We start from the raw sequence: 127,652 nt of genomic DNA on the forward strand, positions 1-127,652 counted from the left end.
TGTGTCTTCGGCGTGTTCTATGAACATTGTCAATGTGTGTTTTTGAATGAAAGAATGAAAATTGGTTTATTATTCAATATTCCAACATCGTTGGACGTATCCGGCTAAAAACTCGGAGGGTAAAAAACCTAATAAATTAAAAAAAACAAAAAAAAACATTCAATTATGTCACTACTACAAACAAACATATGCTAGAGAGAAGCGGGAAGTACAAATATCGCTGGCGTGAAGTGTTTCCGTTTGCACGCCAGCCACACGTCTAAACCTCGCTCACGACACGTGAGCTTGGTGTGTACACATCGGTAAGAACACACACGATTAATCGTAAGCGTCACACGCCCCGCCCAAGCCACGCTGACGTCCCGCTGCAGTGAGAACAAGACCTAAAGGACAATGAGGGACATTATAAGAACAGAACAAATTGTTGAAATTATAATTAGAAATCATTATTAGGAACAAGTTTCATTCAAGATTTTTCCATTGTTTGCAGAAAACCTTTCAAATTATTGATGGGGATATTTAGTTCATACAATATAATAAACTTTCATTGATAATTCTCGTTTCAAAAGTGCGTTTCTTTCTCTTACGGCCATGAAGATAGGAGTTGCTGCATTACTCCAAGGAATGACAATGATCGTGTAGGGTTAAGGCAAAGTCATAATACGGGATAGAGTGATTCTTGCTAGTGTTGTCATTACTGATAATGGAAATGCTTCTGATCGTGTGAAGCGGTCCTAACAATCCCCTAAATTTTCCCATAGCATTTTTCCTCTCGATTGGAAACACAATCTAATCCAAGTAGATTGTGCTCATAGAACAAAGCAATATCCTATTTGAATTGCGTCGTGAATATTTTCATAACCCTGGGATGAATGGGATTGGAATTCGCGTTGACAGCGGAATGGTGTCGACATCTGGATACGACATTAGTTTGTATGAGGCCAACTATTCTCTATCAGATTAGTCGGCCCTAAGGCAGTTTTAAATTGCTAAAATTTGTATGAAATTTTTTTCTTGGCGTTATTTACCTATTAGTAGTACGTTGTTCTGACCCTAATTTAAACTTTTTTGTATGAATTTTCAGATATTCTCATCAAAACTTACCATTATAATATAAAGTTATGTATCTTTAGACACAATTTTTGTAAAATATTCTTTCGCTACTTGCAATCAAAAGTGATTTTCATTTTCATAGAGTAATAATTTGGGAAAAATAATTTTCATTCATAATTTTTATTTCAAAAGTGTGTTCATTTCTTCTGCAAACCCATATTGTCATGTCTACTCCCCCATTTCGTAATACGAAGCCAGTCTTCCGAAAAACACTTACACATGTCCACGCGATGTGAAAATTCCATGGTTTTGTTTGAATTCGAACATGATTCTAGCTAGTGTTGAGTGTCTATCCCCAACACGAACAATGATACACAAATATAGACATGTGAAAACAAACACGATGTTTATAATTCAAGAACATCATGTACAAACATATCACCCGATGTCGCAGTATTCATTGCTTTCGTTTCGTTTCTTTTCATACACGGAAAGAAATTATTCATCCCAAAACATTTCTTCGTAGAATACTTTTTCACAGAAACGAACTTGAAATTTAGTTCGCATTTCAAAAATTGCACGAACTAAGAGGCTATAAGTTCATGCACCAAAATATATATTTTTATTAAGGCTCATATGGCGTCAGCCTAACGGGGCAGGGAGTTCAATATTTTGACAATGTTTGCTTACAACTATGTTGGTAATATGTAACCGATTACTCGCGGTTGGCTCGAGGTTAGTATTACAAGTGTTCTCATAATTGGGATGTTGCAGTCTTCAGTGCTCTGTACGTGTGCCCGACATGGGATACTTCCTATTGGGATGCAGCTGACCGTTAATCAGCAACGACCCCCTAGTCTGCACCCCATATCTAGTGTGGTGCGTCTTTTTCGACTCGAGGAATCCAGGATAGAATGATCACTAGCCGGCGCAATCATCAGCTCGTGTAGAGTTGTCATGAGTTGTACAACCTTTGGCTCTTGTTGAATCATCAACATTCTCTGAATAGAAAGAAGCTTTTTATTTTTTTTTGCGTGCATGTTGGCAATTAAAGTCTGGGGAGCCGGCTGCACAGCGAGCGACGTCGTACAAATGCTGACCAAAAAAAAATAAATACCCAAAAATTAGTTTTAGATGCAACCTTCAGCGGCACACAGCAGAACCAGCAGAGGAATTTCAGCGGCTAAAACACACCATTAATTTCTCGATGTTATCACAAACTGAATGAAGGAAAAAACTAAAAGCTACACTTACACTGCACTACATATGCTATGTGTGCATGCGATTGTATCATCCTTTCTTCTCCTCTTCTCCGCTCGTTTTATAGCTCGGGTCGCGATCGTCGCGAACAAGCAGTATTGGCCATTTGTATTTAAAGATCCAGCCAAAATTGTTGCTCCCGTGGTCGAGTGGTTAGCGTCACGCCTAACATGTCACTGCTGAATAATTCAATTTTATTTTTTTTTATTAATTCGTTTATTTTTACAGGCTCAGTTATTTAAGTTTAAAGGAGCCGAATTCTTAAATATATTTTTAAAACTATATATATATAAACAATTTTCTTACATCTATGGTTAGTAAGGTGGAAAACCGATTACTCGCGGTGTACTCGAGTTTAGAAGGGTGACATATTTTTAGGAGAAGGATGGGATATAAGGAAATTGTAACAATGTTGATGAGCACTCAATTCTTAAATCTATTCGTATATCTATAGTTTATTTACATTTCAACTTATTCTACTATTTATAGCAAGGGGACGAATTACCCGCAAATTACCCGCAAAGGAAGGAAAGGAGGGTATAAGGATGTAGGGACAATCACACACGAAGATCTATAGCTTTAAGGAAAACATATATATGGGACATGTAATCAAGGTCTAACCGAGCCAACACATCTCTCACCGGCACATTGGGCTGTCTTCCTCGGGCCCGAAGGGAGTTTTCTAAATTCGATCTGGCGACCAGATACACCTCGCACGACCAAACAACGTGCTCAATGTCGTGATAACCTTGGCCACAAACGCAGAGATTGCTGCTGGCAAGATTGAAACGGAAGAGTAGTGCATCTAACGAACAGTGATTGGACATGAGTCGGGAGAAGGTGCGAATAAAGTCCCGACTCAAATCCAGACTTTTGAACCACGGTTTGAAGCTTACCTTTGGGATAATCGAGTGAAACCACCGGCCCAATTCATCTTCATTCCACTTGAGTTGCCAGTTAGCGATGGTATTTTTGCGAACTAAAGAATAAAATTCATTGAAGGCGATTTGACGCTGATATATATCGCCTTCAATTGCACCTACCTTTGCCAATGAGTCAGCCCTCTCATTACCCGGAATTGAGCAATGTGAAGGGACCCAGACAAAGGTAATGACATAACAGCGTCTGGATAAAGCACTCAAAATTTCTCGTATTCTCTCAAGGAAGTACGGCGAGTGCTTTTCCGGCCTCACTGAACGGATAGCTTCGACAGAGCTAAGACTATCCGTTACAATGTAATAGTGTTCAACAGGTCGTGAGGCGACGCTGTCCAGCGCCCAGTATATCGCTGCCAATTCAGCAATATATACCGAGCAAGGATTCTGAAGACTGTGTGAGGTGCTAAAAAATACGTTGAACACTCCAAATCCTGTGGACTCATTCATAGAGGACCCATCAGTAAAGTACATATTATCACAATTGACACGCCCATACTTTGCATTGAAGATTGTAGGAACGAACCCCAATCTAAGATAATCTGGATTTTCATGGATTTTCTCCTTCATGAACAGATCGAAATGTACAGAGGAATTGATGTAGTCAGGAAAACAAACACGGTTGGGAATATACGAAGAAGGAACAACCTGCATAGAGGTGAATTCATGATATGAACTCATGAATCTAGAATGAAAATTTAGCTCGATCAATTGCTCAAAATTTCCGATCATCAATGGATTCATAACCTTACACCGGATGAGGAACCGAAGAGATAATAAATTGAAGCGGGAGTACGCCTGCCAAAACCTCGAGACTCATGGTATGCGTTGAGGGCATACATCCCAACGCAATACGGAGACAAAGATACTGAATTCGCTCGAGTTTAATGAGGTGTGTTTTGGCAGCTGATTGAAAACAGAAACTGCCATACTCCATCACTGAGAGAATAGTTGTTCGATACAACATAATAAGATCTTCGGGATGGGCTCCCCACCAGGTGCCGGTAATTGTACGGAGAAAGTTTATTCTTTGTTGACATTTTTTACTCAGATACCTAATATGGGCCCCCCAAGTACATTTGGAGTCGAACCAGACCCCAAGATACTTGAATGACATAGCATGAGTGATCGGTTCACCCAAAAGTTGAAGCTTTGGTTTTGCTGGTCTATGCTTCCTAGAAAAAACCACCATCTCTGTTTTCTCCGTGGAGAATTCGATCCCTAGCCCAATGGCCCAGGTTGAAAAATTGTTCAAAGTATCTTGTAAGGGTCCTTGCAGGTCGGATTCGTTTGATCCTACGACAGACACCACTCCATCATCTGCAAGTTGTCTTAGGCTGCAATTTTGTGTAAGGCAATTGTCGATGTCGCTTACATAGAAGTTGTACAAAAGGGGGCTTAAACATGAGCCCTGGGGGAGGCCCATGTAAGAGACCCGACTTACTGCCGAATCTCCGTGAGAAAAGTTCAAATGTTTCTCACAAAGCAAGTTATATAACATATTATTCAATAGAGGCGGCAGACCCCGAGAGTGTAATTTGTCTGACAAAACCTCTATTGAAACAGAATCAAAGGCCCCCTTTATGTCCAAGAATACTGAAGCCATTTGTTTTTTTTCGGCGTAAGCCATTTGAATTTCTGAAGAAAGCAACGCAAGACAATCATTCGTCCCCTTGCCCCTGCGGAACCCATATTGTGTATCTGAGAGTAGGCCATTCGTTTCAACCCATCGATCAAGGCGAAACAAGATCATTTTCTCCAACAATTTCCGTATACAAGACAGCATTGCTATTGGGCGGTACGAATTGAAGTCGGACGCGGGTTTTCCGGGTTTTTGAATAGCTATAACTCGTACTTGTCTCCAATCATCTGGAACAATATTATGCTCCAGAAACCGATTGAATAAGTTCAACAAACGATGTTTCGCCACATCAGGGAGATTTTTCAGCAAGTTGAACTTAATTCTATCCGATCCCGGAGCAGAATTGTTACATGAAAGGAGAGCAAGAGAGAATTCTACCATCGAAAACTCGGAATCAAGATCGCACCTATCTTGTGGTATATCTCGAACAATTTTTTGAACAGGAGCGGAATCAGGACAAACCTTCCGTGCAAAATTAAAAATCCATCGATGTGAATATTCTTCGCTTTCATTCGTTGAAGAGCGATTTCTCATGTTTCGAGCCACTTTCCATAATTTTTTCATTGACGTTTCTCGTGACAAACCTCCCACGAAATTTCGCCAATAAGCACGTTTTTTCCCTTTGATCAAGTTTTTAAATTGATTTTCAAGGTCCAAATACGTCTGAAAATTTTCAGGGGTTCCACGTTTCCGAAAAGCTTTAAATGCATTCGATTTTTCTACATAAAGCTTGGAACATATGCTATCCCACCATGGATTGGGAGGCCTTCGACGAATAGTGGAACCTGGGATGGGTTTCGTTTGAGCGCGAACCGCGCTGTCATAGATCAAACGAGAAAGGAAGTTATACTCCTCCAATGGAGGTAAACCATCTCTGGAATTGATGGCTAGAGCAATCGCGTCCGAATATTTTTTCCAGTCAATGTGTCTTGTGAGGTCATATGCCATGTTTATAGATTCTGAAGAATTCGACCCAATGGTGATGGAAATTTTGATTGGCAAGTGATCACTACCGTTGGGGTCCTGGATTACATTCCACTTGCAATCTAACGATAGTGAATTCGAGCAAAGCGAGAGGTCAAGAGCACTTGGGTTAGCAGGAGGTTTAGGCACACGTGTTGTTTCCCCAGTGTTCAAAACGGTCATATTGAAGTTGTTACAAAGGTCATATATCAACAATGAACGATTGTCGTCGTACTGTTCCCACCTATTCAATTTTAGTACTTGTTCAAATAGCTAATAATAGCGAATGTTACATGAATTCAATATATAAATTGATGCGTGCACTAAATAATGATATCAAATGTGAAAAACTCTCATATCAATCGATGTTTATTTTGTTCAGAACAGAAAAAGAGGTTTATTTTATTTGCCCAATATTTTTGATGAAGCACCCATTGTCATGAAAGGAAAGCATTTTTTCCATGTCAACATACCAACACACCACGCGTTGAGTGGTGGTGGTGTGGTGTCCGATTCGCTTCTTCTACTCTACGCACTGCCGGTGCTTGGGGTGAAAATGCAAGAGAAACTGTACACCATGTTCGAACATCATGTGAAACATTGGGATTAAACATCGTATGTCCAAACATACCACGAATACAAACATGTCACATTTTCTAACATAGGTACGAAAAAATCATGTTTGTACTCAAACACAAAACTGTGAACAGCAGCGTGGACATGTTTATTCTGGACGCAGTGTTTTTTGTGAAACATGGAAGACTGTACGAAGCTCAATGTCGTCAACGCGGATAGGAATATGGCTAGCTTCCACTTACCGGTTTTCACATCGAATGCTATAGGATTGTTACTAAATGTTCATCCAATTCAAACTAGAACTTCGTGAAAAATAAATGATTATTTAGTAACATTATTAGATGTTGATATTGATCTCTACGTAATTTAGATTGCATTTTTTCCACAGCAAACAAGTCATGTTAGGAAGTGGTGCCCATTTCCAAAGAACAAACCCAAGTACAAAAGGTCCTCACAGCCACAAAAGCGATCGCGTTCTCACCAATTTACACACATCATACACAATCCACAGGCGCTTCTTTGGCTCTCTCTCGCTTTGGTTGATAAACGCTCACTGATTGACTCGTTTTGTCCACTCCGGGAGGAAACCCATACGCGCACGAGTTTCTTATAAAATGCAGAGCGAGAATTAGGCTTCATTCCATAAGTTGTTGTTACACGGTACCTACCTACTCGCTGGGTAAAGTGTTGTGCAAGTCTGTTGTGATTAGCGGCCGGTCAAAAACACGTTTTAAATTGATATATTTTCACTTTCTCCTGTGTTTGTCAATCAGATCTCGTTAACATCGAGTTAACTAAAATGGCTGAAATAACCGAAGGTAAGCTGTGCTACTGGAGAATTTCGTACCATAGTTTAGTGTTTCCTTCTTATCGTGTTTATTTTAGTCGGTGGAATCAAGCTGGGCAAACTGCTGGCCGAAGGCAAGACAAAACAGGTTTACGATGTCCCCTCGCAGCCGGGCTACTCGATTCTGCTGAACAAGGATCGCATTACGGCGCACAATGGTGTCCGATCGCATGACCTTGAGGGAAAGGCTACGATTTCCAACCAAACGAACGCCAAGGTCTTCACACTGCTCAACCAGGCCGGTCTGAAGACGGCCTTCGTCCGGACGGTTTCGGATGATGCGTTTCTGGCGCGCAAATGCGAAATGATCCCGATCGAGTGGGTCACCCGGCGACTGGCAACTGGATCGTTCCTGAAGCGTAACCCGGGCGTGAAGGAGGGCTACCGGTTCTCCCCACCGAAGCAGGAGACCTTCTACAAGGACGATGCCAACGATGATCCCCAGTGGAGCGAGGAGGAGATCGTTTCGGCCGAGTTTAAGGTCAATGGGTTGACGATTGGTGAGTAAATTGAAATGTTTTATTCGGAGAAGTTTCTCTTATCACCACGCGCCTATCTGTTATTTCATATGAGATAATCATTTCGTTTTTTTTTTCGAAATCGGGTTGACACGAAGAAAAGCTACCGTGAACGAATGCTTAGTGCCCTTTTAATGACACATTGTGTGGCTTTAAATAATCTACAGAAAATCGACAGTCTTTCAAAAAAAATAGTTAGAAATTACTAGATATGTCCCGAGAGGTTTAAATTTTACAGTTTTGATTTATATGCATAGTTTTTGTTCAATCTATGTTCACTTTGATGATATTCGAGAAGCATAGAAGTTAACTTTATCGTCTGTCCCGAGGATGCTGTTAGTTTTGTCCGCCTCCATTAAGTTCTTGTAAACTTAAAAGGGTATAGACAATTACACGAATACACCCGAAGTCCTATATGCGATACATTCACATGGTACGGCGATTATTATTTTGATATGACTTAGAGGCGTTGTTTTGTTGTTTTCATGCAGCAACAGTTTGTCCTTGATAACACTATTGATAGGAAATATTTTCCACAAAAATGCAGAATAAACAACCGCAACATAAACAACGCGCTTGTAATCTCGGGGAGGGGTTTATGACGACAATCGACCACGGAACATACGTCAGTATTGGCACATTGACACAGCTTGCTTATGTTTTTATCAGTTTTGTTTTTTCAGGTTAGTGGGTAATATTTATTTACGGAATTCCGTCATCATTTTCCATACGTATTCAAATATTTTTCTGAGTCTTTCAGATTAAACACAATACTTGTAAATTGTACATTTACTTAAAACATTAAAAACAATCCGATCAGAATCAACGAGTAGCCGAATAATAGTGTCTTGAAGTGGAGAATGCAGTGTTACCATCGACGGAGCGAAAAAAAAATTATAAGGAGCTATTTGATTTTTTTTTGCGTGAGCGTTTGGTCTGAAAGACCCTTCTTCTTTTTCTTAAATGGCACTAACGTTCCTAGAGGACGGTGTCACAGACTGCGCGCTAGGATGCCAATGAATATGGTTATCTCGAATTTCAAAAAGTTACCCCATACAAAATGTTCACCACCTCGAAGAAACATCCTATGAAAAATATCAGCTCAGTCGTACTTAAGGGAGAGTGGCGCAAAACGGTCAAAGTTTGAGTTTTTTGAAAATCGAAAAATCACCCAAGGGGGGAGTGAAGGAAATCGGGGTTTTTATTGATCAAACCTGCACTTTTGAAAGGGAATCGGAAGTTCCTCATAAATGTCGATCTTTCAGATGATTCGTTTCTGACAGCTGCTAAAATTGAATTGAAATTCGCTGTGAAAGCTGCAATCAAAAGTGTTCTGGAGAAAAATCAAGTCTCTGTGAAACATATCTTGATTATTTGAAAGAACTGTTAAGAGTACTACATAGCATATCATCGAAAAATGAAGGAACGATCACCTTTGTCGTATCCCGTTACACGATATATTTCTTGTATCGATCCAGCAGTTATTGCAAACTATCCTGATGTTGCAAGAAAGCGCATGAATTTCGCTTTTGAACATTTCGTGGAGAAAGATTCTGGGTTCGTGCGATTAGCTAAAAAACTATCGTCGAAAAGAAGAAAGTTTGGACATTTTGTGGGTGAAACTCATAGACGCGGCGGAAAAAGAATATACAAACTTGTTAGACTCTGTCAAACGGATCCTCATTCAGTCGCATGGCAATGGCACATTGGAGCGAGATTTCTCCGTGAACAAAAAATGTTTCGTTGAAAACTAAAATGACCAAATGGTAGATCAACGTATTGTTCACAATGCCATCTTGGATTCTGGTGGAGTTTTAAATGTTGAAATAACAAAAAGTCTCGTGCAATACGCAAAAAAGCCCTCACGAGCGTTACGTTGAAGTTCTCAAGAAGTCCAATCAGGAAGATGCAAATAAGAAAATCGTAGCGGAACGGAAGCGCCAAGTGGCGCAGGAAGCCAATGAGTTAGAGGCCAGGAAGGTACTTGTGGAACTTGCTCGGAAAGAGTTATCATTAATTGACGAGCAGATGAAGTTGATAAAGCAGGAATCAATGAACCAACAAATGAACGTGAAGATAATCTTTGTATGTCAAGTTCTACGATTAACAATAAATGTTAACATTCTCTCTACACATGCGAATTTTAATTCATTTAACTTTCTTTTTTAGTAATTCTGTCCCGTTTTTACATTTCTTTTGTTTCTTAAACAGAGAAAGAAAATAACTCATCTTGTTTTGCAAAATTATTAACCCATTTTGCACCTAGCGTTCGAAAAATCGAACAATAACTTTGATATTTTTTCATGTCTTTGGAAAGCAACCAAATCATAATGTTTTTGCACCAAAAGATGGTTGAATTTATTAGCCACCACTTACCATCAATTTCATTCAATTATGTATAGTTTTATTCGGGCAGTAAAACCAGCAAGTATGTCTGGAAGGTGCTTTCAATTTCAATAAAAAACCAATAAAATACTAAAATATGTGTACTATTCTACAGTATTACTTTGATAATAGAAAATACATTGTGATGTAGGGTAAAAATTATTTGATTGAGTCCCCTACAGGAAAATAACAGCCGGGGAAATTGAGTGTTCGAAAAATCCTTGGCCATAACGAACTTTTTTTTCTGTTGAATCAATGCCAACACATCTGATCTCCGCAACGCATTCTTGTTTGTTTACTTGGGAAGGCGGAAGGTGTTTTCATTTTTTTCAGCATTTCCAATTGTGAACGTTTGTTAGTATCAATAAATTTAGCAAATATTATCGAAAAGTTACAATTCTATACGCGATAACCTAAAGTGATGGCGGTCCGTAGAATTTAGTGGAGAGGAGTTGGAGGAAATCATCAGTACGTGGAACGATGATTCTAATGAGATTGCTGGTGTGAATATTATTCCGCTGGATCAGGTGGGCGATCTCATCGATGAAGAAAACCTAAATGATGAATCTACTCAACTGGATAATAACCTCTCGACCCTAAATGCCATAGTTTTTTCACAGCGGTACATTGCAGATTTTGGAAAATATTCGATTTTTCGGGAAATGGATACAGATCGGACTCGATTATATGTGATTCGATTATATACAATTTTGGACTCCATTATATACAGTTTGGAAAAAAATATATTTTTTATATTTTCAAATATGGCTTATTTCAAGAATAAATGTAACCTTTTAACGTTAAGGTGAAGTTTAAGTGGCTATTATATGTACAGTGGGGTAAAAATCGTGATTTTTGAAGATTTTGCTTGAATTTTCACCAGGAATTGTTCATATCGATATTGCAGCCAAATTAAGAAAGAAAGAAGCTGGGCGTCAAAGAACAAATTGTAGAGCAGTTAAAGAGCTTCAATTGATAGAAACAATTTAGTAATAATAACACAATAAAAATCATGAACTTTTAAGTTTTCTACTTCCAAAATGTTATTAAAATCCACTAATTTAGTTGTTCCATTACTATATTCTGTACTAAATTTTCTTATCTTTCAAATGAAAGCATCAGAATCGTCTTCCATAGCGTACTTTTTGATGTAGAGCCAGTTTGAGGCAACAGAATCCGAAACAAAGAAAAAAGTTCTATAACTCTGTCATTGTTGAAATTCGAACATATACGTAGGAGGATTTTTTTTCATCAAATATGATCATCTATCACCTCCTGAGAGAATCTGGATAAATTTATTTTTTTCATGTGAGAAAAATGTTTTCTGACTTTAAGGGGATGAATCAAAAATCAAATTCCTCTTTTATTTTCAAAAAACGAAAAAAACATTAAAAAAAATTTTTTTTTTGACTCGATTATATACAGGATTCGATTATATACAGTGAAAAGAAACCAAAACTGTATATAATCGAGTCCGCGCTGTAATCGGAAAGAAATAATTGTTAAGCATTGACATTTCTCGACGGCCAACAATAAAAACAACAGCAATAGCTTTCGTTTGAAAGAAAAGGTCTGCCGGTGATAAGCTAAAACTACATGGAATAAGATAGGACACACCTCACCACGGGTTATGTGCACCCGTGGCCGAGTGGTTAGCGTCTCACATTATCATGCCGGGTGTTCGGGTTCGATTCCCGTTCTGGTCGGAGGGATTTTTCGTCAAAGAAATTTCCTTCGACTTGCACTGTGGTCACGCGTATTCTAGAGCTTGCCCCTCGGAATACATTCAAGGCGTGTTATTTGGCTGAAGAAATCTCAACTTAGTATTACTCAATGACGCTAGTTAATGCATACGTTGAGACGGCAAAAGTTCCACAGGGAACGAGAACGCCGTTCAAGAAGAAGAACACCTCACCATAGGTGGATTAATTCAGGTTCATACTTTGAGACTTTCATTGCTCTGTACTTGTTCGTCCCGGAATGTAAAATTTATGCATTTATGAATGCCGCAAATTAGCTAATCAAGTGTCTTATAGTTCGCAGCAGTCTTCCGACAAACACTTACACATGTCCACCCGATGTGAAAATTACATGTCTTTGTTTGAATTCAAACATGATTTTCGCTAGTGTTGAATGTCTATCCCAAACGCGAACAATGATACACAAACATAAACATTGTAAACAAACACGATGTTCATAATTCACGAACATCATGTACAAACATATCACCCGATGTCGCAGTATTCATTGCTTTCGTTTCGTTTCTTTTCACGCACGGAAAGAAATTATTCATCCTAAAATATTTCTTCGTAGAATACTTTTTCACAGAAACGAACTTGAAATTTAGTTCGCATTACAAAAATTACATGAACTAAGAGGCTATGAGTTCATGCACATTTTGCAAGTCTGATTATATAATCCTTGGTTTCGTGCAAAGAAAACATTCTCTGAATAGAAAGAAGTTTCTATGAGATTTTTTTGCGTGCATGTTGCCAATTGAAGTCTGGGGAAGCGACTGCACCATTGTCATGATAAATGCTTCCCTTCCCTTTTCATATCAACGCACCAACACACCGTGTGTTGAGTGGTGGTGGTGTGCTGTCTAATTCGCTTCTTTTACTCTACACACTGCTGTTGCTTGGGATGAAAATGCGAGAGAAACTGAACATCATGTTTGAACATCATGGGAAACAAACATGACACATTCTTAAACAACGGGTACAAAAAATAATGTTTGTCTGCAAACATAAAACTGCGTGAGTAGGGAGAACACTGTTCGTCTCGTACCCAGTGTTCAATGTGAAACACGGAAGACTGGTTCGCAGTATGTTTGTACTTGCAGAAAAAAAGTTCCAATGTTACGAACAGTTATTTCCTGTAAAATGAAAGATGTTTTTTCCATCTTCTTTCTAGTTCTAGAAACATTTTTTGTTTCTTTAGCGTCAATTATCGAAGTGGTTTTAGTCCAAAAAATTTTTTTTTACGGCTTGGTTCACCATGTTAATCATTGCGTGTTAAGACTTATTCTCCATTTGCCGATAATAGGCATTTGACAGTTGTTGCATTGTATGTTGTCCAATACATTCATGCTCAATTCACGTTTTTATCGTGTAGGTCTAACAATTTATCCACAATCTATCCCTTTGACCTTTAGGGACATCCTTAGTCTCTAATACAAGGCAAGAGAGATGTTATCTGATATTGAAGAACTGAATCAAATTTCTCAAGAGAGAAAACCAAAGCTGAAGCACATCCTTGAAATCGTAATGTTTGGAAATTGCCAGAATTGTTCCTGGTGGTTTCTCAAACAATCGGTTCATTTGTAACGTAGAATTTTTAAACGAGATTTTTCCGCTACTTAGGTCACAACAACAATCTGATCCAGGAAATTTGTGCAAATCTCAAACTACGCAATTTTGTTGGAATTCATACTGACCGCAAACCGCACGTCTAGGATAGTGGAGTAAACAACAAGGAAGAATAAATCGTCAATCGTCAAGTTAATCTCTTCTTCGACGCAGAAGGGCTCGACCTGTTATCAACGCGACGATTGACACTGACTACCGGCCTCCGCAGAGTCTCGTCGGTTGGCAACCAGTAGTTAAGTAATTGATTTGAATCGCTTGCCCCGCCAGACGTAATCGAGCGTCGAAGTGGTTGTTGCTATGGAATTTACACTTACTCGCATGTTTAAATAATAGTTTGAAAAATAAAACTTGGAAAAACATCGTGACCGTGAGAATGGCGGGGTACCGATTGCGTTCAATAGGGATTCGTAATACTTGTGCGATCCAGTTTGATCCGCAAATCACCTCACAAATTCACCGACTCCGGTAATCGATGCGTGATCGCTAAAAGTTATGTTTAGGTGAACTGCTGTGACCCATGAGAAGATTGTTGGTAATGGGTTGCGTGATAACAATGAACAGATAGTGAAACATAAGCCTTCAGCTGATGCTCGTTCAACATTAGACCACTTAACGTATCCACAAGGAAAAAAAATCACTGAAGTCGTTTTCACAAATTCTAACAAAAACCCTAACACAAAATAACCTAACAAATAAACTATATTTCGTAATTTAACGTGTTTAAAAAAAATAATATGCGTTCAACACTATTTATTATACTGAGGTATCATAAGTAGTAAATTATTAGACAACTGAATTGTAAATTTACTATATCCCAGACACAAACCTATATTGAATCACTTGCATTATTTTATTTTTTCCGTTTAATTCACCTCAAACAGCTTATTTAGAAACGAGCTTTAAAAATTTGAATCATGGAACCAAAGTTAAAGTTAATTTTTTTTATCTTTTAAAGAAAAATAATTCAATGAACTGCTGTTTAATAAAACATGTTCACATATGTATTGTTTTCTAATGGATCCCCATGCTTTCGTTTTCGTTCCCATGATGATAACGATAAGGACAAATATTGTTGACAATCTCGTCTCAACGCACAACAATAACATGTTGCTCACTGGAAATATGAACCAAAGGATCAAACAACAACTGGTTATAGATTTTCTACCTCTGCAATAAATAACCATCCAGACTGAATTCAATAAACTCGACTCGTTTCCCCTTCTCTCCCACAGGCCTAAACGAGACGGACATCATGCAACGCACATCCATCCTGGTGTTCGAGATCCTCGAGCGTGTCTGGGGCAGCCTGAACTGCGCTCTGGTCGACATGAAGATCGAATTCGGAGTGGACAGCGAGGGTAAAATTTTGGTGGCCGATGTGATTGATTCGGACTCGTGGCGGCTGTGGCCCTCGGGCGACAAGCGGCTGATGGTGGACAAGCAGGTGTACCGCAATTTGGCTACCGTCAGCGCAGACGATCTGGACACCGTCAAGCGCAACTTCCTCTGGGTGAGCGAGCAGTTGGACAAACTTCGCCTCAAAAATGAGCATCTGGTCGTCGTGATGATGGGTAGCGCCGCCGATATGGACCACTGCGAAACCATCTGCAAGTACTGCGAGGATTTTGGGCTGAATGTGGAGATGCGAGTCACATCGGCGCACAAGAGCACATCAACTACGCTGCAAATCTTGAAGGAGTACGAAAGTGCCTGGAGCAATTTGGTGTTCATTACCGTGGCCGGACGCTCCAACGGACTCGGACCGGTGCTGTCCGGAAACACCAACTATCCGGTGATCAACTGCCCACCGATGAAGCCGCACACCATGAGTTTGGACGTGTGGTCAAGTTTGAATCTGCCATCCGGGCTGGGATGTGCCACGGTGCTCTACCCGGAGGCGGCTGCGTTGAATGCGGCTCAGATTCTGGGCTTGGATAATATTCTGGTTTGGGCCAGGTTGCGTGTGAAGCAGCTGGACAACTTCGTAGTTTTGATGCTTGCAGATAAACGCCTCCGTAGAATTCGTCATTGGGAATAGGGTGGAGGAAGACCTTGTTTTTTAATAGTTCCTTAAATGGAGAATTCACACTTAGGAAACTAAATACTATCGACAAGAAATATGATATGATGTAGAATTTAGTTACCTGAGGTTTTTTTTTATTGGAACTTTATTTTTGTAGATCACACATGGCTATAGAACAGCTACTATTCCTGATTTAAGTTTAGCAATCATTTTAGAGAGAAGACAAATATGTGCCGTAATAAAGTTTTTGATTCATACTAGAAATTATGTTCGTACATCACCTTTTCACCCATCACCTTTGTTCTGATGACTGTTGTGTAGAGCTGTTGCTCTAAAGACAGCAGAACCGTGTTGTAATATTCAGGAGTCCCCCGTTGTACGAGAAAGAAGAGTGGTATTTATGTGAACAAAGTGCCATGTAGAACACATACATAGGCTAGTTAATATAGTCGATCTTCTCTAACGGAAACCGTACGAATTGTCTTATTCCGAATCGTTTGCATGATTGTTAGCAGGGCCCGAGATCTTCGAAGGTGAAAAATGAGGACCGACTACTCTCAGTAGCTTCGCTTCGACTAGAACTGCTTCGGCAGTCGCCGCCAACAAAAAGTGACTTGACTAGCGTTGGTTAGCGAGGATGCCTGGTGAACTAGTCCAGTCAGTGGTTACTTTAACTGACTCGACTAATGAATACAAATTTGCCTCTCCATCCAACTGACTTCAATCCACACTTCCATTTCCCCCTGACACTAATTCATACCCGCGTACGCAATATTATTTTTACGTACATATAAAGAGGAACGAAAACATGATTTCTGATGCAAAAAAAGAAGTTACCCCATCAATGGACGGTTTATTGTCTAACCATCGTAAACTCAAACCAACGAACTTAGACATTTATCAAGTACGCTATAAATGTCCTCGCGTTAGTATTAGTTAGTGTTAGGCGTGCAAAATAGCGCACACACACAGCACGTAATTTTATACGTGTAAGTAATTTTCGTGTACGATACAATAGAGATGAGCGAGCGCTTACGAGCCGCTCATTTGAGCCGGTACGTCAGAAAGAGCGTACGATCCACGGTTCTTTAAAAATGAGCCGCGGCTCTCAAATGAACGGCTCTTATATGTACGGCTCTTGAATGAACCACGGTTCAAAAAAGACCCACGGTTCTTTTATGAGCCGTGGCTCTTTTTGAACCGCGGTTCATTTAAGAGCCGTTCATTTGAGAACCACGGTTCAAAAAAGAACTGCGGTTCATTAAAGAACCGTGTTTCTTTTGAAAGCTGGCTTATTGATAAAAACCCGTGAATCGTACGCTTGTTCTGTCGAACCGTGGCTTGCGGCAGTGCGGAAGAAATATATGTTTCCCACGCTGCTTTTCAAGCGGTTTCATTTATCTGTTTGTATGTTTGTAAATTTTGGCGGAATACATATTTTCTCGAAGCCCTATCAATATGAGTATCTAATGAAAGGACTAGACTAGTAGGACTCAGTTATTTATGTAAAATGGAGATCCAAGATGGCGAACGTTACAAAATGGCAGACAGTTAGGTTCGCCAAAATCCTATCAATATGGGTATCAAATAAAAGGGTTTGAAAATGTAAATTCAAAATGGCCGCCATCCCAAAATGGCGAAATATGTATTTTTTTTCAAAACCCCCTCAATATGGATATCTAATGAAAGGACTTGACTAGTAAGACACAGATATTTATGTAAAATAGAAATACAAGATGGCGGCCGTTATAAAATGACAGACTACTAATTTCGTCAAAACCCCATCAATATGGGTATCAAATGAAAGGGTTTGCCTAGTAGATCACAGTTATTTATGAAAAATGTAAATCCAAAATGGCCGCCACCCCAAAATGGCGAAATATTTTTTTTTTTCAAAACCCCCTCAATATGGGTATCTAATGAAAGGACTTGACTAGTAAGACACAGATATTTATGTAAAATAGAAATCCAAGATGGCGGCCGTTATAAAATGACAGACTACTAATTTCGTCAAAACCCCATCAATATGGGTATCAAATGAAAGGGTTTGCCTAGTAGATCACAGTTATTTATGAAAAATGTAAATCCAAAATGGCCGCCACCCCAAAATGGCGAAATATGATTTTTTTTCCAAAACCCCCTCAATATGGGTATCTAATGAAAGGACTTGACTAGTAGAACACAGTAATTCATGAAAAATGGAAATCTAAAATGGCGACCGTTACGAAATGCCAGACTACATTTCTTCTGAAAACCCCATCATATGGGCTCAGATGAACGGTGTTGACTAGTAATTCACAGTTATTTATGATAAATCCAACCCGCATATGGGTATCGAATGAAATGATTCGACTAATATAATACAGTTAATTATGAAAATATTCCATTCGAAATAATTTAAAAACGTTTGGGATATAAAACGGGGAGAAAACTGTGTCGTTATTCAATGTCCTGGAAAAAAGGTAATGAAGATGGTCGAGTTTCGAGCGACATAGCATGCGCTGCCATAACTATTTCGCAAATAGTGACGTCAGTCGTTGTGTTTATATTTGATTGCCCACCGCATCCATGTAAAAATGCTATTTTCAGGAAGTAAATTATCAATTAAAGACGTACATTTTTGTAGAGCTCCCGCTGAATATGAGGCTAATGTGATAGCGTGGAGTGAATATTTGTGAAATCACGTCGAAAAAGACAGATAAAGGTGATCTTTCCAAGTGCAATTTTCACTCCCCCACGTTCATAGAAACAAACGAAGTTTCATTATATTACCGTTATGAAATTGATGTTTCGAAGGCTCTCAGTGTCGGTGTGTATGTTGTGAGATAATAATCGCCAATTAATGAAAAGTTCAGTGAAAATTTTACTGCTTTCGAGAACTAAGCATACGACTGCTCTCTAGACCTTTTTACCACATGAATAATCCAAATAAGCCACGATATAAATGTATTCTGTTGAAAAACAACCAGTTTAATAATTCATGAGAATTTTGGCTCAAATGATCATGCAACCGTGAGTACTTTCAACATTGTTTTGTTTCTTTCATATACATTCCATATTGAATGCAAATAATTACGACACGATATTTTGCTTGCTAATACAGATACACTTCGCCTACTGCTCCACCTCTATATGTACCTCATTGGTCGTTATTGAAAACTGCTTTATTCTCCCGACTGATAATTCGACATGATCAACATTATATGGATCAAGTGAAATCAGTTCTAGTGATTATAAAAAAGCTCTGTATAAATTGATTCCGGAGCTGGTAAAGCGATCTACAAATCTTGAGTCAGACGAATTAGTAGCCTAACAAATACTGCTAGATCCTCGCTTCAAGGAGCAAGGTTTTGGGGATAACAGAAAGTACAACTATGCACACCAGTCGTTGATAAGGATGCTAAAAATGACATTCATAGAACACACCTACGAAACTACCACAAATCGCTGGTGATGAAGCGCTGTCATCTGTATGGGAGGAGTTTAATGCATTGGTTGGCAATCTTCGATCCTCACATGATCCAAAAGCTGTTGCAATATCTATTGTAGATAAACATTTAGCGGAACCACATTTGCTGAGACTAAGCGACCCTTCGTTTTGGTGGAATGAAAGGAAATTTATCTCTCCGCGGCTCTGTTTTTTTTGAAAATATTATGTATTCCGGCGACTTCAGTACCATATGAGCGAGTTTTTCCGAAAGCAAGACAAGTTTGCAGTGAAAGATGTAGTAGACTTCCATCATATGACATTGGAAAGATAATGTTTATAAATAAAAAAAAAAGAATATCATTGTGATGGAAATATTTCAGAGAAAACCTTTAGTAAAGTAATATTTTTACTTTTCTCTGCACTGATTATTGTTTTAAACCTCATTTTTTACGTCTTCCATTCTTTACATATCCGAATAAACCAGTTCTTGAAAAGAGCCGTCGAGCCGCTCAAATGATCCGGCTCTTTTCATTGAGCGCACGGCTCTGAGCCGCTCACTGAAATGAACCGTTTTGCCCATCTCTACGATACAAAAGAATCTAGCTCACCTGTAGCGTATGTCAAACCACGTTGAACTCAAACATCGATGCATGCACATGTACATGGGAGAGAGAGAAAGAGAGGAACGAATTCTTTTTGGGGGAAGTCACTCTAAAATACAACGAGGACAATTTGACTGGGAATAATGAAATGATATAGTCGAGTCGGTAGAGGGCGACTAAACGCCCGACTCACTGTTCAATCGTTTTGGCGTGAGGAAGCTGTGTAAAGTCAGTCTGATAGTCAGTTGACTATCCTCAGTTGATTATGACTATGCAGAGCCCTGATTGTTAGTATTGTCGATTTGACATTTCTCCACTTCTTCTCTTTCTTGGCTTTAAGAGGGTTTAACTTTTTCAGTTCATTCGCCTTTAGCATTTTTCCACTCCTCCAGTGTAATATTCATATGATGGCCATGGAGTAAGATGAAATATGAACATTAGAGTGCCAATAGATGTATGGGGAAAAAGTGACCTTCGAATTTTCAAAGCGAACTTGATTAAAAATGTAGATTCTCACGAAAAGCTACCCTATGCAAAATATCCGTTGAATCGGACTTCATTTACCAGTGTCGCACAGCCGTCAAAATTGTGTTTTTTGAAAACCGAAAAATCACCCATGGGGGGAGATAAAGGAAATCGGGTCCCAGAGTGTCGAAAAAATTGTTTCGAGATGACACTAGAACACGTTTCATGAAATTCGAAGAACTTTTGGCATCAAAATTTTTTTTCGAAAACCCGGATGTACATACAGTGATGCTTTTGAATCCGGACGCCTTAATCCGGACACTTTTTCATGACGTTCAATATCATACCAAAACCATTTTTTGCATGTTGAATTAATGTGACTGATAGTTACTATTTTATCAATTTAGTGTAGTGTCAAGCATTGTACCTAGCTGTTGGCAAAAATTGGCAAAAAATCAAATCAAATATTTCTGTTTCACAAACCCTTGTCCAAAATAAAAAAAAGCACACTCAGAAGATGATTCTAAATCCGAACAGTGAATCAAAGTAAACGATGAAATTTCTTATTGAATGAAATGCGTTCGGAATTGCAAGCAAAGTGTCCGGAATTCAAATCATGAATAAAAAAGTGTTCTTACAAGGAAGCCTTCTTATTCTATAGGAACGGTCATTTTTCATGCTATGTGTCGATATTTTTAGTAGTTATCATCGTAAGCGCTTAAGTGTAAGATTTTGATGCATTACGATATCCCATTTTCCTTACTAGGCACTAGGTTTCCTGAAAAAATCAACTTGAGCACTACTGACATGTTCATTCTACTTGGGTTACTCACAATTGGAAAAAATACACAATGGGCCCTATAATGTAAATCGAATCAAGCGGTCGATACGATCCCTATCACTATTTTTTTCTAATTCGATCTTAGCTTCTCAAAGCGACGAAAATTGAAGCATCGTAGTAAAAACATCGTAGGGATGTCTGTATGTTGCTGCTGGATTGAGAATTACATTAGTGTTATTCTAGCATAATATTTTTCGGATAAATAGTTATTTACTTCAATGTGCTTGATTCGCCTTGGTTTCTCTCGTTCAGCCGTTGCAATCGCTCCTTGTTGGTCTTCATAAATTGGCACCGAAAACAGGTAGAAGATGTATCTCTATATCACAAGTTATCGGGCTCTATTGTACGAATCGAGTCGATAAGAATTTTGCTTGTTAGTTCTATCATACTATTTTAGATACCGAGCAAAATGTATAGCATCGATCGAGTGAAAGCTATCAGCAGGGTCCAATATTTAAAAGGCAAAATATGAAAATTGACTCTCCTCTCAGTCGCTTTTCTTCGACTAGGGATACTCCGGCATTCGCCATCAACTTGAATTGACTAGAAATGAATTGATGAGCGTTAAAAGCGAGGATTACTGATGAACTATTCTAGCAAATGGTTATCCTAATTGACGTGACGAATGAATACAAATCTGCCTCTTCATTCAACCTGGCTTCAATTTACCACTACTACTCCACTCTGACATGTACCTCGTTGCCAGAATACACAATCTTATTTTACCGTCCATATAAAGTAACACGAAAACTTGATTTCTGATGCAAAAAGTAGTTGCACTAATAATGAACGGCTCTATTGTTTATGCATCGCGAACTCAAACATCGATACATGCACAACGAAAATAGAATACCAGGTGTATTACTCCCCGATTTTATCATGTAGTGATAGACAAAGAAAAAAGCCAAAAGATAATTTCAACATGACAGTTGATTGATTGCGCGTTCGCTCACTAAGCGATCGATCGTGAGTTCAAAACTCAGGGCCCTTGATTGACCATCTTTGTCTTATTATAAAATAACGTCCACGCAACAATCATGCTGTTGTGCTTTTAATAACACAACGATAATCATAACAACTGTCTCGGCTGTCCGGTCTGCTGAACAATGGAAGAAAAGAAGGAATACTCTTACGCTTGAATGGCTACTACTGTATAATTTACCAAAAGAAATACTCTTACGCCTAAAAACGACTACTGTGTAATTTACAATTTATAGGAACCATAAACATGTAACATGTACACGATTAAAACCCGACTCTGTAACAGCTAAAATGCTAATGAGCCTAAATCAATAAACGAATAGCATAAAAAATGACAGCCGTACAGTGTTTCTAAAACTAACATTGATTCATAATGACAGAGAAGAGAGAGAGAGAGAAAGAGACCCTGGCTCAAAACGGAGTGTGGTCCACCTTTGTATTCAGGGCTAGTTATCTAGAAATATATGTGACGGAATATAGAAAAGTGACGGTTGCTAAAGCTCGGTCGAACTTTGCTAAAGAATCGTTTCCTATGTTTCAAACTAACCGGGCAATCAGTGGAACGTGGGTTTGCGTGCGAGACACCGCCACTTCCGACGACGGGTCCGCGGTGGACTCGGATTGCGCCATCTTGGCGGTTTGGGCCGCCTCAATTCCTTATCCTCGTTAAATTGGGACTTCGTCCCCCTTACATTGATCTCACAATAAATTTCAAAAATGAAAACGAGAAAATGAATTTATAATAGAAATGTGAGGCATTCATACACATGATGTTAATCCCGCGCCACAATTTTTCTAGCCTGCTACACTTTTCTAAGCGGTAGTTTCTGGTGCAGTTGTTTACTGCGTCGATTTATTTCGGTCACGCCTTTGTACAATCCTCATTTTATGTACGCTGTAACTACCATATTTCCTCGCCACCCTTTTCACCCGATTCTACACACCGCTCCTTTGCACAGGGGAACAAAAGCCACGCACTTGCCAACTAAAGTTTTTGCTCTCCGAGCTTTATGTAAATAGTAGTTAATACATTAAAAACATCTTCTTGTTGATAGGATCTATCGTTCCCAAAACATCTTTCGTGGGTATTATTTTCGCCTTTTTATCAATACTTGGTTGAGATTCTTATGTCAAATTACACGTATGTATTCTAAGTGGCAAGCTCTAGAATACGTGTGGACCACAATGCAAGTCGGAAGAAATTTGTTTGACGAAAAATCTCCGGTCAGAACGGGAAACGAACTCGAACTACCGGCAGAATTATGTGTAAGACATCGACCACGGGAGCACAGTAGTTGTATCTATATAAGGCTCCATATAGCAAATTTGTGATCGCCGTTGAAAGATACCTCAGAAAAATTATTTAACAGCTCTTTCAAACTAGGTATCACTGGATGAAAAAAATAATCTTTTTTTATTTTGTATTCTTTCCTATTTAGGTTATGTAGCCCTAAAAGGAAAGACAAGATAAAAAAATAACACTCACGATCTGCAAAATACGCCCTACCATCCTAAGAAAAAAATACAACTCAAATATTAATTGATAGATCATGTGAATGGGAATACCCCTTCCACTTAGCATAATCAAAATACGCGGATCATGCCATATTCCGCTTCAGTGGTATACAGAAACAAAAACAGAGCACTAATTTCTGTAACAATTGATATGCGTGATAACAAACACCCTCACGAGGACCACTTGCGCCCGTGAGCTCAAATCGAGAAGGTGTGTAGGTTAATGATGGAGCGCATCGTCGACGCAAATTCCCACAGCAGTGGTTAAATTGAACGTACGCCCATTAAACAGAAAACCAGTACGAAAACGCTTGGCTCGTAGTATGAGCAAAATGAGGATATCACTCGCCGGTATCAACAGTCTCGTGCGGTGACTGGAACGCGAATGTTGCTTCGCAATTGTACTCTTGTTCTCCAAACAGCAGTAGCTTGCAGTCGTGCAATCACAGGTAAGCGAAAGTATTTATAGCCGAGTCACTATTACGCAAGCAACCAGTCTGTTGTTTGTTGTAGCGTACCGAAAGGTGGAGGTTTAATGCTTTCGGAGCAATAAACAGGAAGTTTGATACTGTTCCTTTAACTCTGGATCTGCAACGATGTTTGTGTTGAGAAACATATTGAGTTTTAGGAGAAATCTTCCTTGTGGAGGTATTCAAATTATTTCTGTTCATATTATTTTCGTGGATATTTAAATATCAAAAACAATCCTAATCGGTGTCTTTTAAAGGTGTAGGGGAGGTGGGGATAAAACGGACATGTTAGGAAGAACTTCAATTATATCTTTGGAAACTCATGTTTCTCAAAACTTTCATGCAGTTTCTTGCAATTCAATATACTGTTTTTCTACCTAATTGGTCAAATATTTAACAAAAAAGTGTTTTTCAATGTTTTTTACTGAAATTTAACCGAATAGTACAACATTTTTTTCGATGCGGGTAATATGGACATATAGTGGGGGTAATATGGACAGGTTTGTAATATATGAAGCGTAGAGGTTTATCGATCGCAAGAGGAATCATTTTATTCAACCAAGGTCTGAACTCATCACGAATGTCCGTTAAATAATAAAAAAAACGAATTAATCTACCTAGAAGTGATATCGTGTTTATCATCAGTATAAACGGACAGGTCCTCAACTATTTTGCTTTTGGTTCCAGTCAGCTTCTAAACAGTACATATTTGGCGATTTAATTTCCATTTATAGACGCAGAGCATTCCTTAGGAATAGATTAAACAGACTTTTCACAGTCCATCTCACTCCCACTGGAAACTGACCATTTTACCCCACCAGTACATTTATTTCAATAATTTCAATTTTCCACTCAAAAATGAATTTACTTTTCCGTGCATACCTAATATCGCTTCTCTGTTAACTCACAAACCGAAATATAACCATTAGGGAATTGAATTTTGATACTCAACCACTCAAAATGCTTAATATCGAAGCAGCTAAAATCACATCCACACGCGGAATCATGTATGATTTTCGGTTTTTGTTTCCCTTTTCCACTTTTGATCAATGTTCATTGCCTTTGGGAGGCTTAAATATTATAGAATAACATGTAGAAGGTGTTCACAGAAATCTGAAATTCAAAATGTAACTATACAAATCAAACAACTGTCCATTTTACCCCCACTGTCCGTATTACCCGCGGTTTCCCTACATGTATTCGTAAGACTGATTTCGTTACCCGACTTGTATTCTTCTCATTCTCGAATTTCTTTAAAATAAATTGAATTATTTATTCGCTATTTGAAGGAATTTTGCAAGTTAAGAAGATACGCCTTTTTTGTTCCATACAGTCTTATCGCGGGAAAGTGTTAAATGTACAAATATGTGCACACAAGATTTATATAGAATTGTTTGGAACGCAGAGCATAATGTGTTATTATGAACGTGAAGCTTCAATAGGTTGTTTGAATATGACTCCATCCATCTCCGCGAAAACAGCAAATTTGCCTTTTTAGAAATATTTACTCAAAGTATACTCTATATGCAGCTAAAACCTTCGCCTATCTTTTAGTCAACTCATTAGTTTCTTGGCTGAAGAAGTATTGGTCATTTGTAATTCAAACTAATTATCAAGCCACAGCAAATTAGGATCCTGAGAGATCTGACTGTATGGTTGTGATGAGTGGGGCACTGTGCACAACATCTTTTATTTTTCCTTGAATGTACAGTACTAGCTGACCCGGCAAACTTCGTCCCGCTCAGAATGGATTGAAATTTTTGTTATGAATACTTTCAAACATTCACGATTTTTCAATAAGCAAACGCTCAACGTTCTAATTGACTCTTTATAATTTCTTTTTACTATAAATTTCCTAGTACACTCTGTTCAAATTCTATAAGACCAGTTGAGAATCCTGCAGATTGGTGTCATTGTAAACAAACAATGCTTCAATTTATATTCTAGTGTAGGTATGACTACCATACACTGCATGATTTTCATAAGTGTGTGTGTAAGCGCTGAGCGTAAACGAATGTTTTTGTATTTTTCGAGTGTCAAGTTTCTATAAGACCAGTTACATTTTCCATTGTTTTAGTTGTTTCGATTAATAAATCTGGAAAATTCCGAAGTAAAAAGTGCTCACGGAGAGAAAAGAAAGATAAATCGGTACATTTTACCAAGAAAATGTTGGTATCAGAGAAATTGTTCGTCGGATTGGACAACCCATCAAGTAGAGCTCAATTATTTGGCGAATCCTCAAGAATATGGTAAGAAGAGAGCTCCACGTAAATCGAAGCTCTCTGACCGGGATAAGCGGGAAATAGTTAGAACAGCGTACGCAAATAAAGCAATATTTCAATTTAAATGTTACTCGGGTGACAATTCGTCAAGTTTTGGTAAAAAATCCTCACGTAAAGGTTCAAGCTTGTCATCTTACACCATCTCACATTGGAAGACGTCTGAGTTATACCAAAGCTCGCATGAACCGACAGTGGGACATGGTATGTTGAGACAAGGAATGTTTCCAAAAAAATTCATTACCTACATACCTATATTAGGGTGGCAATGAATGTTTGGGAAAATTTCATCATCGAATTTCAAAAACCGACCATGTACATTTTGTTAATGACCCAAAAAAATGATCTGTGCAAAGTTTCAGCTCAATCGGACATGATTTAGGGGTGCCCGGGGGGATGAGGCGTGCAAATCGACTCTTCCGCCCCGGGTGCGAAAGCTTCACTCGACGCCACTGACTTGGTTGCCAATTTTTCCAATAGTTATAGTTTTGCGTGTATACACAAAAATAATTTATCAGAAGAAATATGATAGCTAGTGAGGTAAACAGTATTTTATGTCAAGTGAGCGGAATTATGCACTGGCTGGCATAAGCGAGCTTCAAGGTACTTCATTTTTTTATATTTCGTTAAAAAAGGAGTGTGCAGTTGAAATTTTCTCCAAAAGTGATAGAAGAAATCATTGTTGAATTAATTGGGCGCAAAACGTAAAAGCGCAAAAGCTTCAAAATATTTACATCCCACTCTACTTGTTCAAGTTAACAGCTTTCCGAACCACATACCATCTAGCTGCGGTTCCCTGAGCGATGTGAAAAGGTTAATTCTCCCAAAACACCCCATGCTTCATTGAACCGGCATGCCATACCACTTGCACCATTACCGGTGGCGCGTTCGATTAGCAGCGCATAACAACACATGCACTGACTGATAATATGTGGGCACACGGAACAAAAATATGCTTTCGCCGTATGCATACGTATTTGTGCATAAAACGATTGTGGTTTTTCAGGTTTCCAAATGCAAATATTTTGCGGACAGAAAGTCACTCAGTCAGGTTTCGCACTCCACCGCGACGAGAACTTACTGCCTAAGCCGGTGAGTTGTTTATAATTGTAGTCGAAAGTTTGTTGTTCAAATTTTTTTAAAAGAGATAAGATAAGATTTTCAATCCAATCGCTGGTTATACATTAACCAAAACATCATTTGTTTTTTTTTGCAGCTACATCGTTTTTCTCCTCTTTTTCAAAGGGCCCAAACACAATGAACAGTGTCCATTCGGCCGGTTTAGCTGAAGTGCACGAGATGCCGATGTCGGTCATCAATCGTCCCATACCATCGGTGCTCGATAATAACAAGGTCCAGTCCCTCATGGATACCATCCAGAATCCCGACCTGGCAGAAAGTGTTCCACCGATCGATGTGCTGTGGATCAAAGGCAGCGAAGGGGGCGACTACTACTACAGCTTTGGGGGATGTCATCGTTTCGAGGCGCACAAACAGCTCGGAAAGCGAACCATCACAGCAAAGCTGGTGAAATCCTCACTATCCGATTTGCAGCACTATCTTGGGGCAAGCTGCCCCAAGCAGTTGAAGTGAATGATTGTGCATTCCGCTGTTTCATTGAATACTTAAACTAAGTCACTATCTTGTAAGGAAACCGTTAAACTGCTTCATATTTTATAAGTATCTACAAAAAATATATTTCAATGTTCATACTTCTTTCGTGTAACACAGATCGAATTTTGAAGCACATAAGATTTGGAAGAAAGCATGGCTTACCTGTTTTGATATTTTGGTTTAAAGTATTTAGTCTTTCCTAACAACACATAATAATCTCAACTGGTGTCGGAACCTACAAGGGCTTCGATTTCTCGCAGATCTTTCACACATCCCTCGGTCAGCACCTCTACCTTTTTATTTGGTTTGATAAGAACATCATCCTCGATGCGTAGACCAAGCCCTCGGAACTCTGGTGGGACATCCCTGCGCTGGGCGCTTATGTAAATCCCTACAAATAAATAAAAGTCAGTCGCCCAATTTTCAGTACATACACGCTGTCCAACTTCTATAAGACCACCCTGATACTATTTCGTTGTAATACAAACAGTTAGAATTTCAACAAGATACATTCATACATTGTTGAATGCTTAGAATAAAGTATATTTAACGTCAGTTTCGTTCATAAGAGTTTGCTTGCTGATTTATTATGCTTAAATATGATAATTCGGGCTGTCCAGTTGCAATAAGACCATTTCAAAATTCATAAGTATTATTAATGAAAATTTCAAAACGATCGGCTGATTTACGTATCAATAATTGGCAACCTTGCCATTTTGGGCTAATAACCTGGAAAATTCGTGTTGGAATAGTATTTACCAAATCCTGCTGAACGGATTTCTCGACATTTTTCCATGTTTCCGTAATTGTGACCTTGAGCTCTTCAATCGTTGTGTACGGTTTTCCCTCAGTGTAGGTTCTGCGTACAAGGATCCCCCTAAGATTTTCAACAGGGTTCAAGTCTGGAGAGCGAGCCGGCCAGTTCAAAAAGTTAAGTTTTCGGTCCTTAATCCATTGCTTAGTTTCCTTTCTGGTATGAATAGTAGCATTGGTTTGGTGGAATGTGAATTTTCTGTTACGATATCCACGCAAAAAAGGTAGGAGAGAGGATTCCAGAACATGTTCTTCTTCTTCTTCAATGGCACTAACGTTCCTAGAGGAACTTCGCCGTCTCAGCGTAGTATTACTTGCGTCATTTTTTATTAGTACTTAGTTGAGATTTCTATGCCAAATAACACGCCTTGAATGCATTCTGAATGGCAAGCTCTAGAATACGCGTGATCACAGTGCAAGTCGGAGGAAATTTTTTTGACGAAAAATTCCCCCGACCAGAACGGGAATCGAACCCGAACACCCGGCATGTTAGTTATGACGCTAACCACTCGGCCACAGGAGCACATAACATGTATGTAATCCTTGAATGATGAGAAAGCTATCTTGAGCTTTCCGGTTGCACAGAATCCCGCCCAAATCATGCACGAGCCTTCACCAAAATTCCTGGTTGAAAAATACTGTTCCTTCTTCCGTAAATCACGCCAGTACCCGTTGAAACCATCAGGACCATTCAAATTCAACTTTTTTTCGTCATTGAAGATAACCTATACATTGAAGAACTCTTCGTTATGGTATACAGTAAAATGTATTCTTTTGGAAACATTTTTTGTCACAACATACCATGTCCCACTGTCGGTACGTGTGAGCTTTGGCAAAACTCAGACATCTTCCGATGTGAGATGGTGTAGGATGAGGAGTTTTAACCTTTAAGCCCTCTTTATGTGAGGATTTTTCACCAAAACTTAACGAACTTTCGCCCGAGTAACTATTAAATTGAAATATTGCAGAAGGTAGATTTTGAGATATTCGAAGCTGTTCTAGCTATTTCTCGCTTATCCCAGTCAGAGAGCTTTGATTTACGTGGAGCTCTCTCCTTCTTACCGTATCCTTAAGGATTCGTCAAATAATTGAGCACTACTTGACGGGATCGTCCAATCCGATGAACAATTTCTCTGATACCAACATTTTCTTGGTGAAATGCATCGATTTGTCTATTCGTGAGCACTTTTCCCTACGGAATTTTCCAGATTTATTGATCAAAACAACAAATACAACGGAAAATGTAACTGGTCTTATAGAAACTTTACACTTGACAAATACAAAAACATTTGTTTACGCCCAGCGCTTGCACTCACACAAATGAAAATCATGCAGTGTATAGGGCGCTTGCAGCGTACATATGTATTAGTGATCTGTTGGGCAGGCAAAAGAGATCGCTGCATAGGATTTGTATGGATTGACAAGATTGAGCTTTGTTTAAATAATTATTTTAGCGAAATAGTTATAGAAATTACGCGCTGCACTATATTAATAACATGCGAATATATGTCTCTTTTCATACAAATATTTTTCTGTTATGGCTTTGATCAATATCAATGGAAGAAGCAGATTGATTATTCAAAAAGTTTTACAGAAACAATGCAAATTGCACATTGTGATTATATAGCCGGATTGTGTGAAGTGCGCTCCCATTTAGGCTTCGTGCCTTTTGCTCTAAAATGCTGATCTCTTGAAGAAGTAAACTATAATGAAGATTCGTGTGAAGATATCCTTAGTCGGTGGTTAGTTTAGCCAAAAAAGCAGATGATTATGTTGAAATTAAGAACATATTCAGCCAGAAACATCAACCAACCCTCAGATATGATATCCGGGTACCTGAATGCTCTGCGGAGAAGATAAGTATGGTTATAAGAAAATTGATCGGAAACGAGGAAAATCCATCAATTGGATAATTCATAGAAAATACAAGGAAGCATTCGAACGTGAGCTCGAGCCTCCTTGTCTTGAATCTAGGTCCGAACATGCTGATAATCCTTTCCTGTTATTTTTTCGATTCAAATCTAGTAGGAAAGTCGTTCAATGAACATCGCGAAATAGGTGCTAGTAAGTTAAGCAATATGCGTCACCCAAAAGCTCTTGTTCGGTAAATAGCTATAGTAAATAACAAAGTTCATGTGAGTTCTATGAAATATTCCGCGCTAATAGAAAGATCGCAACTATATTTGAATCCTCTACAAGAACGTCGATTGATAATGAATCCGCTTCTGCTGCATAGAAGCTATGAATGTAAACAAATGATGTTTGCCCAAAAGATGCTCTGCATGTATGTGTAGCAAGAGCCCTATGGTACTCACCAATACCTACACACTAGAATATAAATTGAAGCATGGTTTGTTTACAATGACACAAAGCAACAGGATCATCACCTGGTCTTATAGAAGTTGGACAAACTGTACAGTGTAATTCCACCAACCCGGTTCCACCGTGCACACCATCCCTGGGACCAGTTTAATGCTCCTCGAAACAAGCGATGTGTCATGTACATCCATTCCTAGATAATGCGAAACGTGGTGCGGACAGAATTTGTATGCCGCTCTGCCCAACTCAACACCCTGTAAGATCTTCGGGATTAGTCCAACCTCCTGCAGATACTTCCCAATCCTCAGACACATTGTGTCGAACAGCTGATCCAGCGTTTCACCACCCTCATTCTGCAATTTAGCCAGCAATTCCTTCTGCACCTCTAACAACACCTCGTACAGAACCCTCTGTGGGTCGGTAAACTCCGAATTGATGGGCCATGTTCGCGTAATATCGCTCGTATACCCCCCATACTCACAGCCCGCATCCATCAGGACCATATCGCCACCTCGTACGATCTGATTGTTGTTGATGTAGTGTATCACAGTTGCATTTGAGCCTCCGGCTACGACCGGTGGATACGCCAGATAGTTTGCCCCCGCCATCCGGCAGTAGTAATCCACCTTGGCAAACAGCTGGTGCTCGCTCTGGCCGGGTTTGCTCTCCCGAATCGTCCGGTTGATTGCCTCAGAAGCTATCGTACACGTCTTCCTCATAAGCTCTATTTCGGCTGCCGATTTCACCACACGCAACTTATGCACCAAACCAGTGGGTGACTGCAGTAGGCTGGATTTTCTGACATCTCCTATGATCTTCCTCACGTCCTCCAGATTGCAGCAATGCTCGTCGAACCAGAACACCGCGGAAGGATGTGCAAACGAGTACTTCAGCAGGTGTGCCTTCAGATCGATAACATTCGCCGCCTGGTCCACCCCAAATACCTGGGGAGTCAGTTCTACACCGGTCCGAGGGCCATCCCACAGTTCTGCGTGACTGTCTTTGGGGCGCATGAACAGGGTGCTTTTCTCGTTGCCATCACTATCTAGCTCAAGCATTAGGACACTGTCCGGTTCGAGACAACCACTGAGATAGAGGAAATCGGTATTTTGTCGGAACACGTACGGTATCTTATCGCTCATGTACTTCTTGGTTGCTGAAGGGATGATAATCTGGGAATATGTAGAATGCAACCATCGTTTGAGCGGTTATATAAATGTTCATTCAATTCAATATACCAAGTGCTCCTTCATGTTTTTATCCATCGCCGTAGCGGCATAATCCCGCACCAGTCGAAGGAGTACCTTTCGCCGGTTTTGGATTTCCGTCAGACTGATTCCCTGTAACAGTTCATTATCTCGCAACAGATGTGGATGGGTCTTGGACATCGGTTGCCCATAGGTGACCACAGTGGATTTTGTTTTTCTCTGCGGTTCAGCACTGATCGAGGCTGATGTAACTTTGGGCATTCCCGCTGGAGGCGCATCAGAAGAGCAGCAACGTATGATGGATTCCGCTAAAAAACCAAAAGAAAATTATATACTTCCTAAAGGATGCATCCAATTTGACGGGATAACTTACCGGAACAGGTGATAATTTTGCATATTGGTTTCTGATTCGTGCGAAATTGATTACATACTTTGGTCAAATTCATTATTGGACGGTTACTTCCAGAGGACTGATATATTTTGTTTACATTCACGCAACATCTGAAATCGTTCGTGTTGCGACAATTGTAAGGTTCTCCGATGTTGCTGCTACGAAGAGCCAACGTGTTTAGGGATGTCAATAGCAATGATGCATTATATCAATCATTATACAGTTATTTACATTCAATGAGATATGCCGAGGCACCACTCAGTATCGCATTGGAGGCGATTTGGACATGTAATACTTATGACAGACATACAGCTGTACTTGCGTTGTACTTCGAAAATTGTATGTCTGTCACCATGTACAGCGCTAGAACTATGCAAGCAACTCGGTACAATCGCTGTACCTGTACCGACCTATTTTACCGCTGTACATGGCTACAGTTGTACTGTGTGCAGCGCCATAGACGATTAGTTGTGGGTAGCATGAACAAAACGAATCAAAACATTTGGTATACAACCTTTTCATTGACTTTCTCTTGAGTTAATAACTCAGATTGGAAACATATTTGTTGTGTTCGATAGTTTAGACGCTAAATAAAAACCTTTTTCATTGAAATATTGGTGAAAATACAATGCAATAAATTCAAACTTCTGATTGTCAGTCTGACATGCGGTACAATGTACAACCAAAGTATGTGTGTCATGGTATCGTGGTACCTGTACAACGCTGTACACGTACAGCGCTAGTACAGTTGTATGTCTGTCCATGGTATAATACTTATGACAGACATACAACTGTACTAGCGTTGTACTTCGAAAATTGTATGTCTGTCACCATGTACATCACTGGATCCATGCAAGTATCTCGGTACAATCGCTGTATCTCTACCGACCTATTTCACCGTTGTACATAGCTACAGTTGTACTGTGCGCAGGCCCAGATATGGTTAGTGGTGGGTAGCTAGAATAAACCGAATCAAAACACTTGGAGACTTGTTTGTTGTGTTTAATTGTGTTTAATTTAGAGGCTAAATAAAAACCTTTTTATTGAAAATGTGGTGAAAATTGGTCAAATTTCTGATTGTCAGTTTGACATGCGGTACAATGTACAACCAAAGTATGTTTGTCATGCTACGATTATACTCGTACAACGATAGTATAGCTGTATGTCTGTCCCTGGTATAAGGCGGCTCGCACACCGAAGCAATAAGCAACTAGCAACTATCAACATGCAATAAGCAATATTATCGCCAATGAGTTTTTCCATTTCATTTTCGTTGATCTCGCACACTGACGCAGTACGATATCGCTATCGCCTTCATAGAGCAACTCATATCGCTAGCAACACAACGTGTCGGTTGAAGAGCAATTTGGCATGTTTCGTTCATCAAGCAGATTGTTTGCATAATGTCAGACGTTTTCATTGCTTTGGTATGCAAAGCACAATAAAATATGTTGCCTGTTGCATATTGCGTATTGCAGCTTGCTAGTTGCTTAATGCTCCGGTGTGCGAGTCGCCTAAAGTGCGCTACACATACAACGTCCCATCACCGTTTCGTCAACTATTCTCTTGGATTTATTTTGCCGACGACGAATTTGCCGTTGCTGGTGTATGTGAATGCGACCATGCAATTTTCATAGGAGAATATTTGACATTTCATTCGTTTACGTTTACTTTACGGTGACAGAATATCCCTCTCGGGATAGTCTTGTTTCGTCCCATTAGAAAACAGAACTGATTCCGCGGATGTTACGGATGTTTTTACTGGATTCAACTCTTGCTTGGTGTCACGATTTAGGGAATTCAGAAACACCCCTACATTAACAAATACTTCACCATTTATAGATAACGAAGAGAGAGGGGTGCAACCAGACAACCAGAAATTTTTGAAGACGGGAGCGTGAAAAACCACTGGGAATGAGGGAGAATTCTGGACATTGTTCAAGGTGAGAGGAGTGATTTTCAGTCCTGCTGTTCAGGACGTTGCTTTACCGAGGTGAGGAACAGAAGCAAAGTTGGAAACGGAATTTAATCCCCAGCCGGTGGATGTTGCGGAATCCACTTTACGCCACGATGCATAAGTAAACCTACTGACCTTTCCCTCGTAACAACGACGTGCATGACATGAGAAAAATTATATTTGATTCTCATGTTGAGAGATGTAAATTAGAGAAATTATGAGACAATGCTACTTCAAGTAGCGTTGTCTCAAATCTTTTTATTTATTATATTTTTTTTATAAAAATACTAGAAAAAATAATTGAAATAATTGTTCGTCTCCGTTCGTGTAGTTAGCAGAATCGGAACAAACTACTAACGATAATCGAAAATTGTAATGATTGATAAGAATACACATCCTACATATGCCTATGACCTAGTAATTAGCGTAATTAGCGTTCGATTCCTATTCTAGTCAGAAAGTATATTGTCAATGATAGTTTTTCTAGATTTTATAGCACTGGTTTGGGGAACTGTCTAAGGTGAGATGGAATGAACAATATTGTCGGTTTAAAAAAAAGGATAACACATAAGAAAAAAAATATTCTGAATCTAGGCCATGTTGTAAAGACCTTAAGCCGAAAAAAAACAGATGTCTAACCTCTAATTTATACACCTAAATTTTTTTACTGATCCTATCCTTACAGCATGCCTGTGGATGTGTAAGGTTATACTATTGCTGCTTACCTGCAGCATCATTTTATCTAAACAATAAATTTACAGCTTAATGGTGGGCTAGAACTGCATAAACATCTGGTTGCGTTCTGCATAATAGTCTCTGGCATCTACTATAGACATTAATATGATTGCACGGCTTACATGATAAAGCATATACTTCCCATTTTCAATCATCTTAGGCATTATTCCTCAATTGAATCGTCAAATTCGAATACATGATCATCGCTACAGTCTAAGCAGCACTCTGAAATAGTACATTTTGCGATCACTCACACTGAAGACCAGCATTTTCTACTGATCCTTTCAATCAGAGTGAAGCTTATTGCTAGAGGCGAATGAACTGAAATGTTTAAACCATCTCAAAGCCATAAAGAAGAAGAAGAAGAAGAAGAACCTTGTTCATTTTTTAATATAGTCAAAATGTGTACATACTACGCCAACAAATTTAAGTACATTTCAACAAGGTACCTATAAGCTTCAAGAAAACTTTATGTTGATTTGATTTTGGCGCTTGGAAATTGTTTGAATTCAATACACAACTGATTGACACATGGTTCGCTCTGTATGCACATGGTATAGAGTAATATCGGCATAGTTAATAGTACATGGTCCGCTCTGACTGCATAATATGAGAGGTTGATCATTCATAACAATTTCGATCCGTTACTCCAGATTTTCCAAATCTGATAAATGTGGGGTGTAGCTTAAGGTGGCCGTACACTGTTTGCCCGGAGGTCAAATATTTGATATTTTTTGACAGATAAGGTTTGATTTGATATTTGTACAAACACTATTTTGTTTGCCACTCTTCAATTTTCAACAGTCGTAAACAATATCAAACACCGAACATGGGAAAAAATCAACTGAAATATTCAAGGTAACCTAACCATGTACCGACAGGTTCGAAGAACAGACTGAAAAAATATTTTAGGCATCCAATAATTGAATATTTGCTTGTCGTGTTTTGTGTAGAAAATATTTGATCAGTACACGTTGACCAAATTTTATCTGTCAAAAAAAGTCAAATATTTGGCTTTGGTCAAACAGTGTATGAGCACCCTTACGAAATTCCTAATCAAATGCAAACAATGACTCGTTTTTTTTAAATTTTGCGACTTGGTCTTCTCTGATTTAACACCGACCATTTGAAGCTACTACTTACGGGAATATTTCAATAAAATACCTTTAAACAGTTTTATAAGTACACTGGAGTCGCTTTTTACGCGGGGGATACGTACCGCGTAAAAGAAAACCGCGTAAATTCCAAAATCCGCGTAAAAAAACCGCGTAAATTCCAAAATCCGCGTAAAAATAAACCGGGTGAATTTTAAAATCCGTATAAAAATCTAGCATCAGTGAATTATTATTTAAAAATGCAACTCGTATTTGAACAATTGATTAACTGATTTTTTTTTGTATGCTGCAATCATGATATCTGTATCTCCTTTTATTTCTCAGCTACCAATCAGTGATACAATACAAACTTATTTCGTGAAAAGTCACATCAATTAGCACATTGAATTTGTACGCGGTTGATATGTGCAGCGTAAAAAACCGCGTAAATATCGAAATTCGCGTAAATTCCGAAGTCCGCGTAAAAAAATCGTGTAAATCCGAAATCCGCGTAAAATTAAACCGCGTAAAAAAGCCGCGTAAAAAAAACCGTGTATAAAAAAAAACGCGTAAAAAGCGACTTCAGTGTATGTTCTTTGATATGCGCTACAAGTAACGTGAACTAACAAAGTTCCTTGCTCTATTCTGGAAGCCACGATATTTTTTTAGCATCTATTTGATATCCGAGTAGATAACATAGGGTGGCACGACTTTAAATCTCACCTAATGACAGACTGTAGCCACGCAATTCGTCTTCGGTAATACTATTGTGATATCCTACCACTTGTGGCTCTATTCTCAACAGTGCTTCTAAATGACGCTCTCTTCAGACACACTAATGGTAACTTACGTAATATTGTGTAAATGCTCTGATCAGGATGCCACAACTGTGACTTAAGGCATCTCACGGAATAGAATTGACTTTATTTATTCATTAACTATTTCGAATTGGAACAGAGCTCGAGCCATTGTATAACAGTCGCACCATTTTATAACAGCAAAAACGTTTCATTTTTCACACCCCTGCTAGGTTTTATTTTGAAATATTTCACAGTGCGACATCACAAAGGATTTAAATTTTCCACGTGTTTGTACTCATTTTTTCCGTTGGAATTTTTTTTGGATCCGGAATGGAGGAGAAACAGCCATTGATTTCCAGGAACTGGAGCAGCCACCCTCGACCATCCATCTACACCGGTAGAACGGGAAATCTGCGATCGGTGGAAGAAATAGGTGAGAATGTCATAATTTTTCCAATGCATGTGTGAACACAATACTAATTTCATTTCACATCATGAAGCACCCGTATTCCATCATGTGTTCCACGAGTTTTCCACCTTCAATGAGATTCAATCGATGGTGATGGACGACATCCTTTATACCGATAAATCGCTCGCCATCAGCGCCCCAACGGGCTCTGGGAAAACCACCGTTTTCGAGCTAGCGATGGTGCGTTTGTTAATGCAGCTGGAGGATGGCAAATTTTCCGCCGACTTCAAGATGGTTTATATAGCCCCGATCAAAGCACTCTGCGCGGAGAAGTTGGTCGGGTGGAAGGGTAAATTCGAACCGTTGGGAATCAAGTGCGTCGAGGTGACCGGGGATACGGAGTTTCGCGATCTCCGGGACCTGACGGGGTCGAACCTGATACTGACCACTCCGGAGAAATGGAACTCGATAACTAGATGGTGGAGGGAAAATGTGGATTTTGTGCGATCGATTCGGCTGGTTATGATCGATGAGGTTCACATCTTGAATGATGCCTTAAGAGGGCCAACCATGGAGGCGGTGATTACGCGGATGCGCAGCATCCATCGATTTGTCGATTCGGCGGTAGGGGAAAGAGTGGAGCCGATGAGGATAATTGCATTGTCGGCTACTGTCCCGAATGTGGCAGATTTGGCTGCCTGGGTTGGCGATGGCCAAATCACCTGCTACTACAAGTAGAGTGTTTTATAACGCGATTGTTTCTAGTTTTGATTTTTTATTCATTCCTCCTCAAACAGTATAGATGAATCTCGTCGGCCTATCAAAATACAGAAACATGTGTTGGGCTATCATTGTGATCCGAACACATCCTCCTACCGGTTCGATATAAATCTTAATTATAAACTGTTCGAGATAGTGAGCAAATACTCGGGTGGAAGACCAACGTTGGTTTTTTGTAGCACACGTAAAGCCACCGAAACGGCTACTAATCATCTGGTGGAGCGTCATCCTTTAAGACTAACGCAGGAACAGTGCAATGTTTTACAGAGCATCGTAGAACGAATTCAAAACACTGATCTGAAACGTTGTCTGCTGTCGGGCTATGGGTATCATCACGCTGGAGTGAGCTTCGCTGACCGTAAACTGGTAGAGGAGTCTTTTCGAGCTGGGCGCATTCCGTTGCTGTGCTGTACAAGTTCACTTGCGATGGGGGTAAATCTACCGGCACATCTGGTGATCATCAAATCGACACAGGTTGAATGCCAGGTTTCTTTTTTTTTCAAGCAAATTAATAAGTTCGCCTTCCTTTCAGATGTACACCGACTACGGCATGGAGGAGTACTCAGAGAGTAGCATCTTTCAGATGATAGGTCGCGCAGGTCGGCCCCAGTTCGACACTTCCGGGGTGGCTGTCATCATGACGCAAAGGGACAATGTGGTAAGAGAAGCAGCTCTGGTAATGAGGAATGATTTTACTTATAACAAATAATCACGTCCGCTATTTACAATCTAGAGTTCTTTACAGAGATGCCGCTGATGGTGTCACTCTCCCGCCCTATGATGGTTTTGGTAGTTTTGTCGACCGCCTTTAGTTGTGCTTCATTGTGCTAAATTGTCCGTTACCGTGCCGTTGGAGGTTTCTGGTTCAGCCTGGAAGCCGTCCGTTATCCCGATAGGGGGTTAGCGTTGTCCTGGAAGTCTACGTCGGACACGTAACCACTCTCCTTATCCACGGTGTACTTCACAGTCATCAGCCGGCCGTCCGGGAGCCAAACCGAGTATTTACCGGAGACCTTCGAGTAAAGGATATAGAAAAGATTGATGAAAGCTCAAAACAGTTGTCCGCGATCCATAACTTTCGGAAATTCAGTTATTAAGGGCTGTCCAAATACCGCGTGGACAACTTTAGGGAGGGTGGGGGTACGAAAATGTCCATGCTCGTCCATGGTGAGGGGGAGTGGGGTAAAGGTAATGTCCACGTGGACACGTTAAACAAATATTTTTCAAAAGTACATGTTTTTGTCGGTTGAAATTAGGACCGAACGGAGCAAAATATTTTCCATCATAATAGGTAGTATGAATGCAACAATGCTCTCATCCGTATGTTTATCAGTAATTGAACACATTCCAAGCAAGTAGCACATTTGAGAACAATATGTACTTGCAATAGTTAATATATTGTCTTAGCTGAGCGGTATATGGGTACATCACGGTATATTCAGATTTGTTTTCAAAAATGAATGATATCTGTTCTGCATTTCAAGAATGTTAAAACTTTCCACCCATTTTGAGAACTCCTTATTTATCCATAGAATGGTTCCATATCATCGAACTTTTTCAGTGAAATATATATATATATATATATATGGTATATATATATATATATATATATATATATATATATATATATATATATATATATATATATATATATATATGGTATATATATATATATATATATATATATATATATATATATATATATATATATATATATATATATATATATATATATATATATATGGTATATATATATATATATATATATATATATATATATATATATATATATTGAATGAAAGTTATAAACGTCATATTTAAGCGCAAACTGAACTCTGTTAGTAAATTTGACATGACGAACTGCTGATGCATTTTTATCTGCAGAGTATATGTGGGATGTTGATAACTTGATGAAATGACCGGAATATTCGGAGGATTTTCCAAATAATTTGAGAAGGACTTAATGAAACGAGTGCTATCCAAATCTCTATAATACCTGCTCAAAAATAGAGTTCTGCACTTGTTCTGCATTGAAAGAAGCAGATTTAAGTGCGATTCACATACAACATCCACGTCACGTCTACGTTCCGTCACGTCACGTTACGTCAGTTATTCTACCATGCATTTCTTATGGAAACATTCACATACACCGGCAACGTAACGACCCGTCAGCATACGTTCAACGAAAACGACCGGCAGGATTTGTAGAAAAAAATAATTGACGGAGACGGACGGCTCGTTTGGTTTTTGTCTGGGCTTTGTGTCTCGGCTTTTGTTTTGATTTGGTTGCACAGTAATTTATATCTAATTCGACATTAAGCTAATTGAACAGATCTGTGATGTAATACGTTTAATTGGAAATTTGTACCTGTTATTGGACAATTTTGTAAACATTGTGTTCGGAGCCCAAATTATGGCCCCACATTGAAAGTCACCACCAGTTGCGAATGTCCAATTACTGGTCAAAATCGACTCCAATGCGACACTGAATGGTGCCTCAGCATATCGCTTGATAAGTAACTTACTGTACTTTTTATGCCAACATATATCTTAGCTCCAAATTTCGGAGTGAAAATCATTCGCGAATAGCTGAGAGAAATATTCTATTTATTATTATTGTTGAATAAGGGTCGGACTACGGGGTTTAAGTAGTTAAATAATTGAATTCAATGATTTTCATTGAATTTTTCAAAATTTAGAACTGATTCTAGGCATGCTGATTTGAAAGAGGGCATTGCAATTTAAAATTGTTGTAGGTGGCGACACCATGAATAACACTACATAAATCATTCGTTTGACATTTGACGTGACGGTGCTGGTGGAAGCATTGACTGCATGTGTGAATTGGTGGAGACGTTGACGGAACGTAGACGTTCTTCTCCGTAACGTTCTATGTGAATCGCACATTAGTCCACCTTTTTTGATAGGCAGTACCCTCGTTCCCGAATGTTTCCCGAATTTAGCGTCCATTTTGCGACGTTATCTTTGATACTGCACTGAAGAGCAGTTTTTAAGGGGGTATTCTAGTGTAAAGACACGAATTTCTGACGTTTTTGAGCTCCGTAAAAATAAAACAAAGAATAGTTTTACTATCCATTATATCATTTGTTCATCTATCTTTTAACAACAAAACAAAAATTGAACGGAGAAAACATATTCATAACTATATAAAACATATATATATAAAACATTTAAGAGCTGATGAAGGGTTGAAAAATAGTTGTGCCATGGCGTACACGATTCCAGCCCTTCTGGTTATCTGAAACAAACAAATCGAAATTTCTAAACTAGAATACTGCCTTAAGGATCACTTTGTCCTACCAAACGAAAGATTGGGATGTTACAGGTGAGATTTTCGTTAATTAGCACTTTGGCTTTGAATCCGGGGTTAGATTACGCTCTATTGAAAATCAATTCGTACGCGAAGGGGTTAATGAAAACATAAAAAAAAGGAGAACAACCACTACTACTAATGTCTCTGGAATTGCAATCGTTACATCAAACTGACGCCATTCCATTTAGGTTTCGAACTACACAATTGTGTGCGGAATCATCAAATTAGGCTATCATCGGCTCACCAAGAAAATAATGGTTCAGAAATTTTGTGTGTAATTTGGTTTCGCATAACATTAGCAAAACTATCTCTACCAAGGATGAATCGAAATATTAACAGAAAGGGTTCCTGTTGAGAAGAGCGCAAAGCGAAGATAAGTGTGTGTGTATATTTAGTTGATTCAAGCCATCGATATATGGATATGTATGTGCGTACGTGCGTGCTTCATAACCCGTATGTACAAATAGCACTCTCAATCAGTTCGTCTCAAACAGTTGTTTTCCATACAGTTCACTCACAAACAGTTCACTCTCAATCAGTTCGCTCTCAAACAGTTCACTCGCAAACCGTTCTTTCGGAATCAGTTCGTGGGGAGTTCTTTGAAAAAGAACGACCGTTCGTTCACTCTTTTTGGAGAACTAGTTCATTCGTACCGCTCGTGAACGGTTTGCCCATCTCTAGTTGTGCAGACCGGAATATATTTCCCTAAGACGCACTTTTAAACTGATAATCCTGGGAAAATTGTCATTTCAGATACTAGAGGTGAATGAACTTTTGTGTCATATTACCATATTATTGTTTCGTCTTCGAATCACAATTTCTTGCGTCGCTCTTGCGTCACCAGCAATGTCTTCAACGACATTCGTATTGGATATACGCACGTGCTCTTCAGCTGGTGTATTATCAGGATTGATGATAATAGCGTGTTTTCATTTTGCAATTCAAGCTTGTGTAATTTAAAGAATTTCAATAATGCATTGCGCCGGCGATGCACCCTTGGCTTTAGACGAATTGAGGTTACTTGTGAAGGTCGATGGAACGGACTTAGCGCCATCTGTCATTTTAAATCGTAAATAAATTGGTTCCATTTGAAAAACGAACGACGGTTTCATTATTTGGATATTGTTTATACAAAAGTACTATAGTCGCGATCAAAAGTATGTGTATTTTATTTGTTTTTTTTTGTATTTTAGAAGTCGAATTTAAGAAAAACGCAAAAAAATATTCAGGAAAAAAAATTCTCCATAGGCCATATTTGCTATTAAATGTATGGTAATCGGTATCCTAGCGGTATCATATATGGTTTACAACCTATTCTCATTGCTACCAATTTTTTTGTGCATAATTTCATCGAAATCGGTCGAGCCGTTTTGGAGGAGTTCGGTAACAAACACCGTGACTTAAGATTTTGTTTATATATATATAGACATAGATAGTAGAGTTTGTTCTTGTAGTGGAATTAAATATGTAAGCCTTGATACGAAGGAGCACATCTATGATTGAGGTTTGGTTGAAGATCGAGAGAGCAAATGTTGTTAAGTAAAGAAGGCCCATGAGCGATTTCCGAAAGATCAAGCAAACAATCGTCAAAATGAACAGACAGGCTACAGCCTGAAATTTTTCCAACGGGTCAAATGTTTGATTGCCCTGGAGATCAGAGCAGTTTGTCTGACAAATCATGTTTCGGAGAACTCAGAAAATGCTATGGGACGGCTTGACGTGACAGCAAAAACGTCTTTATGTGACTTGGAAAAACTACAAGATTCAACGTTTACTTTTTACAAGCATGTCCAAAGAAACTTTCGAATAGGTAAAGCTGAGTGAAATTCCGATATCACAAAGAGGAGATCTCATATCTGTAGATTAAATCAGTTCGTACACTGGTTAGGTTTTTTGAAAATAAATTACCAATTAGATAATCGATCAACTCAAACCTATGTAGGGGGATGAGGCGGAACCTTCATTATTATTTTATGAATTTGAAATGTTTGTAGGTCCGTCTGGGTGACATTATTGTTCTGACGTTATATCACAGCCCTTCGCCAAGTAGGATCAATTGACCTCATGTAATTTGATTTCATTTAATTTTCATGTAATATTTATCTCTGAGCAGCGATTGCATTAATAATATGTTGATTTGTTTAACATATGAATGTCACGTTGACAGAACTATTAAATATTGATGCATCTGCTTCTAGAATGGGTTCTAGAATTAATGGACTTATTATACATTCACATACCTTTCCACCGGCATCTCCCGCTTCGTTCTTGTCGAAGAACAGTTGCTTCTCGGGGTCTTTGACTTCATATTCGTACTGATACTGAGAACAGAGAGTGGAACTTTTTTGAAATCGGCACATACAAAGTGTTTGAAAATTCCACAAATTACCGCTTCATATTTTTCCGCCTGGGGTGCCGAATATACGACGTACAGAAACGAGAACACTACGAATAACAACTTGAACATTTTGACTCTATTGTTCCGCTCTTCAATCACTGCACAAAAACAAAAAGAAAATAAAATCCGCTAAACACTTCCAGACTGCATAACGTTCCTTCGGGGTCCAATCACTGCTAGCAAATGAGACAATTCATCCACGGGAATTCCTTATTTATACATCTCAACTGGGGTTTGGTGATGAGCTGAACTTTAGCAGATTCGAAACAGCAGCAACAGTTGCTGCTGCTACTTGATCTGGCGTGAGCCGAGCCTTTTTCGCCAAAGTTGTCACATGTTATATCGGAAGAGTGCAACCGGGCCGGGGGAGTGCGATGGCGATGGCGCGCTGCCCCGAGAGGGATACATTAAAATAATACCAATGTAACCTACAGCCGAGCGGAGCGATGTGAGTTAGTTATTCAGTTAGAACAACATTCGACGAGCCCCGTGAGCTGTTCACAATCAGCAGCCATCTTCGCGATGGGGTTGGTATTTGGGTTTCGTCAGGAATGCACTCGTGTTTTGGCAAGGTCCTGTGCTTCTATAAGCCCTCCCGCGAAAGTGGGTCAGAGAGTTTCGTACGTGAGAAATTTGCATCGAGATTAAACATGCTCCCCCAATTAGAATCATCTTCGCGGGAGATTTGACAGGTTCGTAGGAGTAAAAAAAGGATGGGCTTCTGAGTGAATCCAATATCGATTGCATTTTGTGTTTCAAATGATGGCACACATAATTTACAATCAACATCGCGCGCGGGCACGGTCACGAAGCAACATCGTGAAGGACGAGTTCTTCTTCTGCCTTGTCAATCTTCTATTTCCAGTGTTTTCCCACTTACTAATGAATGCCACTTTCAAGCTGGAATTAAAACACTAAACTAATCTTCCCTTTGTCACTGTTTTGTTTTTTTTTGCGCTTCAAGCAAAAATATGAACGTCTCGCTACCGGATCCGTGCCCATCGAGTCGTTCCTACACGAGCATCTGGCCGAGCACTTGAACTCGGAAATTGTGCTGCGAACGATTGTCGATTTGGCTAGTGCGATGGATTGGATCCGGTCCACATTTTTCTACAAACGAGCACTCGCCGCTCCCGCCCACTATGGCTTCTCGGAGGGACTGGACAGGACACAAATCGAACGGAATTTAGAAGGTTCCCTTCTGTTTTTTTTCTGTGTTTGAAAAACCGTCAGGTTTATGTTTTTTTCCATTTTCAGAGTTTTGCCAAACCGAGCTCTGGGCTCTGGAGAAATACGCCCTCATAAAGATCGGTAAAGATCAAGGCGCCGATGGGAGGATGACGATTAATTCTACACTGTACGGTCGACTCATGGCTCAGTACTGTCTCAGATTTCGGACGGTTAAACTGCTCAGAAAGGTAGTATAATAAGTAGCTTTATCTTTATCATATTTCGGGCCCTATTCCAGAAAACGAGACGAGTAATTCGTCTCGTCTCGTCTCGGCTTTAGTCACTGTTGAGACGAGCAAAATATCCCATTCCAGTACACGAGTTTCATTGAAATGTTTTATTTGGTAGACTGGAGAGACTTCAGTCAGTTTTTCTTGGTATGATCAGTGATGTCAGATGAGAATACATGTTTTTATTTAGAGAAAAGCAACAAACTATTTTGAAATTGTTCAATCGATGCCAAAATATTAAAAAAACATAACAAAAAGGAATAAGTTTCATCTATTTTTTGGTTTCATTGATATTTTTCCTTGAGCATATGGTTTCATCACTCAGACGTTTTTTTATTATGGATTTATTGGAAGCAATGTTTGTTCACCTAATCAACGATTTATCAAGAAAAGTTTTAAATCTATATATATATATATATATATATATATATATATATATATATATATATATATATATATATATATATATATATATATATATATATATATATATATATATATATATATATATATATAGATATATATAGATATATGTATTTCCAATAAAGTAGTTGTTTTGAATTACTCATTTTCCTTCAATATGTGAAGACCCTTTTCGTGCCGTGTTAATACATTCAAAACAGTCATCTAGCATCCCTGGATATCAGTTCAATGTTTACATTTGGTTGTGTTGTTTGGAAGAGGCCCATTTGAAAATCTGTAAAATCTTGCAATTACTGAATTGATTTTTGATGGTTGCAGTTGAAAACATACATTGATTATGCAATACTAGTTTAGCCGTGAAACCATTTTTGAAGATAAAGGCGGAGTAGAAGGATACTAATGCTTTCAATCAACAAGGTGAACAAACACATCAAACAAACTAGACGATTCGACTGATTCATTGACGAGCGCGGCCAAACGGTCGTCGAACCAGACGAGCTACTCGTCTGTTTTTAGTCGAGCTCGGCTTCTGGAATATGAAAACAAACGAGACGAGTGCTCGTTTCTGGAATAGGGCCCTTCATTTTTGGTTTTTTTGTCACATGCATAAGTTGTGTACTAAGGTGCCAATGAAAATGGTCATCTCTAATTCCAAAAAATTACCCCATACAAAATGTTCACCACCTCAAAAATTTTTTTCTTTATTCTTTATTTAAGAGGCTTTCAGCCTCCTGGTCTGGTACGCCTCTATAGCGACGGCAGTAGATATTGCCGCATGGTTAAACAAAAATGACATTAAATATACATAAAAATTAACATAAACGAACCACAATTTGAACTAGAATAATAACATTAAGAACATATTAAAACATTTTTAAATAATTAAATAAAAATTATTGGTGTTTCTCTACTTGCTGGATCAGATGGCTAGGATGTCCTCGGACCATGGCTCCAGGCCAGTGGAGAGGAAGCCTTGCCGTTGAAGATGCCGAAGAGTTCTTATTCCCCTTCATCGTGGAGGGGAAGGAATAAGGATCTTCGTGGCTGATCCATTGTTCACATGTTCGATCGTGAAGAACAATTCGGCATCTTTTAAATAGCAGAAAAGCGCTGCTACCCTCGCTGAATTGTCGCTTAATACTTCCCGTACGCTCTCGCTGATTCCATAGAGATTTCGCATATCATCAAATTTCTGGTAACCACACAGGAAATGTTCGACGGAGTTGTGGATTTGGCAGTGGTCGCAGAGTAGACGGAAAGGTCCTCCGTTGAAACTGTGCGAGACCGAGCAGTGGCCGGTGCTCAATCTGGACAGGATTCGTTGTTTTCGCATCATTTTAACGCCCTCGAATGCTTCAAGCGAGCCTTTAATCTTTCTGAGGAACTGCCCTCTCTCTGCAAACCATAGTTCGGACCAGAACGGCTTGTACCCATGGGTGTCTGAACCTAGTCGCCGGTTCTGCGACTTTTTTTGCTGGAAATGAATCTGTTATAGTCATCGCCAACTCCTGATGGTCCTTTTGAGCCGTCCGTATACCTAATTTCGTGGAGACGGTTTTTCTTCAATGATGGCCTTGAAGTGCGCTGGCAGACCGGCGAGCTCACCCCGGCTCGGAAGTTGTTCCTGATACCGTTCTCCACGAGAACAGTTGGGAACCTCCAGTCGTTCGCCCCAAACCAAGATTGTTTTGCCATCGGGGATGAGATGCGCTACCCGCTGCAGTATCGTGATGCTAAAGACAGGTGGGTCTCTACCCTACCGCTGATTTTCGACAAAAAACTGGCAGTTCTAGTTACATTGGTCGAGTCGATGATTAGGTTGAAAGGGGGTTCCCCAATTTCAGCGCAGACAGAGGCAGCTGGTGTTGATGGCAGGAGGCCGGAGACAGTCCGTAGTGTCTCATTATAAATCCAGTGCCAGAGTTTTGGGAGCTTATCTTCGGCCAAACACGTCAGCTCGAGACCATAGGTGAGGCAGCTGCTGATGATAGCTTTGGCCACCCGTAACCTGAACTTCCTGTTGTTGCTCCGGTGCGGTGATTTCCAGAAGGTTCAATCGGGTAGCTCAGCTCTTCTTTACTTCCTCGAAATAGGGGAGGAAGCTAAGTTTGTGGTCGGCGACGATCTTTAATGTGGAACTCCACCGACATTAAGAGATTGGGTGGCCCTGCCACTCGGAGGCAGCCGAAGAAATGTGAGGTTCGTTGAGGAGTTGGAACTCCCGGCCATGGCTTGTGTGGAAAAAAAACACCCTATGCCAAATATCAGCTCAATTGGACTTGAGGGCGAGTGGCGCAAAGCGGTCAAAGTTTGAGTTTTTTGAGAATCGACAAATCACTCAAGGGGGGAGGTAAAGGAAATCGGGGTTTTCGAAATTTTTTTTGATGCCTAATGTCTTAAAATTGCATGAAACGTCGAGATCTAGTGTCATCTCGAAAAAAAATTGAAATACGCTGCACTTTGACGCCACTTTTAACCCGGAAACAATGTTCGAATTCATGAAAATTGAATGATCGATCGGAAAATGTCATCAATAAGTCCGAACACATCTTTGAATTCATAAAATTTTTTGTTTATATTATTTATTATTTATACTGATTTATTTATACTCTGTTAAAAACAGGCGGAGCTTACATTGCATTATTTCCTCTCTCCACGATGTCCATACAATGAACGCTGCATTTGATTCTCATTGGTATATGAATATTGTATCTCACTAATGCATAAGTTGCGCCATATTGACAGCGCGGGTAGATAAGAAATGTATGGGTAAATGGGAATGCTTCCATTTTTTGTTAACTCAAATCATTTGCGGATTAGAGAATCTCAATGTAGTAATGAACGTTAACATTATTTCATAAAATCGTGACCCGTTTTCTGATTTGTTTCCAATATTGAGTTGTGATACAGGAAAAGTTACGACTCAATGTTGAAACCATGAAAATTATGATAATTGTCAAACTGAATTTCGATCTGGAATGCGACAAATTATATGAAAAAAATCCAAAAATTATAATGTTTGTATATTTTGTCTTATAGTCGATTTTATTCACTTAATAAAACTCTTCGAAAAATATCAAAATATGAAATTTTTTGGCTTACGTGTCCCGTTTTTAGTCCTAAACTATTTGGTCAGCATAAATGTAAGAAATATGTTTGTCTCGAGCATGCCGTTATGGTATGTTCTGATTCTTACACCAATGAAACCACCATCGAATTATACGTTTTTATGTTATTTTATAGCTTTATATGCTTTCATGAATTATATTCAGTTGCTTACTTTTAATTAATAACAGAAAAAAGTCGACTTTCGTTATTTGTGTTGGAGTATCTGAATTTACTCTGTTTCGAAGAGGTTAAATTGAATGACTATTAAAACTGAATAAAGACGAAGAAAACATATTTTCTGAAGATTTTTTCATTCAATTAAGGTGGCCGTACACTGTTTGCCCGGAGGTCAAATATTTGATATTTTTTGACAGATAAGGTTTGATTTGATATTTGTACAAACACTATTTTGTTTGCCACTCTTCAATTTTAAACTGTAGTAAACAATATCAAACACCGAACATGGAAAAAAATCAACTGAAATATCCAAGGTAACCTAACCATGTACCGACAGGTTCGAAGAACAGACTGAAAAAATATTTTAGGCATCCAATAATTGAATATTTGCTTGTCGTGTTTTGTGTAGAATATATTTGATCAGTACACGTTGACCAAATTTTATCTGTCAAGAAGAGTCAAATATTTGGCTTCGGTCAAACAGTGTATGAGCACCCTTATACCCTCTTCTTCAAATAAATGCCAATAAAGCCTGAAACAGGAGGGTTAATTGCTTGCGAGTGTTGATTCCTTAGTTTTTTAGTTGGTCTAATATGCATCCGGTACATCGCTCTCCTGCTCGCAAACCTATTAAGTACCTCATTTATATGAGAGTTGCTTGTCTTCTAACTTTCAACTTCCACTCTGTCCCTCCCAGATCAAGGGCACCGAACCGCTGCTGGAGATGTTCACTCTGCTCATGTACTGCGACGAGTTCTCCGCCTTCAGGTGTCGCAACAGTGACAAGCGAATGCTGAACGAGCTGAACCGCTCGAACTGTCACTTACCCACCATTCGATTTCCGCTGCGTGGACGAATCCAGAACACCAGTGCCATGACGTCCTGTCTGATCCAAGCCGTGCTGGGAAATCTACCCATCGGGAACCACTCGCTGCAGCAGGAAGCCTCACGGATGGTGGTCGTCGGCCGGCGATTAGCCAGATGTGCGGTTGAGTTTCTTTCAGTAGGACAGATAGCGCCGAACCCTGCAGCTGCTGCTGGAGAACGGGATGATGTACCAGTGGGTGGTGTTTATCGGGCCCTGATTAGCTCGTTAACTCTGCGCCAGTGTTTGGAAGCAGAGTTGTGGGAGAATAGCCCGTACGTTGCCAAACAGCTGAAGGGGATTGGAGCGGTCTACTCGAATCAGTTGGCCGCTAGAGGAAAGATTACTTTCCGAGAGATAATGGATACTGATCCGAGGGAATTGGAAGTGGTAAGTTGTGTTGACGAGGTGCGTCTCAAAATCGACTTCCAATTAAACCTCCTTTTTAGATTGTGAAGAAAGCTCCGCCCTTTGGTAACAATTTAATTGATTTTGTTCGAAAACTTCCGGTATTTTCGATTCATCTAGTTTTGAAGCCTGATTATATGATGGAAGTGACAGTTGTTCAGCACAATCAAGATTACGACAGACAGATAGCCGTTAAAATATCGGTCTTAGTTGGCGACACAAACAACAATGTCTTATTTTTCATGGACAACTGGTGAGATTTTCCTGGTTTTTATCACTACTTGTTACCGTTAATATATTCGTGTGTGTGTGTGTGTGTGTTTAGTGATGCTAATCCTGGCGGCAGCTATTCCTACCAGACGTGTTTCAAACTGTCGGACGCAACGGTAACCAGTGCTACCGGCCATGTAATTTGCAGCAATTGGGTTGGGTTGGATAGCACTACAACGGTCGTGATAAACGAGGATGGGACCGTAACGTCTACGACGGAGAAGCATCGAACCCGCCGAGTAGCGGGTGCCAGCAAGAAGATAACTGAATACTATCATAAGCAAAGCTCAAATGAAATCATAGTTTCATCGGAAGATGAAACAGTTTCGAACCTCTCGAACTACACAGATGATTTCAACGCAACTTTGAATACTATTCCTACTATAACAATAGATAGTAGCCCGAGAAAACGTTCGCTTGAATCGTTTCGATTCACGCAAAAACCTAGATTAAGTTTAGCGAGAATGGATAGCGAGACTCACAATACAGTTGTTGAAATTGAACCAAAACGTCTTGCTGTGGATGTACAGATCTATGAAATATGCAAAAATAAACAGTCCTCTGCCCATTCGGGAAAACCAGCCGCCCCACTGGCGCCATACATTTCCCCGCCAACGGGTAGTAGTGACGCGGCGATGCGAAGGGAATACTTCAAGAAGATGTTTCAACAAAATCCGTTTCTTCTGTTTGGACGCCCGGAGGACCAGGAGATCCTGCGACAACGCCAGCAAAGCCCTGTTCGCAGAGTTTGTCTGTTTGGGGTGTTCACCGAAATACCTAGGAACAAGCCTTCCACACGCCATGAGCGTGAGGCGTTCCGAACGATGTACAGCCCGGATGGCCATAATGGTTCGTTCTATCGGAAGAATTACTACCACAAACGGCGGACAGACAGAGAACTGGATTTGGGGTGAGTACCCTTAGTTGATCTAAACCAGCTATATATATTTTTTGCGTTGGACTACGTCTTTTAGTAAAGGTGCAAATAAAAAAATAGGGCACGTTTTTGATGAAATAGAAATAACAAATGCAGTGTTCGTTCTACGGACAATGTGGAAAGTATAGCAATTGAGGCCTCGCCCGCTTCCAATTTTTGAGTACTAACAAACTACCGCCAAACTTCGTTCCGCCCAAAATGGTTTGTTTGTTATCAATAATTTAAAACATTCACGTTTTCATACCAAGCGAACGCTCATGGGTCCAATCGCAGAGCTATTTATTGATTAATTTCTCAATTGACCCTTTACAATTCCTTTCTACTATAAATTTCGTAGTACTTCTACCAAAACTCGTCATTATAACACCAAATTATTTTCAGACAACTCTCGTTCAAGATTTTTTAATCACTTGCAAATATCATGTTTCTGTAGTCAAATCTTTACCTTGCGTGCTTTAACTGAAGCAAAATGATCCTCAATTGCATTTGAATCAAGATCTGTTAGCGATTCATTTTCGATCGATGATGATGATGACCCACCTCATACCCCTACAAAGGTTTGAACTGGTCGATTTATCTAATAGATAATATTTATATTTAACCAAATTAAGATATCAGTATTATAAAACAAAACAGCGAACTGACTCTGTTGCAGGCATGAATTTCTATTAATCGAACATCATAAATAGGCAAAAACTTTAAAAGAAAAACAATGGTCCTATCCTTATCGACATTATCATAATGATAATCCCAACTTCAGACTCAAAGTTTTTTTAAGGCATGTCAAGAAAATTTCCAACCCGGGAAGATCCTTGACAGATTGGGAATCGAACCCAATATCTAAAAGTGTCTACATAGAACATGATAGAGATCTGCCACATTCACAAATACTCGATATAACCATCTTATGATAAGATAGTTTACGACAATTCTGAATGAGCTATCCCCATTCCAGTTTCCACTTCAGACCCACATAAAAATTTCATTATATATCAGTGTTCTGCCAGTGTTCCATTAACATAGTCCAGGCCGACCAAACGCGCGCGAGGCTCAAACTCTCGTAGACAACGCTTATTACTTTTTTTTTACAATATACATAAACAAAACAAAAAAAAATCATCATCATCAGTACGAACATGGTAGTTTAACCTGTAAATAAATTTTATTAATTTTTATCAATTGAAAACATAAATGAATGATTTAGGAAAAAAAAAATTATAAAACCTGTTTACAAAACAGATAAAACGTGTGAAATACACATTTTATTGAACTCTGCCATTGTTGCCGCACGTTTAATTTCTCTGGGCATCGAATTGAAGAAATTTATACCTTTATATAACAACGAGTTCTGCGACCTACTAAACATAAAGTTGGGTGTTCTTGCATCATTCGCGTTTCTTGTATAGTATCTATGAACATCACTTCCTCTTTCAATTCGATCACACAAATATCGAGGCAGCATATCGTTCAAAATTTTGAAGATGAACACCATTGTCATGTAATAAATTCTCTGCTTCACAGATAGCCACTGTGGCGCGTCCAACATCAAACTGGAGGAAGTGTATCTACTACATCTTAAAATCAAACGCATTACTTTATTTTGTAAACGCTGCAATCTCGTTAATTGTGTATTATTTGCAAGGAAGAGGATCGACGAGCAAAAATCTATGTGCGGTGAAAGCAATGATTTATACAATTTAATTTTACTGTTTATTGTCAACTCTTTCTTCAAACGACACAAAACGCCGTACTTCTTGGCAATCTTTTTGATGACATTATTGATGTGAGACTTGAAAGTTAACGTGTCATCAATAATAACTCCTAAGTATTTGATTTCTTTAACGCGTTCTAATGTCTCACCATCTATTTCAAAATTTACGTCAATACTGGAGTTTGCTGCAGAAATGAGCATGTATTTTGTTTTGCCAACATTTAACTTTAATTGTTTAAATTTAAGCCACTGAGCCAGAGAATGCAAATCTTCGTCTATGTGTTCCGCGGTTTCTTTTATATCCTTAGCTGCGATGAACAGGACAGTATCATCCGCGAACAAATTAATGTCACAGTATCGTAAAACTCGTCGCAGATCATTTATGTATAAAATAAACAAAATGGGCCCTAAAACACTTCCCTGTGGCACCCCGAGTGAGTTGCCAATGGGATCGGAAACAGAATCGTTGAAACGAGTCTTTTGAGTTCTATCGCACAAATAGCTTTCAAACCATTTGTACGCCATCCCTACAATTCCAATGCGCTTCAGTGTTTGTAACAATAAGGGCCTAGAAATTGTTTCAAAAGCGCGTTTAAGATCCAGAAATCCGCAAATATAGTCTCTTTCGCCTCGATATTCTCTTTCCATTTTGCTAATACCAGATTCAGCGCGGTTTCACAAGAGTGTCCCTCTCGATATCCCGACTGTTCTGGTATTAGCAAACTGTTATTATCTATAAAATGTATCAGCTGACCTTTCACAACAAGTTCTAACAGTTTCTCTAATATGTGCAGCATGTTAATAGGGCGGTACTCTTCGGCTTTATCCGTCCCATTAACTTTGGGGATTGGAATCACAAGGGATTCCTTCCAAACCTTTGGCACGTGCCCAGTTCGTAAAGAGTCATTTATCAGGTCCAGCAGATCGTGTCCAATGATGTGAAAGCAATCTTGAATCACTTTCGCGTTGACATTATCGGTACCAGCCGATTTTTGCAATGAAAAACAGATACCTTTCAATTCAACAAAAGTGATAGGTGAAAAACAATCTAGTCTGCTATTGATAGTAATCGGCTGTATTATTTCGTCAGGTTCTCTGACCAACGCAATACTTTGGTTGATCAGCAGAACACTATTAACGAAATAACTGTTAAATTTCTCTGCAATAATTTGGTTTGACTGTTCTTCTGACCCTCCGAAAACTATGGAACGCGGTATACTATTTTTCGATTTTAATAATGTTTTTAATATTCTCCATAGTCTTTTACTATTATTTTGATGTTCATCGATTTTCCTCTGTATATATTCACATCTAGTCTTTTTCAAGGCCCGTGAATATATGTTCCGCGCTAAGGTGTACATGTTCCAATGGTTTTCTGAATTAGTTCTCAAAAACTTTTTGTACTTTTTGTCTCTTTTGCGTTTGAGGCGCATCAGATCCAAAGAGTACCAGCTGTTCGAATTTGCTCAAATCAATATGTTTTTCAACTACTAATTTATTCGTACACTCTCTCAAAATATTAGTTAGAACAGCTGCTTTATCATTCAGATGTCCAGTCATTGCCACAAAATCCAGGCTTGCCGACACAAGCTGAGACATGGATTCTTTAGAATATCGTTTCCAACATTTGATCTTTACTTTATTTCCATCACTGTCATGCTGTCCATTCTCAATGTTAACAAAAATTGTCTCATGGTCAGTTATTTTAAATTTGGCCTCGGTCGAAGAATGAACAGTAGCAAAATTTGAAAAGACGTGATCAATCAGAGTTCTACTATGTTTAGAAATTCTAGTAGCTTCGAGAACCGTTTGTTTCAAGTTGAAATAATGCGATAATTGTTTCAATTGATTCGAATTTCGTACATTGAGCCAGTCAATATTAAAATCACCAGCAATTACATTTAATTTACTGCAATCAACGATATTTTCCCACCAGTTCTCCAAAATTTCAATAAATCGCTGGTCACTGGAACTAGGGGAATGGTATACAATTCCATAATTTCCTATCTGCATGCCCCTTTCAACTGAAATAGCCAAGAACCAATTATTTTCAACAGCTTCGTTTAACCGAATGTTGAAATTAACTGATTCTTTTGCATAAATTGCAACACCTCCTGTGTGTTTAGAGTGCGACAAACAAAAAACAACTTTGTAACCCGGTATGTTGTACTGGTCAAGTGATTCTTCATTAACTATGTGAGTTTCAGAAAGAAAAACCATCTGAGGACGCACGTTTTCTACAAGTAATCGCATTTCTGCGTAATTTGTACAAAGCCCAGCTATATTCAAATAGATTATTGCCAACTTACTTTCACATGTAGTTTTCCGAAATTGCTATTTAGTTTGAAAAATGTTGCTTTTTTGCTTCTCCAGTAATCTCCGATACACAGGACACTGTGTACTATAAGTTGGATGATTTTCATCCAAATTCATTTTTTGTTCCTTTTTAACTTTCAAGCAATTTATACATTTCCATTCTGTTGATGAACACTCAGATGTTTTATGTTTTCCATTACATCTTGAACATGTTTGTTCTTTTTTGCAGTCGGTGCTCTTATGTCCAAATTCTCCACATTTGAAACATCGCAAAACATTAAAGGCTTCAATCACATTACATTTATCCCACCCAACACTTACTTCACCAGCAGTCATCAGGTGGCCATAAGTGTCATGATCAACTTCAATAATCGTGTTATATTTATTATATTTCAAGCGTGGATTTTCATACTTCGCAACAACTTTAACATCAGTGATAGAAATGTTATCATTCTGACTTTTTAAATAATCGATAAAAACCTCAGAGGAATATTGATCGCTCATCCCAATAATTTTCAATTTTGGTTTAATTGGTTTTGGTATAAACGTATTAAACCTCTCTCCAAGATTGCTTTCAATTCTTTGTTTTACATTTTCTACATTATCTCCTTCCGCACATTCAACAATAATCGAGCCATCTTTCCCGTTCTTGAAATTGGCTATTTTGTGTATTTTGGGATCTAATTTAGTTTTTAAAATTTTTCTTGTTTCTTCGCTCTTTTTATTAGACTCAATTGGTTTCACCACCATCGAAAAAAATTGCCAATCCATTGAGTCGGTCTTGGTTCATTTTAGAACGCAGATAATTGTCAATCAATTTACGATTGCTGAAAATGTATTTGCACGATGCGCAGTCTGTGCCATTTTTACTTTAGTGTAAACCAGACCAGCAAGCTCTTTCATTCCAGCACAAAAATTGCTCAAAAATTGCTTTTCAATTACACAGACATTATTTAGAACTATGCGTTCTTATAATGCAGCTTAAGAAATAAAGTGTGTTCCAGTTGGAATTTAGTTGCTTATTTTTATTCACTTCAGCGTCCCTAGTTGTCACATCGAAAAACTATTGACAGCGTTTTGGTGGTTTGTTTATTCAGTAGTACAGAATTCATCAAGATTGAAGGATACACCCAAAAGTTATCGACGATGGAACGCGAAAGACGAAAAAAAAATCGCACAACCACATTGAGAACCCGACGTGGTCGGGAGGAAACATTGCAAAATTCCTCAAAATTCCAAAATCGATTGTATATACCGTACTGAAACGTTACCGGGAGACGTCGAACACCGATGAAAACTAGAAGAAAGTGAAAAAAATAGAGCTTGAAATTTGTCATACCAGTTTACGAGAGATGTCTAGTGAATTTGGCATTGCATATGGAACGGCACAGCATATTGTTGTTGATGTTTTGGGTATGACACGCGTGGCAACCAGGCTTGTTCCGAAGGACCTGAATTTCGTGCAAAAACACCATCAACAGACAGTTGCTGAAGAGATGATTTCTCAAGCCCAAAGTGATCCAACCTTCGTTAAACGGATAATTACGGGTGACGAGACATGGGTGTATGAATTTGACATAGAAACAAAGCAAGAATCGTTCGAGTAGCGTCAAATTCACTCAAAAGTGAAGGTGATGCTGACTGTTTTCTACGATTGTCAACGCGTAGTGCACTATAAGTACCTTCCACCGGGCTAGACAGTCAACAAAGAATATTATTTATCTGTTTTGAAGCGATAGAGAGATGCTGTACTTGGCAAACGACCAGAAATGTAGGATTTTGCATGATGATAACGCGCCATCGCACCGAGCCAGAATTGTACTGAATTATTTGACCAAACATCAAGTGAAAACCACCGAGTAAGTACCGTACTCACCTGATGATCCAGTGCAACTTTTTTTTTGTTTCCCTAGTTGAAGTTGCCACTTCGTGGAAAAGGGCACTTCTGATCATAGGGTACTAAAAAATGGGTTTTTAGACAAATAGTCGGTAACAAATTTTACCTTGTCAAGCGTAGGGTGGGTTCAAATTTGTTTACGCAGATAAATTTGCCCGTGAGTTGACGATTTGGCAAGGGATCTGTAGTTGTGGAACGAAGACAATGGTTGTTATCACTGGGGCAACAATTACAAGGAATATCTTCAGAACAGGATTTTGCCATTCATTCTATCACACAATGGTCCAGTGAAGTTCTGGCCTGACTTGACAAGCTGCCATTACAGCCGGGATGGCATCCAGTGGTATGTGGAGAACAAAATCGACTTCATTGAAAAAACTATCAATCCACCAAATTATTCGGATTTTCGAGAGATATTGGACGATATCAAAGGCAAATTGAAGAAATGTGGCAGAACCATAAAAAAACAATTCGAATACACCACTTTTCCAAGAAGATAGCAAAAACAGCAGTACTGCGCAGAAAACGATGGGTGGTATCACACGAAAAGTTCGGAAATTCATCCGAACAGATGACGAACAATTTTAATGTTTTTTAACATAAAGTTGATAAACCTACAAAATAACATCCTTCCCTTTTTTGTACGTTATTTCTATGCTGAGAAATGTCCTACTTTATGCGATCAAATTCTAAATTCTAATCTGCATCTGTTTTGCATCACATCACAGTCATCACATTTTGGTGGAAGTCTATGGTGACCATGCTCCAACTGAGCGAACGTGTCAGACGTGGTTTACACGGTTTGCAAACCTGATCAAATAATCATTGGAAACTGAAAGCAAGACCTTGCCCCTTCCGTTTGCCATTTGTTTATTTGAGTGGAATACGCTTTACATCAGAACAGGATATCAGAAACTGGCTGAATTCATTATTGGCTTCAAAAGATTAATGCTTCTTTCGCGATGCAATACATAAATTGCCTAAAAGACGAGAAAAAGTGACAGGAGGGTTGTGTCCGAGACACGACCGCATAGTTGACGTAGGATTCCATTAGGGCCTGAAAAGGGCCTTTTTGTTTTGTTGTTCGATATTGTTTGTTCACTCCACCAGTGTTTACCGAGTGATGATGATAGAAGCAAGACGGGTCTATGGTACTAGGTGAGGCCGTTTCGTCACTAAGTTGGTTAGGGGAGCGGTATATGATAACAGTACGGAAGAAAGCAGAAGGGGAATTATTTCCTTGAAGCGTGAAAGAGACAAACTGATCACGAGTGAGCTTGGGCGCAAGCGTATTGTGTTTTGTTTACAAACAAAACACAGTAGACTTCCAAGATGGCTGAAGAGTGATTTTAGCAAGTTGGCCCACCTTAGGATATACTTCTACGCGCCTTGGATAGAAGGATGGTAAACAGTCGTTGGATGGTGCGTATCAGATAAAAGATATCGAAGTGGAACGAGATATGATGAAAATCGCCCTTTGTGATCCTAGACGAGATGCCTCCTGTGTTATTTATGGATGAAATAAAGAAAAAAACTCACCAATGTGATATAAGATAATTACCAATACCGAACACAATTATCAATTTTTCTCATCAGTAAAAACTTGTTACTTTAATATAGAGAAAACATATTTGAAATGGAAAAGGTAATTTTCTTTTATAATTTTTACTTTCTGAGTGTTTATTCAACCCAATGCGAATTTTAATTGGACTAACAACACCCATACTATACTATATGTAGAGCATATGGGAAATAACTTTTTCTAATATTTCTTCACTTTTCCAATTTTTCTCGCCGTATAAACTTTCCTTGGGAGAAAATGAAAACAACAAAACAGACAGCTTAAACCGAACGACCCGTTCTCGAGTGGGAACAAACCTTGGTTTTTTTTATGAAAATTTAAATAAATCGTTTCATATATCAAGACATTTTTAACTGCTATCATATACAATTTTACACTTACACTCGATATTGTATTGTATATGGTAGCAGTTGTGTTAAAAATGACTTGATATGTGGAATGATTTATTTCGATTATCATAGATAAAAACCCAGGTGTGTTCCCGGGTTTTTATCTATGATAATCGAAATAAATCATTCCACATATCAAGTCATTTTTAACACAACTGCTACCATATACAATTTTACACCTACACTTGTGCAAAAATTTTCACGATACACGATCGGTCTTGATATGAAATTTCACGAAGCAATCAACATTAAAGTTCCAAATTGAAATTTCATTTGCAAGAATGAATCGTATCACTCACCTTACTTGTAATATAAAAATGCCCCCGACTTGCATATATTTGCAATGCCGATTTCCCCCAGGCTACATTGTTTTGATGTCTCTTATAGGGAACACATTTCGATAGGAATAAAAGTTCCCCCTTCTTTCATGTATTTGCAATGCCGATTTCCCCCAGGCTGCTTGGTTTTGATGTCTCTGTTAGGGAACCGCCGCATGTGTCGTCAATTACGACCAATCAAAAGAGGGTATTTCCGTTAGGATAGGTGTTGAGATTTTTCAATTGTTCGATAGTTAGTTTTATGACGTATATTATTTTTTTCAATATAAAAAATTGTTATGGAGTGCCGAAATCGATTGACGCAAAAATTTCATTAATCCATCATAAAATGACTGAGCAATAAGCGTTTGAAATTGGACAATTTTCAGGATGGGCTCGATTTTCGATTTTCAATTTGTACACCAATATGTTCCCGAAAAACGTAATCCTACGTCAAAAATAAAAATTGTTATATATGGATGAAATAAAGAAAAAAAAAACTCATCAATGTAATATAAAATAATTACCAATACCAAACACAATTATTGACTTTCCTCATCAGTATAAAAATGTTACTTTAATATAGAGAAAACATATTTGAAATGGAAAAGGTAATTTTCTTTTATAATTTTTACTTTCTGAGTATTAATTCAACCCAATGCAAATTTTAATTGGACTAACAACACTATGTAGAGCATATGGGAAATTAGTTTTTCTAATATTTCTTCACTTTTCCAATTTTATCGCCGTATAAACTTTCCTTGGGTAAAAATGAACACAACAAAACAGACAGCTTGAACCAAACGACCCGTTCTCGAGTGGGAACAAACCTTGGTTTTTTTATGAAAATTTAAATAAATCGTTTCATATATCAAGACATTTTTAACTGCTATCATATACAATTTTACACTTACACTTGAGCTAAAATTTTTCACAATACACGGTCGGTCATTCATATGAAATTTCACGAAGCAACCAACATTAAAGCTCCAAATTTAAGTTTTATTTGCTAGAATTAATCGTATGACTCACAAAGCATTTTACTTGCAATATAAAAATGCCCCCGAATTGCATATAATTGCAATGCAGATTTCCTCCGGGCACCTTGGTTTTGATGTCTCTGTTAGGGAATACATTTCGGTAGGAACAAAAGCTTCCCCTACTTTCATTCATTTGCAGTGCCGATTTCCCCTAGGCAGCTTGGTTCTGATGTCTCTGTTAGGGAATATATTTCGGTGGAAGCAGAAGGTTCCCCTACTTTTATGTATTTGCAATGCCGGTTTCCCCCGGCAGCTTGGTTTTGATGTCTCTGTTAGGAAACCGCCGCATGTGTCGTCAATTTCGACCAATCGGCAGTGGGTATTTCCGTTAGGATAGGGGTTGAGATTTTTCAATTGTTCTATAGTTAGTTTCATGACATGTATTATTTTCTTCAATATAAAAAATTGTTATAGAGTGCCGAAATCGATTGACGCAAAAATTTCATTAATCCATCATGAAATGACTGAGCAATAAGCGATTGAAATTGGACAATTTTCACGATGTGCTCGATTTTCGATTTTCAATTTGTACCTCAATATGTTCCCGGAAGACGTAATCCTACGTCAAAAGTAGTGGCTAGCGATGGGCAATACTTCGAATAATATGTTAATTCATTTTATTATTCAAATAACAAATGAGGTTACACACCCAATATGTGGACTGGAATTTCTTCATTATCATTAACAAAAAGTGCTTACAAACTCGACGATTTTCATTATTTCCACACAATTGATCCAACTTTGACACTAATACTGAGGGAACGAAGTAAAAGATGCCAAAACTACGCGCGATTGGCTGTTCCGGTATCAGAACCATAAACACTATTTTACTTTCGCCATCATCGAAGCGTAAAATAGCGAAAAAGCACGTCATTTTTTGACGTAGGACTACGTCTTTCATTTCTGTACCGGGGTGTATGTTCAAAGTTTCGAAAACGAGAGAGTGACGCTGGAGTGCAAGGATTTGCACGTTAATACCTCTTTACCGGCTGAATGGAGCGGTATAATAATCACTTCAGCCGAAAGATAAAATGTCAACGAGTTATATGATTGTTATTTATTGGTCCAAAAAATCGTTTCAATAGCTTAAAAACTGTTTTGAAAGCAAACTATTGAAATCATCATTGCTCATTGATGATGATTGGTGATCGCAATGTGTTCCCGAACACGGACGCAAAATCTAGGCACCTGGACTTCTTTTGCTCGCTTGCATTAGTGTTTGGGAAACCATAGCGGACACATGCAAGGCGTGAGTACTTTTACTCGCATCAGTTTCTGTTCTGCTTTCGCATGAAAAATTGTTTGTGTGTGAATGCGTCCAAGCGAAGGAATATTCGCATTTACGCATTCGACTTGGTGTTCCCGTGATGTAATCCAATTGGCTAATTTACGCAAAGCTGAATCAGCTCATGCGACACCTACATTAGAGTCCAGAACCACAAAAGTGATGACGTTTGTTTATTCTACTCACTGAAAAGCAAGATTCGGCGGTGATTATTCATTTCATTTCTATTTAGATTTATTTCAACCATTAAAGTTAGGGTTTTGTATATTTAGGATGATTTCAACGCGCGATTGGACCAAAATCATTGATAATATTCATAAATTTTGAGTTTGATAATGGATACAGGTTATGAATATTGTGGATAATTGTGATGAAATCGATATCATATTATGTTGGATTATATCATTGATAATGGAAGGGTCGATACCAGAAGGATTTGCAGCATTCTAGCGCAACACATGCTACTCATCGTTTATCTAGTTGAAAACAAATTAAGTTCGACACTTATACCAAGCCATTCTTCAAAATATACATACCACGTTGTGAAATAGCGGATTTTATGCAAGGTTATATAGACTTTATTTCGTTTTCACCGTGAAGCGGCGCCCTCAGTTTCTATTCTGCGCATGGAGTGATCATGAAAAATCTCGTGTTATTTTCACGAAAACAAAAATGAATCATGTATCAAACATCTTCAGTAGCTTTCACAAGGTCACTCAAATTCCATCGGTTCGTTTCTGGACCACCAACAAGTTCGAAAGAGTTGAATTTTATTTTAATAACAATTCCATACTTATACTCATAAAACCACACACTAACAAGAAAAAAAATCAGCATCTTTCAGAATATTCATTCATTCATTCATTTAGAATTGATTCAGATGCAATTTCAAATAAATGATTACAGAGCCAACGGTAGTCCTACGTTCACCTCGCGGTTATATCTCAGATATAACCCACTTCTTGTTTTTTTTCATAGGACAGTTCTTTCAATCCTTTTCGATCAAATTTAAACATTTTTCTAAAAGGAGCTTCTCATTTCTATCGCTATATTTAATCTAATGTCTAACACTACATAAGGATAAGGCAACCTGGATGAGGGCACGAAATCTAATCTTCTTTCCAAACATATTTTTTTCAGGATTGATGAATTTCTTTCCTCCGCCCCTGAGCCGGAGATGCAGAAGGAAAATTTCTTCAAGTGAGTGTCTACCCATACTCTTACACATATCCAACAGATATCGCTTTAAAAAAATAAATATGAATTTTGTTCCCTAAAATAATGACTAAATATTGACAGGTTTTTATTGTGTAATGATTGAAAAATTTTAAAAAGAGCAGACCGCAACACACTCACCCCTCGATCTAGAGTTCGATACTGCTACTGCCACCGTTGGCTCGGTCGGATCGTTTCGACAGCTGTCGCTTCAGCTCCTTGTGCAGCTTATCGTTGACCTTGTCCGTCTTGGAAAGCACCCCGACCCCGATGTTCCCCATGTGCTGCTGCTGGTGGTGTTTTTTTCGCGGCAGGAAATCATCTAATGAGAGCGATTTGCGCGATTTCTTGTTCCTCCCGAAGGAACCACCACCACTGGCACCATTACCGAGCAACAGTTGTTGCTGCTGTTGCCGTTGTCCGTTGGCGGAATTTTTTCGCAGCTTCTCATCCGATTGGGACAGCTTGGGCCCGTCCGAGGATTGACTCCGGTCGCACAGAATCCGCATTCGGTTTTTGATGGATCGACGGTGATGGCCAAACTTTTTGCTCAGCTCGCTGAATGCTGTGGGGTGTGGGGATGCTTTGGCGGAGAAGTCCTCCGTGTCTTTGGCGGGAGTTTGATGGTGATCTTGGGTGGATCGTTTGATCAGATGGTTGAGATTCATTTTTTTCAGATTGCGCCAGAGATTGTTCATCTGGGAGGAACCGCCCGCGGTTTGCTGCGGCGAGGGCAGTGACGTCGAGGAGGACGAGAGCTGTGCTTCGGGAATGTTGATCTGAAATGGGTTAGAGGTGGTGAGAGGAGTTGAGCGGATAGGGGATTGTAAGCGCACTTACCGGCTCGTATATATTCTCAGCTTCATCCGAGCTATCCTCAAAATCGGCTATATTTTCAATGGTCAGTTCATTGAGTTCCTCATAATCGTTGCTAGTCATTGGTGTAACGCCAGCCTTATCATTGGCGCTTGATTTTGATCTCTCCTTGAGTCTCCCGGTTTCCTTGTCTCGCATCATGTCCGCCTTGATGGTTTGGTCAGACTTTTGTGGTTCATCTTCAGTCTCACTTTCCTCGTGCTGCTGCTGCTCCCTGAAGCTACTGTTGAGCTGATTCAGTCTGCGAGCTTTCTTGACCTTCAAGTCAACCACCGCGTAGATTGGCTCCGATGCCAGCGAGTGACCGTCTTCGGCTGAATTTGCCCTGCGTGGCGGTGCCATAAACTCCTCGTAGATGTTCCGCTTGGATCCAACTTTATTGCGGCTTTGCGATTGTCCTCCACCCGCCGACGGAGTCCGGTTGAGGTCCGTTTTGCTGCTGAACCGATGACTAGTGAGGTGCAGGTAGCTAGTGCAGCTGTTGCTTCTGCTGCGACTCTTCAGTGCGGCGAATTCATCGCTCGTTTTTCGGTTCAGCGTATCCGTCGAACCGGCACATCTACTCCCGCCTAGGGTGAAACCGCTCGCCGTCAGCTCGATGGTTATACTGAAAGATGGAAGAGGAAATGCATGTAACACATTTTATTTTTTATTCACAAATTGAAAAACGAATATCGGTTGCATCGTGAAAATTGTCCAATTACAAACGTTTATCGTTCAGTCATTTCATGATGGATTAAGAGATTTTTGCGTCTATCGATTTGGGCACTCCACAACAATTTATTGCATTGAAGAAAATACTTTCTATCATGGAACTAACTATCGAACAATTGAAACAATCTCAACCGTTATCCAAATGAAAATCCCACGTTCTGATTGGACGAATTCGAAGATACAAGCTTCCTCTTGTACTCACTCACATGTACGTACGCACTATCAAACAATTGAGAAATCTCAAGCATTTTCCGAACGGAAATTCCGCGTTCTGGTTTGTCGATTCGCAAAAGCAATCTTTGCTTTCACATCCAGTGCATCTGCACTCTGTAGAATTTAGAATACGGGATTGTGTAATGTAATATTAGCTTGATGTTTGATTTTGTGCTGATGTGCGTTGAATATGTCGCATAATCTTGGAAACCGAGAATTCAGTTTCAGTTGTTGTTTTCGCTTTGTTGTGATTAATTATAAATTCTAAAACCTGTGTAATTCAATAAAACATGATGATGAGATAAGCTATCCTGTGTTGAGAAACCTGACCAACTTTGGAAAAAAAGTTTTACTGAAAATTTATAATGAGGTATGGTCCAGAGGGAACATTCCCAATTGCAGGAAAGCAGGTTTGATAGTTTCACTCCTGAAACCAAACAAAAACCAACATGCTCTAGATAATTTGCGACGCATAACTCTTCAGGAATAACGATTTCAGAAAACAATTGATTCTTTCTGCTCTAAACTTGGCCCAAAATATTGGGTTTCGAAAAATCCCCGGAAAAATTAAAAAAACTCCTACATGTAATCCCAAAGTTCACTCCCAAGGTTCCAACCTAGGATTGGGCGATCTCGGATCGATTTTCAGAAGATGGATCTTTTCCATTCCGATTTCCGATTTTTTGGATCGACCTTTTTACTCGTGAAAATCGATTCTTTTGCTTTCGATTTTTTTCGATCTTAGATTTCGATCTTTTTGTAGATTTGTTTTTCATCGATTTCAATCTAACCAAAGACCACCTAACATTTTTTTCAAATATAATGTCAACATTTGGATCGCATCTTCTACGATTTACTTCCGTACAAATGTTGACAGAGTTGAAAATCAAGAATCGGCTTCGACAAAATCACAGACGTCTGGCACGATTGGCTTTTATGGGATCGTTGTTGTGTGGTATACGTCATTAAGGAAGTGTGAAATGAGCTTATTGATTTGATAGTGTCAATCGAACTGAACTCGACGTACATCACAGCCGTCGATGTTTTGGTTAACACGTATAATCATGACTCGTCCCCCTTTTCCTCTTCGGCATTCGTACTGGTAAGACGTGCTCTAACATAGGGGAATTTCCCTTCAGAGCGAGAATTGCACAGTTGTCAGCTGAGTTCTGGGCAGATACTATTTGTTGAATTTCTAATAATGCTTTTTCAATTAATGTCCTACTTAATGCCTCCTTTACGGAACAAGATGAATACCCTGGAATTTTTTGTCTGGACTTTAAAAGTTTTTGTGGCCTGCATGCCGAGGAACAAATCAAAATGCTTTTGATGTTTCATTATAAATATGAAATTTTTATCCCCTGCTTAAAGAAAAGACGACACCTATCGAATAAGCAGATAAATTGGATTTTTTTCGATTTTCCAAAGATCGATTCTTTGGTGCCGATTAAATCAGTGGATCGATCCCTACGCCGTTTGGGAAATCGATTCGACAAGATCGATCTTTTTATAAAGATCGCCCAATCCTATTCCAACCCCAGCATTTTCGAAACTCAAACTCCCTCAGTGAAGACTCTCAAAGTACTTGGAGTAACCGTTAACAAGAAACTTAGTTTCATGTCACATGCTCAGGTGGTCAAAAAATATGCCCGCAATGGAATAAATATTTAGAAGGCAATTTATTGCGTCCTAGCTTCCAGATACAGGAAATCTCTATTACGGATAGTAAACGCTTGGTTAATACCATCTATGGAGTAAGCATCTTCAGCCAACGCGGCGAAAAACTGCTAAGAACCGGTATATATTAAGGCAAGAAGGCAATAAAAATAGCTATCTGTGCCTTTCTCACCTGTGTTTCTCATCTGTGCCTGTACTCACTGTTATGACAAAGAGTGGATAATCACCATTCGATCGTCTTGTTATGAAAATTGTAACCAATAAAGCTACTCGTTACATTTCACTTCCTGACCGCGATCACGATGTCCCACTAAAATCTCGGACAAAAGGACCGACTCAAAGAACACACAAATCAGAGTCTTCCCGATATATCTGTACATTCGACAATCATGGAAATGATTTAGAATGTTAAACCACCGAATGTCAGCCTTGTTTTATTCGACGGGGTTCGTGCTGGAGATCTGCAACTTAAAGTAAAAGCCTGTTTTAAACACCACGTAGAAACACCTCACCTCGTCGCCATTCTTTGTGTGGACACCGACTGGACAACATCGTTGCTGGACGAGCTGGATGACGAGGGATCGAGTGCCTTTCTCAAGGCTACAGACGAATGAACTGAAATAGTTTAAAGTCGCTATTATACAAAACCTAACCTTACCTCACCTCGTAGTAAGCACTGATGGTGTTGGTTGCGAAATTTTTGACACCCGATATAGGGGAAGTGGGGATAATACGGACATGTTAGGAAGCGCTTCAATTATATCGCTGGAAACTCATGCTTCACAGAACCTAAATGCAGTTTTTTGCAATTCAGTATACTGTTTTTCATTTTATTCGGTCAAATGTTTTACAAAAAAGTATGTTTTTACTGAAAATAAAACTGACCGAAAATTAGAACATTTTTTCAATGTGGGTATAATGGACATGTAGTGGGGAGAATATGTACAGCTTTCAGTGCTTGTGTATCCAGTTACTAAAATAGAAGAAACAGAGAAAGCAATGGAAAAAAATGTCGAATATTTTTTTCATCATTTTCCGTCATGCATTGGATGTGATCTCAACATTTCACTGTCCATTTCAACTCCGCCAGTATAATTATTTCAATAATTTAAATTTTCCACTCGTAAATGCATTTACTTTTCCGTACATAGCTAATATTGCTTCTCTGTTAACTCACAAACTGAAATATAACCATCAGTGAATTGAATTTTCACCTCCCAAAATGCTTAATATCGAAGCCGCTAAAATTACATCCACACACGGAATCACGTGCGAGGTCTGTTCAAAAAATATCGCGAGTTTCGAATTTACGCGAGTTACGTATATTTGATTCTAGATTTTTTTTTGTGGCATTATGTTGGTACTCATGTCTCTCACCTATGCTGACAAGTACGGCTATTTTGAATGTTCAGTTATTTTTTGACAATTGCTTTTCTTACACGTGTTCATCTTAGATTTAGGTTTCTTAGGTTTCATCTTAGATTTCGAGCAAAATTTGTCTCGAAAAGAAATGTCAAATTTTCGGGTTTGTAAACAAAGCAAACTTCACGGCTATTGCAAATATCAATGCCGAAAAACAAATTTAATTTGATATTATATTAGAATTGTGATTAAAAAGAAATGTTTTTTGACGACCGCAATAGGGAAGAAGAAAACACGCTTATTCCACAGAGGCGGGAGTTGAGGGATAAAAATGACTCTCTTTCGCTAAGTGAAAATGAGTGAATTTGTCCTCTATATGTTTCCCATATAAATGATTATAGTTATTCTTTTGTTTCATGGTTTCGGCAGTATATCAGAGTTAGTCGTAAAGCATTTCAAAATATTTCGGATACAACCGAGTACCAAACAACTTTCAGAAGCACTGCTACTCCTGCAGCTTTGAAATTAGCGGCCGTTTTGAATCTTCTGGCTTATAGCCATACCAAATTAATGCAATGAAGGAGAGAACTTTTTCCTTGGTATGGCTCAACCAACAGTTTCATCAGTGTTCAATGAAACGATGCCACTTCTGGAAAGAAGCTTATGCGAAAAAGGGATCAAATTGGATACAACATCGTTTAATGAAACAACCCAACATTTCTTCGATAAATTCAAGATATCCGATGTATTGATGGTACTCATATACCCCTTCTTGGGCCTACGGAAAATGAAAAAAATGTACTGCAAATATTAGTTTATTGTATTTATTTCTGATTCCATAGTGCTGAAATAAAAGTAGTGTATTTAAACTAACGTACTTGTACAAATAGACGTCGAAACCAAAGAAAATTCAATTGAAATTTTCTTTGATGTAAGGTTCAATATTAAAATCAACGTTTCACTAGCATTTTCCTATACGACGATCAACAATTTCTTGTCGAGACATTTAATTTCGTTTCGAGTTAAAAAATGCTCGAACACAATGAACACAATGTTTTAAACTTTGTTCGAAACTCTACTACTGCCTTATTCATTTCGCTCGTTTCGAGCTCGCTTCGAGATTCACAATGGCAAAAGTGGTCGAAACGAAAAAAGAATCACTCGAAATGCAAAATGCCACCCCAGCTTTTGTAGATAGAGTCCCATTTCATTAAGCCTTTTCATAGCCATAGCCGAGTTTGCTTCAGCACTACGAAGTAGAGATGGGCAAACCGTTCACGAACGGTACGAAAGAACTAGTTCGCCGAAAAGAGTGAACGAGCGGTCGTTCTTTTTCAAAGAACGGTAGTTCTCCCCACGAACTGATTGCGAGCGAACGGTTTGTGAACGAACTGATTCCGTAAGAACGGTTTGCGAGTGAACTGTTTGAGAGTGAACTGTTGGAGAGTGAACTGTTTGTGAACGAACTGTTTGCGAGTGAACTGTATGGGAAAGAACTGATTGAGAGTGAACTGTTGGGGAACGAACTGTTTGAGAACGAAGTGTTAGCGAACGAACTAGTGCAGCTGAACTGATTTGCACTGGACGGAATGGATAACTATAACGAGAACGCTTGTAAGGAAAATAAAACGATTTGTCATTTATGAGCAAAATGCATGTAACGCAGGGTTTATTTTGTTATTGTATACTCAATTTTGGGTTAAAAATTAAATTAGATTTTAGTAGTTTTAAAAGCAAGCTATATATTTTCAATTTCATGTATTCTTTTAATTCCGCGTAACAATCATATACTTTCTGATTATCAGAAAAAAATCTGGGGGAAGCTGGGGCGATATAGGATTAGGTAAACATAAAATTTTATAGTGAGTGCATGTTGAGAAAAAAAAGGTTTTTCGTTGCTTTCAATTCATTGTTTGGCGTGTACGTGTTATCGTGATTTTTTGTATGATTGATTGTTAGTGAAAACCGGTGATGATTTTTTTCTCTGAATGAACATTATGAAATATGATCTTACATGGAACCTGTGTGTTTTCTTTTTCTTCAAAAGAAAAGTTTTCTATGGAACCTGTGTGTTGTCCAAAAATATAATATGAAAAGTTGCACATATTTTGTCCGCATCAAATTATTACATAAACTTTTGTCGACTGATAAACATATTTTCACATACAGTTTGCGACTTTTAATGGAGCAGCTTATCTTTCCCCACTAAATTTCAAAAATATAAATCCCATACGTACACTATCCAATCCAACGATATTAATTGATAGCTGTCTATTAATGTTGGGTTACAGCTAACATTCTATGTTGTTCTTAATACCGCTGAACGAAAGAGCGAAAGAACGGTTCAAAAGAACTGATTCACTTAGATGAACGGTTAGTGAGTGAACCGTTCATCAAAGTGAACTGTTTTGCCCATCTCTACTACGAAGGGATTTCTCTAGAGATAGGCAATAGACAAAAATCGAAGATGAATTAAAACACGTGTAAGAAAAACAGTTGTCAAAATCTACCTGAACATTCAAAACAGTCGTACTTGTCAGTATAAGTGAGAGACATGAGTACCAACATAATGCCACAAAAAATGTAGAATCTAATATACGTAACCAGCGAATTATTTAATTAAATAAACTAATTGAATTTTTTTTTATTCTTTATTTTTGAGACTTTCAGCCTCCTGGGCTGGTTCGTCTCAGAAAAACTAATTGAAAATTATTATAAGCAATTCAACAACTGATATTTATCTAGAATTCCGCTGGCAATAATCCCGTTGAATCCAATCGTATCATCTTCTTCTTCTTCTTCTTCAATGGCACTAACGTTCCTAGAGGAACTTCGCCGTCTCAACGTAGTATTACTTGCGTCATTTTTATTAGTACTTAGTTGAGATTTCTATGCCAAATAACACGCCTTGAATGCATTCTGAGTGGCAAGCTCTAGATACGCGTGATCACAGTGTAAGTCGGACGAAATTTCTTTGACGAAAAATTCCCCCGAACAGAACGGGAATCGAACCCGAACACCCGGCATGTTAGTTATGACGCTAACCACTCGGCCAAGGGAGCAATCGTATCATACGCCTGGCATTTAGTCGAAATCTTGGTAGTAGATCCAATTCCAGAAAAGAACGTTTCAACTAGACCTGATGTCACCATCCCATCTCGTCACAATTTTCACTGTCAGCCTAGTGTATGTGATGGCGTGAATATAACCTGTGGCTACTTGTTTTGTAATGACCAAACTTACAAAACTGCTACTCCTAAGTTTACGACCACTAATTTGAAACCTTGAAAGGGATCCAATGTTTATGAAATTTGTCTAGTGACTTGGAGAGAATCAATGTTCACTGAATAACGAATTTACAATTTTTTTCTACGATCAAAGAGATCGGAATTTTTTTTGTAGGAAGAAACGATTCGAAATATCGGAAATCGGAAGGAAAAGATCGATCTTCTTAATATCTATCCAAGATCCCAATCCTATTCACTATCACTAATTTGACACCTTCGGAAGCTATCCAAATGTTGACATTATGTATATAAAATTTGTCAGGTAGTGAGATTAAAATCGATGTATCGATGTACATTGAAAAAAAATGTAAGATCGAAAAAATCGAAGGAAAAAGATCGATCTTAACGATTTTTTCGGTTACAATGAATCGATTCAAAAAATCGAAAATCGAGATGGAAAAAATCGATCTTTTGAAAATCGATCCAAGATCGCCTAATCCTAGACCACAGTACAAATCGCTGAAAATTTCGTTGACGTATAATTCCCCTGACCAGAACGGGAATCGAATCCGAACCCCCGGCATGTTAGGTGTGACACTAATCACTCGGTCATGGGAGCACTATCGCTTCTCTAACTCGGAAAACTCCTTCCACATAACTAATTCCATCGATTCTTAAAAGTAATTTGCAAAACCTTCGATGCATTCTAAAATAAAATCCGAAGTGATAAACAAGCGGATTGAATAAAATATAATTCCATAGCCCTACTTCGAAAATGCGGTTGTGTCCCAGACGCAACCTTTTACAATTTTCTATCCAAAACGAATAAGTTGTAATGCTTTGAACGTGTAATGTTCAAACGTTATAATTTACTTCGCATCCACTGAAACCGAAAAGCCCAATACGATGGATTACATCAATGGCTCGTTATTTCACTCGCTAGCAGCATAAAAATGCCCCACAATTTCAGTTTGTTCCGAGCGCCGCCAATTACAAGCAGCCATATTTCAGTTATACACTTATCCGTGCCGCAGCACATAACTTAATTTCCCGCTCAATTTATCCGAGCGCGGTCCGAGCTTCAAAGAAAGAAGCGAAAGAAGAAGAAAAAGAGCCACACACAGTGCACTCACCTTTCCGCGCTCCACTTGGACAAACTGTTGTGGTTGACATCGGTGAGTGATTTCGGTTCCGCCATCATCGTCGTCGCCGGCAACAGCGGCAGATCGGGCCTGCCGGGCGGGCTGCTGCTGCTTCTGCGAAGATCTTTCGCACTGCCCCCAACAAGTTGGGCCGCGGAGGCTATGATTTCGCGATGGTTGTTGTTGCAGCTGAGATGATAACCGCCGGCGGCTTTATTGGGGCGTAAATCTCCGATACTCGCGGCCAAACTGCAATTACTATCACTGTTATTGGTGGCACTGCCGATTCCTCCGGCGTTCAATCTTTTTCCCGCGGTTGATTTCTGTCTGCCGAACATACTGTTGATCCGACACACCTCAACGGACTGATGCATTTTCCCCAGATTGGTGTGCAGTCGGAAGTTGTTGTTGTTGAGTAGGGCTGCGGTGGCTTCCGCCGTGCTCTTCTTCCTGCCGCTACCACCACTTCCGCTGCCGACAGCTCCCACGCTCTGTTCACTAGTGCTTCTATTCACAGCCGCCGTTGTAGTGACTGGTGTCGATCTGCTTTTAACGTTCTTTCCTTCTCCCGTCTCACCGCCGCTGCCGTCGTTGCCCTCCACTTCGTCGATCCGTTCCCTCAAGTTTCCGCTGCCTTGGGTTTGGGTCGACACTTTGATCCCTGGGTCCCCTCTGCTGCTACTATTACCGTTACTGATATCACGGGCCGCCGCTGCTACTGCTGTCGGCTTTTCATCGTTTTCCCTGCGGAGAGAAAAAGGAAAAGCAGGGAAGTAAAGATAAATATAGAATTTTCCAGATTACGGCTTTTCACTAGCATTCTTCCACATTTTGTGTTTTGTCTTGATGGCTACCGAGGGTAGCGTGTGCTTCCCGGGCTTATGTTTGAATGGAAAACATTTACTCAAATAGGGAACCAGACGAGACGAGACCAGTCTATTTTGTGTCTCGTTCATGTTCATGCCCATCTGTTTCCACGGTTTCCTCCGAGTTCACGTGTGCATTACACATTAGGGGAAGGTTGCCCTAATCCGACCGGTGGCCCTGAACCGACCACCCCTTGGATCTCAGGAATGGCGCTATCTACCGATTTTTTAGTAGTGTCAAATGAAAGGCGTCACAATGTTAGAATTTGGTTATATGGTGACCTTTTCCCTGCTCCTTTCATTCTAGCGCTTTAGCGCCATTTTGCGTTATCAGTGCTTCAAAGAAGGAAAAAAAATTGATTTTTGACCGGTATGGAAAATGAGTTTCACGTTCTTTTAAATGGCGCAGAATTACAAAACCAGGCCCGATCCCGATAACCTATGGTCTAATAAACGAAATAAGCTATATACATTGAATCTACCCTTTGCCTTTAGTACACGACATTCGATTATTTGAAAAAGTCGGGTTGGTCCTGAACCGACTCCCAAAAGGTGTTCCTAAAACGACCCCTAAATAGTGTTCCTTAAGGTGAAGGTGGAAGCTAGCCATTGTAGTAGTATAGGTAACCCCACGTGTAAAAATGGGATAATAGTGTTTGTGAGAGAAGAGCAAAGCCCACGTAAATAGATCAATTCACTTATCAGACTGTGTGGCGCTTCATTGACACGAGTCTTTGAATACATTTGAAAAAAAATAACAATTCAATACTAAAGTAAAATGTATGAACGATATGTTCTGATGAACAATTGCAAATGTAAATATATATAGAAGGTGTATTTGCATATGAAGTAAAATTCTGATTATACGCGAGCGTAACGTGAGCAAATTTATAACACATGCGAATTGGGGCTCTTTTGGTATTAACAAGTTCTTTGGCATAGTAGCTCGATGTTGATAATTCCTTAATATTTTCCTTCGTTGATCGTATTGTTGTCACATATTCACGTTGGAAAGCCTTAACCCTTCTCTTCGTTGGCCGAGGCATTTAGATTGAATTTAATACTTTTCCGTTTACTGTTTTTGAAAGCATAGGCAGCCGTGGCAGTGTTCCGAGCTCAGCAATACAATTTTCTTATCCAATGTTAAAGTTGCTAAAACTTACATTATAGATCCATTAAACGTAAAAATAATAATTGTATTGATATCAACACAATTTTATTCTATTGATCTTCATGTCATGAAACGCTATGACTCAGGAATAACATTTTATTGAGTGGTTTTTATAGCTGTTTCGATGATGTTGTCTGGCATCAGTGTCGAAAAAATAACGATGCTTTCATCAATACAAACAAAACCATTGCCGAAGATTGAAAAATGAAAATTTAACTTTCAGAGCACTAGCTCGAGTTTTCCGACGTTTCTCACTATACAGTGCGACAGCAGATGAAAATTTAATATCTTGTGAGTAATCGATTAGAGTTTGGTTGATATTACTTGATGGGAAGTGTGCGAAAACGATCATTTTCTTCACACTGTTTCGCAAAATTATTAATTTTCGGGCGAGTGGTGAGGGAGGGAGATGAAAGAAATGAGCGCCATTGTGGCAGTCATTTGTGGCTAGCTTCCACCTTCACCTTAACCGACTCCCTGTTTTTCGGCCATATTACTGGCTCATAGCAACGGCATACAAAATAAGGCAATACACTCCCGATAGCTAGCAACAAGTTTCACCAGCTTGATAATGATGACGTCACTATAACCTAGCTCCATTAATTAACATAACAGATTAAAACATAACAAACATAACAGATTGAAAACACTTTTTTTCAGAATAACATGAGTGCGTAGAATTAATCAGAAAATGTCGAATTAAGCCATTTATTATGATCATATAGAGCTCAACTTAACGGCTTAAACTAATCATTTACCGTGTATGGTGACGAGATCGACAACAATGACATCGTATTTCCGGAGTGTATCACCTCGTGAGTAAACGTCTTTTTCTAACGACGATCGACCGTATATTCTTAGATTTGGGACGAACATTCAAGCCAAAAAATCCCAAAACGAGATACGGCGATATTTCGTTCGGCGGTTAAAGCAATGAATTCACTTCGCGTAGCCGGACGTGAGTTTGGAATTCCTCGATCAACTTTATTATTACATCGAAAAATAATGAACATGGAACGCCGAACGAGGGGGAAAGAGCCGTGGGACAGTCGAACGATCAGGTGGACAATATTAAAATTGTGGAAAGAGGCCACAGAATGGTTAATACTATCGTACCAGAAATCTATCGTATATATATTCGGTGCTTCACAAGAAACATCTATCGAAAACCACCTTCTGTGTGCGTCAGACATTTATTTCGGATTGACATCGGTTCAAGTGCCCTCTTGGAATCGGGATGAATTGGTCGGCTTAGAATGCTTTCGCTTTTTCATGTCCCGACATCCAAAATTATTGCTGAGAAAACCTGAAGCCACGAGCTAAGGCAGAGCCAGCGCATTTAATCCAACGAATGTTGCTGCCTTTTCGCTAATTACTTTCATGTAATGAAAGAAATAAAGATCGGACCATGCGATATCTGGAATGTCGATGAAATGGGTGTATCTACAGTGCATAGAACAGTCCGTGTTATATCACGTTGTGGTTGGAAGCAGATCGGGCAAATCACATCTGCCAAGCTTGGACAATTTCTTTCTGGACTTTCAAAAATTCACCCGCTGTGACCGTGATCACCCTGTGCTTCTTTTGCTAGACAATCACGAATCGCATCGACTGCAGTTTTGCCGATACAATGGAATTCATGCTGTGTCCTTCCCGCCCCATTGCTCTAATCGCCTTCAGCCACTAGACGTCAGCGTATTTGGTCCGTTCAAAACTATGCTTAACGAGCAATTCGAATCATTCTTGCGAATGCATCCAAAACCACCGATCGATCGCTATTCCTTAGTTCGACAATTGAATCGCTTTCGCCATTCCCGGAAGCTCCACCAAGCATTTAGAAGAAGCAAAGAAGTCGTAAGCCAGGACGGATGATGATTTTGACAGATGTTAAAGAAATTGAAAAAATCGAAGAAGAAGAAACACAACGTCGTATCAGTGAGATATCCAAACAGGATAAACTCCAACAGCAAAAACAGAAACGCGAACATTCAGAAAATGGAAAAACGGAAAATAAAAAGCAACAAGAAGAAAACAAAAAGTTACAAGGATTGAATAATGAGCAGCAAGAAGGAAGGAAGAAACTACAAGAAATAAAGAAGAAGTAACAAGAAAAGAAAGCAGAAAGAAAAAATAAACTACATGAAATAATGAAGAAGAAACGAGAAGAAATGAAGCTAGCAAAACAAGAGAAGAACACAAAACGATGAGATTATGTAATAAATAAAAAAAATATTATAAACAGTAATGTAAAAGAAACCACAGAGGAAAACGTCGATTAATTTTGTTACTGATTGATATTTCGCATAAAGGAAATCCTAAAATCGTTCGAGAAAATAGGGAATAGAATTGATTGTAGGCAGTTCTCTAATTGTTTATATCGTTTGAAATATTTTTTATAGTCACGTTTCACCCAATCTTGAGATACCATATCCGTTTATCTTCAATATTATCTCAATTTCATTCCAACATTACAATCTCTATTTCACTCATCAAAATGACATCAGAATAGGATATTCGACTTCCGTTGTTAAAGTTATCGTTAAAGATAACCGCATGGGTGTTCCATCATTGATGGTAATTTAGAGCAATTTTCAGCAAATCGGTCAAAGTCAAAGTAAGATTATATTCGACTTCCGTCCGCCAGTTATTTTCACCCATTACCAATATAATTGGGGATGTATGTGAATTCCGGCTAATTAGATAGAAGATTTGCTGTAAAAAATAGGGAATCGGCCATTTTTGAACATGTCGAAAAAAAGGCACTTCCGATTTGGACTCTGTTTTCCCCTTTGTTCACACTCAAGAACCATTCCGACTGGTAGAAAACATAGTTAAAGAGTTATACTATACATTTCAATGCCGAAGTCGTCGAAAAAACAATATTTTTATGTTATGACTTGTTATTGCAATTTAGGAGGTCGGATCAGGGCCACCTTCCTCTACTTATTGAAGTTTATAGAGTGTCATGTTTACTCAAACGGAATCGTTTAGAGTCGCACAGAGTGAATGCAGGTTCTGTGTGTGTGTGTGTGCGTGTCCCACAATGGTTTCACTGTTATGGTTGCGAAGTTTTACGCTAAATTAGAATTCCCCGAAGCATTCTTTTTTAAATTTTATGGTTGCGCAGCAGTCACAGATTTTGCCTTTTCAGTTTAAGCGAAACAAAAGGATCACTTATTCCAACCAGAAACGGGCACGCTCTCTGAAGCGTTTTCCTCCTACGAACGCAGACACACAATAGTGAGTACCGTGCTAATTAACCGGATAGGTTAGAACAGAGAGACACAGAGGTTCGTGACGGCGATGCTGCTGTTAAAACAGCGACATCGCGAGCAGGAAAAGGTCCTCCCACCAGACACGCTGACCTAGTTTTTGTCAGCCCAGCCAGGTTGCTTCCTCATCGTGTAAATGACCCTTCAATCCAAAGAGGGTGATGATAGTTTCCAGTGAACACCTCTCGGAGTCCTTTTGAAAAGCGGTGGTTCAGAGATGAAAAGGGCATTGCCATCGAAGCTGTTGTCGTTGACCTATTCCCTCGCGTCTTTCAGTGGCATTGGGTACACGAGCGTAAAGCACTAGATTTTTGGCTTGGATTTTAAAACGCTAAAACCAGTAAATAAAACTCACTGAAACTGTACTTCACTCCACTAGATGAAGTAAATGATTAATTCCACTTCCCTCGCCAAGGTTTGGAGAGGGAATATTACATTCCCTTACATGCACCCACAACGTAAAATATATGCAAGATTTGTGCCTCTACTCCCATTTGTTGTTAAACACGTTCCGGTGGAAAGTTATGTTATCACTTCTCCTATCCCAACAGGCAGCTCATAGGTCAAGTTTGAGTGGCATGCTTAAGGTAACGTTTATTTTCGATCGCTGCTTCGAATGCTGCTGCTGCTCTCGTTGACACGTGACGGTTAGTAAACGGTTATTCAAGCGCGCACACACACGCAAACGCATACGCACCCGTCATTGGGGGGAGTGACCGGAAACAAAGCATTATTATTATTTTTGGATGCTTGAATATTTGGCTTTTAAATTCGTCATATGACACATGGCTACTAAGATTTTGAACCTTGGTAACGCTCAGTATTCCAGGCACTATAGGAATGTTCCATTGAGACGTCTACCATATTTTCTCACAAAAAAAAGAGAATGACTTCAAAATATTTTGCGCAATGATTTTATTCAACATCCTTCAAATAATTTGCTTACAATTCTGGCTTCACTTTTTTCCTACTGTGTTATTTTTATTTGATCTCAATAACTGTAACATACACTGAATTCTTTTTTTAAAGCGGTATTCTAGTCTAGAAATTTGAATATCATATTTCTGATGTTTTTGCATTCAAAAATAAAGAAAGGACTTTTCGTAAATCCCATTCTTTACCGAGTTATAGCCGTTTTAGTAATGCGGTATATAATCAAGTTCGTCCATAATATTGGGTTGGGGAAAAAGAAATGTCGTATATTGTCAATATATGGCAACACTTAAACATATCTTGTGTTGTACTTATCGCATCGGATCATACTATACGGCTATTTAAAGACGACAATCTGTGCTACAAGTGTCGTTTTGACAGTGTTATAGCGCGTCAAAGATGGAGTCCACCAAGCAAGCAATTCGCCATATTTTACGTTTTTACTACCTGCGAGGTCAAACTGCAACGAAGGCGGCCGAAAAAAATCGTGTAGTTTATGAACCTGATACTGTAACGATTCGCATAGCACAGCGTTGGTTAGATCGATTTCGTTCTGGTGTAGTGGCTGTCGAAGATACACCCCGTATTGGTAGGCCAATCATCGTGGAAACCAATAAAATCGTTGAAATCATCCAAGTAGACCGGCATGTGAGCACTCGCTCGAATGGCCAGGAACTAGGTATAGACCATGAAACCGTTTGGAACCATTTGCAGAAGATTGGATTCCAAAAAAAGCTGGATGTATGGGTGCCACACGCAAAAAAATCTTTTAGACCGAATCAACGCCTGCGATGCACTGCTGAAACGGAACGAACTCGACCCATTTTTGAAGTAGATGGTGACTGGTGATGAAAAGTGGATCACGTACGACAACCTAAAGCGAAAAAAGTCGTGGTCGAAGTGCGGTGAGCCGGTCCAAACCATCGTCAAGCCCGGATTGACGGCCAGGAAGGTTTTGCTGTGTGTTTGGTGGGATTGGAAGGGAATCATCCACTATGAGCTGCTCAACTATGACCAGACCCTCAACTCGGTTCTCTACTGCGAGCAGCTTGACCATTTAAAGCAGGCGATTGACCAAAAGCGGCCAGAAATGATCAATAGGAATGGTGTTGTTTTCCACCAGAACAACGCTCGGCCTCACACATCTTTGATGACCCGCCAGAAGTTACGGGAGCTCGGATGGGATGTCCTATTGCACCCACCGTATAGTCCGGACCTGGCTCCAAATGATTATCATCTCTTCTGGTCCATGCAAAACGCTCTTGGTTCAACCCTATAATTGACGTCAAATGCGTTTTTCTCGAAACTAGTTTTTTTCAGACTGGCGTACACGATGTCACAAGTTCTACTGAACCGATTTATGTTGTACTAGCTGACCCGGCAAACTTCGTCTCGCCCAAAATTTGTTTTTGTTATCAATACCTTCAAACATTCACGTTTTCTTACTATGAGCAAGTTCATGGATCCAATCGCAGAACTGTTCATTGATTGATCTTTTAATCGACCCCGTTGAATTTACCTTCTACTATAAAATTCCTAGTATTTCTAACATAACTCATCATATCAGATTATTTTCAGACAAAATTCTCGTTCAAGATTTTTCAACCACTTGCAAATAACATGTTTCTCCGTTACATGGAATAAATGTTAAATGTAAAATGTGATAGAATAAAAACAACTCTAAATCGGACAATTCCTTCCTCGAGTTTTGCTTATGTCAAAACATCCGGCGATCCTTTTTTTGGTATAGATAGAAGATATAGGAGTACGTTTCATCACATTAAAATCCATTTCCAGTTTCGAAGAAAGATCAATTTCGCTAGCGCAAACATCAAATGGACTAACAGCACTTGTCACTATGTAATTGTAGAATTGTAGATTGTCATGTTTGGAGGGGTGTCATACCATCATAGAAACATTTCTCATACCCAATAACCCTCACATCCCAAATTGTGTTTGATTAGTTCTCGAGTTATGTAGAAATTTGTGTTTCATTTGTTTGACAGCCCACCCTTGAAGAGGCGGATGGAGAGTCTAACCATCATAGAAACATTAATTGCACCCTAAAAATTTCTATGGCAGACCACCCGTGTTGAACCACCTTAGAAATGTTTTTGCCCCCTAAAACCTAAGAGTAATGCAGAAATGCCCCCTTAGAGAGGGGGTAGGAGAGTCTAACCAGAATAGAAATATTTATTGCACCCTAATACCTCAATATGCCCAATTTGGTTTCATTTGCTTGAATAATTCTCGAGTAATGTAGAATTTTGTGTTTAATTTGTATGGCAGCCCCCCGTAGAGAGGGGGAGGGGTCTCAAACTATCACGAAAACCTTCCCCGGCCCCAAAAATCCCTACATACCAATTTTTATGTTGATCGGTTCAGTAGTTTCCGAATCCATAAGAATCAGACAGACAGACAGAAATCCATTTTTATATATATAGATTCACAAGAATACAATCTGTATGCATCTCTCTATCGTATGAATCAATAGAAAAAACCATAATTTTTTCATTTTACTTTTTTTAAATCAGGAAATGTAAGAAAACACGTTGGAAACAGCAATTTTCTCTTCAAGTGGCCGTCATTTAAAACATGTTTTTGACTTGTTCGAGTTTTTTTTGTTTAAAATAACCACAAGGGCTTGAATCGTGTACGCCATGGCACAACTTTTCTTTCAACCCTCTCACTTCCTCAGCTTGTAACTATTCCAATTATGAATTATTTTTTTCCGTTTATTTTTTTTTGTTGTTGAAAAATTAACAAACACACAATTATATAATGTATAGTAAAAATATTCTTTGTTTTATTTTTTCGGAGCTCGAAAAAATGTCCAAAATTCGTGCTTTTACACTAGAATACCCCCTTGAGCGATTGATGCGTGCACACAAAAAAATTCGCGTAATTACGAGAGAATTGCGTAAAAAAGATTGCCCCTTCATCGGCGCGCACTCGTTACAACCACACTCGCACGCGCACTCGCTGAATTTCTCTTCCCAACGAGGCAACGATAGGCAGATCGCGTAAAAAATCGCATAAAAAATCACGGAAAAAATTATCTAGTGTATCCCTGATAGTGTTCCAGTTATTGTTGGACCCCGCTTAGGATGGTGTATTTATGGAGAATTTGGAACCTCGTCGAAGCACGAAGCACAGTATTTCATGCGTGCAGCTCTGATAGTGATGAAAGCCTGCACAACATGGCCAAGGAGTATTTTAATCTGGAAGATGCGGGTGCAAAATTTTTTGAACCATGAAATCAACAGAAGACGAAGGACCTAAATGAATTTTGATATAGGATATAGATATAGGTTTGAGACCGAGCTTCTGTAGAAGCGTAATGTGGCAAAACTATGATACAGTAATCCATAACGTTGATATATATTAAAGTGTGAATGAAAATGATCATTTTGAATGTTTAAATGGGACTTCTTGTAAAATGTTTATTCTTGCGATAAAATACTCTAAATGCAAAATTTCAGCTCAATCGGACTTTATATACTAGTGTCGCAAAGACTTAAAAGATTGAGTTTTTGAAAAATCAACCAAGGTAGAAGTACATGAAATCGAGGTTTTAAGAAAAATTGATGCCAAATACCTTAAAATTGCATTAAACGTCGAGATCAAACTACTGTTATTTAGATTTTTTTAGTCAGAAATCGATTTTTCTATTCCTTTCCATTTTCCAAGAACTCATGAAAACGAAAGTTATGGATCGTTCACTTTGAGGGTACACAAGCATTTTGTTGTTCCTCTGATCTACTTCAAACTTTGATCGATCGGATAGAAAAAACGGCCCATTTCCATTTAGGGTGTTCCGAAAAATCAATCTTTCACCTTTTTTTCCAACAATGAAAAATATAACGCCCTTGGTCCCGAGACCATGTAAACTATGAAAAATTAATACAATCAACAATTACAAAAATGAAATCCAAAATTTTTCGCTAGTATAATATTTTTTTAAGAAAGAATAGCTAATAAAGAACTATAAATTATATGATGATCGTCAAAATCGACCCAGTAGTTCAAAAGTTATAAATTTTTGAAAAAAGGCATTTTTGGCAAAAAGGGCAAAACAATGATTTTTCGAACCAAATGGTCACCCTAATGCAAAAAATAAAAATACGGGTCTAATATTTTGAGATAAAGAACAAAATTACAGGAGTTTAGGGGATACACTAGACTAAAAATTTGCCTACAAACATTAAAACTCACTGCTATATTTGAACTGCTATAAAGAATTACATAGGATTCCCAAAACACTATAAAAAATTCGAATATTTTTTGCGTCAAAGCAACAAGATAGTTTTATACATAATTCATTGGAAAATTACCTTTCGATTTGTGATTATTATTTATTGAATTATTCATCATCAAAGACGAAGGGGTATTTTTTCATTCAAACTGAAATATCTCTGTATGGAAAGATCCTACAGGAATGTTCTAGCAATCGATCGAAAGCTGTTTGGTAAGGTTAATTGAATTTGCTATTGAGTAGGTTAGCAATAAATTGTGTTAGTCTATATCGATTTTTCATTTCTTCCTGGTCACGTCACGTTTTCATGAAAGAAAGCAAACGTAAATAACTTTTTTTTGCTGCGAAAGGATTTTATCGATTCGCATATCAATCGAATCGGAAATTTTCTAAGATTTATTTGATATGCTATACATTCCAATCCCATAGTCTGTACATGGTTTAAATTGATGAAAATTGGAATTTGTGTGCATTCCCGAACAGAGCTGTCAATAACGGGCAACCTATGCAGCCGCTAGAATAGAAACAACGAAGGGGGATAGCGAAAAGAGAATATTTGCAATGTAAACTCCATCCTTGCATAGTAAATAAGCTGTCGCTAGCGTATAAGTATTGCATCTCCTCTGAGGAAAATTCTCGGAATCTTTCTGTGCCCGAAACAACAAATGTCGCTTATTCTGCTCGTTTTGTATTTTGACGTGGGACTACGTCTAACCGGAATATATGGAGGGTAAAATGAAAACCTAAACACAGAACATGCAGGAAAAAATGAAAGATTTCGAATGCTTATAGCTCGAACATTTTGTACTGGATAGGAGAGATGTTTGCATCACTTGATAGGGAATATTTCTACGCATCTATCGCATCTTCCCACCGAAATGTGTTCCCTAATAGAGATTTCTAAACCAAGGTGCCTGGAGAAATCGGTATTTCAAATTCATGCAAGTCGGGGGTATTTTTGTTCCGACTGGAATGTGTTTTCCTAACACAGACTTCAAATCCATGAAGCGTGGGGAAATCGGCATTGCGAATTCATACAAATCGGGGGTATTTTTGTTCCGATTGAAATGTGTTTCCCTAACACAGACTCCAAAACCGAGGTTTCTGGGGAAATCGGCTCTGCAAATAAATGCAAACTGCGAGTACTTTTGTCCTCGCTTGCCTTTGTGCAGAGTGGAATATGTCTGTCCTAACATGATCTTCTAAACTTAGGAACCTGGGAAAATCGTGCAGCCACTAGAAGCGAATGAACTTCCCAGTTTCAAGCAAATTCGAGATTCGAGAAGTATGTACACTTTTGGGATGTAAACTTCAGAGGGAAATGTAAAATAAAATAATCGTTTGATAATTTTTTTTTGTCTTTATTGGAAAGATTTTCAGCCTTAGGCTGGTTCATCAAACGTTTGATAATTCTTCCGTACATATATTTTGTTCTAGTCATCATACCAAACGTAAAAGGTCCGTCATTAAATTTACTTGTAACGAAGAACAATCAATCACAATAAATGAATTGACTTTACACGGCATTTGTTCATTTTTTTCACTCACAGAGCAAATATATTGAACTCAATTGAATTTGGATACTGTTTCATTCAATCAAGAATTTAATCAATACAAACGAATGATTGCTAGGCTAAGGTAGTTCCACGTGAAACTTGCGGTTATATCATAGATATAACCCACTAATTTTTTATGTTTCCCCACGAGCTGAGAACGCTCCTGATGCAACAAACTCCCAGCTTTGTTGGTGGTTTTGACCGAGAGTCGAGAAACGATTTTTCATAAACGGTCATTCTCGCGATGTTTCATTTTTATCGCTGTAACTGTGTGCTTCTATTAGACGCGTGTGTGATGCTTGTTGAATGCCGATGCACGGAAGATGCCTCTCGTTAAATACTCAGTGCAATGCGTGCATTGATATAAAGAAACAAATTGCGACATATGACCAGCTAGTGTATTGTTCTCGCAAAGGCAAGAAAGAGTCGTTGCTTCTCGAAATGATTCTACAAAACTACGCAAGCCATTGAATCTTTTCAGAGTCCTCGGAACTTTTTACTAAAGAGTTATTCATGAAATTTAGACTTATTCGCAAATAATATCCGAAATGATAAACCAACAAATTAAAAAAAAGAGATTGCGTAGTCCTACGTTCTAAGCGGTCGTGGCTCGTATACAGTCCCTCGATTTTTTTTTGTTCATGATCCCCTAGTTATTGTTTTACCCAGAAAATGCAAATTCTGGGTGCAGCATAAAATTGTCGGGAATCAATTTCCAAACTGTTACTTCACTTACCCATCATCATCCACCTCGTTGATGGTGAGTATCTGGTACTTGTTCGGCCCATTATTGACCCCGCCACGCTCGAGCAATCGCGCAGTGCCCCCGGCAATCGGCAGCTGCACCAACTTGCCGCCCACTTTTGCCTTACTGCTGACGATGTTGCCACCTCCCGTGCCATTACTGGCGAACCCGTAAAACAGTTTCGGTGTCGAGAGGGACGCCTGCCGGGTCGAGTCGGCCAGTAGCGGATGTAACCTTCGGATGGAGCTGATGGTCATCTTGGAGGGATCGTCCGTGGCGTAGCAGATAGCCGCAGCCGCCGCCGCCGCTGCTGCGGTGGATCGCGTGGAGGAACCCGAAGAGGACGAGGACGAAAGCGAGGACATCGAGCGTCGGGCCAGCTGGGGATGCAGATTGCCGCCGTGCAAACTTTGACTGATTTTAAATTTTGGTGGCGAAAGGAAGGAAGAAAATAATTAGTTTTGAGCAATAAATGGCGTTGAGAAAAGTGTGGCGCGTCAACGAGTCACGAGTCTTCAATTTGCAATGTTCACGAAAATCAAGAGGAGGAATGATGGAATTGATTGATCGCGCATCGAGTTGTTGTTGCGCAACTTTCAGTCACATTGGATGGATGAACATAATTTGATTTTCTCGGTCTCTTTTTCAAGGCGGTATTATGATTGCGTAATGCTCTTGCGACCGGAAGCACTTAAAATATGGTACACAAAAACGGTTCTGATCAGTTGCCCGAACTCGAGACAGCCACCAAGAAACGCCATGAGTCAGTGATTTCTTCTCCTCGGCTCGTTTAGCATCGTGCAGTGATTAATCGGCAGATACTTTAAAAGCCATAACGACGAGGCTCTCAATGACAAAGTCTGTGAAAGGAACCATTAGGCTTTCTACACAAAATTGCTCGCTCCGTCGTCGAAATTGCCAAGCAGACAAACACGCACCTGTACTTTTTATCGCTACCGCTGCCGTCACCTTTGAGACTGTCGAGCAGTGCAGTTATCCACTCGGAACAACCTTTATGATCATCACAACGCTACAATGATAGAGACGCGGAGAGAAAAAAGTAACAAATATGTAAATATGTTGTCGTTTGAAGACGCCAATTTTAATAACACTTACGAACGTGTACAGCACCTTGGAGTTGGTTTCGATGGTGAACCGGGGCCCGGTGGTCGGTATGATGACGGTCCCCGGCACCAGATTGATAATGTCCTTGAAGGGGGCAAGCTTCTTCTCGTAGTCGTCTTTCGATGAGTAGGAGAGCAGCAGTTGGTTCTGCAGGATGAAGTACATCTTCCGCCAGCCGCCCATCTTCTGCGCTCATCGTCCGACCCGTGAGCATATTCGACATATTCGAGTCGTGGGGCCATGTTGAGTCATCGAGGGACGCGGACACGAGGACATCGATGTCAGATTGCATCATGAGCAGCACAATCGTGTGGCATGCGGGGAAGAAAAAGATACAAACAAAATCGACGTTAGCGTGAAATTATTCTCAGAATATGATTATCATTTGTCAGTGCATATGTAATCTACGGTTGCCATTTGCCACACAACTCACAAAACTGGGCGTTGTTTCGATTTCGTTACGGTGTTTGAATGTTTTGGCGATGGTTATCAACTCAGCTCCAGCGTGTTCACTGGGAGAATTCATAAGCTTGCGAATATTTTTTTTGTGGTGAGACAATTCAATAAATAATTGGATGCGCTGAATTATCGTCTGTTTCCGGTTGAAGTCTTATTCTATCAATTTCATATAGCATTACTTCGACATCCATTAACTTCTGTTTTGTCTGTTTATCAAAACCAGCTCAACAGTGACTCAACAACTTCGGCGATGTGTCGATTTAAACAGTTTTCAAACGATTGGAGGGCCGTGTCTCATGTCATCGCGTTTCATCACTGTATTGATGGACATTATCATTTTGTAATGTTTCGAATGCTGAAATGGATGGCATTACCAATATAAATATTGAGCTTCCCGGAAAGAATCGCTCCAGAGAAGAGCTGCAACAGAAACATCCTCTCATAAAAAGTGTAAGGTCGCAAGTGGGCTACAAATATTCTGACGTGGAAAAACACAATGGGTATAAGACGGTTCGTGACACCGTGTGCGAGTATACCAGCTATGATTTTGCGCGTTAAATACCCAAACCAAAATACCTATAATTGTGGAAATTTCTTCAGATCGGGGTGCAATAATTTTGAATTGCAATGAATGATATATTTCAGAGCTCGCTGAAGCTCGGTCGGACCTTGCTAAAGGAACGTATCCTATGTTTCAAACTAATTGGGCAATCTCTGGAACACAGGTTTGCATGCGAGAGACCGACACTTTCGACGGGTCGGCAGTCGACTCGGATCGCGTCATCTTGGTCGCTTAGGCCACATCGATTCGTTATCTTCGTTGATCCTGCCGCTCGTTCGCCCCTACATTGACCTTTTCGAAAAACGAAAATGAGAAAAAACATGTTTCCCAATTAATTTTTTAATGATGAAGAAAATAAAAAAATGATCTAAAGATTCTATATGAACCCCAGGAGTAGGATGTCCAATGAAAACGGCCTGAAGTTGATACATGCTACTACCAACTGCCCAACTAGGCACAGGTCGGACTCGATTTCCGTTATGAATAATATTTTGGACACTTTGTAATAACATCTTGAAATACTTGTTGCCCAGATGATATAACTATAGAATTAATATCACAATTGATTCTTTAGAGTGACCCTATCACTATCATTTCATATGAGATTTACATTTGAATTATAACATAGTAGGTAAAAATCTAACGTTATCGTTTGTGTTTGACACTCGCTTAGCGTGAGCTTGTAGAATTCAACCGTTCAATAATATTTAAATTTATCTCGTGTTTAATCATCGTTATCAGTTTACTGTTATTGCTTGGTAAGTATTTTGCAGTTGCCTTTAAAAAATAATCAAATATGATGAAATTTTTCATCGAAAAATTACAAAATGAAATGTCCGAAATTTGAATCGAACTTTATCCCAACGATTCATATTTCGTACAGTTGAAATTGGTGACACTACAATGTGGGTTTTCAGACTTATTATGGATGCAAAGGATGTGTATACATAATACACATGTTTTACAACTACATACCAGCAGAGAGATATGAGCGAAAGTGAATGATTAGTGGATAATGTGCAACTTGATGAACTTCTAACAGAAGATACGTTGAATCCTAGCAACTCATCAACTCACGGTAAAAGTAAGCCTCGCGTTACTCCTGCAGTGGCAACAACAGAAACAACAGAGGTCCAATGTTGCTGCCCTGTGGTACACCAATGTTTATTGAACGCAGGACACTTTTAGCATTCCTCGGATTCAATAGATATTCAACTTTTTCAATAATATGTCATGATTTATTGTATCGAAAGCCTTTTTAGGGTCCAGAAAAAATGCACCAACTATCAATTTGCGGTCGATTCCATCTATCAATCATCCACAAGCTCAGTGATGGCAGTTATAGGGCTGCTGCCACGTCGAAACCCAGTGAAGCTTGTAAAATACATTGTTTTCATTTAAAAAATCAAGTAATCTTGCAATGAGGAGTTTCTCAATTATATTATTGAATACTGGTAGGGTCGAAATCGGTCGGTAGTTGCTAGTATTCGTGCAATCACCGGATTTGAAAATTGGCCCGGTTTTAGCGATCTTTAAACAGTTTGGGTATCTTCCTGTAGACAGCAATATGTTGAACATTTCGGAACGAATTCTTGAAAAGGCAACTGTGTTCGTTTTTATGACATTCACTGGAATATTATCGGATTTGCAACCTTTTTCGCTGTTCAGATCTTGTATGATCCTAAGCACCTCCGTTTGATTTGATGGATACAAAAAAATGGAGTTTGGGACATTATGAGAGTACATCAATGGGTTACCATCATTACGTTTAGGAATTTTGTGAGATAACTGCGTTCCTATGCTTGAAAAGTATTCGTTAAAAATTTCACACACTTCTTTTTTTTACATGGTCCTAACTCATTCCCCCTGCAAAGGTTTGAGCGAGACGAGTTATCTTATTGATAATAATTATATTACGGTTTTTATATATTTTCATCAACTAACCAGTGAACAAATTAAATTGAACAAAAAAACGGACTGTTATCTCGCAGACATAGATTACTAAACGAAAGAACAATTTAAGCCATTATCTAAACGTATTTATTCCATGGCATGTCGAGAGAATTTCCAACCCGGGAAGACTCTAGACCGATCGGGAATTGAACCCAATACCTATGTCAGTATTAGCCAAGAATTTACAAGGGAATTCCCGCTTTATCAGATCCCCGGCCACGGTACTATCGTTTCCGAGTTCGAGCAGCTGAGCATACCCAAGCCTAATTCTAGCCGATACTTCAGGCCCATTACTTATTCCGAGGCATGTCAAGAAAGTTTCAAACCCGAAAAAATCCTTGACCGATCAAGAATTGAACCCAATACCTATGTCAGCATTAGCCTTGAATTTGCAAAGGAATTCCCGCTTTACTAGATACCCGACAAGGACCTATTATGCGATAATTTTCGAGACCAGACAGCTGAGCAAACCTAAGCCTAATTCCATCCGATTCTTCAGGCTCTACATCTAACCTAAAGTGTAACGCGTCAACCTGAATGTGCAATGAGATCTGCAACAACACAGAAAAATCTTGTTTTAATTATCTGTTGAGAAGATGAATTTACAAGCATTCCGGTTGAGCTATCCCTAGCTTCACTCCGTCTTCTTCATTTGTATATTCAATACCATTATGAGTCAGACCAATTTGTGTTTTTTTTTCTCTGAGTGTCCTAAAATGAAATTCAGTGTTTTCCACATTCGTGATTGATTCATATTGTTTAGTATTTGTTTAACCTTTTTTCGAAATATAGTTGGGCATTTCATGTAGATGTGAAGCATTAGGCCGGCTTTTGACCTTTCTCAGGCCATTCATTTTCAGCAATTTCCAGAGATCATACGACATCCAAGGACAAGCATTTCCTTTGGACTTGATCTTGTCAAAAATGGTTCTGGAACATTGCGCTAATATCGAATTGTATTTCGAAGAAATATTTGTTAAACAAAATGCAACGCCTTGGTCACAATTCACCGCTTTCAAGAAATTCGAGAAGCGGGTGTCCAGTATGTTGTAATTTATAATCGTCTTTTTCAATCTGGTTTTGACTTTGCATCCGTGTAATGTAGATACAATCAATGAGTGATCGCTAAGATTTGAGAACACAGTATCATTCCGAGTATTTGTCATCACTTCTATAATTCTGCATACAACATGATCCAGTATCCGTTCGCATTGCGTGAGGTAAATGTGTTGCAATATTTAAAACCTAATGATTCTAATAGATTACTATAACGTACTACAATATTATTACTAGACAAATTCACAGAGACATTCACTTCACCTACAATGAAGTATAGTCTTGATTTGGAACGATTTAATTTATTCTCCAAAAATTCATAAAATCTGATAAAGTTGAAAGAGAGAGGACAATAAACACCTATAACATCGAAAATATGATTATTAAGTGATAGCTCTATATGTATGAAATAAAATCCATCTGAATTTTGATTGTTTATGATTTTAAGTTAAATTGATTTTTGAACGAATACAGCCAAACCTCCAGCAGATACTTCACGACAAGAAAAGATCGCTCTATATCCATTTATATTGTAAGTTGAACCAATATCAGCATAAAGCCATGTCTCTCCAATTACAATGACATGTATGGACACATCACACTGATTAAGAAAAAAAATATTCTGGTCATTTCAACGAACGTTCCATTGAAGAAATCTCAAATAGTTACCGTTGTTTATATTGTTCCAACTAATGTTAGAATCATTTATATTGTCATAGAAAAAGTTAGTTCTATTTGTATGAGGCGTTGATAAGAATAAAAACAAATTGAAGAAACAAAAAACGATGTCAAGAAAAAATTAGGGAGCATTGTTGTTTAGTCTTTTAATAACTATTTTCGCAGCTAACGAATTCTGATGATTTGCATATCAATCGAATCGAAAATTCTCTAAAAGGTGTGTCACATCAAATTGCATCACGGAAAAAACGCTGTAGAAATTCGCCCAGTAGACCGATTCTTTTGAAAATTTTAGACAGTAAAATAAAAACTATTAAACAACTTTTGGCATTTTCTTTTTATTCATACATCGAGCCCAAGCCCGTATGCTCGCACCTTCCTCTTTACCCCGTCCATAAGGTTCTGTACAACGTCAGGTTGTAGTTTTTTTTTAACAGAAATCCATTTTCTCTTGAAGTTCGCCTCCGATTTGACAACTTTTGGGTTCTTCCGGAGGACCTGCTTCATAATCGCCCAATATTTCTCTATTGGGCGAAGCTCCGGCGCGTTGGGCGGGTTCATTTCCTTTGGCACGAAGGTGACCCCGTTGGCTTCGTACCACTCCAACACGTCATTTGAATAGTGGCACGAAGCGAGATCCGGCCAGAAGATGGTCGGGCCCTCGTGCTGCTTCAATAGTGGTAGTAAGCGCTTCTGTAGGCACTCCTTAAGGTAAACCTGCCCGTTTACCGTGCCGGTCATCACGAAGGGGGCGCTCCGCTTTCCGCAAGAGCAGATCGCTTGCCACACCATGTACTTTTTGGCAAACTTGGATAGTTTCTGCTTGCGAATCTCCTCCGGAACGCTGAATTTGTCCTCTGCGGAGAAGAACAACAGGCCCGACAGCTGACGAAAGTCCGCTTTGACGTAGGTTTCGTCGTCCATTACCAGGCAATGCGGCTTCGTCAGCATTTCGGTGTACAGCTTCCGGGCTCGCGTCTTCCCCACCATGTTTTGCCTTTCGTCGCGGTTAGGAGCCTTCTGAACCTTGTATGTACGCAGGCCCTCCCACTGCTTGGTCTGCTGGACGAATGAACTTGACAAATTCAGCTTATTGGCGATATCCCGGACCGAACTTCTCGGATCACGTCTAAACTTCTTAACTACGCGCTTGTGATCTTTTTCACTGACGGAGCATCCATTTTTGCCGTTCTTCACCTTCCGGTCGATGGTTAGGTTCTCGAAGTATCGTTTTAGTACTTTGCTGACCGTGGATTGGACGATTCCCAGCATCTTACCGATGTCCCGATGTGACAACTCCGGATTCTCGAAATGAGTGCACAGGATTAATTCACGACGCTCTTTTTCGTTCGACGACATTTTTCTAAATTTACGAAAAATTTACAGTGAAGCATGGCCAACGTGATCTATACGCTCTTATCTGATTATAAGCGAAAGCTGAAGATATAATTCCTAAAAATTAAATTTCTACAGCGTTTTTTCCGTGATGCAATTTGATGTGACACACCCTTTAATATGCTATACATTAAAATTCTCTTATCCCTAAACGGTTTTAATTTATGAAAACTGGAAGCATTCTCGTTTTCCCATGCATTTGTTTTGACGATTTCCACGACCGTTTGACCGTCAAAAACGAGCAACTCATGCATCCGTTCCTGTCCGTTTTCAGCTTATCTATTTAAATAAAAATGGAAGGCCAAATGTATTGCTAAGCGCAAAACCCGAAGAAGGAATGGTCCGATTTGAGTCGTTTTTATTTTGTTGTATTTGTCTTGGCCCTTAAATCAATATAGCGGATAGAAAAATCGGATAATTTTCGGAAAACTCTGAAGGAAGTTCGGAAAATTTGGTAGATTGAATACCCATATGTTCGAAAATTACATCAGGGTTGTTAGTCCATTCGATGTTTACGCTAACGAAATTGATCTTTGTTTGAAAATGGAAATGGATTTTCAGGCGGAATAACGCATTCCTATCTATATACATAAAAAAAGGATAGCCAAATGTGTTGCTAATCGCAAAATCTGAAAAAGGAAAGATCCCTTCGAGCCGTCTTTTTGGTGTATTTGTTGAATTCTACACATAGAACAATGTAATGATGAGAAAAAGTTAAGAAATTTGTTCTGAAAAACTCATATCAAAACAATAATTTTGGGCGGGACGAAGTTCGCCGGGTCAGCTAGTTTGGTATAAATATCCGCGGTTTGACGCTACGGCACTTTTCTTTTGGTGGTCATCGGAGCAACTTCATTGTCGGCGAGCGTCGAGCGGGAGTGGATTATTTTTCTTGAGACAGGTCAAGGAGGAATATGAAGTAGAATTTCTTTCCACAATGACCCTTCTCTGGGTCAGAGGACTGAAGAACTGAAGAACAAAGTTGCGAGCGAGCTAGCAAGCGCAACGAAACGAGTGGACATCATTCATGCCTAATGTTGATTTCACACACTCATACACGCACAGCTCGATACAAGAATGGAAGATATTGCGAAACGACAGTGCAATTTCGTTCACTCTGTGTCAAAGTGCGCTTCGACAAAGATTTGAGTGGGAAGGAGAAAGTCTTGTGCAAATTGGCAGCGCAGTTCAATCGTAAAGTGAGGACGGAAGCAAATAAACGAAAAGCGGTGATAGCTTTCGACGACTCTCTTCATCAGTAATTTGCCTAATTCTTACCTTTTCCCACTAACAACTATCTCCTTCATGGTATTCACTAGGGAACCACGCTATAGAGGCGACCCTTCTGGCCTTCGGGCGGCGAACATCATACAAACATTCCTTCCCTTCCCCTGGTGACTGTAAGGATGAGGCCGTCGTCGTTATTGACTATTCGAAGCTCGAATCACCGAAACTTGCCCAATGAAAATGGTTTGCTATTCCCAAGTGTCATTCAGTGTGTTCTTTGTTTTGCAATTTTGCAAATTTTGCTGATTCAAGTGAATCACGGAGAGCAACGACGAAGTGTACAGTCTATCCAAGCTCAAGCTCAAGGAGCGGAAATTACTGAACCAGGAATCGACATGTGTATTCCAGTGGGACAGTGGCCTACAGTTTTACCATCAAAGCCAGAACAGAGGAGCCTGGTTATGCCTTCTATACAATAGGCAATCTTTTCTTCAAGCATTCGTCCAAATAAATTTGAGAATTTATGGTCCCTTCTGTAAGAAAAGTAGATGGTCGCAAGCCTCATGTGCAAATAGCTTGCCAGATTCCTTTCATCGGAATACGCTAATAATGGATTGGAGCCCTTATTTTAGCTCGATGATGCTGTTCCGGAGTTTGTTTGGGTGCTTTCTTCTTAATCCACTGGATCATTCCGAAGCTGGTACCAAATTTTTTGGCCAGGTCACGAATAGAGGCAGACCAATGCTTACGAATATAACTCACGACTTTCTGGTCCAATCCGGGGTCACGAGAACCAGGTTTACCAAACTTCTCAATTATTTGTTTCACACTCCCCGAGCAAATTTTTGCCCTTTCGCGATTTGATTGTATGTTACGCCCTTCTAGGAGTAAAGTCTGCTTCATTTAATATTGGAACACAAACAATTGCGTGTAGTTCAGTCATTTATTAACGAATTCATAATTTGTTTTTCATACAAATGTAGCATTTTCTTTACTCTTTCATAAAAAAAAATTTAAAAAATTATTCATTGCTGTTTCGAAGAAATTCTCGTACTTTTCCCGTAATACGGCACATTAGGCGGCGCACACCCTTTTCGTCCACCGTTTTGGCGATTTGATTCCACCAGTTCTTCATTTGAGTCATGTTCCTAACAAGTTTTCCCTTTGCCTTAAGCCTCCGCTTCGTGATTCCCCAGTATTTCTCTATCGGCCGGAACTGGGGGGCAGATTGGGGGGTTGAGGTCCTTCGGTATTACGCTGACCCCGTTCGTTGCGTACCATTCCATAACCGTTTTGCTGTAATGGCAGCTTGCGAGGTCCAGCCAAAACATTACTGGACGGTCGTGGGCACGAATAAACGGCAGAATCCGTTTCTGTAGGCACTCTTTTTTGTAGACTTCTGATGTCATTGTCTTGTCAGTGAGAAAGACTTTGGTTTTCTGTCCACAACTGCATATCCCCTGCCATGTACTTGCGGGCGAATTTATCCGCAAACACGAACTTAAATTTTGCAGGTACATCCCCCCGAGCCGTCGCCAAATAAAATTTTTGACCTGGGATTTGCCCAAAGTCCGCCTTCACGTAGGTCTCATCGTCCATCAGAATACATCCGTCGAACTTGGTCAGCACTTGGTCGTACAGCTTTCAAGCACGGATTCTGGCTACATTGTTCTGCTTCAGCGTCCGATTTGGCTGTTTGCTGGCTCGGAATGACCTTATTCCTTCCCGGAGACGAATTCGTCGCACCGTACTGTGAGCGGCCTGGAACTTATTGGCCAAATCGCGGTCTGAAAGATTGGGATTCCTCTTGACGGCCTTGATGACTTTCCCACGCAGTTTCCGGTCGACAGTTCCACTCCGACGCTTCGAATGCGGCTTCCGAGCCGTCGTCAATGTTTCCTTGTACTGTTTGATAACACGCCATACGGTATTTCTGGGCATTTTAAGCTGTTTAGCTAGCTTAGATGCCGACAACAATGGATTTTCAAGAAAACTGTGCACAATTTTATCTCTCCGTTCGGCTTCCATGGCGGTTGTTTACTGTGTTAAATGCTATCGTTTGGTGTTATGACATAAATACATGGTGAAAGGTAATGAATTTCCCGACACGTGGGTGAAAAAAGTTTCCAAATCCGTCCACTAGGAGCGCCACAATGAGCAAAAGAATTTGTTTCAATATTAAATGAAGCAGACTTTATCAAATGTGCAATATGTTTTTTTTTGTTTCCAATTCGATTCGCGCCATCTTTAAAACAACTTTGCAAACGTAAACAAGTGACCTGCTGTGATGTTTTTGTAAAAAAAAAACAAAATATTCTGTTAATGAGTAGTTCAGCAAATAAGCACCCGTTTGTAAGTAATAACGTATCAAATGTTTGAGATTATTTTTCGTTGCACTGCTTACATTCTGTTAAGTAAATAATGATTATCGAAGAATCTTTACAGAAAATACTTACATTTCTTTTCTTCTTGAGGTAGCCGCACATCTTGACTTGTGCAGCGGGAGACGTTGTGCTATGGTGCATCACGGTTGGTGGTTTGGGTTTGGTAATTGTAATAATCCCATTCTGTTGCTGTTTCTGCTGCTGCTGTTGATGCTTTCCCGGTAAATCCGACGGAACCGCCACTGTCATTCCGTCGCTGTATTCATTGGAGGTTGAATTCAATGTCATGACTGTTACCTCTGCTGCTGTTGCTGCTGCTTCTGCCGATGATAATGCTAATGATGATGGTGATGAATTTTCTTTCGTTTCTTTTTCCTCTGCTTCTCCGTACCTTGTTGCTTCCTCCTCCTTCTCCTCCTTCTTCTCCTCTTGCTTTGACTCTTGATTTTCGTTCACCGATGCGTGCAATTTGGTCGTGATAAATTTCTTCATCGCGCACTCACACGCAGCTTCACATAATTTTTTTTTTCTACACGATTGCTCCACTTCTGCCCGGATCCTCTGCGTGTTTGTTTATAGTCCTTAAGTTTTTGTTTGCTTTCTCACTTTGATCTGCAAGGTCGGTCTCACCAAGCACTATCGAGCATAATAATCCTTAACACAGGGGCCGCCGGACACTTCACTTTCAATTTTATGGCTTGCTCTTTGTTTTTTGACTTGCTAATCGTTTGTTTTCTATTCACCATTGTCGGATAACCTCGAATTCTGTAAGGTCGTTGAAATATGAGATTCGTTGCTGTCGTGATCACTCAGTTTGGAAAATTCTGCCCCGCAGCAGAGGCCACTGAACATCGCGTTATGCTCAGCGTGTTCGAACAGCATTTGATTTGTGTTTTATTGTCGCTGTAACGACGAACGCTAGAGGACGCGCCACTACGAACTTTCGCTTCATCGGTTGCGAATAAAAACACAAGCTGTAAATTTGTTGTAAAAAGGCAGCCGTACCCAGAGAGAGGGGCACAAAAACCCCAAGCATAGTAACCAAATGGTTAAGCAATGTTCATGCAAAATTAAGCCGTCGACGGCCTCTAATTAGCTTCGGTCAATAATAGTAATAACAATAATCCATTTCGCTTTGCGCCGCTTCGTTTTCGTTCCACCCATGCATGCCCCTTGATGTGTCTGTGGCCGGCCGGGAAAGATCGAACCCCGTCTCGTCTCGTCTGGACTGATCACCCCCTCACAACCTGTCTTGGCGCACACGCGATTTATCGTTGCTTTTTTGCAGGTGCAACGGGGGCCAAGCCGTCCCGCCACATTTACATAATAATTGAAGAAATCAAATATCTTTACAGCGCCGCGCGCCTATTGCTTAATAGGGTAATAAAACTACACAAAACACTACGCAAACACACTGAGAGATCATTTAATGATTTCGGGGACGGAGCCACACAACGAACCAGTCGTCGCGTCGTGGCCAGAGCCTTTGTGTTTGATTGTTTTTGCGCGCTGAATCGGCGGCTTTCTCGAAATAAAAAGTGTTCCATTTAATGCCGTGTGTTTTTGGGTAGGAAAACTGTGCCTTGCCGGTTGCGAACTATGGGCTTTGATGACCGAATGAGGTATTGCATACGCAATTCGGTGGGCTCGATGTAATGAACCAGTTATGTGTAAACTGACCTTGGTGAATTGGACCCCCGGATTGCGCAACCATAAATTGGGTTCCGTTTTTTTGCGTGTACTGCCCAAGTTGGGACAGCAAATGCAGTTGTGCTCACCTGTAATTAGTATCTTAATCTGTCAACAGTCCGCCAAGAATTTGTTTACGTGTGGATTTCTCATTCCTTCGGAAATGTCGCGTATAAAAAAAATACTAAATTCCAATCTTGGGCTCGTATTCATGCAAAAGGGTTTCACAATGAATAAAGTGACAAATCCTTTCGATATTCATCCGGCAAGTGTGAAATCCATCATTCAGAAGTTCGAGGAACACTATTCATTCGATGATTTACCGGTAAGAAGAAGAAAACCAGGCACTTTCAAGCTCGATCTTGACTGGAAAACAATCAACCTCGTCAATCGGAATAAATCGATGTAAATAAGTGATTCAGCAACAACAAAAAAATACCTCGAGACATACAAGAAGCAAAAAATATCAAAACAAAGTGCTGAACAAAAATTACAAGCGAAAACCAGAGCTTGGAGCTGTATCATCGGATTTTGCAGAAATCCAATGCGTGCATTCTGATGGATGATGAATCTATGTTAGAGAGGACTCCAGAACTCCTCCGAGACCACAATCAAGTGGTTTAAGGTTAGTGATGTAGATTTTGTTGAGAAAGACATCAATCCGCCAAACTGCCCCCAGCTCCGTCCGATCGAGAGATTGATTGGGGCTTTTCAACAAACCCATATCACATCACATATAATCGTATTGATTATATGTGATTTTCATGAAGAAGAATCGATTTGCATTCACTAGTTGTATGAAAACACCTTAAATCGGACAAACCAAGATCATTTACCCAACGATTAATTCAAAAACAATTTCTTCCCTCTCTTCGATGGCATCATTCTTCACCCAAATCCCAAAGCGCGATTGAGAAGAAATTTGTGCAACAGAAGATCCCGAATATGTGCAAAGCAGAGTGTGCCTACGGCTCTAGGATGATGAACATGGTTGAGACAAATACACTCGACAAAAAAATTAGAGGAACAAAAAGCGAAGTCGGAAATTTTAAGTGATTTTTGACATGCTGTATCTTCGTGAAAAATCAACGCATATCGATGGAAGGCGCATCGTTTTGAAGCTACAACTTTCAGGTATTAGAATGTTTTACGTACATATTTTTATCTTGGTGTGTATAGGTGTAGTGGGCAACAATATCGGCAAGAAATGAAAAACCAATTTTTCTTTATTTTTTCAAGAGTGTTCTGAACTAACCCAAATTTTTGCCAACCAACTCAACAGCAAATCCAATTAACCTCATCAATCATCTTTTTTTTTTGGTTCCAACAACGTTCCTGTAGAACCAAAAAGAGATATTTCAGTTTGAATGAAAAAACACCCCTTCGTTTTTGATGATAAATCAATGAACAACCATCGCAAATCGAAAGGCAGTTTTGAAAACTCCAATAAATTCTGTACAAGGATAATTTGTTACTTTAACGAAAAAAAATTATTTAAATTTTTTGCATCGATTTAAAAAAGTGCCAAAATAGGATATTCATAGTGCTTTACAAAATTCATTGTAGTTCTGCAAATAACGCAGTAAGTTCTAATGTTTGCAGGCAAATTTTTAGCCTAGTGTATTCCCTAAACATCTGTGGACGTTTCATATTGATACGTTTAGCCGTTTTTTCTAGCCGATTTTTCAAAATTTGGTGTAAATTAGAGGAGCATTTGATCGCAAATGTATCAGAAGTACAAAATCCCACGCGACTCTCAGTACAAACGATTCGTAACTTTCGTTTTCATGCATTTGTAGGTACAAATTTGTAAGGAGTGATGATACAGGGTGGGCCATTTAAAGTGGAAGCATCTGGCAACCCCATAACTTTTGACAGAGATGTCAGATTAACAAATGTCATACCGCGTTGGAAGCGTCATTTCAGTACAATTTTAACCATGGAATAATACACACCTAAACAACGCGCTGAAATTGTTCAGCTGTACATTCAAAATAACTTGGCTTTTGGCAAAAAATCATAATGTCTGATGAGGCGCATTTCAACTTGAATGGAGGAGTGAATAAATAAATTGTCGGTTTTATGCTACTGAAAACCCTCAATTCATCGAAACGCCATTTTTTATTGCCATTTGTTCGTGAAAATTGGACAATTACTGGTTCCAACAGAACGGCGCTACATGCCATACAGCGGCTGCCACGACCAAATTATTGCGCGAAATGTTCCCCGGAAGATTAATATCGTAAAACGGCGATTATGACTGGCCACCGAGATCACCTGATTTGACGCCTCCTGACTTTTTTTTTATGGGGATATTTAAAATCCAAGGTATACACTGGTAATCCGACAAGAAATTGCTGCCATATCGGCCGAAACATTGGGCAAAGTGATGGAAAATGCCGAAAAAAGGGCACATTTTGCGGTCAAGGCCAGAGGCGGTCATTTACGAGATATCATAATCAAAAAGTAGTTAGAACAAATCTCCTTGGACCAAAATAAATGAATTTCAAAAAAAATAATTTAAAATTCCACTTCTTTACTTTGCTATTGCAAAAACAAATCCTTCCACTTTAAATGGCCCACCCTGTACTCACACATATTCATACGCATTTCCACACATACACGCACTTCACTTCACCCACAAACTCATGAAGACGAAATTTACGAATCGTTCAAAGTTCCTTTCTTTCTATCACATAGAATAGATCAGATACGAATCAAATGTTGTACTTTCATTTGATTCGTATCTGATCTATTCTATGTGATAGAAAGAAAGGAACTTTGAACGGAACGATCTGGATAAACATTTGAAATTAATGATCATCGTTCATGATCTCTTACCCTAAGCGGGGGCACAAGCGCATGCATGGTCAACAAAAAAAAAAGTTGATGGGTCTGAGCCTAGGGGCACGAACGGGATCTTGACATAGGACTGTGATTGTGTGTAGTAATTGCATTTAAATTTAGTTTTTCATTGTTCAAAATCTTTTTTTCTCTTTTGATACATCAAATGGATGTCCTGGAAAAACCGTTTTCTGTATGTACTTGTATCCTTTAACGGGTTAGATGACATCACGTGGTAGAATTTGGTACCGTATTCTTTTCAAAAATGTACACAAAAATACCATTAAAGCCATTACTACCCTTTTCTTCTGTTTACTCAATCATGCAGAAGGAGGCGATCTGGCGTAGTGGTAACATCCATACCTCTCACGCAGAGATCACGAGTTCAATTCCCACTCCCAACATTCTTCCAAAAATGGAAGTAAAAGTGTGTTGAAAATCACTATAATAAAGAGAAAAAAAAGAAAAAAAAATCATGCAGAAGAAGACAAAGAGTCATCATGTATCATTTTTAACACAAGTCTAAATAGTTAGGACCTACATGAATATAAGCCTGAGGCAAATCAATCTATGGCTACAAAAATATATAATAGATAAAAATAGCATTAACTCAGGGCCCTCATTGACCATTTTTGTGTTGTTACAGAATAGCTACGTCCACGCAACAATCATCAGCGATGGAGATCGATCCACGGTCGAAATAAGATCGATTCATCCATACAACTGCTCTGCTCTGCCAGACACATCGGGCTACTGTTCTATAAATAACTCAACAATGATCAAACAACTGTCTCCGCTGTCCGGTGGTCCAACTGGATAATGGAAGAACAGAAAGAATACCCTTACGCCTAAATGGCTACTGTGTGAATGTACCACCATATGTAATGGTATAGAAGGAATACTGACGAATGGCAATTTTTTTACTTTTTTCTATTTAGCAACATGTCGAGAACTTTATGGAATACTTTAAATCGCTATCTTGGCTTTAAACAAGATACGGATTAATTGTAATTTTTCCAAAGAAAACATGAAAAAAGTTGTTGTTAGGAGAACTTTTTCCCATCTTCCGATGTATGGACGACTTGTTGGAAATTGTATGGGCTATTAATATTTTTTTTGAGAATTATAACACAATACGTTCTTGAGAAAAATAAGTTTTAGTTTCGAAAATTATCTTTTCAGCGACATTTTTTTTTTAAATTGTTTGTATTTTCCTATGAAAATCTATACAACTTTGTACATTTCATCCTTTGACTACTACTTTGTCGGTATCATTATTTTTAAGTAATATTTTTTTTTGCAAAAAATTAAGAATTTTCGCCCTTTTCCAAAAGTAGTCTAATTTTTTTAAAGGTTTTAAGTTACTTAAAAGATCCATGTATTTACACCCAAAACGTTTCACTGCTATCTAAGATGGTGCGGCAAACTTCTAAGACGAGTTGGCATGAAATCCGTGAATTAGTTATTGATACTCAGTTGAAAACAGGCGGAGCTTACATTGCAATATTTATTCTCTCCAAATTGCCCGTAAAATGAACGCTGCATTTGATTCGCTGTGGTATATAAATATTGTAGTTCACCGTTGCTTAAGTAGAACTTGATTGACAGCACGAATAGGAAAGCTCACCAATGGACAGAGCAAATATATCGGAGAACGAGAGTGCTTTCAATTTTCGTTAATTTGAACCGATAACGGATTATGGAATCATAATAGCATATCGAACAAATCTTAGAGAAATTCCGGGGTGCAAATCATCAAAATTCATTCGTAGTGAAAGTAGTTATTAACGTTAACTTTATTGCATAAAATTTCTGCTTGTTATCTGATTTGACACCCTCATTGAAAAACGTAGTGCTACGTCAAAAGACTGTTTCATAAACTACTCAATTCGTGGCACTTGTGTTTGGGGCAGTACCGCTTCCTGGGACCTGTTGCATAATCGAAATTTTATTGATAATACTAGTCTTGTAATTCGTAACTTGTATTTTCCTGCTAAATAATGAATCTACAAGTAAAAATCTACAAATCTAATATAACAAGTTGTTTAGAGTTATTAATTCAGTTCACAAGTGAATGTTGCACAAAATCAAACGCAAGAGCAAATTATTAGTTTTGTTCGTTTTCCTAAAGTTTTGAGTGGACACGCATTTACAAATTCGTGCCACAATGTTTTTTTTTTGATACAGGAATATAATATAAAATCGCAAATCATATTGGAATGCGATTTGAAATGTATTTGCTTTATGATCCATAATTCCAATTTTTTTGTGTAATGTGCTAATTATAGATATGATAACCATGTGACATGTACACGATTAAAATTCGGCTCTATTACAGCTAAAATACTAATGAGCCTTAAATAAATAAATGGGATAAAAAAAAATAGCATTATCTCCTTCGTTACCACGTTGTCCGGAACATTGTTTGTAATAACTTTTTAGCCCTGTAAGATCACGACTACTCAAGCTATCATAATCTGATTTACGTGGATATATATATATATATAAATCAGCAGCCATTTAAATTCATTTATTGCATTTTTACATAACCAAACAACATACTCGATATTATGACATCCTGGACCACAATTACACAAATTGTTAGTAGTGAGACCTACACGATAAAAACATGGATTGAGTACAAATTGATTGGACGACATACAATATGATATAAAATTAATGCCTATTATCGGTAAATGGAGAATAATTCATTTTACGCATCAACTCACATTATGAGCTAACGCCCAAATTTAGGCAAAAGTATTGCTCGTTGTGATGGGGAGGAAGCGAGTGGATAGTGCGATCGAAAGAAAACATACCCAATTAAATCGTTAACTTTTTTGACGTAGGATTACGTCTTTCGGGAACATATTGGGGTACAAATTGAAAATAGAAAATCGAGTACATATTGAAAATTGTCCAATTTCAAACGCTTATTGCTCAGTCATTTTATGATGGATTGATGAAATTTTTGCGTCAATCGATTTCGGCACTCCATAACAATTTTTTATATTGAAGAAAATAATATATGTTATGAAACTAACTATCGAACAATTGAAAAATCTCAACCCCTATCCTAACGGAAATACCCACTACTGATTGGGCGGAATTGACGACACATGCGGCGGGTCCCTAACAGAGACATCAAAACCAAGCTGCCTGGGAGAAATCGGCGTTGCAAATACATAAAAAGAAGGAGAGCTTTTGTTCCTGCCGAAATGTGAGACATCTAAACCAAGCTGACTGGGGGAAATCGGCATTGCAAATACATTAAAGTAGGGGGAGCTTTTGTTCCTACCGAAATGTGTTCCCTAACAGAGACATCAAAACCAAGCTGCCTGGGGGAAATCGGCATTGCAAATATATGCAAGTCGGGGGTATTTTTGTATTGCAAGTAAGGTGAATGAGACGATAAGTTCTAGAAAAAAAAATTTAAATTTAGAACTTTAATGTTGGTTGCTTCGTGGAATTTCGTATCAATGATCGATCGTGTATTGTGAAAAATTTAGCACAAGTGTAAGTGTAAAATTGTATATGGTAGCAGTTGTGTTAAAAATGACTTGATATATGAAACGATTTATTTCAAGGTGCGTTACCGCTCGAGAACGTGTCATTTGGTTTAAACTGTCTGTTTTGTTGTGTTCATTTCACCCACGGAAAATTTATACGGCGAGAAAAATTGGAAAAGGGAAGAAATATTAGAAAAAAATGATTTTCCATATGATCTACATATAGTATTGGGTGTTGTTGGTCCAATTAAAATTCGCATTGGGTTGAATAAACACTCAGAAAGTAAAAGTTATAAAAGTTAAACTCACCAATGTAATATAAAATAATTACCAATACCGAACAAAGTTATTAATTTTTCTCATCAGTAAAAACATGTTACTTTAATATAGAGAAAACATATTTGAAACGGAAAAGGTAAAATAACCTTCACAGAGAGCGGTTTTCATCATAATTCGTTCCACTTCGGTATCTTTTATCTGATACGTTCCATCCAACGACTGTTTACCATCCTTCTGTCATCATCACTCGGTAAACACTGGTGGAGTGAACAAACGATACCCAACAACCAAACAAAAAAATTATCAAAGAGTTTAACGATGTAATTCTTCAAACATATCCAAAATTAACAGCCAAACGGAATCCTACGTCAACTATGCGGTCGTGTCTCGGGCACAACCTGTGACTTTTTACTATATTCATTTTTCATGTTTCAAGCCAAAAAAAATCTGGATAAATTTCCTGTCTAATGATGTATAACACAACATATGTACCCAATAACCATTTTGAGTAATAAGCGTTTGAAATATCTTAGTAAATCGTAACATTTTTCGTAGAGTGACCCCCCTATATAGAAATCAAAGACATAATCCTATGTCAAAAACGCGGTTCTGTTTTGAACCACAAAGACTTCCATCCCACATATCCGATCGCCAATATTCTCAACCTAATAGCAACTTTCGGTGCTTCTCCATTGCTTCCCACGCGGGCATCGCAACCCATGAACGCGCAGGGCTTCTATTTGTTTATGTCGAATTTTCCCACCGGTGACTACTGGGATAGGGGGGGGGGGGGGCGAGAGGTTCCCTACCGAACAGATCCGATAGAGACCTTTAAATTACACCGGTGGGGACTTGTTGTGTTTTTTCTACTTGTTGTAGATTGTAGTCTGCTGCTGGCGAAAAGCCGCCCTCGTTGGGATGTGATGACTAACAAGATAGTGCCTTCCATACTGGCTGCCCCGTTTCCGCTCTTCATCATCTCATCATCATCATCATCGTTCAACGCAGGTGTTGGGAATTGTTCATCATGATTAACACCAGCAACTACCCGCCGGTCATGATGGTGATGGTGCTGAGCACGTATTGAATTGAGCTGTGCCGACGCACTTGTTGGAAGTTGCGGTTGCTCGGGGCAATGGAGAAAGATCCATATTTGCGGTCATTATGCGGCGATTTTCTCATGCGATCGTGTATGTCATTGTTGTTGCTGTTGCTGGACGTTTGCGAATTTCGTCGCAAAATATTGCATTTGCGAAATAAATGACAACGGCTAGAGTTGGGCTAACCTTTTATCTTTCTTACCGCATGAGAATGGTGTGATAGTTGTTCGGGAAGCTGATTGTGGAGAGGAATTATTGACCATGAACTGAGTGATGGTCGCTTGGTCGATGTTAGCGGATGATTTGAAATTTTAATGAACCCGGTGGCAATTCTTGTACACTGCGTTACATAATTTCAGAAAAATATAAATAAAAATATTTTAAAAATCATCGAACGAGCACATCTTTAGAGTTATGTACATTTTTAACATCGAATTATGTTTTAAGTAAGTTTGTATGAAAAATTGTATTTTTTCTGAATAGCTTTCCGACAACTTTTCTATGCATGATTTTGTATTTCAATTTTTTTTATCTGTATTATAGTGACTTTCAACACATTCGGCTGGTTCGTCACTTTTACTTCCATTTTTGGAAGAATGTCGGGAGTGAGAATTGAACTTGTGACCTTTAGCGTGAGAGCTGTGATTTTTTTCGGCTAATAAGGTAAAGGCGCTTGTTTTCATGGAGACACGAGATAACCAGGAGCACTGCGAATAGCTTTACTTCCCGGTACACGGAAATCTTCTTACCAAATGCCCCCCGTTCCAGCCAGTCAACATGATGCAATGGGCTGAACAAATTGACCATATCATCATATCGATGCGATAATTGGAATATTCATCGCTCCCTCCATCTGCAAGTTTCTCGCGCGAGCGAATCAGCCAATCCAATCAACCAATTATGCCTATCATAATCGTGGCTTCGCCATCTCCTACCGTTCGATCCACACACTTCGTCATCATTATCGAATGATTGCTACAAATCTGATTTTTTTTTCTATAAATTTTCGATTTTCTCTATCTCTATCCATGTATGGATGATAGACTTATGTAATACGCGATTTGAGCCTCGCGTCGAACCTGCGAGGGTTGTGTTTGCATTGACGTAATTTTTTGACGGGCTTTTTCGGCAGAGCAAATAGATGCAAATTTTTTGGCAACGCCCAGTGTTGCCACATTTAAATCTGTACCAGAGGGGTTGAAAATCTGTACCATCGAAAATATTCGTTGTAGAAAAAAGTCCATTTTATAAGCATAAAAATACTAATTTATTTACTATAAATAACACATTTACATTTCATTCGTCATTCGTGTGTTTGATGATGCTTATACATAGTTTTTCTGAATGTAGATTGCATAGCATCACTTATTAAAAGTTTCGAGCTGCCGCACCAAGCGATACTGTAGCGTAAAAGTCATCATGTACCTTAATTTAGCTTTGTTCAAATGGAAAAATCTGTACCAATCTGTACTTCTTGACTAAAATTTGTTCTGTACCACACATAATATGTACCAAAAATAACGAAAAAAATCTGTACCTTTCCAGATAAATCTGCACGTGTGGCAACACTGGCTACGTCTTATTTTGACCGATCCGACGTCGATTTCGGTAATTCTCTGCTGCTAGATTCAAAACTATTCACATCAGCCGGGTGCTATGATTGGTGCTAAGATCGTTAGGAAAATCTCAAGCAGAACTGTCAGCGGGGAGCCCGATTCAGAGCAAAACAAAGGGAAAATGTCAGTGGGGAACTCGATATGTTGACTTCTGTCAGTTCAATAGGGGTTCTATTTAGACGTCACCTACGTGATTCACATTCAAAACAACAAGGGATAAGAATGTGACATCCTCTGCCAAACAGACAAATAGCCGAACGGGAGGTGATTCTTCGGATTGGGATTGGGCGATCTTGAATCGATATTCAGAAATTCGATCTTTTTCTCTCCGATTTCCGATTTTTTGGATCGATTCTTTGCATTCCAAAAAATAAATGATCAATAATATAATAAAATGTCTTTGATGTTTGGACAGAAATATGCAATGTTTTCTTTCATGGTTAAAGAACATACAACACATATATATAGAACAAGTAAATAAATTGGAAAATGCTTAGAAGACGAAGCTGAAGAATCTAGTTGCAGCTGGGGTTCCTGCCAAGGAAGCTCGGGAGCAAGCTCTAAGTCAGCATTTCTCTGGACCAACAGAATGCCCTCGTAGACCGGAATTGCCTATTAGTGACGAAAAACCTATTCACAAAAAACCGAAACAGAATCTTGGTTTTTATCCTCTTTGAGGACTATTCCAACACTGATCTATCAACGTCCCAGTTGGATTTCGTTCATGATGCTCCACTAAATTCTTCAACTGCTCGTACAAGTCAGGTTTTTGGTTACCTCCAACCAGCAAACCTCGGAATAAGTGGAAGATGGTTCCCAGTACAACCCTGGGAAATGACAAGAAAGTGATTGCTCTTAATGCAAAAAAAATATACCGCGTCCAGAGATTCTTCATGCTTTTTTTCCAACAACGCGCATCTTTCAACGACGAGAGACTCTCTATGAAAATCGAAACGGGAATCTCTCCACTGATATATGACAAATTCCTCAACGATTCAATCCGAATGATATTCAGGCGTACTGGACGCTAACGGTCGACGGAGCTTCCATGCGTCATCTCGTAAGCAGGAACTTCACCATTATCTTCCGATATGGCGAAACCAGGCTGAGGAAATAAAACCATAGCATTTCAAATCACAGCTCAAAAAAATACAGTGTATTCAAGAAGGATCTAGAGTCCGGAAGCACGGAATCTCAAAACTCCAAAAACCCTGGCAATCTGAAGTCTTCCGAGACCAGTGACGCCAAACTTGTGGTTCCACACGAAGCGTCATCTGGGTTTATGGTACAGCAATGATTTCTCGCGATGAACCTCCGCAACCCACGAGCCTTGGCAATCTGACAGTTCCTGGACCAAGCGGTACCAACTCAGCGACTACCGCAGCGGAACTTCGATTAAGCTGTGTGAAAAAAGTGAGTTTCTCCAAAGCCAACACTGCCCCGTATCCAAAACGAATTCGGTTGCTAGAAAAAGTAATAAATTAAAGACATTTTCTAAACAACGAACAGATAACCAAGACGTGTTATCTAGGAGGTTCATCAAAGACGCTATGGATCTAGCTCTAATTCAAAAGCCTTAGGTCCACAAAGGAAGAACACTAAACAAGAACGATCAAGCAAGGTCAAGCAAGCATGACTCCATGTTGTGATACGAACGATCGTCTCGCCGTGTTTATTTAGGATTTAGCCTCGTGGGAGGTAAATCCATAAACATAGCGAGACATGTTTTACGATCGGTTCGTCTCGCGGCATCCTATCAGGCATATGGTATCCTAGCATGTACAATCAGGGTTGCCACATACACAGAATATTCTGTATTTTACAGATTTTTGGCCAAATCTCAGATACAGAATCTGTATAGGATAAATGATCTTGGTTTGTCCAATTTGGGGTGTTTTTACGCAACTAGTAAATGCAAATCGATTTTTCTTCATGAAAATCACACATAATCGATACGAGTTTGGGTTTGTTGAAAAGCCCCAAGTCTCTAGTTGCTAATACTACCATAAGGTGTTGAAATTATTCAAATTTTTATGTTTTTTAACGATTTTCCTTAAAGAAGAATTATGATCATGGTTTGACCACCTCTGATCATGGATTGCCCAAAAAAATGATCATGGTTTGTCCGGTTTTAGAAATCTCCATTTTTGAATGAAAACAATCGAATTCACAATTAGATGTTGCATTTATCATTGCTTGAGTTTACTGTCATCATATTGATTCATTCATAATTTAGGCTTTCTTCAGAATATTGCCTTTTCTTGGGCATTTTAGAAGTGTTCACCTCAACACAATCAACACAGAAAAACCATACTTCTGCTATGCGCGAAGCACACCATAAACAAACATAAACAAACTGCAGCGCGCCAAGCGGTTGCCATAGAAATCATGTGGACAAAACAACATTATTGAATTGGACAACTCATGATCAGAATTGAGTTCATCAAAATGCGTTAATTTAATGGTTTAGCTATGTAAATCCGATACAAATGGTGAGCAAGCATGATGTTTACAATATTTATAAGTGTTGTAATCCAGAAAAGGTCTGAATACGTGCCAAATAATCATCTGGTGATCGATTAAAAGTTAGCTCGAATGAGGGGCGCATTGACACAAATAGAAGGTGTATTTTATAATCCTTTAAAACATGTGATCATGTAAAAGGCAATTTCATTTATATGTTTCGAAACATTCGAAGGTCTTATTTGACACAGGAGCGCTGAATTAGAGCATTCAAAAAAGTGGGCAAACCATGATCATATTTTCGACTGGACAAACCGAGATCATTTACTCTATACAGAATTACAAATTTTTTTGGAAATCAATTTTAAATATTAAATTTATTACAGTGCATACATAGATACCTTGATTTATAAAAAAGTTGGACGCAACGCAACGAGATGGCTTTCGTTGGAGGCGATTTGAAGAGCTTAAACTATTTTTTTTTTGCGTTCCAAGCTATGTATGACCATAATCAATCCGCCAATCGTATATTGGCTCATTTAAACGACCCTATGACTAAACCGATGATACTGTTCCTAAACTTTGTTCTACTGCTCATCAATAATGTCAATCGCTCCTTTCAATCAGAAAGTTCTCAATTTTCCGAACTTTATAATGAGAGAAGACTGTTTTTGTTGATCATGTTGGGTACCTTATGTTTGGAGAGCTACGTGCAACGATTCGTTGATGCTGACCTTGATGTGATAGATTTTGAAGACTTTCTGAGGAAGCCTGAGGATGTTTGCGTTAGTATCGATGCAGAAGAAGCTGAAAAAGGATTGAGTGCTAGGAAGTTGATCTTCAAATCGATTTGTCGTTACTTCTATATTGAACTCGTGAAACATAGTTGCAGCCTCGATGAACCCTCAAAATTTCGTCAAGCTACCAAACCTTAACTATTTGATGCTATAATTTCCTCAATTCGTTGAAACAGGTAATAGAAAAGGCTTGGGTTACGAATTTAGGCTACTCAAGTCGGATTGACTCGGATATAACTTGGTCCCAGCTGTTGGATGTCAAAAGGCGTGATAGGAAATTTTTTGTATCCATTGCTAAGGTCGTTTGTAAGACATTTTTTGCGGCTCCGCAAAGCTTTAGCGATTGAGCCTTACAAACAAATGAACTGGAAGAAAAGACATCTGATGACATTCATCAGCATGTGTTGAGCGAATATTTCTGCTTTACAGTGCCAACAAAACAAAGTCCGGAAATCGGTTGGTTCCCACAATTGTGTCGCCTAGTTGCAAAACCGGCCAACTCCACAAGTTCAAGAAATACGTTTTTTCGGGGTTTTTTAGACCTTAGATACATTTTTCCACTTATTGGTAGTGAGAAACAGCACCAATATCTATCAATTCCCTATAAAACACGGGTTTGAAAATCATGATGTGCTGCAAAACAGGCGGCATGACGCTACATAAAATCGTCTTTCCTATAATTTTTTTATTTTTGGAGTTGGCGGTTTTGCAAATAATCGACACAATTATGGACTCTATTTTAAGAGCGAAGAACTATGTATCGGTTCAAGGAGGAGCATCAAAGATGAGGTTGAAGAAAAATTCAATTTGTATTGACACGACTTTAACAACCCATAAATAAGAAAAATAAGTTCAAAGTGAAAATGAACCTTCATTTTAATTTTTTTCCTCTAACTTTCCGATACAGATTTTTGACTAAAAATACAGATGTACAGATTTTTACAGAAATTTTTACAGCATTAAATGTGGCAACCCTGTGTACAATAGATAAACAGAGAATATGATAGATAATACGAGTTTGTGAACGGAGGAAGAGAGAAAAAAGACCTAATGATGAAATGATCTCAAAGAATGTAGTTATGTAGAAAGAAACTTAAACCCTACACTCCACTAGAGCTGTTGTCTAAGTTAATGCAAATGATAAATGCTTCTCAATCACAGAATTCATTTAATGGGACATCGCCGCAATCTTTTTCCGATCACAGGCACATTATTTTTGAGTGAAATGGTGGCTTGGGCCACTGGGCTCACTTGGTTGGCCCGTCTGGCCCGTTACCATTTTGCATATGTAACAATCACGAAAACTTAAGAAATCATCTAAGAAACATGAGATGAGAATGTAGTACAGTGAATCCGTCCTGTTGTTCAGAACAATGGACGCAGTGGTTCATACTCAACGAGGGAAAGAATCTAAATAATGTGTCAAAACATTGACTCAAATTTTTTTTCTGATATGCATTTCTACCAATGAGGTACATATAGAGGTGGAGCAGTAGGCGAGGTGTATCTGTATTGGCAAGCAAAATATCGTGTCGTAATTATTTGCATTCAATATGGAATGTATATGGAAGAAACAAAACAATGTTGAAAGTACTCACGGTTGCATGATAATTTGAGCCAAAATTCTCATGAAATCATTCAACTGGTTGTAAAATGAAAACCTAAACGCAGAACATGCAGGGAAAAAGGAAAGATTCCAAATTCTTATAACTCGAACATTTCTTACTGTATCGGAAAGATGTTTGCATCAATTGATAGGGAATATTTCTACGCATTTATCGCAATTAATAAAATGTTATTTATCATTAGATAAACAACTGAATAACTGTAAAATTTTAAGTGTTATCTAAACGCCCTAACTGCCTCGTTTTGATTGGCCCGATTTGCGGTTTTCCCAACACAGCCATCATAACCAAGCAGCGTTGGGGAAATCGGCATTGCAAATACATGAAAGTTGGAAGTATTTTTGTTCCGACTGAAATGTGTTTCCCTAACACAGACTTCAAATCCATGGAGCGTGGGTTAATTGGCATTGCAAATTCATGCAGGTCGGGGGTAATTTTGTTCCGACTGAAACGTGTTTGCCTAACACAAACTTCTAAACCAAGGTGTTTGGGGAAATCGGTTTTGCAAATAAATGCAAACTGCGAGTACTTTTGTACTCGCTTGCATTTGTGCAGGATAGAATATGTTTCCTGAACACGATGTAAGTTGAAGTTGTTGATTCATGCAAGCCGGGGGTAAAGGGTGTGTCACATCAAATTGCATCACGGAAAAAACGCTGTAGAAATTTAATTTTTAGGAATTATATCTTCAGCTTTCGCTTATAATCAGATAAGAGTGTATAGATCACGTTGGCCATGCTTCACTGTCAATTTTTCGTAAATTTGGAAAAATGTCGTCGAACGAAAAAGAGCGTCGTGAATTAATTCTGTGCACTCATTTCGAGAATCCGGAGTTGTCACATCGGGACATCGGTAAGATGCTGGGAATCGTCCAATCCACGGTCAGCAGAGTACTAAAACGATACTTCGAGAACCTAACCATCGACCGGAAGGTGAAGAACGGCAAAAATGGATGCTCCGTCAGTGAAAAAGATCACAAGCGCGTAGTTAAGAAGTTTAGACGTGATCCGAGAAGTTCGGTCCGGGATGTCGCCAATAAGCTGAATTTGTCAAGTTCATTCGTCCAGCAGACCAAGCAGTGGGAGGGCCTGCGTACATACAAGGTTCAGAAGGCTCCTAAACGCGACGAAAGGCAAAACATGGTGGGGAAGACGCGAGCCCGGAAGCTGTACACCGAAATGCTGACGAAGCCGCATTGCCTGGTAATGGACGACGAAACCTTCGTCAAAGCAGACTTTCGTCAGCTGTCGGGCCCGTTGTTCTTCTCCGCAGAGGACAAATTCAGCGTTCCGGAGGAGATTCGCAAGCAGAAACTATCCAAGTTTGCCAAAAAGTACATGGTGTGGCAAGCGATCTGCTCTTGCGGAAAGCGGAGCGCCCCCTTCGTGATGACCGGCACGGTAAACGGGCAGTTTTACCTTAAGGAGTGCCTACAGAAGCGCTTACTACCACTATTGAAGCAGCACGAGGGCCCGACCATCTTCAAAGGACGTGTTGGAGTGGTACGAAGCCAACGGGGTCACCTTCGTGCTAAAGGAAATGAACCCGCCCAACGCGCCGGAGCTTCGCCCAATAGAGAAATATTGGGCGATTATGAAGCAGGCCCTCCGGAAGAACCCAAGGGCTCGAAGTATGAATAAAAAGAAAATGCCAAAAGTTGTTTAATAGTTTTTATTTTACTGTCTAAAATTTTCAAAAGGATCGGTCTACTGGGCGAATTTCTACAGCGTTTTTTCCGTGATGCAATTTGATGTGACACACCCTTTACTTCTGCACCCGCATGTTTTTTTTGCACTCCGAGAAGTGTTTTCCTAACACGGATTACAAAAACGGGTACAAATACATCGCTTTGGCTCGGTTATTCAAGATTGCATATGCCTTCATATCTTCTACTCACTGAATTTCTGGCACTGAGGAAAATGTAAAACAAAATAATCGTTTGATAATTCTTCCGTTCACATATTTGGTCCTAGGCATCATACCAAACGTAAAAGGGATGTCATTAAATTTAATTGTAACGAAGAACATAATCTATCACAATGCATGAATTGGCCTTACATGGTATTTATTCAATCTCTGTATTCGCAAAGCATATATATTGAATTCGGAAATTATTTCATTCAATTAAAATTTTAATCAATACAAACAAATGATTGCTAAACTAAGCTAGTCCCAGGTCAACTTAGCGGTTATATCATGGATATAACCCACCCATTTTTTTAACAGATGACAATTATATCGTGGCTTATTTCGATTATTCATGTGGCAAAAAGGGCCAGAGAGCAGTCGTATGTTTAGTTTTCGAAAGCAGTAACATTTTCGGGTAAATTTTGATTAATTGGCGATTATTATCTCACAACATACACACCGACACTAAGAGCATTCGAAACATCAACTTCATAACGGTAAAATAATGAAACTTCGTGTTTCTATGAACATGGGGGAGTGAAAATGGCACATGGAAATATAACTTTTATCCGTCTTTTTCGACGTGATTTCACAAATATTCACTCCACGCTATCACATTAGCCTCACATTCAGCGGGAGCTCTACAAAAATGTACGTTATTAATTGATAAATTACTTCTTGAAAATAGCATTTTTACATGGATGCGGTGGGCTATCAAAGATAAACACAACGACTGACGTCACTATTTGCGAAATAGTTAAGGCAGCGCATGCTATGTCGCTCGAAACTCGACCATCTTCAATACCTTTTTTCCAGGACATTGCATTTCCACGGAGAACATTGAGAATGGTCTTATAAAAGTTGAACAGTATATATATGCAATTCCAATGTGATATATTTTTTTTCAAGGAAACACGGTATTTCAAAAATCACTTCATAATATGTGGTATCTTTGTATCCACCACTGTATTTGTAATTTGATCGCTGGCGTAGAAAAAAAGGGTTTTTTTTGTCCATCGATACACGGTTTCAGCAATTCACGTTTGTTGGTAAAAAAAAATCATCCATCTATATAAATAATAAATTGTTTCAGTAACAACCTTATTCGGATACCCATTTCGCCACAACACAAAATCAACACTTTCGATGTCTAGAAATCGGGTGTATGTGACGATAAGCAAATATGAACATGGTATGTTTAACACGAACAAGAAAAATTCCACTTTCAAAACAACCTGTGATGTAATATGTGTTTACACGTTTGTGCCGGTCACTGCCGAAGCGGACCGCCTCTAGTTTGCAATATATCGGGGGTATATGCAATGTGAAACCGTTCTTTATTTTGAAAACCCCCTTCATGATACGTGTACGCCATTTAACCCATAGTTAAATCTGATCACACAGCGTCAACGACGACCCGTATTTGATGATGAGTCCCATTGTTGGACCGACATCCGCCGGCAGCGGAGAGAAAGAACGCACGAAGCACTCTCGATCTAATCCAACGCAATAGAGGCAGTGTATAATCGGATAGTAGCTACCGCCGCAATCTGTACTGGCACTGGCCACCGGCAGGCAGGCAGCAGTGTCATGCAGCATCACGCGAAAGCGTTTTACAGCTTATGTAACGCCAGCCCAACGGTTTCGATTACAAATGCGCGCAAATTTAACACGATCGGATCATCTCCTGGGCCGGCCAGCAGCCCAGATTCACCGCCAATACACGCACACACATCGCATCTACATACGCTTTGTAACTCCTAAACCGAGGCACAATTATTCAATTCCTCTTGTCGACCGGAATGACTCAATTTGCATTAGTTGTTATACTTCTGTTTTCTTCGTTTTCTCACTCATATTATGATTCGTCATAATTTCACCTCACGTTCAAATAATCTCTGCATCGATACCAGCTTTTTTTTTTGTTTGTTTCTAGTTGAACAGTGAACCAGAAACAATGTCACGTTCCATGAAACAGCAACATGTACACATACACCAACACACACACGCCGAGCCCCACAACGTCACGTCACTTGTCGCTTCGCGAGAACAATAGGGCAAAACGACGAACCCGCGCGGTGCACCTGATTCTTCGCGCCTCTCACGCCGATTGTAGGTAGCCCGTGGAAAAACGGTCTTTCCAGCTCGAACATGTGTACCAAACTGAGGCAAGGTGTACACAAAACAGGCACCAAAACGGCCAATTTTGCATCGCGTGCGGCATCTATTGTCTGTCGCTTTTCTCCTCCACGCTGCAGTAGTAGCAGTATGCTGTTTTGGGGTCGGTCTGGGTGTAGTGGGCATCAAACGGTTGCCATCCTCCCTTGCGCGCTACGCCACACAACAGCCTTGATTTCCCGCATGGATGCGTTTGGAGGCTTGGACCTCCCCGGTCCACCGCTCGACCCCACCCAAAATCGGGTGGGACAAAGCGGCGAGAGACCCTCGGGGCCACTTGTTTGCCGATTCATTTTGCGTACTTTATGGGTAGTTTAAATATTTTTACTGTATATTTGGAGAAAACGTCTGCATGCCTTTCTGCATGTGTAGCACTGAACCGAGGGTGAAGTCTTCCGAGCTGGAAGTTCCGGATGCTTGGAAGTCACAATGCGTTTCGTTGCTGCTATTCGGTGGAGTTTGGATATGGAAATACGTGCGTATACTGCTCCCCTAACTTTAGGGTTATTTGTATGATTTCAACATGTGTTAAGCCTGATTTAGCCATTGTGAGTTACTCGGTTGCGAGTAAACGTCAATCGATCCGAAGAATTACGAACGCACTCATCCCAGGAAATTTAACATTTGACTTGTATGTATGGAGCTACTCGCTCGTTCAAAAACAAAAAACTTTGAAGTAACTCGACTGCGAGTAGCCCCTTACATGCAATTCAAATGTCAAATGGGTGCGTTCGTAATTCTTCGGATCGATTGACGTTTACTCGCAACCGAGCAACTCATAACTTCTAATTCCGGCTTTATTCTACTATAAATTGAAAAATGAAAACCTAAACACAAACACAGAACATGCGGGAAAAAATGAAAGATTTCAATTGCTTATAACTCGAACATTTTTGCATAGATCGGAATAGATCGGAAAGATGTTTGCATCAATTGATAGGAAATATTTCTAATCATCTATCACATTTGAAAAACTGTTGTTTATCCTTAGATAAACAATTGAATAACTGTGGATTATCAAGCGTTATTCAAACGCCCTAACTGACAAATTTGATTGGTCCGATTTACGGTTTCCCCAACAGGGACTTGAAAACCAAAGAGCGTGTGGAAATCGGCATTGCAATACATGCAAGTCGGGAGCGTTTTTGTTTACACCGAAATGTCTTTCCCCAAGACGGACTTCGAAACCATGGTGCCTGGGGAAGTCGGCCTTGCAAATATATACAAGCTGCTAGTACTATTGCTCTGTAAAGTACAATAATTGTTTGACAATTCTTCCGTTCACATATTTTGGTAGTATTAGTGTTGAGGCACCGATGGGCTGATTGTTCTAATCGTACCTTGATACGATTAGCCTTGATCGTTGTTGTTGACAAATGGACAACAAATCACTATTGTTTTTGTTAGGAGACAAATAATATAATTCGGATATATGTGGAGAGGAGAAAGTTAGATATTAAAAAGATTGAATGCAGTGATGGATTTTTGAAATTTGGATAAATACTGAGTTAAATATTTCATAAAAGAGAAGCGTGAATAGAATGAAATAGAAGAAAAGAAGTTTGAAATTAAATTACAGAAAATACAAGAACAAAGAAGGGATTGCTAAACGGAGAAACGACTTCAAAATAGTAGAAAATAAGGAAACTATTCATGTGAGTTTGAAAAATTTATCAATTGTTTTATTATTAACTAGCTGACCCGGCAAACTTCGTCCCGCCCAACATTTGTTTTTTGTTATCAATACCTTCAAACATTCACGTTTTCTTACTATGAGCAAGTTCATGGAATCGCAGAACTGTTCATTGATTGATCTTCTAATCGACCCCGTTGAATTTACCTTTTACTATAAAATTCCTAGTATTTCTAACAAAACTCATCATTATAATATCAGATTATTTTCAGACACAATTCTCCTTCAAGAATTTTCAACCACTTGCAAATAACATGTTTCTCCGTTACATGGAATAAATGTTTTATACAGAAAATATGATAGAAAGAAGACAGCCCTAAATCGGACAATTCCTTCCTCGAGGTCTGCTCTTATCAACACATCCGGTGATCCTTTTTTTTTTTGGTATAGATAGAAGAAGATATAAGAGTGTGTTTCATCACATTAAAATCCATTTCCAGTTTCGAACAAAGATCAATTTCGCAAGCGCAATTATCAAATGAACTAACAGCACTTGTCACTATGTAATTGTAGAACATATGGGAATTGAATTTTCCGAATTTTTCCTTTTTCCTTTAAAGTTTTCAATTGTCATGTTTGGTTGGAATATTTTTGGTTGAATTATGTATAATATTTTTATGGGGCCCCACCTCTTCATTCCAGAGGAGGGCGGGGTGTCATACCATCATAAAAACATTTCTCATACCCTAAAGCCCTCACATTCCAAATTGTGCTTGATTAGTTCTCGAGTTATGCAGAAGTTTGTGTATCGTTTGTATGGCAGCCCCCCTTAGAGGGGATGGAGAGTCTAACCACCATAGAAACATTTATAGCACCCTAAAACCTCCATATGCCTAATTTGGTTTCATTTGCTTGATTAATTCTCAATTTATGCAGAAATTTGTGTTTCATTTTCATGGCAGCCCCACCTAAGAGAGGGGGAGGAGTGTCTAACCACCGTAAAAACATTTATTGCACCCTAGACCCTCCACATGCCAAATTTGGTTTCATTTGCTTGATTAATTCTCGTGTAATGCAGAAATTTACTTACAAAGCAAATATGTTGAATTCAATTGAATTCGAGAGTTGATTTATTCAATCAATAGTTCAATCAATACAAACAAATTATTACTAAGTCAACGGTAGTCCCACGTCAACTTTGCGGTTATATCATACATATAACCTGTTGCGTACCACGCATTATATGAAGAAGCAATAGCCAGCCATTCCTTCTCTCCAACACAGCCATCACAATGGTTCATCGACGAGACTAATATCCCCCCACTTCGAATATGTCGAATTTCGTACCAACGAGTGTTTTTGCGGGAGTGTTACTTCATTACTTCAAACTGAAGAAAAAAGCTGCGGAAAGCCGTCGCATTTTGGTGGAAATTTATGGTGAGCATGCTCCAACTGAGCGAACGTGTCAGACGTGGTTTGCACGGTTTAAAAAAGGTAATTTTTAGTTAGAAGACGAAGAACGTTCCGGACCGCCAAAATAGTTTGAAGATGAAGAATTGGAGGCTTTATTCCAGGGATTCTCAAACTATTTTGGCCAGAAACCCCTTTAGCAGATTTAAATAATACCATAGACCTCTATAGCCACTTGACGTAATCTTCTTATCAATAGATAGACATAAAGTTCAGTAAATATCAGGTGTTATTAATAATAATTAATGCAAATTACAAAAACAATGCTTTCTACTATTATATTAGTCATTCTTATAACAAGTTGGTTCACGTTACACAACTAATGCAGTATCTTGGATGTTTCAAATATGAACTTGTGTTAATTAATAGGGGTCGATCTTTAGATCTCCTGGGGAACCGATATTGACCCTATTACGGGGGACCTCTACCAATGACAATTTTTTTTAATGATGATGGTCTCACCTCTTTCCCCTGCAAAGGTTTGAGCGGGACGAGTTATGTCATTGATAATAATCCTATTACGGCATTTATATCTTTTTCATCAACTAACTAGTAAACAAATTAAATTGAACAAGAAAACAGACTGGTCATCTCGCTGGCATAGATTACTAATCGAAAGAACAATTAAAGCCATTATATGAACGTATTTATTGCATGGCATGTCGAGGGAATTTACAACCCTGGGAAGATATAGTTTTTTTGCCCTAGACCGATCGGGAATTGAACCCAATACCTATGTCAGTATTAGTCAAGAATTTACAAGGGAATTCCCGCTTTATTAGTTCCCCGGCCACGATGCGATCGTTTCCGAGTTCAAGCAGCTGTGCAAACCCAAGCTTAACTCTAGCCGATACTTCAGGCCCATTACTTATCTCAAGGCATGTCAAGAAAATTTCCAACCCAAAAAATCCTTGACCGATCAGGAATTAAACCCAATACCTATGTCAGCATTAGCCTTGAATTTACAAAGGAATTCCCGATTTACTAGATACCCGACAACGTCCTGCTAATGCGGTGGTTTTCGAGACCAGACAGCTGAGCAAACATAAGCCTAATTCCAGCCGATACTTCAGGCCCTACATTCAACCTGGAATATAAACGTATCAATCTAACTCTGCAATGAGATCCGCCACAACACAGAAAAATTTCGTTATAATTATCTGTTGAGAAGATGAATTTACGAGTATTCTGGTTGAGTTATCCCTAGCTTCATTCTGGTTTCCACATTAAGCCCGATTGCTACCCTTTTCGATCGATGCACCATGGTATCGGTTCTGAAGCAACGGGGTATCGTAGGACAAATTCCAATGAATATTTTGAAACTTTAGGACAATCCCTAAAGTGTTACACAGGGGTTTTTGAAAATTCGAAAAATTGCCAAAATGGTTGCCATTTTTGTTAAAATTCACTTATTTTCATGAAAAATCGCTGTTTAGAAGCTCATGTAAAATTAGAAAAATGAGATATCAAAAAACCGCTATGTAACGCTTTAGGTAATCCATTTTTAAATGTTGATAAAAAATTTCAAATTTCAGCCAAATCGATTGAGTAGATTCTGAGATATAGATACCATCAGTTGAAGAAACATGGTTTCGAGAAAAACGCGTTTAAAACTTCGTACGGCAATACTTTATCCTTGAGGTGACTTAATACGTTTGGCTGTAACTTTCCAACGGAATCGAATGTCGAAAAATCCTTTTAGGACAACATTTCTGAGGGCATAAGCATCCCAGAAAGGAAAAAAAACAAAAATTTTATTCCCTCGATTTTCCAGGTCTCCCCTTAATAGAACTGGACATTGCAGCAACGTAAGATTTCTCGCAGATATTAGTTAGAATGATCCAATAAAAATCTTTCTGCCCTTTATCGTGAATTCAGGTTTTTCAGCCCGGAACAAACTATTCAATCTGTTGATCTGTGGCAAAGCATACTCCAAAAAAAGCGAATGCGGCGTAAAAGTCGTCGTGTACGTAAATTTTGCTCAGTTCAAATGTAAGGAATTTCACACGCGGGAAAAAATCTGTACCAATCTATACTTTTTGACGAAAATCTGTACCCTGTATCGTACAGAATCTGTGTGCTCCCTTGGCCGAGTGGTTAGCGTCATAACTAACATGCCGGGTGTTCGGGTTCGATTCCCGTTCTGTTCGGGGGAATTTTTCGTCAAAGAAATTTCCTCCGACTTGCACTGTGATCACGCGTATTCTAGAGCTTGCCACTCAGAATGCATTCAAGGCGTGTTATTTGGCATAGAAATCTCAACTAAGTACTAATAAAAATGACGCAAGTAATACTACGTTGAGACGGCGAAGTTCCTCTAGGAACGTTAGTGCCATTGAAGAAGAAGAAGAATCGTACAGAATCTGTACCAAAAATAACGAAAAAATATTTACCTTTCCAGATAAATCCGTACGTGTGGCAACGCTGCTTGTCGGGAAAGATGGACACCAACAGAAAATTCAAGTTTATATACTCAATAAATTTTGGAGGTGTTTAATGAGGTCTTAAAAATGATCGAACGAAAAGGCTAGACTAAAATCACCTAGAAAGGCTTGTAATTTTTCTTATTTTTTCATGTCTAAAATAGCTTCCGGCATGATAAAATCGGATTACGTTTTAAAAACCGTTCTGCTGATTCGTCTATGATATCTGGTTCCTCTTGCAAACGGTTAGTTAGTGGGCATCTGTTTAAAAAGGAGGAGATAATTCAATTTCAAATGTTTGTCTTTCCCTTCGGTGGGGTATCCGTCTTACCCGACTTGATTAGTATTTTATTTTCATCACTATTTCTGGAATAAAAATGAGAAAACTTCGCCACTGATTGGATTAACTGGAAGAGAAGTGTTGGTAAAACACTCACGTAACGAAAAATACCCCAAAAAATTACTCGATGACAATGAGGGCCTTATTTTCTGCAGACGAAAATTTACATCGAGCTGCTCTTTGTAGATTACTTTTTTGTTTTTATTTACAACTAGCTGACCCGACGAACTTCGTCCCGCCCAAAATAGATTTTTTGATTTGAATACTTTCAAACATCCACGTTTTCTTACTAAGTGAACATTAGTAAGTCCAATCACTGAACTCTTCATTGATTGACTACCCTTTGACCCTTTACAATTTCCTTTTACTATAAATTGTCTAGTACTTCTACAAAAATTCGTTCTTATAATATAAAATTATTTTCAGACACAATTCTCGTTCAAGATTCTTCAAGCATTTGGAAATAACATGTTTCTCCGTTGCATGGAATGATTGATACAGAGAATATTACAAAATAAAGACAGCTCAAATCGGACCATTCCTTCCTCGGGTTTAGGGCACACCAACACATATGGCCTTCCATTTTTGTTTATATAGATAGAAGATATAGGAATGCGTTATTCCGTCTGAAAATCCTTTTCCACTTTCGAACAAAAATCAATTTCGTTAGCGCCAACATCAAATGGACTAACAACGCTTAGCTAATTCTAGAACATATGGGAATTCGATTTTCCGAATTTTCCGATTTTTCTCTCCGCGTCTACGGGAAGAGACGAATATAATGAAACATAGATGACTCAAATTGAACCGTTCCTTCCGCGGGTTTCGCGCTTACCAACACATTTGGCCTTGCATTTTTATTTATAGATATAAGATATGGAAATGCGTTATTTCGCCTGAAAATCCATTTCCACTTACGAACAAAGATCATTCTCGATAGCGCAAACATCGAATTAACTAACAACGCTTATTATGATGTAATTTTGGAACATGTGGGAATTCAATTTTCCGAACTTTCCGACCTTCGTTCATGATTTTCCGAATTTTTTCCGATTTTTCTCTCCACTATATTGATCTACGGGAAGAGACGAATACAACAAAATAAAGAAGGCTAAAATCGGACCATCCCTACTTCGGGTTTTCCGCTTACCAACAGATTTTGCCTTACATTATTATTTATAAAGATTTTGACAGAAAGCCAGCTAGGTGTACACAGTAGGTGTCAAAGGTATTGATACACTGTATTGCTAGTTTGTTAAAATTAAAAATTAAAATGTTTTTTTTTATCTGTATTATAGTGACTTTCAACTCATTTGGCTGGTTCGTCACTTTTACTTCCATTTTTGGAAGAATGTCGGGAGTGAGAATTGAACTCGTGACCTTTAGCGTGAGAGGCATGGATGTTACCACTACGCCGGATCGCCTCCACAAAATTAATATGTAATTTTTCAATTGTACAGTGGTGTCCATCTTTCCCGACTTTCCCCTATATGGTATTTTCGGAACGGAGCAATAGATCTTGTGGGATCATCTCTCGAAATAATTTTATTCATCCTTAAAAAACATTACCGTTGAATGCAATTATTAAAAATCACCGCCAATGTCACAGTTAAAATTCCACCAGGTAGTTAATTCAGATCTGTTCCGAAATGAAATAAAACCGTTTGTGCCTGCATCGCGGAGTTCATCATTATACCCCAAATAATGAACGTCCGAACACAAAACGCCCGTTTATCCATATTTTGTCTAATTATATGAATCGAAAACAATCAACGCCTGGCTTTAATTAATAGAAGTGAGCGGATTTTTAGAAGGATAAAGCTATTCGGCCAATAATGTTGCTCCATTTGCTGCACTTTAGGAGCCGCAGCATCACATAACACAGAACAGAACATCGTGATCCGAGATCCGAGATAGAGAAAGCAAACGGTGGCACTTTGATGGGGCTGTATAATCAATTATTCTAACCGCTACACATCATTTAAGGCAAAATGCGAAGGATGAGTGAATGTACAGTTGCGTTTGCACATTTGTATGATCGTACACTGGAATCAAATTGATCATAATGTGTCGCTAGGGAGCTCATCGGTTCTACCGACCTTGACGCGTTCGGAATGTGGCGATGCTCTCGATGAGTATGATTCTGGGTGAAGGTTAGAGAATAGGTTGTAGTTACCGTGCACATTAATTGTCCAGATCGTTCATTTGCCACTCACTTGATTTGAGGACTAACGAATCAATATTCATTATACACATACAACGTAGGATATCAACATGTCAAGAATAATTTGTGAGTGAAGTCAACGGATGGTAAGAGAAATGCGGGTAAGATGAACAGGTGGCTGATTTGTATCGTTGTTCATACTCCAACTCTATTTGTCCATATTACCCGCATCGAAAAAAAAGTTCTACTTTTCGATCTGTTTTAATTTCAGTAAAAAACACTGAAAAACATTTTTTTGTAAAACATTTGGCCGATTAAGTCGAAAAACAGTAAATTGAATTGCAAGAATCTGCATTCAAGTTTGGAGAAACACGAGTTTCCAAAGATATAATTGAAGTTCTTCTCAACATGTCCGTATAACCCCCACCTTCCCTATAGCCATTTTAGTTATGCGGTATCTAATTTAGTAAGGTAAGTGGGGATAACGCGCGAATGAACTGCAAAGTTTGAAGCCTCCTAAAAACAAAGAAGTGAAGTGAAGTGAAGTGAATTGGACTTTTCCCAAATAACGGCATGCCGTGTACTACAGGTAACAGGTAGATTCAATTTATATAGCTTATTTTGATAAACTTACCATAAGCAATTAAAATTGCCTTATTTTGTAATTTCGCAATCCCAAAAAATTATTGAACTAATTTTCTATACAGATCAAAAATATTTCTTCTCTGTTTTTCAATGAAAACGCAAAATGGCACTAAAACACTAGAATGAAGAGAGCTAGAAAAAAGTCACCAAGTTATCAAATTATCAGCGTTGTGACACCTTTCATTTGACACTACTGAAAAATCATCGTTCCTGAGATACAAAGGGGGTAGGTTCAGGATCATCGATTGCGTTAGGACCACCTTCCCCTATAGGATGGACTTTTGGAGTGGGAAGGGAAGATCTTGGAATATATTTGAAAAAAATAACAATTCAATACTGAAGTAAAATGTATGAACGATGTGTCCCGATGAACAATTGCAAATATAAATATATATAGAAGGGGTATTTGCATATGAAGTAAAATTCTGATTATACGTGAGCGTAACATGAGCAAATTTGTAATACATGCGAATTGGGGCTCTTTTGGTATTAACAAGTTTTTCCGCACAGTAACTCGATGTTGACAATTCCTTAATTTTTTTTTTCCTTCGTTGATCGTATTGTTTTCACACATTCACGTTGGAGAGCCTTAACCCTTCTCTTCGTTGGCCGAGTCATTTTGATTGAATGTAATACTTTTCCGTTTACTATTTTTGAAAGCATAGGCAGCCGTGGCAGTGTTCCGAGCTTTGCAATACAATTTTCTTAACCAATGTTAAAGTTGCTAAAACATTATAGACCCATTAAACGTAAAAAAAATAATTGTATTGATATCAACACAATTTTATTTTATTAATTTTCATGACATGAAACGCTATGACTCAGGAATAACATTTTATTAAGTGGTTTTTATAGCTGTTTCGATGATGTTGTCTGGCATCAGTGTCGAAAAAGTAACGATGTTTTTCCCAGTACAAACAAAACCATTGCGGAAAATTGAAAAATGAAAAGTTAACTTTCAGAGCACTAGCTCGAGTTTTACGACGTTTTCCACTATACATTGCGACGGCAGATGAAAATTTAATATTTGGTGAGTAATCGATTAGATTTTGGTTAATATTACTTGGTGGGAAGTGTGTGCAAACGATCATTTTCTTCACACTGTTGCGCAAAATTATTGATTTTAGGGCGAGGGGTAAGGGAGAGAGATGAAAGAAATGAGCGCCATTGTGACAGCCATTTGTGGGTCATGAGTCGGAAACCGCAAAAAGACAGGTGTTGTCACGTCACAAAAGTATTGGGCTGGAAACGAACGAATTCAACTGTAAAATATTATCCAACTTAAGATTCTTGTAGGAAATTTTCTTCATTTTATTTTGACATGGTTTGCTATTCGGAAATCGTGTGATTTATGCATGAAAACGAGAATAAACCTGTTTTTAGAGAGTCAAAACGTTGTCGCGTCACGATGAAATGGGTCATATGTAGATAACCTTCAAATTTCTGCTAGGAACTATTGATCGATATTGATCCAGTGAGCACCAAGCTGATACGGGAATTTGAGATAACAGACATGAAATAGTTACATTCACTGCCTAGGAATTAAGATCGGCAGAGATCTGAATCGTAGAATAATGAAGCTATCTCAGAATGGACATAACATGAAGATACTTTCTCGTCTTAGTATGAAGAAATGCAATCCGAACTGAAGAGATCGTGCGTAAGAGACACATTGACGCACCATTTTATCCGAAATGCAGTTGTTGATGCTCAGATAAGGCTAATATACATTCCAACCCAGAAGCAACAAGTAAACACCCTCACGAAGTCCCTACCCGTTATAACTTTATCACTTCAAAGCTAGGATTGGATGAATTCCCCGGTTTCAATCATAGTAGGCAACAATACCCAGCAGGGTTACCATATCTACAGAATAATCTGTATTTCTACAGATTTTTTCGATTTTGAGAATCTACAGATTTTTGAAAGTAAGGTTCCAATAATAGTTAAGGCTTGATGTTAATAATACTTTTGCGTTTTTGATAAGCGTTATAATAAACAAATAACACTGTTTATCTGTTTCTTAATAACATATAATTAGTTTATTTAAAATGACAAACTATATCGAAACCTTTCTGTATCCTAAGCGTTAGCTTCATAGTAACTTTATGTCCCTTTTTCAAGTGTTACAGTTCTCCAGTTTTTGAACTTTTTTCTTATTATACTACATTTTAATTAATTACAACCATTACATTTTTGTTTGTATCTGAAATATATTATAACGAAGGTATTGACGTAACGCAATTCAATCAAGCATGTCCTGGTAACTGAATAAACTTCCATAACACCTCAATTTTACTCAGTTACATAAGTTTTAAGGAGCCGTATTCATAACTATATTTTTATAACTATATATGAACAATTTCCTAATTCTATGGTTAGAAAGGTAGAAAACCGATTACTCGCGGTTGGCTCGAGTTTAGAAGGGTGACATTTTTTTTTTTTGCTGGACAAGGATGGGATGGGATATCACAAAGATCGATATCTTTAAGGAAAACATATATTAGGGTTGAAGAAAATGTTACCTTTTTTTTCTCGGTAGTTGGCTTTAGTGATCAATATCTTGCTTAATATTGATCATACAATTTCAGGTATAGGCTCGTTGTAAAGGTGAATTGATAGGCAATATTTCTACGCTTCTATCGCAATTAATAAAATGTTATTTCTCATTAGATAAACAATTGAATAAATGTAAAATGATAAGCGTTATCTAAAC

General features: G+C 38.9%; 6 protein-coding genes across 15 annotated transcripts; 3 read left to right on the forward strand and 3 right to left on the reverse strand.

Moving 5' to 3' along the window:
- Positions 1-7,005: 7,005 nt before the first annotated feature.
- Positions 7,006-15,834, forward strand: LOC129761962 (bifunctional phosphoribosylaminoimidazole carboxylase/phosphoribosylaminoimidazole succinocarboxamide synthetase). Its single transcript, XM_055759826.1, has 3 exons — positions 7,006-7,247; positions 7,315-7,776; positions 14,780-15,834. Exons 1-3 carry the CDS (start codon positions 7,229-7,231, stop codon positions 15,583-15,585), a joined length of 1,287 nt encoding a protein of 428 aa, XP_055615801.1. The 5' UTR covers positions 7,006-7,228; the 3' UTR covers positions 15,586-15,834.
- A 7,883-nt stretch (positions 15,835-23,717) lies between these two features.
- On the forward strand, positions 23,718-27,879 carry LOC129762740 (putative sulfiredoxin). Of its 2 annotated transcripts, XM_055761259.1 has the most exons (3): positions 23,760-23,853; positions 27,160-27,245; positions 27,370-27,879. In XM_055761259.1, the coding sequence occupies exon 3, from the start codon at positions 27,411-27,413 to the stop codon at positions 27,744-27,746; it is 336 nt and encodes a 111-aa protein (XP_055617234.1). In that variant the 5' UTR covers positions 23,760-23,853; positions 27,160-27,245; positions 27,370-27,410; the 3' UTR covers positions 27,747-27,879. The 2 variants fall into 2 exon arrangements, with proteins under 2 accessions (XP_055617233.1, XP_055617234.1); XM_055761258.1 differs by lacking the exon at positions 27,160-27,245 and having other exon boundaries at positions 23,718-23,853.
- LOC129762739 (xaa-Pro aminopeptidase 3) lies at positions 27,844-32,609 on the reverse strand. Its single transcript, XM_055761257.1, has 4 exons — positions 32,481-32,609; positions 32,138-32,415; positions 31,015-32,071; positions 27,844-28,158 (listed from the first exon to the last, which is right to left on the reverse strand). Exons 1-4 carry the CDS (start codon positions 32,551-32,553, stop codon positions 27,986-27,988), a joined length of 1,581 nt encoding a protein of 526 aa, XP_055617232.1. The 5' UTR covers positions 32,554-32,609; the 3' UTR covers positions 27,844-27,985.
- A 4,744-nt stretch (positions 32,610-37,353) lies between these two features.
- On the forward strand, positions 37,354-63,424 carry LOC129764718 (probable ATP-dependent DNA helicase HFM1). Its single transcript, XM_055764121.1, has 10 exons — positions 37,354-37,517; positions 37,585-38,227; positions 38,291-38,747; positions 38,806-38,931; positions 44,970-45,198; positions 45,263-45,423; positions 49,871-50,428; positions 50,488-50,699; positions 50,772-51,626; positions 63,331-63,424. The coding sequence occupies exons 1-10, from the start codon at positions 37,415-37,417 to the stop codon at positions 63,392-63,394; spliced, it is 3,408 nt and encodes a 1,135-aa protein (XP_055620096.1). The 5' UTR covers positions 37,354-37,414; the 3' UTR covers positions 63,395-63,424.
- Positions 38,946-44,234, reverse strand: LOC129764770 (pro-resilin-like). The gene is made up of 3 exons (XM_055764243.1): positions 43,997-44,234; positions 43,848-43,928; positions 38,946-39,286 (listed from the first exon to the last, which is right to left on the reverse strand). Exons 1-3 carry the CDS (start codon positions 44,072-44,074, stop codon positions 39,158-39,160), a joined length of 288 nt encoding a protein of 95 aa, XP_055620218.1. The 5' UTR covers positions 44,075-44,234; the 3' UTR covers positions 38,946-39,157.
- Positions 63,222-116,239, reverse strand: LOC129764721 (uncharacterized). 9 transcript variants are annotated; one of them, XM_055764167.1, is made up of 8 exons: positions 116,168-116,239; positions 96,326-97,018; positions 86,531-86,725; positions 86,353-86,444; positions 85,406-85,828; positions 72,608-73,360; positions 64,246-64,888; positions 63,222-64,184 (listed from the first exon to the last, which is right to left on the reverse strand). In XM_055764167.1, exons 2-8 carry the CDS (start codon positions 96,743-96,745, stop codon positions 63,555-63,557), a joined length of 3,156 nt encoding a protein of 1,051 aa, XP_055620142.1. In that variant the 5' UTR covers positions 96,746-97,018; positions 116,168-116,239; the 3' UTR covers positions 63,222-63,554. The 9 variants fall into 9 exon arrangements, with proteins under 9 accessions (XP_055620142.1, XP_055620124.1, XP_055620119.1 ...); XM_055764149.1 differs by having other exon boundaries at positions 116,078-116,235; XM_055764144.1 differs by having other exon boundaries at positions 115,969-116,235.
- Between the last annotated feature and the right edge of the window lie 11,413 nt (positions 116,240-127,652).

Source organism: Toxorhynchites rutilus, chromosome 1 (assembly GCF_029784135.1).
Source record: "Toxorhynchites rutilus septentrionalis strain SRP chromosome 1, ASM2978413v1, whole genome shotgun sequence".
Taxonomy (NCBI): domain Eukaryota; kingdom Metazoa; phylum Arthropoda; class Insecta; order Diptera; family Culicidae; genus Toxorhynchites; species Toxorhynchites rutilus.

Bases quoted from the DNA above. Each gene is read 5' to 3' on its own strand.
- LOC129764721 (XM_055764167.1), bottom strand. From the start codon at position 96,745: ATGAAGAAATTTATCACGACCAAATTGCACGCATCGGTGAACGAAAAT. The intron at 86,445-86,530 runs GTAAGTGTTATT...CTATCATTGTAG, and splicing joins CCAAGGTGCTGTACACGTTC to CGTTGTGATGATCATAAAGG. The intron at 85,829-86,352 runs GTGCGTGTTTGT...ATTTAAAATCAG, and splicing joins GGTAGCGATAAAAAGTACAG to TCAAAGTTTGCACGGCGGCA.
- LOC129764718 (XM_055764121.1), top strand. From the start codon at position 37,415: ATGGAGGAGAAACAGCCATTGATTTCCAGGAACTGGAGCAGCCACCCT. The intron at 38,932-44,969 runs GTAAGAGAAGCA...TTGCGCTTCAAG, and splicing joins TGACGCAAAGGGACAATGTG to CAAAAATATGAACGTCTCGC. The intron at 50,700-50,771 runs GTGAGATTTTCC...GTGTGTGTTTAG, and splicing joins TTATTTTTCATGGACAACTG to TGATGCTAATCCTGGCGGCA.
- LOC129762740 (XM_055761258.1), top strand. From the start codon at position 23,790: ATGTTGCTTCGCAATTGTACTCTTGTTCTCCAAACAGCAGTAGCTTGC. The intron at 23,854-27,369 runs GTAAGCGAAAGT...TTTTTTTTGCAG, and splicing joins TTGCAGTCGTGCAATCACAG to CTACATCGTTTTTCTCCTCT.
- LOC129762739 (XM_055761257.1), bottom strand. From the start codon at position 32,553: ATGAATTTGACCAAAGTATGTAATCAATTTCGCACGAATCAGAAACCA. The intron at 32,416-32,480 runs GTAAGTTATCCC...TTGGTTTTTTAG, and splicing joins CAAAATTATCACCTGTTCCG to CGGAATCCATCATACGTTGC. The intron at 32,072-32,137 runs GTATATTGAATT...ACATATTCCCAG, and splicing joins AAAACATGAAGGAGCACTTG to ATTATCATCCCTTCAGCAAC.
- LOC129764770 (XM_055764243.1), bottom strand. From the start codon at position 44,074: ATGTTCAAGTTGTTATTCGTAGTGTTCTCGTTTCTGTACGTCGTATAT. The intron at 43,929-43,996 runs GTAATTTGTGGA...CTCTGTTCTCAG, and splicing joins AGGCGGAAAAATATGAAGCG to TATCAGTACGAATATGAAGT. The intron at 39,287-43,847 runs GTATGTGAATGT...CTTTACTCGAAG, and splicing joins CGGGAGATGCCGGTGGAAAG to GTCTCCGGTAAATACTCGGT.
- LOC129761962 (XM_055759826.1), top strand. The intron at 7,777-14,779 runs GTGAGTAAATTG...TCTCTCCCACAG, and splicing joins GGTCAATGGGTTGACGATTG to GCCTAAACGAGACGGACATC.